Here is a 144,179-nt window from a genome sequence, read left to right on the forward strand (position 1 = left end):
TGAGTTCAGAGATGGTACTATACAAAATGCCAGTAGAATAAATAGTAATCAAAATTTAAGTTATTCTACAATGGATGTGTTTGCCAACTGAATACCTTAACACAATACCAAAATTAACATGCTGTTCCCCAACGTTTATATGGCATAGATCCAGTGAACACAAAAAACACAAAATACTGGAAGTGCTGGCGATCAAAAATAAACAGAAAATGCTTAAGAAATTCAGCAAGTCTGGTAGCATCTGTTGGCAGAGAAACCTTTTAAGTCCAATGACTCTTTTTCGGAACAATTGCCTTGACACTTGAAAGAAAAGGTTTTTGTCAAGGTATTGAACAAGATAAGGTATGAAATGGAACTAGGATCCAGAACAATTGTGAGATTGCGTGAGTTGATGGAGACAGCAGTCAAAAGTACACACATGGTGGTGCGTGGCACTGAGTGTGGATCTCAGGATGTGGTGGGAGCTGACAGTCGGGGAGCATTTAGATCTTCGTGATACCTGTAATTCTGGGTCAATTCAAAACATAAAGGATGGCACTTCAATTGGAATCCATGTAAATCAGAGCTGGAAACAGTTGCTGAGGATGGAGTTATGGCTGTGACAGGGAGTTTTAACATGTTATTAAACACTAGGAGGGAAATAGGAAGAAATGAAGGTGAAGACGTTTTTGGATACAAATGGAAATCCATTCAGAGAAGAGCAGAACTTCTTCAGAGGTGGGCACACTGCAAGTGACAGAAGGAGGCTATTCAGCTCATGCTGGCTGTTTCTTGGAAATAGAATCATAGAGATGTACAGTACAACTCATCCATGTGGACCAGATATCCTAACATGATCGAGTTCCATTTGCCAGCACTTGGCCCATATCCCTCTAAGCCCTTCCCATTCATATACCCATCCAGGTGCCTTTTAAATGCTGCAATTGTACCAGCCTCCACCATTTCCTCAGGCAGCTCATCCCATACATGCACAACCTTCTGCATGAAAAAAGTTGCTCCTTAGGTCTCTTTTATATCTTTCCCCTCTCACCCTAAACCTATGCCCTCTAGTTTTGGACTTCCCCACTCCAGGGAAAATACTTTGTCTATTTATCCTATCCATGCCCCTCATGATCTTATAAACTTCTATAAAGGTCACCTCAGCCTCTGACACTCCAGGGAAAACAGCCCCAGCATATTCTGCCTCTTCTTATAGCTCAGATCCTCCAACCCTGGCAACATCCTTGTCAATCTTTTCTGAACCCTTTCAAGTTTCACAACATCCTTCCGATAGGAAGGAGGCCAGAGCTGCATGAAATATTTCAAAAGTGGCCTAACCGATGTCCTGGACAGCCACAACATGACCTCCCAACTTCTTTACTCAGTACCCTGACCAGTAAAGGAAAGCATACCAAACACCTTCTTCAGTATCCTATATATCTGCAAATCTGTTTTCAAGGAGCTATGAACTTGCACTCCAAGGTCTCTTTTGCAAACATTTGTAAAAAGACATCCACAAAGAGCAAAGGTCATTCATTCTGTTCAGCTTGATCCATCTGTAGTTCATGTACGGTCATTTTATCGTACTCACTGCTAACGCCCAATTTTAAGTTCCTCTCTAATTCACTGATAAAGTGTCATTGATGCTTTTTTGAGAAGTCACATTCCACTTCTCAATAAATAACTTCCAGTTCCCCATTAACGTGTCAACTGAACTTGAATCACCACTTTCGTGTCTCTTTAACACTTGCTAAAGTTATATAAAAAAAGAAATATCTATGTTATATGCACTTCGTCTGCTTTTGCACAAAAAATCAGTCGTAACCCAGAAGCCAACTTCAACGTTGCGAGGCGGGGTCTATTTCCTCATCACTTAAAATGTGAACGTTTTCCTGGGTGTGGTGTCAGATTCAGACATTTGAGTTCCGTTAGCAGGAAGTTGGGATTGTGGCTCAATATTAAATACAAGTGCAGACAGTTAACGTGCGTTTTGAATAGCTTAAGGCTCATTTCTTCGACCCATTTGCTTTGAAGAAGGCGTAATAGGTCCGAACTGATTTTCATTCGGAATCGCAGGAGAGCGGCCAGAAACTGATGGGCAGCAGAAGAGTCTGGTTTTAAAACAGGCGGTTGCGGTTTGTTGAAAGAACAATTTAGTCGTTTGAGCGAAGTTTTAATTGTAAGTGGAGGAAGTTTACAAGAAAAAAAATGCCGAAAACGGTAAGTAGTTAAATAATATCAAATTTTTATTTGATTTATACGACTTCCTATACAATTGGATATCTTCCTTAAAGGAAAAAAAACTAATCTTTTGAGCTTTTATTTCACGGGTTTTATTGCAAGTTTTGCCTGTCGCTTTCCCGTCCCCCTTCTTCCTCTGCTACTGTATTGAAACTTCAGTTTCCGTTGTAGCTACCCCTCTTGACCACGGAGATGGGTTTGAAGTAGACTGAGTGTAAGTAGCACACGAGCTTGCCAGCTTCTGTTCTCCCTGCTTTGGAATCGGTAGTAGACACGGTGAATGGCTGGGCTCACTGCCAATCGCAGACTGCCTTTCAAATAGAGAACCGCTGTTACTTTGTAACGAGTTTTTCTATACTCTCTCACAATTTGACAGTTTGGAAACGAAACTGACTTTGTTGATAGCGCTTACTATTTTGCATCGGATCAAGCTCCCTTATCTCCCCCACTTACTTTACACCCTCTTGTCAAGGGCGACCAGTTTTGTTTCTAAGTGTACTTGTTAATTTGTTGCTTGTAATTTTTTAATTATTTTGATATTTGGACGTTGTCCAATTTCTAACGGAACTAAAATGACTCAAAGCTTCCTGCAATGCGTCATGTATGGGATTCTTTCCTAAAAGTAGTGTAGAGCGTAATGGAAGAAACCTTATTTGGCAGTTTAGCTGTTGTTGGCGCGTAAGGCTGCAGCTTGAGGACAATGGCCTGTTTTATCAGCGTTTAGCTCCACTTAATCATTCACCCATGCTTGCCTCCCCACCCTCGACAAGTTAGCTTAGTCAAGTCCCGTAGCAAGGCAATCTCTCATGAACCACCCACTCAGAATCCATTTTTGAGTTATGCTTTTTTTTGTGAACGTTTTAAATTTCCTACTAAATAAGGTCAAGGACGTAAAAGTTAACACTAAGTAATGCGAGCAAATTATCAGGCGTCATTTTCAATTACAGATGTAAATAGTCACCACTGCTTTTTTTTCACTTAAAATTCTCGTGCATTTTCACTGGGTGGGGAATGGAACGCAAAGTTCGTATTTCAAAACTCAGTTTATAATTTTTAAAATAGTGGCAAGAAACAGTAGTTACATAGTTATGAATTCGCATGACTAATTTTTCGTCTTCGTGCTTATAATTAAATACTTGAAAGTAATATGCTAGGACGAGTCTCTTCAACCCAACCTTGTACGGTAATAAAGCTGCAGAACAATTGTATTTTAAAAACTGGCTGGTCTGAGGCTTGATACTGTTATCTCTGACATCAGGGTTACACTCGTAATCTCTCATTATTTTCAAGTCCTCATTTAATATTGATGCATTTCCTTTTTGACAGTGTGCTGTTGCTCACTGGGTGCAGTTTCATGGATAATGATGTCTAGGGCCTCGCCCAAGGGTCATTTCTTGTGTCGCCTTGATGTTGAGTGTCTATAGGCATTGCCAATGGCTAAAATTAGCTAATGTAACACATGTAAGGATGGAACTGGCTCAGTACCAAACTAGGGTAGTACGCTTAGAGAATGAGTCTTCAGAGGAAAATACAAATTTGTTCTGTAATGTTGACTCATGAGTAGCCTGCACTGTTGTTTAGTTGAAACTCACTTGGCAATTTTTAGCAATTGTTATTACATTTAAACACAAGTCCTGATTTTTGTTTCATATGAATGATCTTATACTCTTGATGTCTCAATTTTTCTAATGCAAAATATACCCCTGCTCCTGTAAAAGGGCCACCTTTCTGGAAAATTCTTCTTTGCCTCAACAGTTGCTTTATATTCTACCACAAATTACCTCTGAACAAAAGTAAAATATCCCTTTTATCTGTTTGCAGCCTTTAGTTGACAGCAACCTCCCCCTCTAGTTGAGGGTAAAACCAGGCAATGTAATCAAATATCCTCTTTAATTACTTTTCCTCCATACTTGCACAATTACTGCTGGTTCTCTACACTGCCTACCCCCACCTTTTGAGTTCTCCATTTGCTGCCTTTGGTATAATGGGGGGGAAAAATACATGGATGCTGATGTTTTTCAGCTCTACAGCATCACTTCTCTAATGCAAAGCTTGGGCTGCTTGTCCAATATCCAGTACTGAATGAGAAAAGAGCCATTGTCTTAACAAAACTGTTTAGCTACCAATTCCATTCTTCCTTTTTAACTGTTGAAGGCTAAACCTTACATCCGACCTCAATAATGCACGTGCTCACACGACTCCACACCCTGCACCGTTGGTACTAGGTGGATGTTCCTGATGCCCTCCAATTAACCTCAAGTGTTTATTTTGTGCCATGTTAAACGGTTTGTTCTATCTCATGGAAGTTCCTGTTACTGACATAGATGCGTGCTGTTTTTAATGTCATTAAAATTTTGATGTTTATTTTCCAAGGCCACCCTCTATCACTTTGCCATGCTGAATTGCCCCATAGTGGGATGTCCAGGTTAGGTGGAGTAGCCATGGTAAATGTAGGGTTATGTGGATAGGGTGGAGAGCTGGATCTGTGTGGGTTCCAGAGGGTTGGTGCATTTGGCCTCTATCTGCACTACAGGGATTTCGAAATAGGATAAAAATCACAGGCTGCTGTTTTGACTAAGTCTAGCCATTTGCCCTCTGGTATTTCAATGCTGAATATAACCATTTTGCTTTATATAACCAAGACCAATCTTAGACCCCAATTTACTTCCAGTTACATGAAAGTTTGTCAAGAGAGGCAAACTTAGAACTAGGGAAAAAAAATAGAATGCAGGCACATTAGTGTTTCTTTAAGTCAGAAGGACATGGATAGAAAAGGTTTTGAGGGGATATGGGCCAAAAGCAGGCACATGGCACTAGTTTAGTTTGTTGGGATTGTTTGGCATGGACTGAAGGGTCTGTTTCTGCACTGCACGAATCTGAATATGACTAGATGACTTTTAAAAACAAAGACACTTGTACATCTTTCAAGGTCACTAATGCAATCTTAACTCCATGGTAGCATCCTTAGTCTGGAATGACTATATCATGGGGGATGAAGGGAGGGTGCATTTGGCCCTACACCCACGTCTCTGCTAGCTGGCTAATAGCAACATGACTAACACTATTCTCCCATCCTTATTGTCCTACAAATTTTCTCAAGATTATCCACTTCACTTCCCTTTTGAGAACCATGAATAAAGTTAGTCTTGACCACTTTCAGGCATTGCCTTTAGAACTAAGAACAGTTAGTAAATAACTGGTTCAACCCATATTTCAAACCTATACATGGAAATTTCAGTGCCCTAAAAATTAACATTAAATTTCTTCTCTAAAAGGCAGTGCAAACTAGATTCCTTTTTAGGCTCCATAGACAAAAGGATGGAATTTTGATTTCTCAGCTGAAAAATAGATCAATTGAATGTTAGAATTCTAAGAATACCAATGAATCAATGTAAATAGCTGCCATTTGCCATAATTTCAGAGGTACAATTTATTGAATTTCCCAAATACAAAACATGACTTTAAAAAAGTGCAATACAAATTCCCAATTTCTTCCTTTTTCAATACGGAATCCTTGTTCCTGAAAACAGGGTCTTTTGAATGGTGAAGAGCTTGTCTTTTCTCAATCGCTTCCATCATGTGGAATCTTTAAATCCCCTAGCTCAATTTTTAATTTGCTGAGAATTCCTATCCCTGCTCCCATCTTGTTCCACGTTGATGTCATTTTGAGTATAAAATAAATCTAAACTTTATAGAAAAATGAAATGGGACTCTTAGTTGGACAGATCAAAACCTAAGCATTTAGTAAGGAAGTAGAGCAGCAAATACTCTGCAAACTTAGTGTTAGCATGTCAAAGCAGTTTGCTGATTTCCACCTGCCCTGCAAGCTTAACATTTTAGACGTTGAAATGGCATTCATGTGGTCAGAGGATGGGCAAATGTTACACTTTTACACTCTGCTCTCCCTTAAGTCTCAAATCAAACCTCCTATTTGCATACACTACGGAATAGGATACAAGTCACCTAAAGGAACTGGTATAGTAGAGGGAGAGTAAAATGCATCCACTACTTTGAGAACGTGAGGACTGCAGATGCTGGAGATCAGTGAAGGGTGTCGCTGGGAACGCGCAGCAGGTCAAGCAGCATCTGAGGAGCAGGAGAATTGATGTTTCAGGCCCTTCCTGATGAAGGGCTTGTGCTCGAAACGTCAATTCTCCTGCTCCTCAGATGCTGCCTAACCTGCTGTGTTTTCCAGCATCTATTACTTTGTCCAATTTAAGGTGCACTTGCATATGTTTTGTTCATTCAAGGTCAAGTCATAAACACATCTGAAAATGTATTAATTCATTAAGTCTGTGTAATTGAATATGTTCCAAGTTAACAGATTACAAGCTACTTAGATTTTCTTGGTAAAATGAACAGCAAGGCTTGAAGATGTATTTCAGAAAAGTCCCTCCATGATGAATCAAAGTAGTAGCAAAACCACAAATTTCAAAATAGTCTCCCAGGCAAAATGGCTGTATTTCAGAATTATTATAACTAGTCACAAACACGTTACACTTGTCCTTGTAATCCCAGCAAATCTGCAATAACTCAAATTAAAATGCTGATTTTACTTGAGGCATGGATCCAGAATTGGCCGAGTTGTAAGAGGAAGCAGAGAGGCTGGTGTCCGACTGGTGTACCACAAGGATCGGTGCTGGTCCTTTAGTGTGATGACAGACTAATAGTGGGAAAATGATCTTGAGTTGCAGGCAGGTTATGGATGCGTTGGGCACAGTATTTAACCTGGAAAATTGAGGTGATCTACTTTGAATATGCCCTTTTTTTTGTTCTTTGATTGGGACGCTTGATCCTTGAAGGTGGAGAGTCAGTTAATAGGCTAGTGAAGGTAGGATATGAAACACCTGTCTTAAAGGTTTAAGGAAAGAACAGGTAGGTTGTCTGAGCTCAACAGAATTTTGGCTAGGCCACAGTTGGATTATCATGTGTTATTCTGACCAAACTATATGGGAAGATGTAATTGCATTGGAGAGGATATAGAGGAGTCACCAGGTTGAAGCACTTTTGGCTTAAAGGCAATTGGATAGATGTTGAATGTGCAAACATGCTTTGTGCATGCAGGTATGGTGGCAGCAATGTTATAATTAGTGTGTGTGTGTACTTGCTCTTCATACCAGAGCAGTTTGGGGGAGGTGTGGAATTGACAGACAGACACGGTGAGGTGGGGAGGGGAGAGTGAAAGAGAGAGAAATTGAGCTGGGAGGATCTTCAGGCAAGATGTTTGTCAAAACATAAATCGTGACTTGGATGTTCAATAATCAAGTCATGGTTTGGGGGTGGGGGGGGGCGGTGGGAAAGAGGGAGAGGAGTGTCAGAGTTAGCATAAATCCTCTAAACACAAGTTGGTAACATACCAATAAAGTCACCCAATTCCACTGACCAGGATGATGTAAACATTTCAGGTCAAACACTGACCGGAGTGCTGAACAAAATACTGAGCCCAAAAATCATAAGGGAATTAAGGCAGGTCTGAAAGTCAAATCCTCGTGAACATGGAGCAATTGGGAAGATTTTTAAGTGGTTGGAGGGAAGGAAGGATTCAGAAGTGTGCTGGTGGCATGATGTTAATATCATAGAATTAATGATCCAGAACCCTTGCCTAATTCTGAGGACATAATTTCAAAGTCACACTGTGGCAGATGGTGAAATGGGAACTCGATGACACTCCAGAAAAAAGTCTCTAGTGATAGTAACCATATAATCATTAAATGCCATCAAAACTCATCTTAAGGAAAGTCGGGTAACAGCAGACATTTTTGGTCTGTGACTGCAAGTCCAGCATAACGTGGCTGACTCTTGAATGCCCTCAGGACAGTGAGTGAGTGGCCTAGCAAGCGATGCTCTCCTCCTGTGGGGGGGAAAAAAGAACACTTTAGCCTGTGATCCTGATCTTTCAAAAGAGCTTTTTTTAAAAAAAAAATATTTTTAAAGCTATAAATGAGGCAAAGGATAAAATCCATTCTGTAGTGGACAATTGAGACAGTGAATGTTGCTAAAGGTAAAGGTCCAGTTGACATGTGATGACACATGTTGAAAGTGCCTCTTAGAATGCAGCAAGGACAGCTGTTTGAGGAATTCTGAATATCTACAAGGTATCAATACGGAGTGGAATCAAAATACCACAGGGTAGAATTTTTGTATTTGGAAATACAGTTTGGAATAAGTCGACACTGAAGGTAGTTGCTAAGTAGATGACGCTTTGGAAATTTTCGTAAAACAGCTAAAGCAAAAAAGCAATGCAAAATAAAGCATTTTCTTGACCGAAAACAACATCAAACAAGAGATACTGTACTAGAATGTTACCAAATCAACTGGCAGGCTGTTGAGATTAATTGAAGTTATCTTTCACAGGAAAGTGCAATATTTTCTATTTTATACTCATGAAAAGCAGAAAACCAAAATTAGTGAAGAAAGCTAATGAGGACAGCATGAAGACATCTTCGTTTCACTTCTGTGAAAATAGTTTCCTTTCCTGTCTGCAAGAAAAGTTTTTTTTAAATTAAGCAGGCATATAGAATAGGTTGGCACAATGTATTATTAATCCACTACACTGAAACAGTGATTAACTGAAACTTCACAATCTGCAAAGTTACAAGGAAACAATTCAAACTTTTGTTCTTTGATTCGTCACAGTATACTCTACATTAAAGAAAACACCTGGTGTTTAAGGCTGTGCACTGCCCATGCAAGCAATGTCATGGTCCTCTATTACCAATCTTATTTTTAGCATTTTTGAAACCTAATTGGGTTCAGGATTTCTTTTCCAACCTTTTTCTACAAAAACTAACCTGGATTGCAAAAACAGTCTCTTATTGAATTGTGAAATAATCTGGTTTGATATCCAGTTTTTGAGCAAGTTAATTTCAGTCAGACATCATATCAAACTGAGGCAGCACTTGGTTTGTAACTTTTTCCCTGGTAAGCAAGAAATGCCTGTTGACATCACAGGCCCAGTTTTAACCAGTATTTTAATTTGCTTGTTTTTGACCACCTCCAGGGCAGGTAGATGTGAACCTTACTCCTCACCTCTGGGCCAGAAGGTCCAACCATGTCACCATAATTACCCTCCCTATACACCCTACAGGAGTTAAAATTGAGGGCTTCAGCAGTCTAGGCTCAAAGATTGAGTGGCACCTCGTGATTCCAAGATAACCAGATAAAGGAGTCGGAACTTCCAGGAACAAAATGTGGAGAAAGAATTTTTTTTAAATGGATTGTTCAGCAGTTCCAACCAAGTCCTGGTTTGAAACACTGTAAAAACTGGATTGCTACATCTGGGTGTGCCACAGACATAAACTTATCGTTTACGTGCTAAATATAGAACCCACTGAACAAGTTGTGGCAGGGGGTTGTTGCAGCAGTTGAAAAGAATAACTAAGTTTTTTTTGTGTGTGTTCCATATGTACAGTTAAGAGACTGTACTGTTCTCTTAGAACAAAACATTTCAAACAATGATACTGCAAATATTAATGTTTCAACAATTTTCTATAATGAAGCTGATGAAAAGTGAAGGGAGCAAATGGATACAAAACATTTTCTGTCCCTTTATGACTCCCTGTTTGAACGAAACAATTGAGCAGCCAAGCACTATTGAATATCTGTCTTATTGCCTCTGACTTATTTAGGAGAATAGTCATCTCTGTAGGACATTGCCACCCTACACTAACTTGAGTTTTTATAGTGTTTGATTTTAAAAATGCTTCAAGGCACTTTGCAGCATTTGAAGCAAACATTATACAGCCATCTAAGGCAATAATTGTACAAATGAACAAAAACTTGAACAAAGATTTTATAAAGATGTTGATTAAAATTCACTGAAGAACCTTCAGTAGAAAGGCAAGGAATCTAAAAGGAAGGAATTCTGGAATGCATGGGGCCTAGTCAACTGAAGACCTGACTCTCCAGTGTAGAGTAATGAACATCTGGGCTGCTGAAGTGGTCAAAATCACTTTTCATTTATATTCATTCATACAATGTGGACATTGCTGACTCAGCCAGTACTTATTTCCCAGAGGGCAGTTAAGAGTGAACCACATTGCTATGGGTCTGGAGTCACATGTAGGTCAGAGCAGGAAGGATGGCAGCTTCCTTCCCTCTGTTTTCTTAAATGATTTGGCTCAATATTGCTTTTTTTTTAAAAAAAACAATATCAACAGTTTCATGGCCACTAGACTCGTCCAGGTTGTTGTATAAAATTCCACCATCTGAAGTGGTGGGATTCAGAATATCACCTGGGTGTCAGGACTCATTGTCTGGTGATAATACCACTAGGCCATCCCCTGCCCAGATGAGTGAAGAAAACTAGAGTGCAAATCTGGGGGATACCAAAGTGTCCAGAGTGTCTGGCATGGTGGCTCAGTGGTTAGCACTGCTGCTTCACAGCGCCAGGGACTGGGTAAGATTCCAGCCTTGGGTGACTGTGTGGAGTTTGCACATTCTCCCCCTGTCTGCGTGGGTTCCCTCTGGCTGCTCCAGTTTCCTCCAGTCCAAAGATGTGCAGGTCAGGTAAATTGGCCATGCTAAATTGCCTGTAGTGTTAGGTGCATTAGTCAGAGGGAAATGGGTCTGGATGGCTTACTCTTTCTAGGGGTGGTGTGGGCTTGTTGGGCCAAAGGGCCTATTTCCACACTGTAGGGAATCTAAACCCATTCAGACACAGCATGCAAACTCCTCCTTCCTTCCTTCCTTCCCCCCCCCCCCCGGGGGGCAGTCACCTAAGATGGAATTGAACCCAAGTTCCTGTCTCCAACCATCAAGCTGCCTTATTTCTATTTGGTGTCTAAGTGGACTTGCATCTGCTATCTGCTTCACTAGTCCAAACAGGACAACTAATGTAGTGAGCTGAAAGTGTTGCTGGAAAAGTGCAGCAGGTCAGGCAGCATCCAAGGAGCAGAACTGACGTTTTGGGCATGAGCCCTTCAGGAATGAGGAGTGTGCGCCAAGCAGGCTAAGATAAAAGGTAGGGAGGGGTGTTGGAAATGCGATAGGTGAGGGTGATAGGCCCGTGTGGGGGTGGGGGGGCAGAGAGGTTAGGAAGGTGGTGCTGAGTTTGAGGGTTGGGACTGAGACCAGGTTTTGGGGGTGGGGGGAGGGGGGAGGAATGAGGAAACTGGAGAAACCACAACTCCCTTGTGGTTGGAGAGTTCCTAGGTGGAAGATGAGGCACTCTTCCTCTAGCCGTCATGTTGCTATGGTCTGGTGATGGAGGAGTCCAAGGACCTGCATGTCCTTGGGGGAGTTGAAGTGTTGAGCCACAGGGTGGTTGGGTTGGTTGGTCCGGGTGTCCCAGAGGTGTTCTGAAACGTTTCGCAAGTAGGCGGCCTGTCTCCCCAATGTAGAGGAGGCCACATCAGGTGCAGCGGATGCAGTAAATGATGTGTGTGGAGGTGCAGGTGAATTTGTGGTGGATATGGAAGGATCCCTTGGGGCCTTGGAGGGAAGTAAGGGAGGAGGTGTAGTAAGGGGGGAACTATGTAGTGAGCAAATGTATTCACTCTGCTATGATTTCCTTTCGGGCTGGTGGTAGCTATAAAGTGTCATTTATTAACTTGTCATTTTTAATTGACTGAAGATTTGCTGTTGCTTTTTAGCATTGTGGTATGGATCTTCAGTTGTAGTGTTGTGGTTTGACTTGATAACATTAACTTGAAGTTGCATGGAATTCTTAATTAGGATTGAGATATTAACATGGGTGTTGTAATGACCTAAGAGCATATTCCCTAGATTGTGGCTTGAGTTAGTGATAGAGTAGGTGAAGGACAGTGGTGTGTTTGTTTTTAAAAAGGTTTGTGACAGCTGCTTAGAGGGAACAATGCAGGATATTTGTCACAATGAGCAAGTCTGAGTGTTGATTTGTAACGACCACTTTTATCTTTGTGAATTTATCAATTATTTTTGGCTCTTTGCTATTACTTTGAAGATTCCTTTGCCGAAATAAGCAACATATGAGGCATCTTTAAGATAAAATTTTAATCTTTGAGCTGATGTTTGGTATAAATTTGCATATTAATGACTGTGCATGCCATAATGTTTGTAGGAATATTTTGTGATGCAAAGGTGACATTAATGTTGTCTTTCAATGCCACATTTCTGAAAAATGTTTTCCCTCCTTCTGGAACATGCTATTGTGGAATGCAGCTGCAAATAATTTGCCTATTTAAAAAGGGGGGGTGTACATAAATGTGCAAGTTTCCCAAAATGGTCTGAGTTGGCAAGGTGTTCATGTGTTAATCTGTATCCTGAAACAACTTTTATAGCAGCTTTAAGACTCTCTTAAAAGAAAGCACTTTTTTGTAAATTGCACATTATCACTTGCATTTAAAAATGGTAACTTAAATCTTTGTCTTTTTTGGGCATTAAAAATTTGGTTAACAACACTGTTTTCAATTAGACTTCCAATGCTGCAGAATTTGGGCCAGAGGATACTCCTGAGGTTAATAGGACTGTCCACAACTTCCATATTTGTTTGAACCACAGCAACATTAATGACGACATTTCCTTTGCATCACACACTGTTGGTATAAATGGAGTCCCCAAACCTGCTATAAAACCTTTTTTTGCTTCAGACCAAAGTATTCCTGTACTCTGGTGGATGGAAGACAGACGTTATCCACAAATTCAGTTTGACAAAATGGGTTGCATCTACGCTGTAGGGAGTTGGTGATTCTATTAACTGTTTTTATATAGGAGTTTCACAATCACTAGCTTCAGATAAAGTGGGGCATGTAGTAAGTACATCAACAATATTTAATTCATGAAATGGGTTGAGTTGGTGATGGGGTTGAATTTCAAATGTGAATCTCTAGAACCCTTTAAAGGCAAAACTTTAGGAAGTGTGAACCTTCAAACCACAGATGGCTGTATGATCTATATTTTGGTAATCAACAGAAAATCACTGGCCTTGTAACTTTAGCTGCAGCAAAGGGGTAAAGGGTATTGTTACATCTTAATTGCTTACTAAAAGAGGTGGCCTGCTCTGTTACAATAAAATGAAAATACTGTACTTTGCATCCAATTTTTGACATCCTGTTTTCTCCCATTTTATATCTTGAGTTACCACAATAAGTAGACTATTTTACATCTAGCCGATAAAGCAGTTGGGGGAATGATGATGAGTCTCAATTTGTTAGCTGCTACCAGTGAATAAGGAGGCTGGAGTGCCTGAAGAAAAGCTTTTTTTTAGTATTGTATCTGCTTTGGGAAAGTGCACATCCTTTCTTTGCATCTACCCTTTTTTTTCCCCTGTTGGGTAAAGAAAAATAACTGATCGGTCATAAAAATCAAATTTTATTCATTTATGAGCGCACACTCCATCCTTGCATTGTTCCTTTTGCTCTCCTGCTCTATCTTTACCTGGTAACATTTTTAAAAAAATTCTTGGGTTTTTTAGTTGTGGCCTGTATTGTGTGGACATCCTGAACACTTGCTACTTCCTGTCAAGCTCACAGTACAACTGGATGACTCAGCATCAGCAAATGCAGCATTTGCTATTGAGATTAGATGTATGTGGGTCCTAAGTACTTCAAACACGAACGTTTGTTTTACAGCAGCAAACTTGCAAAGTGTAGTAATTCTGATTTGTTATTTAAACTGGGGTGGGGGAACCAGCCATATGATATTTTAAATAAATCATGAGTTTATTGGTCTGGTAGAAACTACATCTTGCATACAAAAGTTTGCTTGAATTTCAGTGACTTGTGGGTAAAGTAAATTTCCATTCCAATTCAAAATATGTGGAACATGAAGCTGTCTTTGGTTGTACTAGTGATGCAACGATATTGTGATTTTCATTATTTTTTCCTGTCCAGCTGAATTAAGTGCTTCTCCAATTCCAGATAGGGACTATGTAGGAGTACTTGGTGCTTTTGAATAATCTAAGTAATGATGGCTACAAATCTTCCACAGGGGTAACATTGAGGATGAATTGGCATTGCACAAGTGTATGTGCAAACGTTCAAAACTTTGTTCATAAAAAAACGAGCTCTAGGAGCCACACTGAAGAGTAGACTACAAAATAAATTATAGTATATTCAGCTTTTTTTTTGAAAGCCTGTGCATTAGAGATAATCAATTTTATTCTCCATGTAACTTGATACACTTTTTTTTCTTTTGGAAAAGTGACCATACTGTTTGCCTCAGCTTGAATGAGATGTATCACCTATCTCTGTCTTACTACTGTGCACTCCACAACCAGCTGATGAAGGAGCAGCACTCTGAAAGCTAGTGCTTCTAATTAAACCTGTTGGATTATAAACTGGTGTCAGGATTTTTAACTTTGTACACCCCAGTCCAACACTAGCATCTCAATCATATTTAATTAATCAGGCCAGATCATATGTATATCACATGATTGCCCAGTTGCTCAAGATATGTTCCTGTGTGTAAATGTTTGAGTACACTTTATCTTCCAAATGACCATTCTTAAGTGTTGTGTATCAGCAACTCTAACTGCAAGTGGATTACAGCTGGCCAATCCTGTTATGGTCAATATTACCATAGTCTCAGCAGAGTGAGTATACTTGGGAAACATACAAGATGTAACAAATCTGTAACTTGTACAGAGTCTGTGGAGTGCATTCCAGCTCCCTGCAGAATAATCCAATCAGTTCGATTTCTCAGCTGTATTCTCATAAGCCAATAAATTTTATTTCCCTTTTTTTAATGTCCATCCAGTTGCCTTCAAAAAAATGTCTCTCTGCATCCACTAACTTTTGTAGGCACCATGTCATTACCCTAACTTTTTTTTTGTTAAAAATCATCTTGCTCCAAATACTAAATCTGATTTTAGGAACAGAAATTGTTGGAGAAACTTTGAAGACCTGGCAGATCTGAGCAGGAAAGCAGAATTCACATTTGAAGTCCAGTAACACTCTATTTGCCTAAATCTGATTTTCCCCCTAGCTCTTGGACCATAAGCTAACGCGATCAGTTTTGCTTTGTCCATTTTATCTTTTAAGTATGTATTAAATCATCTACATTCAAGGAGAGCACCCTCAGGTTCTCCAAGTAACCTTTTTCTTTTGAGGTTTAGATCTCTTATCCTTGGAGCTATTGATTTTATATCTTGTCCATACTCAAGAACCTTTACAATCCTCCCAACAATGTATTGACAATAACTGAACAAGATGCTCTGGTTGGGCTTTAAAGATTCAGCATAACTTGTCTGTTTTTGAAGTGAATGGCTGGCCCTTTTTTTTTCTCAAGTCTAAAATGTGAAGTTTGCAAATGACAAAGGGTCAAAGATATACAGCATGGAAACAGATCCTTTGCTCCAACTCCTACATGCTGACCAGATATCCCAATCCAATCTAGTCCCACCTGCCCTATATCCCTCCAAACCCTCCTATTCATACCCATTCAATGCGTTTTAAATGTTGCAATTGTACTCGCCACCACCATTTCCTCTGGCAGCTCATTGCATGCATACATGCACTGTCCTCTGCATGAAAATATTGCCCCTTGTGTCCTCCTTTAAAGTCTTCCCACTTATCATTAAACCTATGCCCTCCAGTTCTGGTCTGGACTGTCCCATCCCAGCGAAAAAGATCTTTTCTGTTTACCCTATCCATGCCCCTCATGGATTTTATAAACCTCTAAGGTCACCCCTCTTTCTCTGACGCTCCAGAGTAAACAGCCCCAACGTATTCAACCTCTCCCTACAGTTCAAATCCTCCAACCCTGGCAATATCTTTAAATCTTCTCTGAATCTTTTCAAGTTCTTATGGTTCTTGTACTTTAGTCCTTGTGAGCCACTTCTGTTCCTGTATGTAGCTGTATTTGAAACTGTGCCACTTCGTCTAAGTTGCCACTCCCTATCACTTTGACTAAAATGTGTCACTTCACACTTTGCTACTAAAATTCCATTTGCATATTTAGTACATTTGTACAATTGCAGTCAACTGCTATCGTCCTTGCTGTTGCCAGATTTAGTGGCGTCAACAAATTTTGAAATTTTACATTCTATTCCAAAATATGGAATTATTTCATGAATGGCAGAAGGAAAATGTGGCTTAATTCTGGCTTTTTGGTGAAATACCTCTGTACCATTCTCCAGTTTGAAAACAGCCATTTTACTGCTAGCAGTTTTGTGACCTTGAGCCAATTTTCTATCCAAGCTGAAGGTGTTCCTTTGCAATTCAATAAATCTCCATTTAGTTTGTTAACCATTTTTTTGTGGTATTTTGCTAAACACTTTTTAAATCTTGGGCTTTGGTGATATTTGTACCCAGTGTTGCTTGTCCCTAATTCGTCTTGAAGGAGAATGTATTGAGCTGTCACCTTGCACTGCTTCAGCATAGGTATAGTTAAACTTTAGTGCTGGGAGAAAGAAGTTCCAGAATTGAAGTGATTCATTCCAAGTCAAGGTAGCTTGGAGAGGAAATGGTACATGGTGGTGATCCCATGTCTTCTGTCTACTACATGGATGGTAAACAGAAGACACTTGGGTTTGGAAGGGAATGTTGAATGAGCTTTTTGGTGCGTTAGTACAGTGCATTTGTGTATATGGTGGACAGTGCTTTCATTGTGATGTTGGCTGAATTGATGGATGCTGTGCCATGGTGTTGAACTCCTTGTGCATTGTTGAACAGCATTCTTCTGTGTGTGTGTGTTCCTAACCTCATGATTTGTTCATATTGCCATATGTTGCAAAGTGCATCCACTTCAGTGTCTGGTAATAACCCAAAGGATGTTGATTTTTGTGAGGGATTTGGTCATGCATGTACCACTTGAATATTGAGTTGTGGTGTCAGGCAAAGAAAGTGGTGAATATAACGTATCACCCCAAACTAAATGTTGTCTGATCTTGAGTAATTTTGAGGTCTTGAAGCAGTTGACAATGGTTGAACCTAGGGCTCTACCTGAGCAACTCCTGATGTGCTATAGAGGTTGAAATGATTACCTTTTTAGAAACTCAAATTTCTTTTTTGTTTGTGCTATATATGACATCACCAAAGTGATTTTGAATTCTAACTCTTACTTTTGCTAGAGTTCCTTGCCCCACTGTTAAATGTTGCTTTTTGAAGTGACGTAGAAATGCTCTTGGTTCACCACCTCTCCACTTGGACAATGTGTTACATTGTCTTAATCACCCTTCTTTGCTTTTGTAACAAATACAATTGGATTTGTCTAGTGTGATTTGCCAAAAGATCTGTTTCACAACTCAAGTTCCTGTTGCTACCACCTACAACTGTTGTTTCTCAAACCTTGCCAATAACAAGTAATTAGTTGCTTTTAAAAACTGTTGTACAATGTCCTTGTACCCTTTTCTTGAATGCAGGTGATCATGTTTGCAACAGCCAGTCTTGCAAATAGTGATGCAAAAGATGGGTCTGGCATCAGTGCCCATGGAACACTCCTCCAAGTAGTTGGACTATTTCAAATCATCTGTCTTTTTGGAAAAATTTGCAAAGAAGAAATACCTTTTTTGACCAACAGTCCATCAGGAAATGGTCGCACATTGCATCTTAAGACCTGCTAGAAAAGAACATAGAGCATTAGAAAAATACAACGCAGTACAGGCCCTTTGGCCCTCGATGTTGCGCTGACCCAAGCCTACCTAACCTACACTTGCCCACTAACCTCCATATGCCTATCCAATGCCCTTTTAAATGCCCATAAGAGAGAGTCCACCACTGCTACTGGCAGGGCATTTCATGAACTCCCGACTCCGAGTAAAGAGTCTACCACTAACATCTGTCCTATACCTACCTCCCCTTAATTTAAAGCTATGCCCCTTCATAATAGCTGAATCCATACGTGGAAAAAGGTTCTCATTGTCAACCCTATCTAAACCCCTAATCATCTTGTACACCTCTATCAAGTCACCCCTAAACCTTCTTTTCTCCAATGAAAACAGCCCCAAGTGCCTCAGCCTTTCCACATACGATCTTCCTACCATACCAGGCAACATCCTGGTAAACCTCCTCTGCACCCGTTCCAGTGCCTCCACATCCTTCCTATAGTATGGCGACCAAAACTGCACACAATACTCCAGATGAGGCCGCACCAGAGTCTTATACAACTGCAACATGACCTCAGGACTCCGGAACTCAATTCCTCTACCAATAAAAGCCAGTACGCCATATGCCGCCTTCACAGCACTATTTACCTGGGTGGCAACTTTCAGAGATCTGTGTACATGGACACCAAGATCCCTCTGCTCATCCACACTATCAAGTATCCGACCATTAGCCCAGTACTCCATCTTCTTGTTACTCTTACCAAAGTGAATCACTTCACACTTACCTACATTGAACTCCATTTGCCACCTTTCTGCCCAGCTCTGCAGCTTATCTATATCCTGCTGTAACCTGCCACATCCTTCCTCATTGTCAACAACTCCATCGACTTTCGTATCATCAGCAAACTTGCTCACCCAACCTCCTAGCCCCTCCTCCAGGTCATTTATAAAAATGACAAACCGCATTGGTCCCCAAACAGATCCTTGCAGAACACTGCTCGTAACTGCACTCCAAGATGAACCTTTACCATCAACTACTACCCTCTGTTGCCTTCCAGCCAGCTAATTCCTAATCCAAACTTCTAACGCACCCTCAATGCCATACTTCCGTATTTTTTGCAGTAGCCGACCATGGGGAATCTTATCAAACACCTTACTAAAATCCATTTCCACCACATCTACTGCCTAACCCTCGTCCACCTCCTTAGTCACCTTCTCAAAGAATTCAATAAGGTTTGTGAGGCACGACCTGCCCTTCACAAAACCATGCTGACTATCCTTGATCACATTATTCCTATCTAGATATTCATAAATCCTATCCCTTACAATTCTCTCTAAGACTTTGCCCACAACAGAAGTGAGACTCACCGACCTATAGTTATGAGAGTTATCCCAACTCCCCTTCTTGAACAAGGGAACCACACTTGCTATCCTCCAGTCTTCTGGCACTATTCTTGTAGACAACGAGGTCATAAAAATCAAGGCCAATGGCTCTGCAATCTCCTCCCTTGCTTCCCAGAGAATCCTAGGATAGATGCCATCAGGCCCAGAGGACTTATCTATTTTCACCCTTTCCAGAATTTCCAGCACCTCTTCCCTACATACCTCAACGCCATCCATTCTAATTAATTGTGACTCCATATTCACATGGGCAACAATGTCCTGTTCCTGAGTGAATACTGACGAAAAGTATTCATTCAGTGTCTCTAATCTCTTCAGCCTCCACATGCAGTTCCCACTACTATCCTTGACTGGACCTATTCCTACCCTAGTCATTCTTTTTTTCCTGACATACCTATAGAAAGCCTTAGGGTTTTCCCTAATCCTACCAACCAAGGACTTTTCATGTCCTCTCTTTGCTGCTCTTAGCTCTCTTTAGATCCTTCCTGGCTACCTTAACTCTCAATCGCCCCAATTGAACCTTCACGCCTCATCTTTACATAGGCCGCCCTCTTCCCTTTCACAAGGGATTCCAATTCCTTATTAAACCATGGCTCCCTCACACGACCCTTTCCTCCCTGCCTGACAGGTATATACTTATCAAGGACACTCAAAATTTCTCCTTGAACAAGCTCCACATATAGATTGCACCCTTCCCTTGAAGCCTACCTTTTCAAGCCACGCATCCTAAGTCATGCTTCACCGCATCATAATTTCCCTGCCCCCAGCTATAACTCTTGCCCTACAGTGCACACTTATCCCCCTCCATCACTAGACTAAAAGTCACCGACTTGTGGTCACTGTCCCCAAAGTGCTCATCTACTTCCAATTCTAACACCTGGCCTGGTTCATTACCCAGAACCAAATCTAGTATGGCCTCACCTCTTGTTGGCCTGTCTACATATTGTCAGAAAACCCTCCTGCACACATTGGACAAACACCGACCCATCTAACATACTCGAGCTATAGCTTTCCCAGTCAATATCTGGGAAGTTAAAGTCCCCCATAACAACCACCCTATTTCACTCTTCTTCTGAATCATCTTCAATCCTTTCTTCTACATCTCTAGGACTATTAGGAGGCCTGTAGAAAACCCCTAACAAAAGGGTGACCTCTCCTTTCCTATTTCTAACCTCAGCCAAAACTACCTCGGATGGCGAGTCTTCATCCATCATCCTTTCCACCGCTGTAATGCTATCCTTGACCAGCAATGCCACACCTCCCCCTCTTACCCCTACCTATAATCCTATAGGTTAATCCTATTGCATAGTTCATTTGAGAAACTGTATCAAAGATGTCATTGTCCAAAACTTGCAACTAGCATCCAGACAGCTTGGCTAGGAGCAAGAAGGCTACTGTCAGTCAGGCTCTTGCATGCCTGGTCTCCGTGCACCCCTACATGTTGCCTTTGAAGCAGCTAATGAAAAACTGTAACACATCCTTTCTGGAATTTGGTTTTTGTAAAGAAGGTCTGGAGGGAGATGCAATAGTTTTTGTCAAGACTTTGTCCCATGCAGCTCCATGACTCGAGCACTCTATGCTATTTGTGCACATCCTGGGGAACAGTCCATAAAGACAAAGCTTGACTGCAGCTGAAGGACCACTCTTTTTGATCTATCCAAAACTTGTTGGTTTGCAAGTGTAAAGAATTGATCTTGATGGTTGCAGACTGGTGCATTCTAAGGTGCAGGACTACATGCTGAGGGAAGTACTAAAGCTTGGGGCAAGTACTGCCAAGGCACCTGAAAATGTGTGCATCAGGTATGAGCAGGTAGGGAAAGAGGTAAGGTTCAGCTGAGCATGACTCTCATCAGATAAAAATAATGGGGTGCTGGAGGAAAGGGTAACGGGTTAACAAGGTGGAAAAACATTTGATTATGTAGAGGCATTTGACAATATTGGAAACCTTCAGTATGCAAGGTGATAACTTTTTTTTCTGAGGGTGGTACAGGTATGGAATGAGCTGCCAGAGGAAGGCTGGTACCTCTTCAAAATGTTGAAATTGTATTTGGATGGATATATGAATAGGAAGGGTTTGGATGGGTATTGGCTGGGTGCTGGCAGGTGGGATTAGGTTGGGTTGAGATATCTGGTTGGCATGGACTGGTTGGACTGAAGGGTCTGTTTTCCATGCTGTACATCTGACTCTGAAGTCCGTTAACAAGGTTAAGAACACTGTATAACAGCAGATGGCTTAGTCTTTACTGTTGACACTCGCTGATTGGGTGGCCATTACAGTCAATATGTATGTTGTCTTATCTGGATGCTCCTCTCTGTAAAATGACTACAAAATTCATTGAGAAACCGCTCTTCCAGAGAAGACTGTGAAGTCATGTCTCTGTGCACACGGGTGATTTATTCTCTAGGGCCTTCAATGAAGATGGTCGGAGTGTTTTGCTTTGACTGAGGTGGGTGGGGGAGGAAGCAGGACAACATCTAGGGTCTCTGCCAAAGTATGATGAGGTCTGGTCAGTTGTCAGACCCTCCAGTGTCTCTAAATGAAAATAAGTAGTTTTGGCATAAGTAAAAATGCTTTGTTCTTTCCTCTACTTTTTGTGGAGAAGCTGAGCAGTGTCAGTTATGTCTTTACAAAACCAGAAGTTTGTAGAAGTCTCAGCAGGTCTGACAGTATCTGTGAGGAGGAATTTCAACTTATCGGGTCTGGTGACCCTTCCTCCGAGGAAGGAAAATGCTGCTAGACCTGCTGAGCTTTTCCAGCAGCTTTGATTTACAGCGTCTGCAGTTCAGTTCTTGTTGGTCTTTTAATTACATTTTTTGTCTTGGTTTTTCTTTTCTCTCTGCAAAGATGGTGCAGAACTGATTTAGAGCACTTTGAATGAAGTATGTTTGAAATTTTAAATCTAATGAAGATACTATATCCACCACCATTTATTTTGGTAACCTAACATGTAAGCTGTCCAGACCAGGCCGCTTATCCATTCAAACACACTCAATTTATCTGTTTTATTGTAGTTGGACTTTTCTCTCCATCCCTCTATTCTGGTAGCTCTGAAGCCAAGTTAGTCAGCTACCTCAATTGGGAACTAACTGGTTAAAAGTAAATGAATTTTTTTTTGAACTTGGATGTCACTGAACTGATTTTTCATTAGTAAAGCCTTCAAGTATTAATCTTCAAAATTAGAAAGTCAGTAAGTGAGAAGACTACTTGCACAACTGGGCAGTAGTTAGCCACAGAGGAAGATCACTGAAGCACACAGCATGAATCTGTTCAGATCACATTGAATTTCTTCAACACCAGTTATTGTTGAAGAAAAATTTATAGTATGGAAAGTTAATGTGGCTGTTGGTCTTAAAGGGTGGTGTTCCTTCATTTTCAAGTTGTTACCAGCATCTCCCCTCTACTTTGGAGTAACAGACTGGGGGTGTGTAATTTTGTGATTGCTGAAACTAAGCTCCATTCCAAAAGTGCAGTTTTTGAGAACAACACCCTGCAACAACCCATTCCTGATCCCCATAACATTTCTTGTGATACTTTGATTTTCTTTGACGTTCCCTTGACTGAACTCCAGCTAATGAACTCCCATCCTTCGGGTGCCTATTCATGGTTCACTTCTTGGTCTTTTTAAAGATAATCTGTGTATTTTAAACTTACACAGCAGTAAGACACTTGAGGGCAAACCTAATTTTTTTTCTCAATTGGCAGTAGTTAATTTTCAAATTGTATGTAATGTCCTCCAATATTTGGCCAGTCAAAATAACAGCATCCTTTTGTAGATCAAGATCACCCCAAACTCTCTATTGTTTTTGTCTTCATGTGACTTTCATTCCTAATTTTTTTTGTTTTTCTTCCAACAACTTTTGTTTTGCTTTTCATCTTCTATAGGACAATTGCAACTTCATCCTATTTAACCCTGGGATGAGCTTCAACTCAAAGTCCTCACCATAATCCAAAATTTAATTCCATCTCTCTCGTACTGCTGTCCTATTCTCCTGTCTCAGCTCATTTGTTTCTGAAATCCTGATTCAAACCCTGGTTGTCTCTAGACTGAACTTCTCCCAGTTATCTCCGGTCTCCAATCTGATACAGTCTGTAAACTGAGCTTGTCCCAAACACTTGTCTTACATAAAGTCATGCTCTGTGATCATGTCTTGCTGTGCTACTACACTTGCTCATGATCTAATGATACCGATTTTTGTTTTATTTTTAAAAAATAGTCTGCTTTCTTGCTTTCATTTATCTCGTTAACCATTATTGTCATCAGTAACCTGCTGCAAACTTACCAATTCAATTCTGGCTGTGTATCCCTGATTTAAATCCAGTCACTGACCAATTGCCTAGGTACTAATATTGAGTATTCTTTCTCTAACCTCATTGCCTTTCTTTTAACAAAAAGAACACGCTTAACTTTTTGTTTTTTAGCCCGGCTTTAATATCTGCGTTTTTAACATGCTTTTGTGAGCTTGCCTTGGAATGAGTTAATACATTGAAACAACTTGTATTTGTATGATTCTGGATTAGTGGTGCTGGGAAAGCACAGCAGTTCAGGCAACATCAGAGGAGCAGTAAAATTGACGTTTCGGGCAAAAGCCCTTGAATTGATATATTCAATTGAGTGGGTTAATTGACTGACATCGGTTGTAAATTGTATATCTTTTTGGGGTAGAGAAAAGATCTCTTAACCTTGCAGAGCTCACTCAGTAGTTTTTATATTTTAACATATCATTGAAGGGCTTGTAACCAGTGATCAATGGGCATCCTAGTCAGTTGAAGAGGGAAAGAAGTAAAACTTGGAAGTCATTGGTGTTAAGTTCATAAATTACAACTTATACCCTCTTTTTTTTTAAAAAAAAGTTCTTATCAAATTAAGGCTCTTTTGTTTTTAGGGATCTCTCTCTGCCTTCATTTTGAAGTGTTGGTTGCTGGGGAAGTGACTGCCTGGTGGTGGTATTAGGTAATGTTCTGGCGGTACAGGTTCACATCCTGTTTAATGTTTTTATTATAAAATGTGGAATAAAGTGTCCATGATCCTGAAATCATTGTCTGATTAAACCCACCTGGTTTACTAACATCCCTTTCAGAGCGGGAAAATGAATGCCCTTACCTGGTCTGGCCTATATGTGACTCCAGAGCCAGAGCTATGTGGTTCCCTTAACTGCCCTCTGGGCAGTTGGGGATTAGCAACAACCCTGGCCTCGCCAGTGACACCCACATTCCCTGAATGAATAATAAAAGGAAGACCTCCAATCAGAATATCTGGGTCCGTAACTCAAACAGTGGACATCAAAGCACAAATGTAGGATGTTGCTATATTTAACTGATAGTGAAATACACTAACTGTCACTGAACCAATTAGTCTTGGTTTTAAAGCACCAGAACCTGAGTGTTTCATAAGTGCCTTTAAAATTGGCTAGAAAAGAATACTGTGCATCAGTTATTGCAGTAATGCAATAACATAATCTGAAGTTACATGGTTTTAAATATTGCAAATCAAATTTTATTCCACTTTTATTTTTCTTTATAGCAGGCATTTACTTCCTTTTTGGAAAGGGAAGGAACAAGGGCACAAACCATTTTGACATGCCACCAAATTTGAACTTTGAATCTTTGCTACCAAGCTCCATAGCTAGCAGATAAGCTATAAAACCTGTAGATGTTCTTTCTCCTGTAATGCTCACTATGGTATGAATATTTGCATTGGATAATGCCATCATGCTTCTGTTCTAATGTACTAAGCTAGTCTATAGATGAATAGAATACAAGACTTCATTGAAAGCAGGAAACAAGATTCAATTTAACCACTGTAGCTATCCATCTACATTTTCTAAATAATCACAAATCTTCTCATAAGAGATTCAATTGTGAGAGCTGCATATGTTGTAACTAGTCTGCCATCTGGCAGAGCCATCCACTAGAGAATGGTTTTCTTATTTCTGACAGAAGTCCTTTTTTTTTAGACTTTTAACTGGTCAATCTTTCTCCCTTTTTTGTAATTATCAGCCTCTTTTACCTGGTTCTGAAACTTGTTTCAGCTCTCGTCAACCTGGCAAGTATTTTCTTGTTTCTACGTGAGAGTCAGAAGTTTAGTTCACTTGTAAGTAACAACAAAAGTGGATTTATGGAGCATTTTGTGCACCAACCATTCAGGGCCATAACATGATTAATTGAAAGTTCCGTAGTGAGTCACAGCAATAATTAGTGAGTTGCCTGTAGGAAGCATGTTTCCTCATGTTTTAAGGGCTTTTCGAAAAGAGGGTTTGCTGCTTCTGGTAAGTTGTGCAGTATGCTTAAAACAATGAACCCTCCATTGATTGCTGATTTTGCATTTGCAAGTTACAATAACTAGTTCAGCTATAATTTTTTCTAGTAGTTTATTACTTTAATTAGAATCTGGTTGAAATGCTCACTGCCAAATGATTTAGCATCCTGTTTATCGTAAACAGAAATATTCAAACAAATATTCATTGAAAATAAAATGCTTCTATTCAAACAGTTGCAAACTTTTCAAGTCAGGAGTAATTTTACCAGAGAACACTTCAATCTGGATTATAAATTATATCTGGGTTATTTTTATATACACACACACACACACACACACACACACACACACACACACACACACACACACACACACACACACACACAATTAGCTTTTATTTGTTATGTAAAATGCTTTAGTGTTGAAATAGTACTGTTATTGCTTGAGCAGACATTATTTTAAAATCTTTCCACCAGATCTTGCTATCTGGCTATTTTGTAATAAAAATACAATGTCAATATTGTTTCTTCCCTGGTTTGCTTTGATAATGCAGCTGCATTATATACAGGATTCACATGCTATCCAAATTTAAACATAGCTGATTTCTCCCCTTAAGAATGGGACACTTTTTTTTTCCCCTTCAAGCAGCCAAAAACCAAATAGTCAAAGATTACCATATAAGTTCAACTTAATGACTTTCATTGAACATTCTCCCTCTTGGTAAGTTAATTCAAAGTGAACTAATACAAATTTAACTGTTTTGAACAGCATTTCTTTCTGGAGTTTTAACATTTTTGCTAACCACTAAAAATAAACTAGTTTCTAGTACTACATTTGATTACATTCTCCAGAATCTTCAGGAGAAAGAGCATTAGCAGAATATAACTTTTTTGTTTTTGTTCCAACAATTTCTAAGGGATTTGGTTTAAAATCTAATTAGTCAGATTCTCCCTCAATTAAGCCAGTAAAGTTATGAAAAATTCCACTTTTAAAAAGAATGGACAATCTGCTTTGAGACCCTTTTAAGTTGAGGTTGGGTGATATCCTCCTTACCAATATCAGCAAGGCCGGAAGTTGGCCACTCTTCTAGAGAAGATGACATTGGAGGCCATCAAAGTTCACTAGGTTGATTACGGCTGGAGGTAATTTGAGAGATTGAGTAGGCTGGGCTTGTACTCATTACCTCTCATTCTAATTTGAAATATTGAAACCTGCAAGATTCTTCAGGGACTCGACTGGGTGGCTTGGGATTTTAGTTGATTTGCAGGTGCAACAAAGACCAAAAGCTGAATTTGGGGGTTGCCCAGTTCAGACAGGTGAGCAACTTCTTGATTAGTGAACCTGTTGAATACTCTACCACAAAGTGGTTTATGTTGGGTCATTGAAATACGGAGGAAATTCTATCTGAAAGGGATCAGGTCCCGATAGAAACATTATGTCACTCAGCTGTTTCAACCCCTATCATGTTTTTGTTTTAACTCCTGACTGAAATGCTGCTGAGAACAGTCCTGGACAGTCCAGGCATCATCTCCTCTAAATGACTGCCTCCCCACCCCCCCGCCCACTTTCCCTGGAGTTCTACGCAGGCATGTACCCGAAACTCTTTCCCTGGATAATCTCTCTTCAGCATTGTCCAGGGCAGAGGCAGAACCTGTCAAAAAGCTGTTCCTTGGAGACTTGCCCTACAAAGGCAGCAACAGCAGCAGCAGTAGTAGTGTTGGTGTGCAGTCGGCTGTCTGGGGAGTGGGAGGCAGATGGGGGGGGATGGGTAGACTGAGGTCTCTCTCGCGATGTGCTGCTGCCAAGTCTCCTGAATGGGGAACAGCCTTGCCAGAAAACTGAGCCCCAGAGGAAATCAATTAGCTGAATAATCGATTATCTGAATGAAATGGTGCCCATCTACCTCATTCGGTTATTTGAGGTTCCTCTGTATATTTTAAGGCTGAGAGATCTTTGTTTAATCAGCATGGAATTGAGCCTTGTAGGGATAAGGCAGGAACATGGAGTTGGGAATTCCGATCAGCAATCTTATTGAAATAGGGGAAAGACGAAATGAGCTGAATAACTTATGGTATGTGTAATCATGATAGACGTTTTAATATCTATCATTTAGACTCTGGCCTGTTTTAAATCCACTTAAATTGGACCTCAAGTGGAACAACCCTTGGTCAGCTGCAATGTTTCCCAATACATTGGATGCCAGTTTCTTGTGGCAAGCCCACCCACAGAATGATGTTTTGAAATATCATGGCAAGGGCTATATTAAAATGTCTCAAAGCCATAGTTGGCAAAGCTGCCCTCCACCGCTGCAGTCTCTGTACAAATCTTACACACTTGAGAGATACAAGCAATGCTGCACATTACCCAAGAGTCCTCTCCAAAGTGAATTCAACATTAAAATGAGAATGTCATTTTGGCTTTGGGGGTTTTTCCTTCACTAAACAGAATTTAAATGCTGGCCTTTTTTTTCATTGAGTACAATATTATGCAGTATACTCTTTCTGCTGTGGTTACAAGGCTGCTTTTATCCAAATAACCTGTCATGACTAACTCTGAACCACAATTTTATCTTTGTCACCTCTTTTTTTATTAGAAATATTAAATTTGTTAAAAGTATTTTCTCTCACTTGAGAGAAATGTGGAGCCACCATAAACCCTGCTGTGGCAGGGAAGGATAGAATCTGTCATCGCAGTTCTTGACCAGTATTCTACCTTCCCAGAAATATTGAGCTTTAGGAGTGTGAATCTTCTCTTGTGCTCTTTTATGTTCTTATTTGATTACACCTTGATTGATGGGAGAGTTGATGGTGGGCTTGGATTTAAAGGCAGAGGATCTTCATGAAGTCTGTGACTACCTCTTCTCTGGAAATAACAATGGTCCAATTAATATTGAATAAAGGCAACTGGAATTTGGTTGGCAAGGTGCTGTCCTTTGGTGTGGGGTGTCTCCTCTCTTAAATAGTGTCACCCACCTCTGCAAATAAAAACTACCTTTTTTGTTTGAAGGTTTAGCTTCTGAAATGAAATACTTTTTGGAATTGACTTGGCAAGACTCTAATCTCGTGAGACCACTTACAGGAATTGGAATTAAAAGCCAATCTGGGAAACAGAAATGAAAGTCATCCATTTTATGTACTTGTTTCATTTTTCTTCTCAAACTTGCTCATTTAGTTTCCAAGCATGTGATTTCTCTGGGTCACCTTTCAGTAAATTGTCTTTATTTATTTGTATTTGGTAGATGAAACCACTTATGCAAATTGCTCTCCCGAACAATAACCAGCTATCTTGACTACGAAATGCTTTCCAGCATCTGCAACTTTTCAAAGAAAACAGCAATTGCTGAGAAAACTCAGCAGGTCTGGCAGCATCTATGAAGGGGAATCAGTTAATGTTAAAATTTCCATCCACTAACACTGGAGTTGAAATGTTAATTCTGATTCGTCTCAGTGCTACCCAACCTGCATTTTGTTTACTTCCCTCTTTCCTCTCTCCTCTCTCTTTTCCCCCCCCCCCCCCAATTACACTAGTGTCTACCAAAGCAAATGAAGTCTGCCCAGAACGCACTCTGACTGAAAATCTTGCATAAATTGTGGCTGCAGCTTGATCTCAGCCATTTAGCTGAGATAACTACTTAATAAAGTCTGGCACTCTCGTCATGTCCAATCTCTGCATTTTCTTGCCCTACCCTTCTTACTAATTTCATGAATCACTTCCAATAGTCAAAATTATTTTGGGATTTCCCGTGATACAAATAGTGTAGTGTTCCACCCAAAACTGCATTTTAAAATGTGCTTCTCGGTTCTGCTTTCCTGTAACAAAGGCTTTTTTTTTGGTCAACTGGCCTTGTGACCTTTTGATATCTAATGTAATGTTTTAAATGAAGCTTGTGCGTGCTCTCTCATGGATGTAGTGACTTTGAAGATGTAGACTTGCTGTTTTAATTACTCTGCTACTAATGTGCCTGTGTTTTTTTTAATAGAAAGTTACTTTAGATCCAATTATGTTGAAGCAAAGCTTATTTTGACCAAAATATTTTTTATTCTTGTCAGGTCATAGTATTATATGCAACCAACTCCAACCCAAGTCATTGGTGAATCTAAGCATCAATGTATTTGAGAGATGAGCTTGAGGTAAATGGCTGAGCACTGGGAAGTATTTTTCACCAAGACCCTGGCAGAAATCTCCTGTTCGTACGTCATCTCAAAGCCATCCACAACTAACCAACTTTGGCAAATTTTTAAAGTGAGAGGAGAGATCCGAAAGGAATCGGACAGGCAATGTTTTCAGAAAGTGGTTCACTGCTGGAATGAACTGCCAGAATGGGGTAGATGCACGTACAGCTACAATATTTTTTTAAAAGACCACTTTTGGTGAGGTACATGAATAGGAAATATTTAGAGATTGGCCAGATACAAGCAAATGGGGCTAAGTTTTCAGTTTGGTAAGCATCAGAGGCACATTGGCTCATTGGTTAGTACTGCTGTCTCACAACACCAGGGACCTGGGTTGAATTCCTACCTCTGGTGTCTCTGAAGTTTGCATGTTCTCAGTGTCTGTGTGGGTTTCATCCCACAGTCCAAAGTAGTGCAGGTTAGGTGAATTGGCCATGCTAAATTGCCCATGTGTTAAGTGCATTAGTCAGGGGTAAATAAAAGGTAGGGGAATGGGTCTGGGTGGGTTATTCTTTTGGAGGGTCAGTGTGGACTGGTTGGGCTGAAGGGCCTGTTTCCGTACTGTAGGGAATCCTAATCTAATCAAATGGTCTTTCTGCGCTCTATGGCACTAGGGGTCTAAACTACAGAAGGTGCAAAGGAATTTTCAGATTATTAAAAATGATAATTTGAGGCCATCAGTGCATTTTGGGTTTTGAGGGGGCAACTAATTTCATGATAGGCACATTCACAGGGAAGTGGCAGATTCACTTTAGCACAGACATGATATAGCACTGCATCACGTGCAAAATAAGCAGCCCATATGCTCCATCGATAGTGAAGAAACAGGGCCTGCATCTCTAGATTCTACAATATATGGCTGACAAGTGGTGAACTACAAAGCAAAACTTTAAAACTTTGGCACTGAGTAGGAAGCAGTTTCCTGCACCTGAGCCTATTGGTCATGGCAGTGAGCCAGAAATTAATCTACCTCAATATTACAATTAATTTTCACACTTTAAATATCTTGTGGCAGCATTGCCTGCTTATTTCACTTTAATGGTTGGGCAAATACCTGTGAAACTTAAATGTAATTTTATTTTCTTGTCCATGGATCCCACAATATGGTTCCCTATTGCTACAGCTTTCAAACAAGGCTGCAGAGTAAAGTTGAAGCACTGATGTCTTCCCTCCTCTTGCTTCTACAATGCATGGCATAGTCAATTGCTGACTAGATGACAAGCACTCTCTTGCTTGACTGCTCTGGTTCTTGGCACAATCTTTGTTTTAAACTTGCCAAAAACCAGCAGTATCTTGTTAGACCATTTGGTGTCATTGCCAATGACTCTCAAGCTCTGTCTGCACAGAGCAGTAGAATATTCCCACAAAGGACAAGTAGGGATTCTCAAGTGAAAGTAGTATATCATGTTAAACTAATGTCATCTAATCAACACTTGAGATTCTCTTCATAATGTTGCACTTGACTTAGTGCTACTTAATGAGTAAATATTATCCACTTCCATGATGTCAAACCTTTGGGATTTTTTTTCTTTTGCTGCTAAATGTGCAGCTGATCAAGCTTTGTTTAAGGTACTATATTAAGTCTTTGACCTTGACTGTTCTTGTTATCTCCTTCTTTGTGCCTAATACCATAAATTTGTGACTTTATTCATAACTCTTTCAAGTTGTTGCTTGATTCTTCAGCTCTGAGAATTTCAGACCATTATGGGAAGATGTTTGTTCCATGATGTTAAGACAGCTTTCTTGCTACCAGTTTCTTGGCCATTTAATTGTATCCAGGGTTAGTTGGGTAGGGTGTTGGGGTGAATGGGGGCTTGGTGGTTGGTAGCTGTTAGATTCAACAGAATCTTCAAGTTAGATTGGATTTGGAAACAATAATTATGTATTGAATCTGTGCCAAAATGGGAAACTGCTTTTAATTAAGCATAATCCCTACAAAAATTGCAAGCTATTTCATGTGACTTAGACCAGAGTTCATTGGCAAGCTTGTGTTTTTTTTTGTGTGGAAATTAAGGTTTTTTGACTATCTTTCCTGAACATAATTACTTTCAGCCAGCAAAGTTGTCAGAAAATACATACATAGCTGGGTACTATATTGTTGTTAATCCAACAATTCTAGGGGGGAAATGTCAAGTTTAACATTGAAGTGAAAAGATGCTCATTTTTAAGAGCAAGGTTTCCTCCCTGGAGATAAGGTTTGTCATTTTGTATTTAATCAAAACATGACTTTGAGGGGAGAATATTTTGAGGTGAATCCTGAAGAGGTTGAGCACAAATTTGTGATTATAGTGGTGCATAAGAGGACCCATTCAGCTGAGTGAGTGACCTAATAGGGAAATAGGTCATGGCTTGATGTGATGTATTTGAGGATTTTTTAATATCCGTTTGAAGAGCAAATACTAAAAATGGCAAGTGTAGAATAGAGGTTGTTATGCTGTATGAACCTTCTAAGTCTGTTAATCTTTTTGTCTTTAGAAGTTTCATTGCTTATGCTTTAGTCCTAGAATTCCAAACCCGCACATACAAATTTTCTTAATTTGTGTACATTTTTCCTATTGTCCATCTGCCAGTAAACTGAACATGTATTTATATTGCAATAAACAAAGTAAAGATCCTTTCTCATTGCCCTCCTTTCATGTACAGTAAGACTAAGCAACCATCTTGCAGGTATCAATATTTTGTTCTAGTGCTACTCATGGTTTTCAAATGACCTTGGGCAGTATTTAGGCTATTTGTTGATGCAGGATACTCTAGAATTTGGTCTGGTTCAAATTAATCAGTGCCCTTTTCATTGCAATCAGAAGTAAGAATGTTTCTAAGATGGCGAAAAAGAAATGTTGTCTTACCTCGCAATGACCACTGATATCCAAGACCCCTCACTCTGTCTGTCTCTGGGTCCCATTTAGAGAAAATAAGAGGAGCAAGTCAAATAGTCAAGGTAGAGAAATGAGGGAAGATTGAATAAACTGCACTTACTTCAATGCAAGAGGCTTGACAAGTAAGACAAATGAACTGAGCGTGGCATTAATGGGACTGGAATATCATAGCTATTACGGAAATGTGTCTCTGGGAAGGGCAGGACTGACTGGATAATGTTTCAGGGTATAAATCGTATAGGAAGTCTAGAAAGGGGGCATGGCATTCTTAAGGGAAATGTTACATCTATACTTGAAGGTTATTCCTGGGAAGTTATATAGGTGGAACTGAGAAATAAAGGAATGAGTACTTTTGGGTTTGTGCTATAGATACTTCCTCTTCACTCTCCCTATTCTTTAAAAAAAAATCTAAGTTGAATTCCTGAATTGGAGGAATGCCAATTTTGAGGGTACTAAGCAAGAGCTTTGCAAAGTTGAATGTATGCAGGTAAAGGGATGGCTGGAAAGTGGGAAGCCTTCAAAAATGAGAAAGAGTCCAGATACAGTATGTTCCTGTTATGGTGAAGGGAAAGATTGGTAGGTGTAGGGAATGCTAGATGACCAAGACATTGAGGCTCTGCTCAAGACCAGTCAGTCTAGTATAGATAGCTGGCATTGAGTGATTCCATAGTGGTAGGAGTATGTGTGTAAAATCAGGAGGGCAGAAAGGGGACATAGCTTTGGCTAATAGGGTTAAGGATAATCCAGAGACCTCCTACAATACTTTAAGGTCAAATGAGTAACAAGGGAGACAAAGGGCCCCTTAAAGATCAGCAAGGCTACTGATGTATGGAATGCAGGAGATGTGGGGATGGTTGGAGATACTAGAGGTGTATTTTTGTTTCAATATTTACTGTGGGGCAGGATATGGAAGCCCAAGGAACTGGAGAAATAATGAGTTGTTAAAGTGTCTGTATTCAGAGCCGTGCTGCATGTCTTAAAACACAAACATGGATAAATCCCTGGGACCTCATCTGGCTTACCCTACAGAGAAGCTAGGGAAGTGATTGCTGGGCCTGTTGGGGAGATAAATGTATCATTTGCTGCAGATGAGGTGCGAGATGGCTGGAACTTGGCTAAGGTGGTGCCACTATTTAAGAAAGCTGGTAAGAAAAGTCAGGGAACGATAGATTGAGGCTGGCCACAGCAGTGGACAGTTTATTGGAAAGAATCCTGAGGGACAGGATTTACAACTATTTAGATGAGTAAGGACTGATTTAAGGATAGTCTCCAGTGTCAAGATTAAAGGCAGAGTGGTGGTCGTTTTAAGGATTGCAATTTCCCCTCCCAGTTGGTTGATGTCCTACAGCGCATCTCTTCCACTTCCTGCACTTCCATCCTCCAACCCCACCCCTCCAACTGCAACAAGGACAGAAACCCATCTACCCCATCAACCTCTAATAGATTGTATCATCCTCTGCCATTTTCCACCACCTACAAACATACCCCACCACTAGAGAGATTTTCCCTCTGCACCCCATCTGCTTTCAGTAAAGACTGTACCCTCCATTATTTAAAGTCCATACACTCCTCAACAACCCACTGTCCCCACCTGGCACCTTCCCCTGCCACCGCAGAAATTGCAAAACCTGTGCTCCCACCTCTGTCCAAGACCCCATAGGAGCCTTCCACATCCATCAAAGCCTCATCTGCAATTCCCCACATGTCATTTCCTCTATCTGTTGCATCTGATGTGGACTATCTCTACATTGGGGAGTCAGGATACTTACTTGCAGAGAACCTCTCTAGGACACTCGCACCAACTAACCCCACTGACCCGTGGCTGAACACTTCAACTCCTCCCCCTCTGCTGAGGACATGCTGGTCCTGGGCTGCCTCTGTTGCCTCTCCCTTACTATCGGATGCCTGGAGGAAAAACTTCTCCTCTTCTGCCTCAATTGTCTAACCCCATGGCATTAATTTGGATTTCACCAGTTTCCTCACTTCCCCCACCCCCACTTTATCCTAGTTCTAACTTTCCAGCTCAGCACCATCCTCATGTCCTGTCCGCTTTCCTTCCCATCTATCTCCACCCTCCTCTCTGAACTATCAACGTTACTCCCACCTCGATCCACTTATTGCGCACTCAGCTACTTTGCCCACGCTCTCCCATTTGTCTCTCCGCCTGAGGCTCCCAGCCTCATTGCTGATGAAGGGATTTTGCCAGAAACATTTTTGTTTTTCCTGCTCCTTGGATGCTCCCTGATCTATTGTGCTTTTCCAGCACCACATTCATGATTCTGTCTATATGGACTCGAAGGCATTTGACCAGGTCCCTCCTAGCAGACTAATTAGCAAGATGGGATCACATTGGAATCTAGGGAGAGCTAGCCATCTGGCAACAAAATTATCTACCTTCAAACCAGAAGGTGGTGATGAAGATTGGTTTGCAGACTGGAGGCTTGTGCTGCAAGGATCAGCACTGGATCCACTTTTTTGTTCAGCAGTAATGGTTAGTAAGCTTGCAGATGATACCAAAACTTGGAGTAATGGACAGTAAAGAAGGTTAGGAGAAAGTGAGGACTGCAGATGCTGGAGATCAGCTGAAAATGTGTTGCTGGAAAAGCGCAGCAGGCCAGGCAGCATCCAAGGAGCAGGAAAGTCGACGTTTCGGGCATGAGCCCTTCTTCAGGAATGATTTTCAGTAAAGCAGGTTACCTCAGTACAGTAGCTCATCTGATCACGTTCTCGATGGACTAAGGAAGCACAGATGGAATTTAATTTGGATAAATGAGGTGATGCATTTTGGTAAGACCTAACAAGAGTTTGTACAATTAATAGCAAGGTCCTGGGGAGTTCTACTGAACGAAGACCTTGGAATGCATGTTCATAGTTCCTTGAAAGTAGAGCTGGAGATACCACAGCATAGTGAATGTGGTATACTTGGTTCTATTAATGACTACATTTTGAGTAGAGGAGTTGGGAGGTTATGCTGAAGCTGTACAGCAAATTTAGTGAGGCCACTTTTGAATACTACATTCAAATCTGAGGAATGGTCACAAGATCTGAAACGTTAACTGATTTCTCTCAGCAGATGCTGTCAGACCTGATAAGTTCAAGCATTTTCTAATTTTGCTTTCAAAACAGGTCTCCCTGCCATGGGAAAGATGTTGTGACACTTGAAAGGTTATCAGAAAAGATTGACAAGGATGTTGCCAGGGTTGGAGAATTTGAGCTGTAGGGAGAGACTGAGTAGGATTGGAATGTCAGAGGCTGAATCGTGACCTTATGGAGGTTCATGAAATCATGGGCATGGATAGGGTAAATTGTGAAGTCTCTTCCCTGGGGAAGGCAGGAGGTGGGGGTTCCAGAACTAGAGGACATAGGTTTAGAATGAGAGGGGAAAGTTGAGAGACCTAAGGGGCACCTTTTTTCTCTCAGGGTGATGTGTGGATAGAATGAGCAGCCAGAGGAGGCTGGTACAATTGCAATTGGAAAAGGCATCTGGATGGGTATATGAAAAGGAAGGATTTAGAGGAATATGGACCAAGTGTTAGCAAATGGGACTAGATTGATTTCAGGTATCTGGTTGGTATGGACAAATTTCTATGCTTATGACTGTGTCTCAAATTCTGCTAAATTTGTTTTATTTCTAATAAAGAATAGTTGTCAAAATGCACAGGAGTCCCACTGGTAGTAAAGACAATTCGAATGAAGGTCTAGACTTAGACATTTTTCACCAGAACACTTTTTTTTTAAACTTCTGGTCCAGTGAATGTTTTGTTGGCCCATTGAACTTCCTTCTGCTATTAATGGTCTGAAATGTTCTGTTGTTAACACACTACAGGAACAACAAAGCAGAAGTGTCACTTGTACATACACACTGCCTCCACACCCTGGAGTCAGTGGTGCTTGACAACACCTTGATTTGCAAGGCTACTGGCATTATGTGGGGAGTGGTCAGACAGAACAGGATAAACACCTGAATTTTATGATTTGGAAATGCCAGTGTTGGACTGGGGTGTACAAAGTTAAAAATTGCACCCCAGGTTATAGTCCAGCAGGCTTAATTGGAGGTGCACTAGCTTTCGGAGCGCTGCTCCTTTCATCAGGTGGTTGTGGAGGACACGATCGTAAGACACTGAATTTATAGCAAAGGTTTAGTGTGATGTAACTGAAATTATACATTGAAAAATACCTTGCTTGTCTGTTGACCTGATTGGCTGGCTGACTTTTGAATGTGAAACTTTTCTATTAGCTTTTCTAATTGTGGTTTGCGAATTTCAGTAGCTGAAAGCTCAGGATGGTGTTAAAACACTTGTACTATGTTGGGGAGGAGCAACAATAGAAATTTGCGTAAGGTCTGTCTGTCTGTCTGTCTGTCTGTCTGTCTGTCTGTCTGTCTGTCTGTCTGTCTGTCTGTCTGTCTGTCTGTCTGTCTGTCTGTCTGTCTGTCTGTCTGTCTGTCTGTCTGTCTGTCTGTCTGTCTGTCTGTCTGTCTGTCTGTCTGAACAAGCCTAATGAAAAATCTATTTATTTTCTAGTGTAGGGTGAGACCAAACAGCAATTTAGTGCTCTTGATTGGATGTTGCCTGGGGTAATAGATTGCAATGTGTTTGAAAGGTTTGTTCACTCAATGTTGCACTTTATTTTTACTAATGCAAATTGATTTTTTTTTCAGTGACACTCAGTCATATGCTCTTTATATTTTAAGAATCATGTGAAGTTGGGGCTTGCATTCTACAAGGAGTACAAAGCTTTTCTTTGGTATTTGTTCTTTCATACTAAGTAGGGTAGGGTTTGAATGAAATAAGTGTTCTCAGATATATTTTATCAAATATTTCAAAACTGGATCTGAAATCTTTAATAATCTCCACACTGGAATTTAGAACTATTGTTTAGTAGCAAAGTTCCACTTTTCCTCCCAATGGAGTTCTTTCAGTGCCTTTTGTCCAGAATGTGTGCTGTTAGTCTGTGTAGACAAGCAGGGGGCTGGAGGAAGCCAGGCAGTGAAGTCAACATTTTAGGTATAACTCTTCTTTTGGAAAGAAGGTGGGGGAAGGGGGAGCTGCAGATAGATGGGAGAACACTTATGGGTGGGGAGTGGAGCATAATGGTGAGGTGAAGGTAGGTCTTTAGATTCCAGCAGTTTTTGTCTCTAACTTGTGTTAAATTCTTGGCTCAAAGGCCATAATAATTTATCACCCATTCCTGTCTGGCCTTGAAACTGGTCATTAAGCTGCAGTCAAGGAAGCCGTTCAGGAGGTGAGTGCATCAAAGTTTAGTGTGTTTTTATCCCAGTGACCGTGAAGGCATGAAAAGTTCCAAGTCAGGGTGGAATATGGTTTGGAGAGACTTCTGGGTGGTGATGTACATCACCTGCCCTTGTCCTCCTCTAGGTTTGGCAGATGTAGTCAGGAGTCAAAACTGTGGGGCTGGAAAAGCACAGCCCATCAGGCAGCATCTGAGGAGCAGGGCAGTCTCTTTCAAACATTATAAAGAGCCTTTGCTTGAAACATTAGATTCTCCTGCTCCTCAGATGCTGCCTAACCAGCTGTGCTTTTCCAGCCCCACACTGACTCTCATTCTCTGACCTCCAGCATCTGCAGTCTGCACTTTCTCCTACATGTAGTCACGAGACCTGGAGAGCTGTTGCAGTGCATCTTTTAAATGTACCAGTCCTGCCATTGTGTACCAGTGAATGCTTAAAGTGGTAAGATGTGCTATATTCTCTCAACACTGGATCAGCCGAAGCCAAGCTCTGTTTGGCTACCTCCTCCTTCTTCTTTTGTGTGTGGATTGAAAATTCATCCTGATTTACGCTGCTTGTCAAAACACCATTTTAAATACTGCATAGTTCAAATTGCTGCAAGTCAGAAAAATGATTTTTTTTATGGTTATCTTGAGTTAAGTGCATGTCTGTACTATTTATACAACAGGGTGGAGTGTGAGGCATTCATGATAGATATCCCAGTGGGTATGGGCATTTTACCCTACTGTCCACAGATGATTACAGTACCCATAACAATCTATCAAATGTAATTTTTTTTCTTGGCCTATCTTCTGGACTCTTGACAATAAACAGCATCAAAAGAAACTTCATTTCCTGTTTTAAACAGTGTATAAAGTCACTTCCTAATGAAACTAAATGTACCTCTTGCTAATTTTAAAATTGTAAGAGGAAATGGGTGAAATAAAATTTTGGCAGCATCCTGGATTGGGAAATGCTCCTTTGATCTCCTGTGAAGGTATGGAATGCAAAATTTGCTGATGTTTAGAGACTTTCACTTTTTGCATATGTTAAATTGGATGCAAAATAAAAGAAGGTGACTACTTAACAATTTTGCTACAATGATACAAATCATTGAGGAGCTGACAGCTACCTGATTTTATTTGGAGGTGGGGAAGGTTCCTTGTGACTAAACTTTTTTTTTGGTAAGTTTTTTTTTGCTTTAGCATCTTTGCTAGTCTGGTGGCTGCTCATTTGAGAGCACTACTTTTTCTTTTGACTTGAATTTTAAGTTGCACGTACCAGTTACTATCCCAGCATGCTTCTGAATAGGTTATTGAGCGTAACTCTGCTCTGGAGTTGAATAGCTAGTTCTAAATCTTTATTGCAAGACAATGCAACAGTCATTCTTCCATGATTTTAGACACTTGATTGATTTTAAGCTTAAGTATTTAGTATTGCAATAATATAAAGTGGAACTGGAAATCTGAAACCAAACCAGATTGCTGGAGACACTAAACAGATTTGGCAGCATCTGTGGAGAGAACAAAGTTATTTGAATCCAGGAACCCTTCAGATCTGCTGGGTTTCTCCAGTAATATCTGTATCTGCAGTATTATCTTGCTTTAAGAATTTTCAGTCCATGTCTGAAATGGTGTTGTACCCATTTAAATGAACTCCAACTCCACCTCCATTACTTCAAACTGTCAGTATAAGATTTTGTCTTTTTCACTACAACTTATTTTGTCTACCCTTCCCTTTAGTAACTAAGGCTTAGCCAAACTGCGGGATTTTATTTTGGCACTGATCTCTAGCTGTAAATTCAGAGGAAGATCAGAAACACCAGACAAATGGTGTCAAATGTCTGAGGCTTGTTTTCTGCCCAGATTGTGTAGCATTTCTCCAATGAGCCTTTTGGTTAGTTTTACTTCCTGTAGACGCCATATTTATGTTTTCAGATGAGAAATTTTATTTGGCTGCTGCAAATCAAAATTTTTTTTCCACTGGTTTTGTTTTCCCATAATCCTTAGTTGCCCATATTTTAAGAAATAAATCTCTAGTGGACAAATTAGCTGGGTATTTTGTCTGTAATAAAAGTACAACCTCGTGGAAATAGTGCATCAAAAGTGCACTTTTCTAAAGTCTCCAATACAATGCATTTGTACTACAAGTAATTCAGTGTTTTTTTTTTCCCCAATGAGTCTACAGTTTGTTTTGGTTTTTAACATCATTTAATTGGTTAGAACATTAATCATGTTGAAGGTTTAAAGAATCACTTGCAACTAAAAGGATATATAATGTTGTCTAGTTCTAATGTGTATATTAGGTTAGGCTGTTTTAGTATTTCATTTTTTTTTGTCCCACTCTTAATTTTAAGTGTTTCATTAAAAATCTAATTTGTCACAAGCAGTTAGTTCACTTGTGCAGTTGTATATCAATCAATACTAGACCCTGACTCCATCAAAACAATCAAATAACTCTACTATACGCACTACCAAATAATCTCTAATGCCTGAGGCACCAGGAAAGTCCTCCATCTATCCTTCAAGAAGAGCTCAAGTCAGTGGTCTTTCCCTGCTGCAGTTGTCCCACACTTTAGTGCATCCTTCTGCCCGTAGTCCTGGACCTTGGAATGTGCTGGTCTGCAACACTGTCTGGTCTTCCAGAATAAGGAGTTACCCAATGAGAGTCTTTCGCTGACTTGATGGTGCTACAGGCGCAGTTGGTTTTTCTTTCTGATAGCATTCTGAGGAACAAACGGTAGCGCATAGTTGCCCATCAAGAAGCTGCCTGGATGAACTTCTACATAAACCACTACATCTTCCTTCAGACTTTTGCAAAGACACATCCAGAATATGTAACAGTCTCACCCTCTACCCCCACCCTAAAAACAAGGGCCCGTGACACAATTGTGTAGAGCAAAGAGGTATCCTTATGTCCTAGCATACCATCGCTGCTTAGATTGGTTTAATTGTCTGTCTGTCAACAAAATCCCAGTGACACAATGTGGCTTATATGCTTAGTAACTTTTCACTATTCAAATTACTGTAGAAGCCAACTAATGTACTTGCACTGTACTACATCAAAGAATTATGTAAAAGAGTTGGTTAATCTTTAACCCAACCTTTACTTCCAAATTTGAACTGGGGTTTGATTTTTACACATGATGTTTGTGCCTCTGCCAGGTATTTTACAGTAGAAATGATGGCTTTGGGGAGAATTCAGTGGGTCAGGCGGAATATCTTAAATATTCTGAAGTTCATCCGCTGCTAAATTGTTTACCTTTTTTTTGTAAGGGCTAACATGTGACCTTTTTTGTATTATATCACAACTTTTAGACTGGATATCACTTGTTGAAGAAATAGTTATAAACCAGTTACAAATGTTAGTTAACCTATGAATTTGGGGCAGTTGATTATTTTGTTTCATAATTGTACAGTTTGTTGCAAGGTTGGGGCAATTGGTGACTTTAATGCTTGCAGTTATTGCTAGTTAACAAAAACTTTGTAGATTCTTAAAATATGGAAATGTATTAATTTTTTTAATTCTTCAGTTTTAAGTCTGGAAGCTGTACAGCTCTCTAGCTTTCTAATATTTTAACTTCATTTATGCTGAGCCACCCATGAAGCTAAAATTCCAAGTTAATTGAAATGTTCAGATTCCACATTCTTGTGGCGATTTTAAATAAAGATCCTGTCGTGCATGAAGTTGAAATGTAAGGCCAACTCTAGCCCTCATGAGACACGGGTGGTATGAACTTGAAGTTTTTAATGTTGAACTTAAAGGGTTCTTGTGATTCAGTGGTAGTATCCCTACCATTTTTTTTTAAGCCATGAGGACTGGGTTCAAGTCCCACTTGTTCCAGTTGTGTGTAATAACCTCTCTGAATAGTTTGCTTTGGGGGGAACAGCTTCAATTTTTGAGAAAATACATTTTTAAGGCTCCTGGTGCAGTGGTGGTGTCTTGGTCTCCAATTTAGAAAATACCTGAATGAAAATGTTAGCCTTATTTTCAAAATATCAGGATGCTATCAAACTCTCAATGACTATAAAATATACAATAACTGTATCAACTTTCATAAATCTATTGGGCCTGTAAAGTCTGCACTAAACTGGATGAAGGAACTAATTACATGGTTGCTGCCAGAGTCCCTTCACAGCTGTTTCTTTCTTTTAAAAAATACACATCAACCCCAATATGTTCATGTCTGTCTTTCTTCTTCCCCCCCCCCCCCCCCACTCCAATAACTGGCCTCCTGACAGCAAACCACTCCATAGCTGAGGTCCACTAGTTGGGGAGCAGGAAATCCAATCCAATATTCAACCTTGTGAAGAATGGCTACTTGATTTTGGAGCCAATTGTGCTCAGTAACGGTACTGCAAGTTAGTTCCTTAGGATGGAAGATTTGACTTGCTTCTGACCCATTTGTGAGCTGGTTCTTCTTTTTATTGAATCTATTTCTGTGCTGGACTTTGGTTTTTTAACTCTGTTGAAATTCCCTTTTCAGAAAGAAATTCACTGAAATTATTGTAGTTTCCATTTAAAAGTTGCTGATTTTTTTTTTAAAAGAGTGTCTCTTATTTCAACAGATCAATGTTCGGGTTACCACCATGGATGCTGAGCTGGAATTTGCTATCCAGCCAAACACCACTGGCAAGCAACTCTTTGATCAGGTAAGTTGAACTAAAATACTTCATGGCTGAATCTGACCATCTAAATGTGTCCTTTTATTTTTTGTGCCCTTTTTACTCTTTTAAAAATACTAACCTTTTTTTCCAGTCATTGTACCAAATGTATGCTTCATGTTGAAAGTGATGATCTGTATATGTTTCCTGTGATTCAAACACTTGTATTCCTGCTGAAGTCCTAGCCTACCAAATCCAAACTATGTGAATCTCTCATCAGATTGTTATATTTTAAACCCATGTTATGAGATCTGCAGGTCAAAGTTGTTGATTCCATATATTTTAGACCATTTTAATGTTGCACTGATTTTATTCTTCAAATTTTAATTTCAAAATAGGAAACCAAACTAAAACGAAACTTATTTCTCCATATAAAATTGGTACATTTCAAAGTGAATCACTATCTCTTGTAACAATGCTATCTAAGCAATATTTGGTTTAAAATGTTTAAACCAACAATCTGTTGTAAATTGTAGGAGGATATCAATAGACTGGTCAGGTGAGCAGAGCAATGGCAATTGGAATTCATCCTGGAAAAGAGAAATTAACCATGAATGGTAGAACTCTCCAGTGCCTAGTAAAAGGAGGATGAGAGTGTGTATCCACAATCCTCGAAGGCAAGAGTGTAGGTAGAGAAGATGAGTAAAGCATTTTGGGAAACATTCCTTTAACTGAAGTATAAAATAAGAGCAGGGAAGTTAAGCTGCTTAGGCCACATCTGGAATACTGTGTGGATTTGGTCATCAGTGTAGGAGAAATGATTGCTCTGGAGTGGGTTTGAAGGGGATTGATCAGGGTGTTGCCTGGGCTGGAGGGTTTGAGCTAGGATGAAAGATTGGAGAAGCTGGGGCTGTTTTTTTTTTCAGTTAGAGCAACAGAAGCTGGGGATGAGTGCAACCAAAATATGTTTGTAGTGGAGAGGCATAAGCTGGACAAAGTGTTCTTTCTCATTGGATCAATAAGCAGCATGGACTTTGAATCATTTGTTTCACTATCCACAAGGGCTTCAGGTCAAGAGGTGGAAAAGGGGCATCATGCAATTAATCTTTGCAGACTTGATGGGCCAAATGACCATCACCTTCTGCGCTGTAGACTGTTACTCAGATGTTTCTTTATCTTATGGATAATTGGAATATTTTCATGCTCATTGTTGGATAATGTATAAATGTAAAAAGACTTTGGGTGGTGTGGAAAGAAAGGAAATGTCAGCAAGTAATAACCCATAAAGTGGAAACCTTTGAATTTTTCTAGCAATTCACTTCATGAGATTCCTGATTTGAGGATTTTTTTTTTTGGAAATATTTCCAAACAAGTGTTTTTTTTTAAGTAGCCGGTATTGTGTAATGTTGATGTCCTGGATTATTTTGATGGCATACTTTTATTGGTGTCCAACACTTTCATCTGCAGACCATGAAAGCAAAACTTCCCATATTGTTAAAATGTAAATTTTGAAAATGTCTCTTTGGAACTTTGCCAGAAATTGTTAAAAGGTGCCTGGAAGTATAATAACTCTAATGATTATTTTGCCTAAAATTTCAGTTAAACTCCCAAGTCATTGGTGCCAGCACAATTCTGATCTGCTCCACCAATTTTTGTTTGCCACTTTTAATTTTCAAAGCATGTCAAAAACATTGCACCACCAGGCTGGTGAGCTGCAATGTTCAATCTGTTATAATGCTGCAGCATTTTATAATGTAAAATGGTTGAGACTAAGCCAGAAATGGGGTTTCTCTGTTGCCCTGTACTTTAGTCAAGGGCAGGATGTGAGAATTTCCTGTGCACTTCTGGACCATTAACTAGAATAACAGTCTTGATAATTCTTGATCTTTTTTTTCTCTGAAAATGTATTTGCATCCTGTTCTGTTGCAGAAATGTTCTTGTTGCATAAGTTGACACCCTTGCTTTCATGTAGTTTATGATAGGTATGCTGTCCAGGGTAGCAATTAAGTGTAGACGGTGTTAGTGTATTTTAATCTATTGGTATTATCAAGTGAGAAAGATTTTTTGTGCAGAGTGCAACTATGGTTAAACATAGGAGACAGCCATTTTGGTTCTCTGCAGTAGTAAGCTGGCTTATCTTATTACACCACCACAGTTATTTGATTTACCCCTTCACTTAGAGAAAAATAACTGTTTATTCAATGCTTTTGAAAGCCTCAATTAAATTTTTCTGCAGAGCATTCCAGGTGGTAACTTTTTTTCAAAACAACTTTTCTTCATTGTTTGGACAATCTCAAAACATTCGCTCGCATTTTTAAATGTTAGGTAGTTCTCAACTTATTAACCAATTAGAACAGTTTTTCTTTATCCAGATGCATCTTGATTTTGAGCACGCCAGAAAACCTTTCGATCTCCTTCAAAAGGGATACCCCCAGTTTCTCTGATCTGCCTGCATAACTGGTTTCTTTCTTTCATTCCTGGAATCTTTTTTTTTGAACATTTTCTGCTCCCCCTCTCAAGCCTTTAACCCTACTGAAAGGTGACCAGAATTGGACAAGGTGTCAAATGAGGTAGAACTAGTATTTTATAAAAGCTTATCATACTATTTTAATGTTTGTAGTAATATTATATAGATTAGATTACTTTAGATTAGATTACTTAGTGTGGAAACAGGCCCTTCGGCCCAACAAGTCCACACCGACCCGCCGAAGCGCAACCCACCCATACCCCTACCCCTACATGTACCCCTTACCTAACACTACGGGCAATTTAGCATGGCCAATTCACCTGACCCGCACATCTTTGGACTGTGGGAGGAAACCGGAGCACCCGGAGGAAACCCACGCAGTCACGGGGAGAACGTGCAAACTCCACACAGTCAGTCACCTGAGTCGGGAATTGAACCCGGGTCTCAGGCGCTGTGAGGCAGCAGTGCTAACCACTGTGCCACCGTGCCGCCCATGCCATATAGACTTGTGGGAAATTATCAAATTTCTTCCACCATTTTATGATGCTCCTTTTGCATGCTTTGTTTTTCCCCCACATGAACCAAAACTGCTCAAGTTGTCATTGATGTTTAGGAACAAAGTAGAAGAAAAAAATTTTAAACCCATTCTTTCCTACTAATCTTGCTTTCACCTTTTTTTGATATTCTATACATTTGGAATCTGGTTACTTTCTCTCATTTGAAACTTTCTTTCATACTGCTTTCTCTTCATAATGTTTTCTGCATTTTGGTGACTCTGCTTCTAAAGGCAGCAAATTTACTCTTTTCTCTACTTAAGATCCTAGATGAAATTTTAAGACCTTTTTGTTCATTGGCTTTCAAGACGACCTTTCCACATTTGTCTGGTCAACTGAATTGCCCAGTTAAATCTGATGCACAGGTTGTATATTTCATTGGAGCTGAAGTAGTTATTAGCTGCCATTTTTAGTGAGGTTATGTTGCCGTATGATGAATAGTTGTGCTCCCAATTTCTCAATGATTTATCTCACTTTTTCTTTTTGAAATAGAAATTCTTATTTTCATTCCTAACTTAGTGAAGAGATTCATGTGCTTCATGTTTTTGAAATTAATTTGTTGAACTGTCTTTTCATGCTTTCACTTTCAGTCTGATTTATTTCAGCCTCTCCTAAGAGTCTTGACTTGGACTTCGTGCAAAGAGTTTTAGACTCAAGTTAATAGTTTTAGTCTATCTTCAACAGGAAAGCTGCCAGCAAATCAGCTGCTCTGTTTTTAATTCACTCAGAATTGATAGTTGCACCCACTTTGTTTTGCAAAGCTGTGACTCTGCAAACTGAAGTTGAATTGTCCTTCACAGGACTTAGAACTCTACAGCACAGGAATAGACCACCAGCCCACAATGTTGTGCCAAACGTAATACCAAATTTAACTAATATTTTCTGCTTGCCCTTGGTCTGTATCCCTTCATTCCTTACATATTCATGTGCTCATCTAAATGTCCCTTAAATGCCCTGAATGTATCTGCTTCCACTACCAACCTTGGCAGTCCAGACTCCTACCACTATTTTTTAAAAAATAACCCTGCCTCCCCTCACCTTTTTTTTTATATATATGCATTGTTTTAGGCACTTCAACTCTGGGATGATTCTGACAGTTGACCCTTATCTATGCATGTTAATTTTATAGACTATTTAATCTTTGCCACTCCAGATAAAACAACCTGACTTTTTTTATCTCATCCCTTCTTTATAGTTGATACCCTCTAATCCTGCTAAACCTCTTCTGCGTTCTCTCCAGCTTCACAGCCTTCCTGTAATGACCAGAACTGAATACAATACTCTTGGGTGGCCTAACCAAAGTCTTAGAAAGCTGCAACATGACATCCTGACTCTTGTACTCAATTGACTGACCAATAAAGGCAATCACGCCGTACAGTACCTTTTATGACCCTGTCTGTTTGCGTGGCTGCTACCAGGAGCAATTAACTTGAACCCTAAAATCCCTCCATTTGTCAGTGCTGTTCAGGGTCTTGTTGTAACTCTATACATAAGATTTTATCTTCCCAAAATACAGTACCTCACACTTGCCTCAATTAATCTCCATCTGTCATTTCTTCACCCATATATGAAACTGACCTATATCCTGCTGTATCCTGTGACAACCTTCTACATTATCCACATATCCACCAATCTTTGCATCATCTGCAAACTTACTGACCCACCCATTTACTTTTTTTTTCATCCAAGACATTTTTATTTATCACCAGTCCCACTACTGACCCTTGCAGAACACCACCATCTCAAACCTCCAGTGTGAAAAACACCATTCCACCACAACTCTACCTTACATAGGCAAGTTAATTCTGAATCCAATTGCCAAGTCACCAAGGATCCCAGACATCGTAACCTTGTGGAAGAGTCTACCATGAGGGGCCTTCTCAAAAACCTTAATCTGATGTAGACCATATCTACTGCTCTACCCTGTATCACTTTTGTCATCTTGGATGCAATCAATTTAGTAAGACAGACTTGCCCGGTACAAAGCCATGCTGAATGTCCCTAATTAGGCCATACTCTTCCAAATGCGTGTAAATCCTCTAAGAATTCTGTCCAATAGCTTCCCAACCACCAGTTTGAAACTCACTGCTCTATAGTTTCCTGGATTATTCCTGTTTTCCATCTTGAACAGATTTTTAGCTACTTGCCAATCCTCTGGGGCCTGTTCAGTGGCTATTGAGGATACAAAGATCTTGAACTTGGACCCAGCAATCTCTTCTCTTGTCTCTTAACCTAGTATAGATGCCATCTGGGTACTGGGGACTTACCCACCTTAATGCTCTTCAAGAGATCCAAAACAACTTCCTTGTTCCACACAAATCTCACTATCCTTCATATGCTTCTGGATGAATACTGATTCAAAGTACTTGTTTAGGATATCAACTACATCCTCTGCCTCCAAGTAAAAGTTCCTTCCTTTTTTATCCCACAGTGTTCCTACCTTTTCCCTAGTTATCCTCTTGTTTCTAATCCGTGTAGAGTGCCTTCTGATTCTTTTTTTAAACCCAACTTGCCATGGTCATTTCATGGCCCCTTACTCTCCTAATTCCCTACTTTCTTTATACTACTCACAGGCCCTAGCTGATTTTAGCTTCCTAAATCTTCCATACGTTTGTTCGTTTGTTGACTAAATTCATACCCTTAGATGGGAGGTTATCAAACCTTGCCACTTTGTCCGTCCTCTTGGAGCATGCCAGTCCTGAGCTCGTCAGGTCTTGAAACAAGTCTCATGTCAAATGTAGACTTTGGCTGATAACACTCCCTAGCTTCTGTCTAATTTGCCTACCCTCCAATTTAACACCTTGCCACAAAGGTCCTGACTTATCCTTATTCATAGCTATATTTAAAACTTAAGATCACTTTCTAAAATGCTCTACCACTGAAAAGTCAGGTCACCAATACTGGCTAATGCTGAAAATATCGCTGGAAAAGCGCAGCAGGTCAGGCAGCATTTGAGCAGGAGAATCGACGTTTCAGGCCTTTTTCTGAGGAAGGGCTCATGCCCAAAATGTCGATTCTTCTCCTGCTCCTTGGATGCTGCCTGACCTGTGCTTTTCCAGCAACACCATTTTCAGCTCTGATCTCCAGCATCTGCAGTCCTCACTTTCTCCTACAATACTGGCTAATGAACCTGTTAAAGGTTCAATATGGCCCCTCCTCTAGTGGACAATCCAGTCTTTCAAGATACTCTCTTGGATGCACTTTCGATTAGATTTTTTTTTTAGATTAGTGTGGAAACAGGCACTTTGGCCCAACAAATCCACACCGACCCGCTGAAGCGCAACCCACCCAGACTCATTCCCCTACATTTACCCCTAAAATAACAGGCAATTTAACATGGCCAATTCACCTAACCTGCACATTTTTTGGACTGAGGAAACACGCAAATACTGGGAGAATGTGCAAACTCCACAGTCAGTCGCCTGAGGTGGGAATTGAACCCGGATCTCTGGTGCTGTGAGGCAGCAGTGCTAACCACTGTGCCACCATGCTGCCCACTTATCAAACTTTTACCCTATCTAAGCCCCTAACTCTAACAGTACCAGTCAATGTTGGAAGTCAGTCATCCACTATTTTGCATCTTTCCATCATCTGCTGACCATACTTTTTTTTTCTATCTTTAGTGGCTGTTGCAGTATTTAATATAATCTGTGATTGCATATGTCCTATTTATTGAGCTGTACCCATGTTTCCTTGGTGGATGCGCCCTCCAGTATGGCCTAGAGTGCAGATGTAATATTCTTTGTGATTAGTAATGTAATTCTTCCACCTCTTACCTTCCTCTCCCTTAGCTAAAACAAAACCCTGGAATGGTGAGCAGCCAGTCCTGTCCCCCTCTCAACCAAGTCTCTCTAATGATCACAACATATTCCCATGACTAATCCAGGCTCTAAGGTCATCGGCCTTACCTATAATACCCAATGTGTTGAAATAAACACTTCAGCTGATTAATACTATTGTGTTCGTTCATTCGTCTGTCTTTTTTTGATTTACTGGTCCTAACATGTACCTTCCCTTGCTGACCACCTGCTCAGGTTCCTCGCCCCCTTTAAAGTCTGAGAGTCATGGAGATGTACAGCACAGAAACAGACCCTTTTGGTTTGCGTGGGTGAGTTAGATCAGATATCCTAATGGGATATCTAGCCCCATTTGCCAGCACTTGGCCCCTATTCCTCTAAACCCTTCCAGATGTCTTTGTTTTAAAAATGTTATTGTACCAGTCTCCCCTTCCTCTGGCAGCTCATTCCATACACTCACGACCCTTTTTATATGAAAAAAGTTGCCCCTTAGGTTCATTTTTTTTAATTAAAATTTACCCCACCACCTTACACCTGTCCCTTTTGGAGTTCTGGACTCTCCTCCACACCCCAGGGAAAAATTCTTATCTTATCTGTTTACCCTGTCCATGTCCCTCATGATTATTTTTGTTAAAATGGTTGTAGTTGTTCCAAAATGCCATGCTGACTTGCTTGGTATAATTTACTTTTGTCTGTAACTTAGTTAATCTTATTTTTAAGAATCATATTAGTCACTGGCCTGGCATTTTTTGATTACGCAGCCTATAATAGCACAACTACACTGACTAGAAGCTTCCAGATTCAGTTATGTTTTGTGCGGTTAGTTGACTATCCAGGTTAGTGTTTTTTTTTAAAAAAGGTATTAGAACTGTTTTTATGAAGACATTGTAGATTGTGGGGAGAGTTGAAAGAAAGGAAATATCTTGCATTCTACTTTTCATGAACAGTTAATCACTAGAAAATATCTGCATTTGATTCTGGGTACATACAACACATAGCTTAGTTTCTAATTTAGACGAATCCCTTGAGTTGAATGCTGTAATATGTGCTTTGAATTTTACTCCTGTATATGGAAAGTAGAAATGCAGCAACTCTGAGGGTGGAAGGAAAAAAAAAACTGGTGCACAGAGGATTTACCCTGTAGAGGTCAAGTCGACAGCATGGAAATAGGCCTTTCAGCCCAACTTGTCCAAACTGGACAGCATGGACAATTTAAACTAGTCCCATTTACCTAAGTTTGGTCCATATCCCATTTATGTACCTGTCCAAATGTTCCTTTTCAATGACCACTGGACTACTTTTGCCACTACTTCTGGCAGCCTGTTCAGTTACTCACCACCTTCTCTGGGGTGGGGAAAGTGTGCAACTGCACTTCTGAACCCTTTTTGAGTATCTCCCCTCACTTTTGCCCTCTAGTTTTAGTTTTTCCCTACCATGGGAAAAACTGTCAGCTATCTACCTTATCCACGTATCTCATGATTTTTTGGACCCCCATAATATCACCCATTAGTCTCCTATGTGCTAGTGTGGAGGGGCGGTGGGGAGAGAGTTCCCCAGGCTCTCGCGAAACTCAACTTCCAGTCCCAGTGAAGACCTTAAGCTCAAAACATAGACTCTCCTGCTTCTTGGATGCTGCCTGACCAGCTGTGCTTTTCCAGCACCCCACACTTTGACTTACAGTCCAGTAAACCCTCAAATCTCCTGCATTTTCTCATCTTAATACAATGGACTTAACTGGAGTCACTCTATTCCATTATTAATACTGCTGAATTTGTTATTTAGTAGGATCCCAGTGGGAATGTCCTGTCATTGCCAATTTGAAGATATACAGTTTCCCACATCCTTGTCTTTTTTTCAGAGAAACCATCTCCAGAGCAACAACTTTAAGAGTGAGTGCTAATTGATACTAAAGTAATATTCAAAACTTGAAGATTTGTAGCTCAGGTGCTCGTTGTGATGCTGTTTGCCGAGCTGGGATTTTGTGTTGCAGACGTTTCGTCCCCTGTCTAGGTGACATCCTCAGTGCTTGGGAGCCTCCTGTAAAGCGCTTCTGTGATCTTTCCTCCGCCATTTGTAGTGGTTTGTCTCTGCCGCTCCCAGTTGTCAGTTCCAGCTGTCCGTTGCAATGGCCGGTATATTGGGTCCAGGTCGATATGCTTATTGATTTGAATCTGTGGATGAGTGCCATGCCTGTAGGAATTCCCTGGCTGTTGTGTTTGGCTTGTCCTAGGATGATGTCCCAGTCGAATTCATGTTGCTTGTCGTCTGCATGTGTGGCTACTAAGGATAGCTTGTCATGTTGTTTTGTGGCTAGTTGGTGTTCATGGATGCGGATTGTTAGCTGTCTTCCTGTTTGTCCTAATGTAGTGTTTGGGATACAGGAAAGCCACTTACACAGACCAAGTCCTGAACTTTGAAACCAACCATCCCAACACACACAAGAAGTTGCATCAAGACACTATTCAAAAGAGCCACAACACACTGCAGGATACCAGAACTGCAAAAAGAGGAAGAAGAACACCTCTACGATGCATTCGCCAAAAACAGATACCCCTGCAATTTCATCAACAGATGCCTAAGGGAAAGACAACGGAACGAGGACATGCCGCAACCCAAAGGACTAGCCACACTACCATACATCAGGAGCATTTCTGAACTGACAGCCAGACGACTGCGACCACTAGGACTCATAACACCACACAAACCAACAGCCACTCTCGGACAACATCTCACCAGAACGAAGGACCCAGTACCCAGCATGAGCAAAACCAATGTAGTGTACAAAATCCCATGCAAGGACTGCACAAAACACTACATAGGACGAACAGGAAAGACAGCTAACGATCCGCATCCATGAACACCAACTAGCCACGAAATGACATGACCAGCTATCCTTAGTAGCCACACACCGACAACAAACAATATGAATTCGACTGGGACAACACTATTTATCCTAGGTCAAGCCAAACAGAACAGCCAGGGAATCCCTAGAGACATGGCACTCTTCCGCAGATTCAATCAATAAGCACATCGACCTGGATCCAATATACCGACCATTGCAATGGACAGCTAGAACTGACAACTGGAAGCAGCAGAGACAAACCACTACAAATGCCAGAGGAAAGATTACAGGAGGCTCCCAAGCACTGAGGATGTCATTTAGACAGGGGACGAAACGTCTGCAACACGATTCCCAGCTCGGCGAACAGAACCACAGCAACTAAAGTAATATAAAGTGTCATTTATGCAGTTCCCACTTGAACTGTGTAAAGCATTCAGTGGTACAGTTATGGATTTTATTTTTGAGAATCCAGTTTGGAGGGAACATTACTAATGGGACAACTTAAGGGTTCACATACATCATTGCTTTTCTCTTAAAAGAAAATTTAAACTTATTGCATGATAAACTGTCTATTTTTAATTTAAGAAAACATTGTTTTGACATTTTTTAAGTCTAGTGGATCTGAGCTACAGGGAGAGGCTGAACAGGCTGGGGCTGTTTTCCCTCCAGCATTGGAGGCAGAGGGGTGACCTTAGAGGTTTACAAAGTTGAGGGGCATGGATAGGATAAATAGAAAAAGTCTTTTCCCTGGGGTTGGGAAGTCCAGAACTAGAGGGCATAGGTTTAGGGTGAAGGGAAGGATGAGACCTAAGGGGCAATTTTTTCAGAGGGTGGTACACATATGGAATGATCTGCCAGAGGAAGTGGTGGAAGCTGGTACAATTGCAACATCAAAGAGGCATTTGGATGGGTATAGGATAGGAAGGGTTTGGAGGGAATTGGCCCAGGTGCTAGCAGGGGGGATTGGATTGGGTTGGGCTATCTAGTCAGCATGGACAGGTTGGACCGAAGGGTCTGTTTCCATGCTGTATATCTCTGACTCTATGATAACACTGAAATCTCCCTGTTAGTGCCAAAATGTGCTGAACTGTTATCGAACTGGCAGTAAGATTTCTGACTAAATCTTCTCCATCTACATATTGATCAACTTGTATTAGCATGCTCAGACTTGTGTAAAATTCTGTTTAATATAACTGTAGTTCATACTTTTTAAACTAGTGCTATCATCAACATGAAAAGGGCAGCTTTGCTCCATTCTTTTCCTGTGTTGGATTGTTGCTCAAAGATTGCTAGCTCTCCATGTGAAAGTACCCATTATTTGTAACCTAACTGAGGCTATTTAAAAGACTTGCCTTTTTATTTGTATCTAGATGACTTAACCAAGTGCCACCTCCCATGCACAGCAGCTAACCATTTCCTGTCTTTATGCTCAGGAGTGTTCTGAAGTCCAAAAGATCAAGTGTGGCCATATATGGCCTTGTACTTGTGACTATCTCAGCCAAGAATATTAGTAATGTCCTGCCAAAGGGACCACAGACATTCCAGTCTCTTGTGTTATGTCTGAGTGAGTTGATGGGCCTATGTAGATCATTGCATTTTAGCATTGATTAAATTTGTTGTGAAATAATAGTGTGACACTTAAGTCTGCCTAAAGCACAGCTCATTAACTCTGCAATTCTTTTTATGAAAAGGACAGTTTTATATTGGCACTGTCCTGGCTCAGCGCTCAGTATTGGTTATTCTTTGTTCAGTTATCCAACTAGAAGTCTTGAAGCTCCTTTTAATGTGGTGTTATTCGTGTGTGTGTGTGTGTGTGTGTGTGTGTGATTTCTAAGCAGGCACATTTTAATAGCGGTGCTTAGTGGAGGAAGCATGAAGTGGCTATCTTTTGAGCTCATTAGACTCTTATTTTAAAATGTGACTGAAGCGTTCAAGAAGTCTTTAATGTCCAGCTTTCATTTTGAATTTTAGGGATAAATATTTATAAGTTAATTGACATTTTAAATCTCTTAAGTGGAATATTAAGTATGAAATCTTAAGAGCAAATTGTCAGCATTTCCTCTTAAACTAAAATTATAGCATGTTACTTTTCCCTTGATCATTCAATTGGCTTCTAACATTTCAGCTACAAATCTGTTGAAAAGTTCTTGTGTAGTTTTCACTGCTCAACTCTGACAGGAGGCAGAGAAAGCAAAGGAGACTTGACTAAGGCCATTTCATGCCTATGCAAAGCTTATCACAACTAGGCTGCTTCATGTTGAATAAATGGTCATTAGAAAAAGGGCAGGTACAGCCATTGAATAAACCAACTTTTTTTTCTGTGATCGCCCCACTGCATATGAAATTGCAAGAACAACTTTACCTTGTTTAATAAATATTAGGCCTCTGTCTTCAAGCAGTATCTGACATTTGTAAAGTCTAATGAAGGAATGAAAACCTGTAGAATGTCCGTTTTGAAGTATGTATGAAGTAAACAATTCTTGAAAGTTGAAGTAGTATGAGAGTTCAGTCTGTCCTTTTTTGCTGCTCCCCATTCCATATTAGCCCTAGTGCTGATAATCAGTAACTGGAAATGTCAAAGGAAGACCACATTCTATGAAAAAGACAATATGAACTGTCCATTTTGAGATTTGAACAGAGTTTAGTGGTGTATTAATCTCTTAATTATCTTTCCCAAGGTAGTTGAAGTATTTGCACTTGTAATCTGATTTCTAAAGAACAAAAGCATTCATAAAGTAGTTAAAGCATTCAACTTTGCAATTGTAAACAAAGATTGGGTAATGTATACTCTGCATATAATTTGCTGTTATTTTTAACCTATCTGTTCTGTTTCTGTTGAACATTTATTTAAAATATCTCTTCTCATTAGAAATAAAAACCAAATGTTTTGGTGACTTGTGAAGTCATCAGCATAGAAACAGGCAACTGGACTGCTGTTCCGTCTGCAACTCTTCCCACTTAATGAAACTATCTGTGTATTTGTCTGTACCTTTTGACATGATCTTGCATCCCTTGAATGCATCAATATTATTCACCTCAACAACTCCCCCTCTTTGTAATAACAATTCAAATGCAAGTGTTGGATTTGTGACTTGATATTCATGGCTTTTGTTTTAGGCAGATAATATAGATTGACTTTTGAGCCATCTCATTACCAATGGCTTTTAAAATGCCCCTGTTGGTTCATGACAGCCTCTTTGTTTTATAGACTACAATATTGCTGCCATTTGTTCCTGCCAATATTTTTAGCATCACATCTTCTACTAGGATCTGTGTTCCCTGCAAGCAGAGCAAGTATGGCCAGGCAGGTTGAAGCATCCCAAAAGAACAAACAGCATTTTTCCAGGTCATTGGAGGCAGGTTATGGCTGAACTAAATGAAACCCAGTAAGTGATGTCCAATAGGTGTTCCAAAGTGATATCACCCTGTTTGAGCTTTTCTATGGAGCTATTCAAAGTGGAACTGCCTTGAATTTGTTACGGCTGATATTATTGAACATGCCAATTATTGAGTCCTTTCCCCAAATTATTGATTTTTCTCCATACTCACTTCCAAACTTGCTAGAATCGCTATCATTAATGTACAAGTGGGGAAGAGTTCCTTGTGATGCTCACTAGCTATGAAGGCTTTGAAAAGCAGCAGCCATAGTTATTGGGAAGCAACTGTTCAAAAATTTTCTTTTTGGTTGCCTTCCTTGCTTGACAAATGAGTGCTAACTGCTGGCAAGATAGTTCACTTTAGCACTCAATTGTTGCCAACATTCATGGTACTGACGCACTTGGCAGATCCATCTTTCACCTTACGGGATGAAGGGTAAAGGCTGTACTGTCACCAGATGCTCCAGCTGCTTTTACTTCACCCACACTACACTTCAGGGCAGGATAAATACAGATCCAGCTGAGAGGTAAGACTTCTGACTCAGATCAGCTCTTTCAACATTAGAGGTTCAGGCTCTGCCAGTGGTTCTTTGGCATCTGTAAACTATATTTCCTCTACATCAGGTTGGCATGCACTGTCACGGTGCCAATTGCCACCTCTGCTCTCCTTCAGTCTCTGCCTCTTAGCAAACTGTGCTGTGTTCCCATTCAATGAAAAGATATTGGTGCTAGTAATGAGTGCTTTTTGGGTAGGGCCTGGGGGTAAACATTAGTCCGAGAGGTTGATAGAGAAATGTGTGAGTGGATATTTTTGCTGAGTTGAATATAGGCTACTTAAATGAGGTGCTTATAGGAAAAGGAATGAAGCAGGTTGTGTTGATAGGAAATTGCTTAAATACCAAGTATGTCATTATGGCCTTGGCATCTGAAAATACTATGCCACTCAGTCATGTGAGGCCTTAGATCCTCTTGGTACGTGGCCTGCATATTTGAGGGAGCATAGTCCTCACTCTTACTCTTTCTTCCGTGCCTACTTAAGTTATTCTCCTCACTCCCTCCCCACAATCCACTGCTTTCCTCCGACAAGATAGAGAAATAAAGTGCAGTCTTCCTAGGTCCCCTTGGCCAAAGATTCCAGGTGTTGCTGAGTTTTTTTCTGACCCACCTTGGAATTCTCCGTAAAAAGGAATTACAAACTCTGCTCCCCTTTCCCTCCTCTCATCCCCAAGCCCATTGGCTAAAGGGCTCCAACAGAATACCAGTTGGTTCCAACTACTGACCCTAAAGCAAGATGTAATGGTATTTAATTTCTTGTAAAATACATATGAACATACAGGTTAGGAACAGACAAAAGCCATTCAGTCTCTTTCTTGCTTTGTCACTCAATAAGACTATAGCTGATCAGTTTTGTATTCTAATCTGCCAGCAGTAACCTTCAGATTCTTGATGGGCAAGGGAATTTATCAACCCCTCCCTTTTTTGAAGATGGCAGTAAAGGCCAGGTCATTGAATACTTTGAGTTTTGGTCACCCAATCTTCAAGAAGAAAATTCTCCTTGTCATCCTTAAAAATTTGACCCTGATTTTAAAACTGTGTCCCTAGTTCCAAATTTGAGCATAACGGTAAACCTCCTTTCTACATGCACCGAATCAAGACCATTCATAGTTGTGAATGCCTTTTAATCAGGTTGCTTTTCACTTGTGTAAATTCCAGTGGAAACAAGTCCAACTTTTCACAAGATCACCTGCTTACTCCAGATATTCATTTAGTAAGTAAAAACTGATTCCCGTCTCAGGCGACTGACTGTGGAGTTTGCACGTTCTCCCCGTGTCTGCGTGGGTTTCCTCCGGGTGCTCCGGTTTCCTGCCACAGTCCAAAGATGTGCGGGCCAGGTGAATTGGCCATGCTAAATTGCCCGTAGTGTTAGGTAAAGGGGTAAATGTAGGGGAATGGATGGGTTGCGCTTCGGCGGGTCGGTGTGGACTTGTTGGGCTGAAGGGCCTGTTTCCACACTAAGTAATCTAATCTAATCTGAAAGAACTGCAGATGCTGTAAATTGAAAACAAAACCAGAAGTTTCTGGAAAAGCTCAGTAAGTCTGGCAGCATCTGTGAAAAGAAATCCGTTAATGTTTCCGGTCCAGTGACCTTTTCCTCAGCCTTCCTTCAGAGGAAGGCTCATCGCATCCTAAATGTTAACTCTTGTTTTTTTTCCTGAAATGCTGCCAGACCTACTGAGCTCTTCCAGCAACATTTTGGTTTTGATCCATTTAGTCAAGCTCTCCTGAGCCACCAATGTATTTCTCTAAAGAGCAAAACTGTGCAGTATTTGCAGTGTATATCTTCCTAGATGAGACTACATGTATAGGAATGATGAGATTGAGACAAATAGGTTGAATGTTTCTATTGAAGTCTCAGCAGATACTGGAAACACCACCTGTAAATTCTTCAAGCTACCCTCCATCCTGGCTTCTTGCTGGATCAAAATTCTGGGAATCTCTCCTTTTAATAGCATTTGTGGGTCTACTTTAGCAGACCGGCTGAAAAATGCTGGCCTTGCAGTGATGTCCATGTCCCAAAAGGTGAATGTTTTTTAAAAAAACTGAAGGATGGGTTTTTTTTAATTTTATAAACAAACTTTTTCAACATTTAAAAATTCACTTGAATGTACCAAACCTCCTCTCTAGTTTTTTAGTAGTGAATAGTAACTGGAAATTCCATGCACTTCCTTCGATTGAAGCTGAGCTCCTTGACTAGGCTTGGATGCGTTGAAGCTTCTGGAAGAGCAGGGCAAATGAACGATTCACGCACAGTACAAATCCCAGGGGTTCCTATCTAATTCCATAATAAGTCAGTGATAGGCCAACTTTTTAAAATAATCCTAGACTGAAAAGAAAAGAACTGCAGCTGTTGGAACTATGAAGCAAAAACAAATCTCAAGTTCAGATCTCTGAAGAAGGGTGACAGGATCTGAAACGGATACTACCAGAACTGAAGTGTGGAGGGGGTGCATTTAGGCAATAGTTTGGGGGGTGGGGTGGGAGTGGTAAGAAGCAGGGAGCAGGATTGGAGACCTTGGGGGCAATTTGATGTTAGTGCAAATTGGCAGTTAGCCACACCATTTTCTGTGAGATTGGGAAGAACAGACTGTGTCCCACGACAGTGGGATGAGGAGGAGGACATGGTGATGGAGAATGTAACCAGTGAAGTGAACAGAAAGGGAAGGAATTGGTTCCCAATTTGAAGGTTCATTTTAAATCCAAAAGGTGGGAAAGTGCCTAGTCTGAAGATGAGATGTTGCTCTTCCAGTTTGTAGTGTGATTCACTGGAACACTGCAACATGCTGAGGATGCACATGTGAGCAGGACACTTAAAATGACAAACTGCAAGAAGGTTGGGGTCATACTCCCACAGACTGGAGGTGTTCCGCAAAGTGGTCGCTCTGTCTGTGTTTTGGTTTCTCTGATTTGTAGAGCAGGCCAGGTTGGGTAAATGTAATACACAAGATTAGTGGCAGTACAAGTGAAATGCTGCTTCACCTGGAAAGATTGTTTTCTGCCCTTAGATGAGCAGGGAGGAGGTGAAGAGGTAAGTGTTGCACCTTCTGTAGTTACATGGGAAGGTGGTGTGGTGGTGGAAAAATGAACTAGAGTGTCTTGGAGGAAACTAGTTTTTCCAATAGTTTTGTTTGTGGTAATTAAAACCCTATCTGCCCTGTCCACTCCCTGCATTCCTCCTCCCTTTTTTTTTAACAAGAGAGGATACTTATCAAAACAGAGCCTTTCTTGACATTTTTAAATCTCTCCTGCTAGCTCTCCAGTAGTTCTACATCTTTTGAACCACTTTCTAGCATCTATTACAAGGGAGTAACCTAACTGGTTTTGCCATTATTTAAACTTTTTAAAAATCTTTGCTTCTCAATTCACTTACTTGGGAGGTCCTGTTGCAGCTGTATAGGACATTGGTTAGGCTGGAATATTGTGTACATTTCTGGCTGCCTCCTACAAAAAGGACGTCGTGAAACTTGAAAGGGTTCCGAAAAGATTTACAAGGACCTTGCGAGGGTTGGAGGGTTTCTTCTATATGGAGAAGCTGAATAGACTGGGGCTGTTTTCCATGCAACATCTGAGGCTGAGGGGTGACCTTCAGTTTATAAAACTGAGGGGCATGGATAGGGTAAATAGTCTTTTTTCCCTGTGGGGGGGGGTTGTGAGGGAGGAGGAATCAAGACTAGAGGGCATAGATTTAGGGTGAGGTTGGGGTGCAGGGGAAAACTTGAAAAGGGACTTAAGGGGCAATGTTTTCAGAGGGTGCTGTGTATGGTACAAGCTGCCAAAGTAAATGGGTGGAGGCTGGTACAATTGTAGTATTTAAAAGGTATCTGGATGGGTATTTGATTGGAAGGGTTTAGAGGATATGGGTCAAGTGCTGGCAAATGGGACTAGATTAGTTTAGGATATCTAGTCTGCATAGACAAATTGGACCAAAGGGTTTGTTTCTGTGCTATGTTTCTTTGACGTTGACTCTGTGTTGCTTGAGCCTTGATTACACCATGGAACACAGTTCACATAATGTTTTATTTTGGGTGAGACAATCAGGGTAGCATTTTATTTTGCTCATTCCTTCTCTGAACAAAATCTGGTTTATACTGAAATGTAGCACTTCACTTGCCTATATATCTTTCATTAGTTTATTTGCAAATTTGTTGTCTTGTATTTTGCATTTCCTTTTTGATAACTGCATCCCAGTTTGGCATCTGTGAACTTGGAAATGTAAGTCAGTAACATCTAATGGATTTATATTAAAAACACCCAGATAGCTAAAACAAAATTGATTTTGATTTATAAGCAATGGAAGGGAAAATGGCCACTTGTATTCTATGACAATTGTTCAGCTGAGAATTTCTGCCACTTATGTGTATTGTTGAGTATGCTCCTTGTAAATTTTTTACAGCTACTAATTAAAAATATATATGGAATAATTTTATTTGGATTAAAAAATAAATTAAGCGACTTAATTTAGGTCTCCCAATAGAGTCATAGTCATAGAGATGTACAGCATGGAAGCAGGCCCTTCAGTCCAACTCGTCCACGCCAACCAGATATCCCAACCCAATCTAGTCCCATGTGCCTGCACCTGGCCCATATCCCTCCAAACCCTTCCTATTCATATACACATCCAGATGCCTCTTAATACATCCAAGTAGTTCTGCAACATTGACTGTTGCTAACATCAACCTGGCCAGCTCCATGCTCACTTAGTGAATGAGCACCGATTTTTGAAGTTATGATGAAGAATAACTTTGTTTAAACAAAGTGAAACACTAACCATGATCTCACTGCAGTAGGCGACCTCAAGTATTTTAGTCTTGCCATTTAACATACAGGGTAGATCAATGGTTTTTAGGTTGCTTTAGAAATAAAGCAGAATGATTTGTAGCTGAAAATGTGTTGCTGGAAAAGTGCAGCAGGTCAGGCAGCATCCAAGGAACAGGAAATTCGACGTTTCGGGCATAAGCCCTTCATCAGGAACCTGATGAAGGGCTTATGCCCGAAACGTCGAATTTCCTGTTCCTTGGATGCTGCCTGACCTGCTGCACTTTTCCAGCAACACATTTTCAGCTCTGATCTCCAGCATCTGCAGACCTCACTTTCTTCCAGAATGATTTGTAGGCAAGATAACAATATGCTTGCACAAAGTAGGCTGACTTTTTAAAAGCAGTTCTTCAGTTTCCTTTTTAATGAGGTTTTTTTTTCATCAGTATTCTGCTTAATGTTGGATTTTAAAAACAAAACTGAAAAGCTGCATGACATGTTAAATCTAGAAAATTAAATGTATTTGAAGTGGAACTATATGGAAAAGTTGACTTGCTGCTGTGCAAATTTGTTAAACTGGCTTTAGTTGCATCTGTCTATTTACTTTTTTTTTTGTTAATTTCTTATCATGTAGGTCATAGCTCTGCTTTGTGTTCTGCTGAATATTGTTTCAGTTTTTAAATTTGACCTTTTAAGACATTGAGGGATGGAAGTTTTCATTGTGGATAAAACCCCAGTTAGAGACACTTTGCTTTGCCAAGCTGTACTCAAATGAACCTTTGCTAACCTTTGCCTTTAGCCAAAAGCTTAGGATTCAAACAAAGCAACAATGTAACAATAAAAATTTAGTACAAAATATTATGGAGGTAGAAATTAGCTGATCTGGTAGCATGTGTAGTGAGACCAAATGTTACTGTTTTGAGTCAAATATAGCACTTGAGAACCAAAGGCAAGTAGCAAGCTCTTCAACAATTGTCCTTAGATACATTTTGCCATTAGACCATCTTTCACTGAATTGGGTGAACCTATGTAGCCAAAACATTAACTTGAGGTTCTAGATTACAAATCCAGTGAGATTACCATTCTACCACTACCTACCTTTTTCAGTTATATAAATTAATCTGTGGAACAAGGTGCCATACAGATCTTGGGATGAATGTTTTGTCAACTTTGTTTTAGATTAGATTCCCTACAGTGTGGAAAGGGGCCCTTCAGCCCAACAAGTCCACACCAACCCTCCGAAGAGTAACCCACCCTGTCCCACTTCCCTCTGATTCGTGCACCTAACACTATGGGCAATTTAGCATAGCCAATTTACCTGACCTGCACATTTTTGGATTGTGGGAGGGAAATGGAGCACCTGGAGGAAACCTACCCAGACACTAGGAAAACGTGTAAACTCCCCACACAGTCACACGATGTGTGCTAGGGTGTAACCTGGGACCTTGGTGCTGTGAGGCAGCAGTGCTAATCACTGTGCCACCGTACCACCCATTGGATAGGTTTTTGTTTTTGGTGAGTGTATTCAGGTGGAAGGATTAGTAGAGCAATATCGTTTTTTGAGTGGACTATAACTTGAAAGAACATCTCTACAGAGATCACTAAATGAGTTTAACTGTCTTAAGATCAGTTTCCAAGTTTTTTTAAATCATAAAGACCATGCAAAATGACTACTTGTGAAAACTACTAATGACAAAATTAGAACAAACACTAAAGTGAAACTATGGGCTGGATTTTCAGGTGGCAGCTTGGAGTCCATTATGGGTCCCATTCCACTACTTGTTGAATGCAAGTTGAACACTCATAAATTAGTATGGCTGGTCTGGGTCACAATCCTGCACTTGGCTGTCTCCATAAGAGGCAGGAATAACCTGTCTTAGACCAACTTTTAAGAACTTATGCACAGCCCTCCTGATCTGTTGTGGCCGAAGACAAATCTCGAGTATATGCTCAAAAGAATACTAGACTTGGCCCTACATTTCCCCCATACCAAACTATGACAATTTCATGAATTTATAGTATTTATATACTCTGTAGAATGAATACAGCAACTATTAGGTATAAAGATGCTTTTTTTAAAATCTGTTATAACTTTGTATGGTAAACACTCTCTTTTATATGCTAATAAAAATGTCAATTGTGCAGAAATGAAGTCAACAGAAGATGTTTCAAGCGTATAAATCTTTATTCTGTGTAATTAAAATCATAATCTAACAAAATTGTTCTTGCTGTGCACTATCAACCATGCATTATTCTCAATGGGGTGCAACAGTTCCAAGAGTCCAAAGTCTTAGATTTTTGTCTCAAAAGTAAGACTACAGTAAAGAATAATGATCAAGGTAGAAAATTTTGACTTTTTCTTCCCCTCATCCTATTAAGAGGTCTCTATTTTGCTGTCAATATCACAAAGGGGTGAAAGTACCACACCTTAAATAAATAATCAATCTCAACGCCCAGCAGTCTGATTGCTGCCTCTGACTTTTCTGGGGTCTGCAAGCCTGATTTCTGGTTCTATAACCTTGCTGCAGATAGAAATGCAAATGAAATAGCTTCAACCTGAACAAAAGCAAAACACTGAATGCTGAAGGAGCTTGACCGATCTGGTAACACCTTTTTTTTGCAGAGAAACCAGTTAAAGTTTCAGAACGTTGGTTTCCAATCTGAGTGGATGTGCAAAAATTGGATTTTCCTTTTTTTAGAAAAGTAGGGAGAAGTTGGCTAAACAGATGGAAATATCAAGGAAAGTTTAAATGATTCAAGGTTTAGCTTTTAATAAAAGGCAAAGCAACTGATAATTGTGGAGAAGTGATGAGGCATGGATCCAGAGTAGATGGTGCAATATAATAGGAAATTGTTGATGTTTGAAATCTGAAACAAAAGAAAAAACTCTGATCTGGTAGCATCTGTGGAAAGATGTAGCTAACACGGAGTCTCTATTTTCTGCCAGAATTGAAAACAGCTGCAAAAGGGAGTAAGAGGCATAATTCAAGATGCCCAATGAGGGTGGTGGGGTGGGGGTGGGGAGAGAAAAACTGAAGGCTGATAGGGTCAGCTCTTCTGAAAGCAAAACATGGAAATTTGACTTTGGGGTCCATGTAACTTTTGTGCAAGAGTTTGATTTGTGTTCATAACCTGAATCAACTGAAGTAAAACAACTGCAGATGTTGGAAATCTGAAACAAAAATAAATTGAGAAACACAGCAGTTTGCTAACTCCAATGGAGAGAAAGTAGAATTAATATTTTGAGTCCTGTGAACTCTTGAATAATTAACTCCTACTCTATTCTGGTTTATACCTTCACACTCTCTGGATGCAAACAGCAAGCCCCTCTCCTCGAGTTATTCAGAAGCAATACAGGTTGAGTACCTATTATTTGTATATCTGAAAATAAAACCAAGTTTTTTTTTTGGAAGTGGACTTGAACACCTAAAATTAAGTTCCTCCTTTTTCACAAAAGGACCCAAACAGTAGAATGAATCCAAAGATGAAATTTTCTTTGTTTGAAAGCCAGTTGTTCCTGAGGTTTTCAGATAAAGTACCAGTTAAGAATTTTTTCTTTTTAAACATTTTAAGCAGCATGCAGATGCACAATTACCTGGAATATGATACGTTGCCTAGACTCTGCCTCAAATCATCAATTCAGCATTGTAAATGACAGTTTCTGAATTTCATATGTTGGTACTAATTTGTTTTCAATACATTCCTGGGATTATGGATGTTGCTTTGCCAGCATTTATTACTTAACCTGAGCCCTTGACCAGGTGGTGGTGAGCAGTCTGGTATATTTAAAAGGTCACTGGAACATGTTAGTTTTTGCTGCTAAAAATTGTATATGCATCAGTTTAAAGGTGAAAAGTATGTGGCAGATCTAAATGGATCACACTTTATTCAGTGCTTAAAGGTATTAGATTTTGAATTCCAATTTTTGGAAAATTAATTTGTGATTTTTAGCATAGCCAATCTGGAATTGTGCATTTGAGTACCAAACTGAGACTTGTACAAAAGTGCATTTAAAGTGAGCTGCTGTGACCCAAGTCAATGAAATGATGTGAGTAATGATTTGCACTAGCTGAATGGATTTCAAATGGTGCCCATAATGGCATGAATCACATTGCCAGGCTTGCTTGAACACAAAAAACACAAGCTGAACACTTCACAACTGTTTTGGCTCAGAGGCTAAATAAGCTTTGTTCTTTTGGTCATCAAAATTGTATAAATTTTGTTCAACTCACCACTGTGCAAGAAGTTGTTTCTGTTGTGATTTCTATTTAAAATTGGGCAGCCTCTGGGTCTTCCTCTGATAATCCTTTTATTTTTTTCTTCATAGGTTGTGAAAACTATTGGGCTTCGTGAGGTCTGGTTCTTTGGACTTCAGTACCAAGATACAAAGGGCTTTAGCACCTGGTTGAAACTCAACAAAAAGGTCTGTACCTGAAAAATATGCTTTGCAAGTATCACACATTAGCATGCAAAAGCAACTCTAATGTCAGGGGATAGTTAAGTAAACTTATTGTTGCAAAGGATAATATTTTAACACTGTTTCAGATTGCATTTTACTCCACCAAACTTGTTTGCAGAGCACACTTTTAAAAAAAAAATTGTGGCACTTGGCTTCAAAGAATGTGGTTATTGGAACTAGAAGCTACCTCCCCAATATCTTGTGTTTTGGGTTTAAGTGACATCCTGAATACAAGGTTGCTGAGAAAAGGAAGGGGCCATCAAAAATGCTCCTTGCACAAACAGGCATGAGTAAAAATATACAAAGGGAGTAATGACTTGTACTACATGTGAATCAAGCTGTTTATTGGTCTGCAAATAGACTTTGGTTAAAGCATTGCCATGGAGCACACTGGGTACAATTACTCCAAAGCTCTTGCACATCCTCCAAGAAAAGTAGATCAAATCCTGAGATTAACCATGGACTGAATATCGAGGAACAGTGTTATTTCCACCTTGCGTTGACCATTTTTAAGATCTAGTCCCACATTCACTAACTAATCCAGGAGGTGCACAAACAATGTAGAGACAAATATTTTGCTTTGGAATCAGTTGTTCCCTCTAGTACTTTCCATGTAACATTGACCAATCAATAGTTTATATTCCTCTTTGAACTTTTGATCTCCTCTATCTTGAAATACAAGGGGGAGAAAATAAACAAAGCATGTCCTGTCACATTTTTCTTTTTAACAAAATCCAAGTTCTTTGCTGCCGATTGACTAAATACAAAATGAGTTTATTGACCTAATGGCCAAATCTTGCAGGCTTGGATTTAACAAGAGATCATCTTCACTAATGACAGCTACTATGGAAATAAGTTGTGGGAAGCAGACTTAAAATTCAATCTCGCAGTTGACCAGAATGGGCCTTGGAGCCTGGTGGGGAATGCACGTTGCTCCTGTCAAAATTTTTAAAACCTTTTTGTCCAGTTCTTTATCTTGATATTCACATTGCATTTACCAAGAGGAGCTCCAAGTAATATTAAAGTCTAAGTTCCCAGTCATCCAAGTAAGAAATCTTTTAAAGGATCTGCACCTCACAATTCAGCAGCTCAGTGCTGTTGAAGGGTGATATACCAATAGGATGGTGCTTAGTAGCCAGGGCTGCAGGGAGAATAACTACATTTAAATGTAGAATTAAATAATTATTTATAATGACTGTAAACAGTTACCTATAGTTGAGCTGAAGGCATATCTTGATATTTGGTTGGGGTGATAAATCAGACCTGTCGCATCAAAGCAGTATTCACTGGAGTATCCCACTTGTCAGTGGGTCCATGCTGCAGCTGGGGTAGCATGTTCCTGCACTTTAAAAATTGTAAAAGATTTTACATGTGATTGGCAGCATACACTTGTCAGCTTCTAAACTGATGACAAGATGCAGGCCTGTATGATCTGAAATGTGCATGCATGGTCACTTTTTTTTTAGGTAGGAGATTCTCTTCTAGCAGTGGAGAATGAGCGCTTCCCTAAGTGTAGATATTTTCTCCCCACACTGTTCCGAAACTTTACTGCAGACCTTGACTTGAAACTAGATCTCTTCCCTCGAGTGGGTATACTGTCATGACAACGCCACAGAGCTCCTCACTCCTCTAAGTCTATCCTATGTGATTATAAATTCAATGATTGTTTAGATAATTGCACTATTGAGTAATGTAGTCCAACTGGTAGATTACACTTCAGAATTTTAAATGTTTCCAGCAAATTCTTCTCTCATACCTTCTGAAATTGCAATACCAGCTTTTTGCTTTCTTTTGCTTGAAATTTGCTGGAAATTATAAAACACCAAATTTCAAACCCACTCATTCACACTTTAATGCTGAGTTTTTTTACCTGATTGCCTTGTCATTGTAAATTTCTTTTTTGGTAGTTAACTAATTCTGCACTTGACCTGGGTTGCTTGATCTAATCTATCAGCTAGTCTGTATGGCCTTGTGTATGTAATTAATAACACATACTTCACACTTTTTTTTGGGATGGAGGGTTCTACTTTACTTTATTATCAGTTTAATTCAGTTGGCTGGACAGCTGATTTGTGATAGTGATGTTAATCGCATGGGTTCATTTCATGCACTGGCTGAGATTGCATAAAGAACTCATTCATTCAAGGTTTGTGCGAAGATTTGTAGCTCGGGTGCTCGTTGTTGTGGTTCTGTTCGCCGAGCTGGAAGTTTTTGTTGCAAACGTTTCGCCCCCTGGCTAGGCGACATCATCAGTGCTTTGGAGCCTCCTGCGAAGCGCTGCTTTGATGTTTCTTCCAGTATTTTATAGTGGTCTGTCCTTGCCGCTTCCGGGTGTCAGTTTCAGCTGTCCGCTGTAGTGGTTGGTATATTGGGTCCAGGTCGATGTGTTTGTTGATGGAGTTTGTGGATGAATGCCATGCCTCTAGAAATTCCCTGGCTGTTCTCTGTCTGGCTTACCCTATGATAGTAGTGTTTTCCCAGTCGAATTCATGTTGCTTGTTGTCGGAGTGTGTGGCTACTAGGGATAGCTGGTCATGTCGTTTCGTGGCTAGTTGATGTTCATGTATGCGGATTGTTAGCTGTCTTCCTGTTTGTCCTATATAGTGTTTTGTGCAGTCCTTGCATGGTATTTTGTACACTACATTAGTTTTGCTCATGTTGGGTATCGGGTCCTTTGTTCTAGTGAGTTGTTGTCTGAGCGTGGCTGTTGGTTTGTGTGCCGTTATGAGTCCTAAGGGGTGCAGTAGTCTGGCTGTCAGTTCAGAAACGCTCCTGATGTATGGTAGTGTGGCTAGTCCTTTGGGTTGTGGCATGTCCTCGTTCCGTGGTCTTTCTCTTAGGCATCTGTTCACACACACAGACAACAAGCAACATGAATTCGACTGGGACAACACCACTATCATAGGGCAAGCCAGACAGAACAACCAGGGAATTTCTAGAGGCATGGCATTCATCCACAAACTCCATCAACAAACACATCGATCTGGACCCGATATACCAACCACTACAGCGGACAGCTGAAACTGACACCCGGAAGCGGCAAGGACAGACCACTATAAATACCGGAAGAAACATCAAAGAAGCGCTTCGCAGGAGGCTCCAAAGCACTGATGTCGCCTAGCCAGGGGACGAAACGTTTGCAACAAAAACTTCCAGCTCGGCGAACAGAACCACAACAACTCATTCATTCTAAACCTGTCCCCTTGCCTGAGGTATGCTGACCCACTGGTTAAGCCACCACCAGTCAAATCTTTCTCTTTCCCTCCCCTACCTGTGAAAGAGCAACCCAGTGCCTCTGGAACAATGGTGACTACACTGTATCGTTTTAACTTTACAGTTTTCAATTCGATGGAAACAACAAAAATCAATGATTCACTTTTGGCACTTTTTTTAAAAAAAAGTGTCATTTTAGGCATCAGTGGGGTAAATGTGATCTATTTTTAATGGGTGCGCAATACTAATTTTTGGGATGAATTAAGAGCCCTCACTGTCCAGTGGGTTAAATTTTCCCTCAAGTGAGACTTGGCCAGCATCTGGAGCATATCTTATCTGAACGTGTTTTTTTTTTCTCATGGATTTTTTTTATCTATCTTGTATACACAAAGCATGTTTCCCTCTTTGCCAAGATCTAATGAATTAAATCCCATAATACCCTAGTGTTGCTGAAAATGACAAATATCCCTGACTTGTATCCCTGGCAGTGTGCGCTTTGGATGAGACTTGAGCAGTTGGGTGTCTTGTCTGCAAGAACTAGCAAGTAAAAGGGAAAGTTATTTGAACAAGCCATCTTGCCTCTGCCATTTTAAAATACTGAAGTATTTATTTTCCAGACTCTGAATCCATCCTTGCTGTATAATGTATTCAGAATTGTCATGATATAAGGAAAAGCAAAGTAGTTTGCTTTTGTGAAATCCATTCTAAGTACGCTATTTGGCTGTACGTGAAGTTAGTACTCTAGAGAAATGGGAATATGAGCCACTTGCAAGCTCCCCTCCAAGACACACCTAATCCCAATTTAGAAATATACCACTTATTTTCACGATCACTGGATCAGATTCCTGAAACTCCCTTCCCAGGAATAATGTGGGTGTGACTGCATTGGTTCAAGAAGGAAGATCTATCACCATGCTCTTGAGAGCATTTAGGGATGAGAATAAAAGCCAGCCTGCCAGAAAATTTCTTTGAGATGGACCATTCCTTTTGGGTGACACATTTAGGACCTTTGTGTCAAGACCTTGTCTGTTCAGGTGAATGTTCAATTTGTAATCTTTTTTCAAAGAAAAGCGGAAACTACTCCCTGTTGGTTTAGCTGCTATTGATTCATTTTGCTGCTATTTTGAGTTTTATTACTCACTTGGAATGGCTGCTATATTTGCTGAATTAGTTCATGCATTCAAAGATCCATTTTTCTAAACTTTTTTTTTTGAAACACTAATGTGCTAATGTGTTTTGACTCTTCCACTTTTTTTTTCATGCTTCATCTGCATGAGGCAAGAAAACTGCTAGGCTACCTTTTTTTTATTAAACCCATTGGGCAATCTGAAAGAATGGAATATTTTAAATGTTCCCTTTTTTTAAACTTTCCTTCTATAGGCGTCATGCACTCCCAAAGGTGTAAAAGATGCAATATAACTTTTCATTTAACGTTTATAGTTTTCAATGTAGAATACCTGAACTTTTTAATGGGTTGTACACCTAGTATTAATTCTTTACTTACTGTGTTATGGTTTGGTGGTCATAACCCTCCAGTATGTTGTCAACATCACATTATTCTATGTTACCAAGAATGGAGAGTTTGAATTATAAGGAGAGGTTGGATAAGCTGGGATTCTTTTGAACTTGAGCATAGGAGGTTTATAAAATCATGAGGAGTTGAGCTAATGAGAATAGTGAATGTCTTCCCCTAGGATGGGGCGTTTAAAGTGGACCTGAGGAACTAGCTTTTCACACCAGGAGGTGCATATGTGGAATGAACTGCCAGAGGAAGTGGTAGATGCAAGTACAGATACACCACTTAAGAGGTTTGGACAGTACATTGAGAGAGATTTGGATGGAAATGCACAAGTGGGACCAGTTTTTAGTTTGGGGGAAGTTGGTAGGCATGTATGGGTTGGACTGAAGGGTCTGTTTCCATGCTGTAATCCTTTCCTTATAATAAGGATAATGCATCAGTGCAGTGAAAATCCCTCAATTTATACTAAGTTGTCATTTTTGTTTCTGCTTTTTTATTTAAGGTGACTCAGCAGGATGTTCGTAAGGATAGCCCACTACTTTTCAAGTTTAGGGCAAAATTCTTTCCAGAGGATGTATCTGAAGAGCTGATTCAAGAGATCACCCAACGCCTCTTCTTCCTGCAAGTGAAAGAGGGCATTCTGAATGATGACATCTACTGTCCCCCAGAGACTGCTGTATTGCTGGCTTCTTATGCTGTGCAGGTCAAATATGGTGATTTCAATAAAGATGCCCACAAATCTGGCTATTTGTCAAATGACCGTCTACTTCCACAACGGTAAATGGCTGTCCGTCCTATTTATATTTTAACAGCTGTGCATTAAAATCCGTTGACTCCAGTCCAAACAATTTAGCATTTATATCTGAAAATCTAGTTGGATGGATAGTGTTAAATAGATGAGCCAAAATGACTAAATTACAACCTGTTTTTGGCTTTGTAGAAACTTATTCACGATTCAAAATAGATAGTAAATGAGAAACTCTTTAGGAATTCTTGTTCCTGGGATGTCTGGCTAGTTTTTTTTTGTTCTTTTTGGGCCCATCCATAAGTGCCCTGGAAAGGATGGTGGTCAGGCTTTTGCCACTGTTTGGTGTTGATGCTGATTTCGGGTGTCAATCAAGTGGGCTGCCTTGCGTTGGATGGTATCAAACTGTTTTGTTGGAGTTGCGTACATTCAAGCAAATGAAGAGTATTCCACATTTCCTGACTGCCACTGTTTTTAGATGATGGATGGGTGTTGGGAAAAGAGTTACTTGCCACAGAATTCCTCGATCTGTTCTAGTCAGTTTAAGATTAGTGCATACCCACTTCTGGTCAATGATAACCCCCAGAAGTTAATGTGGTGCAGAACGATGGTACAAATCCTACTTCCCACTTGTCAGCTTGGGTCTGGATGTTGTCTAGTGTTACTACATTTGAATATGGACTGTTTCAGTGTCTGAGGAGTTATGAATAGTACTGAAGTTTTTGCAATTGTCAGCAAATAGCCCCACTTCAGACCTTTTATGATGAAAATGGTTGGACCAGAGGTGCCCTGTGAGCTGAGATGACTGACTGCCAACAAAGGAGATTGTGTGCATGGTGTCACTGGTTGAGCAAGCATTTATTTTCTCCTAACTTGCCACCAGGCAATTAAGTGTGAGTCTCGCAGGCCAGATTTGCTTCCCTAAAGGACATTTAGTGAATCAGATTTGGTTTTTGCAGTTGTGGTTCAATGTATGCCATTAAACTAACTAATTTTTTAAAATTCTAGATTTTTTTAATTGAATTCTGTTTTTTGTCATTGATTTGATACTATGACCCCTGAGCATTAGGCTGGGGCTCTGGGTTGCTAATCTGGTGACATTACCATGACACTACAGCTGCTTCTCCAGTGTTTTGAGGGCTCCTTGATAACTATATTCAGTCAAATAGTATCATGGGCAATCACTCTTGCCTCTGCTTTTGGAATTCTGCTGAGTTTGAAGCAAGGTTGCAATGAGGTCAGCAGCTGAGTGAGTCTGGCAAAACTCAAGTTGAGTGTCACTGAGGCAGGTATTCTTTTAACAAGTGAAGCTTAAAGATGACTTTTTCCATCACTTTGTTTGCTAAGATTATAGTTAACAGACTAGATTGGATTTGTTCGGTTTTTTTGTAGTTATGGCACAGTTGGACATTTATTCTCTACACTCAAGTAGATGCCAGTGCTGTAACTGTACATCTGCAGCATGGCGAGGTAACAGCTTGTTATGGCGCACACTAAATGTTCAAGGGAGCTGTTACAGCAACTCTGACCAATAACTTCATAGGTGCATCTGGAGGAAGTAGGTTGAAGATGAAGTCAATTATGTTTTTCCTCTTTACCTGCTGTGCTGAGGTAAATGGTCATGGTCAGCAGCAGCAGGTTTCCTTTTTTTGTTTGACCCTCAGGGGGTCTGGAATCAAACGCTGAGGAATGTTTTTTTTTTAAATGACATTTCCTTGTATTACTGACCTGTCACTTTTTGGGTCTGTCCTGCCAATGTGACAGGATATACTCATGGATGATAGTAGTACTAGACACTTCCTCCTTTTTGTAAGATATGAGTCCATAGGTTGACTGTCCATCCTCCCTGTCAATATTTGGCACAGGCCCCAAAGTGTTGGTAGGATCAGCAAGCAACTTTACACCCACTGCAAGGAACAAATTAAGGGGTTAGGCTGGTGCTAACAGATCTGATTAATATCTTTAGGTTGAGATAAGAGAGGAAAGATGGGTAGAAAAATGAAAAGCATTCAGTGTTTTGCTGTAACATGGTCATGTTTGGATTGTTAAAAATATGGGTATTTTATTTTTAAGTGAAGCTTTGTTCTTGCGTTCATGTAATGTCGTCATTTGTTTTGCAATTGTTCTCTTTGCTTTTGCCATGTCAAAGGAGTATTTTTAACTGTTTTGTGCATGTGTATTTTAACTGAGCAAATGGCTTGTGCTTGTATTGGTTAATAGCTGGTTTGTTTGGTTGTCATGTGGTCTTTGGTCACCTTCCATACTGTAATTATTGTGTCTTGGTTAGAAAAATCAAACTGAACTACAGATTTTTCAACATGAGACAGAATGTTGCCCAAATGGTTAGAGATAATATCATGTGTTGTCTTACTGTTATAATTTTTTTTAGTTATTGTGTTAAGGTGCTACCGTGGGTATATCTTGATGCAATTTAGTTCTTTTGAGTTAAATATGCACTTTGTGATTGGAGATGCAGGTAATGCTTTCAGTACCAACAACCAGAAAAGCAACTAGTAGGGAGTGCTAGGAACGGGAAGACTTTCCTTTTTTTTCCAAAACCTTCTAAATCTGATATGGCATAGGCAACAGCTTTCCTTTGCCTGGACTTATTTTGAGACCAGTTCTCCTGATTCATACTAGCCATTTGGAATTTGAGAAATTTTTGGTTAGTGTTTTTGCCATTTATTTGCAGCAGCTGAGGAATATTTCCATTTGTTAGCTCCTGTTGATCTTAAAAGTACTCCCAGGTTCTTTACATGTGCCCCCCCCCCCCCCCCCCTGCCAAAAAAAAGCAGACTGAAGCATTTTCAAGTGAGGCTAATATGTATTTCTGGAGGAATCTTGATCATTCTATGTCATAATGTTTCTACTTTCATAATTGCAACACCACAGTGTCTCTTTTTGAGAGAGTTTGCCAGTTGATGTTGAATTCAGACTATTGTTTCTAGTGGAAGCAAAATAAGTTGATTGCTCAGATTGTAGGGCTACAAAGTGAATTAATCAGCTAAGGAAGCTTTGAATTTGAGCATAATGAGCCCATGCTCCAATGTAGCCTCTATTAGAGCTACCATCGTTATGGCCCAGAAGGTGGCCATTCAACCCACTGTGCCAGGCTCTTTTAAACAAGCATCATTACCGAGTGCCAATTCCCTGCTTTCCCTCAAATCCTTGCCTGCCATTTCTAGCCAAATAGCAAAATGTTTCACCACCGCCTCCCACATTTTCATGCAGTGCATTCCATAACCTAACTACTTTACTTTGTGAAAAATCTTTTTTCTGTTACCACCTTTTTCATTTGTATATTATTTTAAATCTATCCTTTTTTGTTGGTGTTTCTTTTTAATGAGCAGGTGCAGTTTCTCCCTTTCTTCACACTATCCAGCCCACTCATTTTGAAAACCTCTATCAAATTGCACCTTGCATTCTTCCATCTCCGTGCACTGGATTTAATTTGAGGTTTCTGGCTGATGATGCATTGGATCAACTCCAAATTTTAACAAAACATTTGCTCACTCACATGGATACAGACTTGGCAACCATACTGATTAGAGCCTTTTGTGTAGCCACAAGGATCCTAAAATGAAGAATACTGAATAAATACGGATATGTTAACTGATGCTCCTGCTGATGGGAGCTTTAGTGGAGTGGTGCTGAGTGATCTAAGTTAAGTCAATTCAATCTAATTTAACATACTCTAATTATTTATTGAATCTGAATGGTATAGGCAAAAGCTTTCCTTTGTCTCGACTTATTTCGAGACCGGTTCTCCTATTCGTATTAGCCATTTCAAATGGCTAAATTGTTCTATTTTAGTTTTGGTTTTTCTAAAGTAAAGTAGTAGTTTCTTGCTGTTCTAATATAAAAGTGTAATACTATCTCATAATTTTATTTTGTTAAAAACTTTCAATTTAAAATGAAAATAAAACTTGCTAGGGATTTCTATAATTCTGGTCATCACTCACTTTGAATGAGAATAGTCAAACAGGTTGCTTAAATTTCTAGGCTTTTTTAAAGTAATTGAAACCTTTTTTTTTTCTCTCTTCCACGTTGCAGCCTCCTCCCTATTTCTTTTCCAGGACTTCTCAGCTATGGGACTCTCCTTGCCTTGATCAATCCTACCCCTCGCAATCAAAATGTGCTTAAGCATAATGTCTTTTGAAGGTTTACATAATCAGCTTTGTTCTTCAGTTCTTAACTGTATGCTATGAGTAGGTTTGGTTTATTAATTTGCAAAGTGGTATTGAATTTTATACATTGGTATCTGCACCTTCAACTGAACCTAATCATGAAGCATGCTTCACTATACTGGAGTTAATAAGGAAAATACAAATACAGCTATCTAATCCCATTTCAGTATTAAAACTTAAACAATTTGAAGTAGGCTTATTTGTGAAAGGTAGCTGGCATATTTTGTGGATAATACTAATTCAGACTGACAAATTATCTTTAAGACTGCTATGCAAAGGAAATCTTTAGATTTATCTACTTTATAATGGTTTAACTGTTCACTACTACCTTCAGTGTCCTGGAACAGCACAAGTTGAATAAAGAACAGTGGGAAGATCGGATCCAAATATGGCATGAGGAACATAGAGCAATGATCAGGTAATACCAGAAGTTGACAACATTTTTTTTTGTGGAAAAGTTTGATCTTTTTAAATGGGAATAATTTCAGTTAATATTTCCATGGTGTTATAGTTGGACTGGCTTCAAATTTAAGGTGGTGTTCTTTCCACTCCGAATTGGAGGAGATTCCAATTTAGTCAGCTAATATATATTTTTTGTTCAGAATCAAGATAGCAATTGTATGCATTGACACCTGCGGTATTAACAGCACAAACTTAGCCAATTTCATGCTGTGTGGGGCTGCCTTTCAGTAACTGGTGTAAATTTATAAGGCTGCTTGTTGATTTTGAGAATTTTGTGAATGAGCCATTATACTGTGTTCTGTGATGTGATGGAAGAGTCTTGCAATTTAATGGGGGAAAATGTAGCCTCCGTCTTCAAAACACATTCTGTATTTGACCAGAATGGTTAGTGGTAAATCAGTGCTACTTTGTTTAAAAATAGTTACGTCAAATTTATTTTCTGTGCTGGATTTAAAGCAGCTAGGTGCACCATTCCACTTTCACTTCATTACAGGTGTCAGTCATGGCAGGAAGGATTTAAGTGACTTAAAATTTACAATGTGCTGTAGTGCTTTTTTTTCTTTTGAAAGGTTAATATTTAGAAAAATCAAACAATAACAGTGAAACTAAATCCTCAAGTCTGGTTAATTTTTAGCATGCTGTGATATTAGTCACCTTGTGGCTATTGTGCTCCAAGTACAATAGGTTTTGAACTTCTGGGTCAATTTTGTTCTGTTTTCATCATGTAAATACCGAATGAACTTTATTTTAATGGATTTATACATTTTTTTTTCAAGCTCCAGACCAAAGTACAAGAGCCAATAGAAATGAGTACAATTTATTATATTTCCTTTTTATTTCACCAAAGTAAAATTTCTCAACATTTGAAATTTAGTTTTAAACATGCTTATTTGTAGTAACTGGTACTGAAGTAAGGCTTAAGAAAAAATATTGAGCTTTTGTACTAGGCATTTAATGAAATTCTTCTTGCACAGATTGTGTATCAATTCCTATAAACCCATCCTGTTCACCCATTGGAACTTGCACATCTAGAAAACTGAAAAATGAGCCAGTAATTTTTTTTAAATAGGCAGCTTTGATATTTTCCATTATTCGTTGTGCTCCCCTCTTCATGCTTAAGTTTTTGTGTAAGCTTAGTTTTGCTGTAAATTATGTAATCATAGTCAAATATCAGCAGAAAGTGTATTACAATGGACTATCTTTGTTTTTGTAGATTTGAACTCAAGTAATCTACTTTTTTTCTCTTCCTGCATTGTCTTCAACAATCCAATGCCTTAGAGTATTTTTTAAATGTTTGATGGAATTCAATGTTGGCACCTCCTTTCATTTAACAGGGAAGATGCCATGATGGAATATCTGAAGATTGCTCAAGATCTCGAAATGTATGGTGTTAACTATTTCAACATCAAAAATAAAAAGGGCTCTGAGCTGTGGCTTGGCGTTGATGCTCTTGGACTGAACATATATGAACATGACGACAGGTAAATTCTAGAATGCAGAACCCTTTCTATAAGATAGACAAATGGGTGATTGAAGAAAGTAGTGAGTTTTTTTTGTTTTGCACCTTTTTTACCACCTCGTTGACCCCTGGAGATGAAAATTTAGCCACATGTCATTTAGCTAGTTACCAGAATGTTGTTAACTATGTTCTTAATTAGTAACCAGTTTTCCATTTAATGGAAACCCCAGCAGTTGTGCACAAAAGGGGAATTGTTATCACCGTTAGCTGGCCCAATTAGAATTACAGATCCAGATTAACTGAAATAGTCAATGTTGTGTTTTATAGTAGGGAACATATTTAATAGAATTATCCAAACATTGTAATGTGCATGGGTCTTGTAGAAGATCATGTGACGCATGCTGAAAACTTGTAACTGAACAAAGTTAGAAGCTACATGGTCAGATTAAATATCACAGTAATGACTGCACAATTTGATAAATAGTGATAATTTTTAACAGTAAGGTAGAAGTTTCTTGAGTAAATGAATATTAATTTGTGTGGTGTTTAAATTTGGAGTGTTTTAAACAGTCTTGACATTGTGACTGGTCAGCAATAGTACTAGGAAATAGTTTAGACAGTTAGTTCACTGTTTATTTTACAGCAAGATTTCTTGCCTGAATTTTTCATACTCCACTGCTCTGGTCCAATTTCTAAGCTTTGGTTGTTGCTTTTAGTGAAATGCCCTAACTTGACACAAACCAGAAGTTTAGACAGTACAATGGAATGCTCAAATTCAGAGGGCTGAGTTAACCACAAGGCATTTACAATGCAGAAATAGTTGGTAGTTGCAGACAAGAATGGGTAGCAAGATTTTAGCTAAAACTAGTTGCTATATGTTTAGTGGCAGGTGTGGGTACCCATGTGATTATTGAATGAGGATATGTCTGCTCTTAATTTAAGGTTGACACCCAAGATTGGATTCCCATGGAGTGAAATCCGAAACATTTCATTTAATGATAAGAAGTTTATCATCAAACCAATTGATAAAAAAGCACCAGTAAGTACAAAAGACATAATGCAGCTATCTGCAAATATCTCCTTGCCAAATAGGTTTGGATTGAGAAGATCCGTCAATTCACAGTTATGTCACGAGTATTAATCTGCAGACTAGAGTTTAGAGATCCTGGCAACAATTACTTTACTAGTATTCTAAGCAGCACACTATAGATTGATATATAATGTGACATGACTTCTGAAGATTTGAACATCTTCATGTGATGATACTATCTCCTATCTTGAACACCAAGAATGGAAGAGCACTTGTTTATTAAGTAAATCAGTAGATAATAGAACTGTAAATATTGTAAATCCAAACAAAACTGGAAAAGCTCAGCAGGTTTGACAGCATCTGTGAAGAGAAGTCAGTGTTTTGGGTCTTGCCCTTCTTCCAACTCTTCATTACCAACACCCAGCACCTCCACCCCTAGTTAATTCTGATTTCTCTTCACAGGTGCTTCCAGACCTGAGTTTTGCCAGCAATTTTTGTACCAGTAGATAATAGGTTCACCTTAGCTACATGATGAATTTGAACCTTGTTTTGACCAAGATTCAGGATTGAAGTACTTGATATGCCGTTCTGGAATGCAGATTCTTCAGGTTGCCATTTTTTTGGGCTTCTCGTTCAAGAATTCCCTGTTGCTTTTTAAAAACTTATCTACGTTTGTGCTAAGTGTTGATTTATCTCGGATGATGGTCATTAATCTAATGTTCAAGGTTTGTGCAAAGATTTGTAGCTCGGGTGCTCGTTGTTGTGGTTCTGTTTGCCGAGCTGGAAGTTTTTGTTGCAAACGTTTTGTCCCCTGGCTAGGAGACATCATCAGTGCTCTGGAGCCTCCTGCGAAGCGCTTCTTTGATGTTTCTTCCGGTATTTATAGTGGTCTGTCCTTGCCGCTTCCGGGTGTCAGTTTCAGCTGTCCGCTGTAGTGGATTGTATATTGGGTCCAGGTCGATGTGTTTGTTGATGGAGTTTGTGGATGAATGCCATGCCTCTAGAAATTCCCTGGCTGTTCTCTGTCTGGCTTGCCCTATGATAGTAGTGTTTTCCCAGTCGAATTCATGTTGCTTGTTGTCTGAGTGTGTGGCTACTAGGGATAGCTGGTCGTGTCGTTTTGTGGCTAGTTGATGTTCATGTATGCGGATTGTTAGCTGTCTTCCTATAGGACAAACAGGAAGACAGCTAACAATCCGCATACATGAACATCAACTAGCCACGAAACGACACGACCAGCTATCCCTAGTAGCCACACGCTCCGACAACAAGCAACATGAATTCGACTGGGAAAACACTACTATCATAGGGTAAGCCAGACAGAGAACAGCCAGGGAATTTCTAGAGGCATGGCATTCATCCACAAACTCCATCAACAAACACATCGACCTGGACCCAATATACCAACCACTACAGCGGACAGCCGAAACTGACACCCGGAAGCGGCAAGGACAGACCACTATAAATACCGGAAGAAACATCAAAGAAGCGCTTCGCAGGAGGCTCCAGAGCACTGATGATGTCTCCTAGCCAGGGGACGAAACGTTTGCAACAAAAACTTCCAGCTCGGCGAACAGAACCACAACATTAATCTAATGTAATTATCTTTGCATTATGGTTGGTCAATTTTGAGAGAAGGCCACTTTGTTGACATCTAGTGTTCACCTCAGTTTGCCAGTTTCTCCATTCTCTTCTGAACATTGGTCGCTGGCAACAGTTGTTATGGTGAATCCCTAGCTTTTGTTTTTTCTGGCTGAATAGCAACACACGATAAAGTGGAGAAAAAGTAATGTAGGTTTGTGTTTTAGTGCCATATGTGCATGATGCAGTTTATAGAATTTTTAATGCATTCATGTTATATATGGAAAATATGCCAAATTCTTTCCTTTTCATAGGATTTTGTATTCTATGCACCTCGTCTCCGCATTAATAAGCGTATCCTGGCATTGTGCATGGGAAACCATGAACTCTACATGCGCAGACGTAAGCCAGATACCATTGAAGTCCAGCAGATGAAGGCTCAGGCAAGAGAAGAGAAGCAACAGAAACAGATGGAAAGGTCAGGAATTTTGAGATTTGAAGCAATAGTAGATGTTAATTTGTGAACTTTGAAGTGGGATTTAAAAATGACTTTTTTTTTGGTACTGAATATACTTTATGCAAAACCCCCCTCCCATTTATCTCTCCACCCCCGACGCTCCCAGCCTCATTCCTGATGAAGGGCTTTTGCCTGAAACGTTAATTTTCCTGCTCCTTTGCTGTCTGACCTGCTGTGCTTTTCCAGCACCACTCTAGTCTTGATGCAAAATGCTCCCACTTAGGTGTCTCCAAGATTGTCCAATATTTTATATATGCAATGCAACTGACACTTAAATCTTTACATCATACTCAAATTTCTTTGAGCATGATGGGTCTTACAAAGCTTTTTTTATTATTAAGTAATTGCATTCATTTAATAGAGATCAGTTGTTTATCTTGTTTTCCCAAAATACTTCAGTTCAGGAAATTTAATATTGCCCTTGGAAGTGAACCTTTTGGGCTAAGTTTCTAGCCAAAAAAAATCTCTAATATTGAAATTGTATAACCTCCAAATAAAACATTATATCAAAGCACTGCTGTCTTTAAATTGAAAACGAATATAACACCAATCAGAAGAGCAAGACTTTTTTTTGGTTTCATTTTACCTGCATGTTTCGATAGAATGTCAATTTGAAATGGCTGTTGCATGACCTTCGTGAGGTGTGCTGTAAATTGAAGAGAAATCAGTTTTGTTACATATTACTGCATTTCAGGTATTGTCCTTATACTTTAATTGGAAACAGATTACATAATTTTTTTTTTTAAAAAATCAAAGCTTGACATTCTGCTTTTAATTTAATCTTTAATCCAAAAGCATTCTTTTTGTTTCCAGAGCACAATTGGAATATGAGAGAAAGAAGAGAGAGCAAGCAGAGAAAGACAGACAGAATATGGAGCGTGAAAAGGATGAATTGATGGAGAGACTGAAACGGGTTGAAGAACAGACTGAAAAAGCCCAAAAAGGTAATATTAATAAAAAGTGCAAATTGATCTGAGTGGAAGATGTGCTTCCAATGTTGTTCTAATGTTTTTTTTCCCCCTATCTGGAGGAAGATTGGACTGAGTGACAATAAGTAATTATTCCTATTGTGTTTTATGGGAGAGACAAACATTCTTCGCAATGATCCTAAATTCATAGGCTGTAGGAGGATCCTCCTGTACATGAGCATTTTTTTCTTCATAAAGCAGTCTTTTGTTTATCTAGCACGTCCCAAGTAATAATGTTGTAACAAAGGCCCACAACATGGAATATTCTTTCTCATCAGTCATGTAACTTCCAGAAAAGTTGACTTCTAAAATGTAATTTTGCAATTGTAATTTGGGGATATGTTAAAACTTGAAGGATAAGGGGAATTTTTGAAGGTTATCCCAACATCTGTACAACAATGAACAAGGTCAGCTATTGATGGTCAAGACCAGTCATTTAAAATCTTCCTGTGAGAAAGGTGGGGAGAGATGCTGTCTGTGACTTGAAATAATCTGTATTGCATTGATGTAGAGATTCATTGCATGGCTTCTGTCATGTTGCTGATGTGTCTACTTGTCATGGAGTTATTTAAAAACTAATCATCTCTACCTAATGGTTTATAGTTCCAGCTTATTAACATCTGCAAGAGGAAGAATAGCAATATTCAAGATCCATGGGACACATTATATTTTCAGGAGAACCCCATGCAGTCGTTTTATTTACTGTGCATTTATGAAGTATATGCCAGTTTGACTTAGGCATTAGACAGTAGTCGTCATGATTGAGTGACTAGCATTGTTGCCTCCGTGCCAGATACCCTGGTTCAATTAGAGTCTTGGATAATTGTCTGTGTGGAATTTGCATGTTCTCCCCATTTCTGCATGGGGTTCAACATTCAAAGATGTGCAGTTTAGGTGGATTGGCAGTGTTAAATTGTCCCATAGTGTCTAGGAATGTGAGCTAGGTGGATTAACCATGGTAAATGTGGGTTTATAGTGATAAGGTGGGGGAGGCTCTTGGTAGGATGTTCTTCAGATGGCTGGTCAAGGCTTGATATGCCAAAGGGCCTGTTTGTACTGCGGGGGTTCTATAATTCTAAAGATGCTGTTATTGACTTTCCTGTTGTAAGAGAGCTGACCAAGGTTTCTGCCCTCTTGCTGTTCAGGCCTGAATGGAAACTGTTGATTTTTGGTGTGAACAGGAACCCCTTTTGAGTGTGGCACTCCTTTCTTAAAATAAACAAGATGCTGATGTTGTGTAAACTCTAGAGACCAGACAAAATGCCTGGCAGTAATCAGAAGTAAATGTTTCTAAATAGACTGAGAGGAAAAGCACTGGGCAGTACCCTGAAATGGTGAAATGATTTTTGCTGAAGAGGGGAGGAAAACCTCCCAAGATTGATTCACTCCATTCTCAGCCTGTAGTCTTCCTGCTGTAAGGAAGTATGTGTTTTCATTTTGAAAGTGGGGCCACTGGTGCTGCTTTTGGCAGCATAGATTGGAGACTACCAAGACACTCTTGATTATCTTTTTGAAAAGAGAGAAGTATATATGAGGACAGTGGCCTGGTTTACTACTTTATTTGTTAGTTGGAGGGTGTGGGGAAAGGGCTTGTTTCTTTAAACTAGACCTAAAGAAGCCATGTGACTTATCTGTGTTAACTTGAATACTATTCTAACACCTCCTATTTTTAAACAGAAAAACTGCCACTTGGCTCAAGCCATAAGGTTGCGTCATCCCAGAATGTGAATCACTTGTATAAAGCACTTTTTTTAAAAAAAGCTGAACTGCAGTTACTGTTAAGATTCTCAGTTTAAAGTGAGGCTGTATAGGGTAGCACAGTATAAATGGGCGTGAAATCAACAGCAGAGTCTGAACGGTGGGACATTCTGAGCCAGATCAAGAAGATTTAAGCAAGACACAACTAACAAATGTTAGATTTTATTTTTGTTGCTGTTTGAGGATCCAAATCAAAGACTGGTCACTTGGGGCTATATTTTCTGAATTTTCCTTTCATGATCTATGTAATACTAAGCAAGTCTGATTCCAGTGTGAATACTGATGGATCAGCAGGCTTATTTTGGCAATTTAGTTCCATGATCAGTTATTGAATACATTTCTGCAAGGTTGTTGATGTACAGTTAAGGGCATCTTAATTGCTCAAAAGAAAACCAGACTAAGAATGACCACTTGTAAAGATCTTGTAAAAAAACCACAAAGTTGACTCCTTTACACATGCTCTTTTTGTTTTCAACCATAGTAAAGGTTACTCCTATCTTTATTAGTCCATTTCTTAAACTGACTAGGATAAATGTTCATTGTTCAAAAAGCCAAAATAATGTGATTTTGTTTTCTTAAGAGTCCAGCTCACTCACTGACTTTGAACTATTTTGAGGTTGCTGTACTTCAGAATGCAATACAGTAACTGAGCCTTCAATGTTGATCTGGACACTACAAAAATTCATGGAATTGAGTCCATCATGGGCATGGAAACTTCATGCCAGTTACCACCTATTCTCACTTTTTTACTTCCATGTTGAGCATCACTCAGGAGCACCTCAAGGTAGTAAGGCTACTGTGTGTATTGAGTCTAGTCTTTATTGAGGCTGCTTTGTGTAGTGCTACCATTTTGTGAATTGGGATGGACTTGACACGCAATCTAGCAATTCATAATTGGGCATTCAAGAGGTACTTTTGAAGTGGAGATTCTACAAATATTCCATACTTAATGATGGGGACCTTTTTGACCCTGTTTATTCTCTAATCTACCATCTACAATCAACAGCAATCAATCCTGGCTCAATGAAGTGTGCAGAAGGCATGCTGGGAGCAGGATCAGGCACGCTTAAAAACAAGGGGTCAACCTGGTGAAGCTGTTTCACCAGGGCTGAATGTTTCCACAACCCACGAATTAGATTAATGTTCTGCAATTGTATCACATCCAGTCATGCATGGTGGTGGGCAATTAAACAACCAACAGGAAGTGAAGGTTCTCACTCTTCAGTGGACAAACCTAGCATATCCAGGCAAGGGACAGGCTTGAATGATTTGCATTCATCTTCTGTGACAAGTGCCAAGTGGGTGATTTATGTCTGCATGTTTTGAAGGTCCCCAGCATCTGATATCCATCTTTAACCAATTCCATTTACTTGATGTGACATCCAAAAAAAAAAACTGACAATACTGGCATGGTACACAACCTATGCAGTATCCGGTGTTCCAGAAACAGTGTTAAAGAGTTATTTTAAGAACTAACTGCACTCCCTAGTCAAACTACTCCAATGTAGCTGCCATGTGGAAAATGGCCTAGGCATGTCCTCTCCAGAATACAGACCAAGATAAATGTAGCCATATCAAGTACTGCTCAATCAGTTTTCTCCATCAGTAAAGAGATGGAAGGAGTTGTTGCTTAACTTGCTTAGCAATAGCCTGCTCAGCGATTTATTATTCAGTTTGGATTTCACCAGGGCACATCAGCTCTTGACCATTGTATTGTCCTTTGTTCAAACATGGGCAAGAGCTGAACTCTAGGTGAGGTAAAAGTTCCTTGATATCACAGCAGCCTTTGGCTGTGGGGTTTAACAGTGCACAACTAAAACGAGTCAATAGGAATCAGTGCAGAGGCTCCCAGTACATAACCCAAGTGAAGACGATTTGTAGTTGCTTGAAAACCAGTCGCCACTGCTCTCTAACACTACTGCAAGAGTTCTTCTAGGCAGTGTCCTGGCCCAACTACCTTCAGCTCCTTCATTGACTGTTCCTCCATCATAAGGTCAGAACTGGAAATGTTTGCAGCGAATAGCACAAATGTTCAGCACTTTTTTTTTAGTTCCTGAGACACTGAAGCAATCCATATGCAGCATGACCTGAGCAAAATTTCAGGATTGGGCTGTCAAATGATAAGTAGCATTGCCTGGCACTTGAGGCATGAATGACCATCTCCAACAGGAGGAAATCTAGCTATTGGCTACTCTAATGAATTGTTGACTTCACTTCTATCAACAGTCCAGGTGTTAGCATTTGGCCAGACTAAACTGGACCAGCCTTGTAAATACTGTCTCTGCAAGAGCAGGTCAGAGACTCAATCCTGCAATGGATAATTCGCTCCTGACTCCCCAAAGCTTGTATGTATTGTATAGGGTATACATTGGAAGCATGGTAGAATGTTGTCTACTTGCCTGAATAAGTGCAGCTCCCTCCAAGCTTGACACTGTCCAAAACAAAGCCATTTCTTTTAGCCAGTACTTCATTCAACAGTTTTTTTTTCCACATTCTCTCCTTACACCACTAGCAGTGACAGCAGTAAGCACCACTTGAAGATGCATGGCAATAACTCTGTTTGAGGTTCTGTCAACAAGACTTTCCAAACCTGCAATCTCTATCTAGAAGGACCAGAGTAGCACGTGTACAGGAACATTAACACCTGCAACTTTCCCTCCAAGTTGCACGTTTTTCTGACTTGGAGCAGTACTGCCATTCCTTCACTAGTCAGTCATAATCCTGGAGGTCATCTTATTAAAAGGACCACAGTGTGGTACAAGAAGGCCGATCACTAATTTCCCCAGAATTGTTGGAGCTGGGGTTGGGGACAAAGCTGCTGGCCCAGTTTTGGTACAGGCTCAAAGGGCTAAATGCTCTACTGTTGCATCTATTTTGTTTCTGGCACTTCCTTACCATTTCTTTTTCTCTTCAATCGTTCATGGCAAGTTTCTTCAGAGAAGGAGAATGGAGCCCTTGTTTGCTTCCGGAAGCTGCAAATGTATGTAGTTATTGCTGGCTTATCTGGCCCACAGAGAAAGCTGAAAGATAGCAAGGATGCCACTTAATGACAATTGTCCTGTAACTGTGCAAGGGATGGAAAGTGTTTATATTGCTCAGTAGTTTTAAAAGTGCATTGCAACAAGTAAACTTGATCTGCATGTATGCTATAATCCAAGAATTATGATGTAAACATCACTGGGTGCATTGTAATAATAAACTTGCATATTATCTTCAGAACTGGAAGAACAAACTGCCAAAGCAATGGAGCTGGACGAAGAGAGGATAACAGCTCAAAAGGAGGCTGAACGACTGGAACAAGAGCGCAGGTGTGCAGAAGAGATCAAGACTGCTTTACTTGAACAGTCCAAAAATCAAATGAAAGATCAAGAGAACCTGGTAAGTAACACCATTGAGAGACCACAAATGGAATTTGAACAAACTTGTCTATTAAGTTCATCAGTGCTGAAGATTTTCAGTTCAATAGCTTAAGATTTTGGATTTCTGCTAAATAAAATATCATGTGAACAATGCTGATCCATTTTTGACCGTGTGTTTGATGAAAGGCTTGCACCCTTTCAAGTTTGACATTCGACTGACCTGCATTGGTAAGTGAGGTGGGAACACCATTTCCTGGCTGATGTCAGCAAATGTTGGTCTGTTTTCTGCTTCAGATGAAGGCACTTCTGCCCTTGTGAGAAATTCCAATGTTTGAAGCTTAGGGTGAGTGGAGTGGAGACCTGTGCAGATGAGTCTTGAATTTCTTTCTTCTGACCTTTTTTGACTTGACAATCTTAAATTCTCAAATTTTGCCCTCTGCTATATAATATTTCTTTCATGAAAATATTTAAATGACAGAAAATAGACTTTAAGCCTTTCATCGCTTGCTAGCTCAACAAGTGGAAGGATGAAGGTAGTGGTCTGAAGAATCCAATATGAAGAGCTTGTGCACAAATGTTACTATCCTGATTTCAAAACCACAGAAGCCAAGTGTACTAAGGCTTCAAAATGACAGTTGAGGGTCGATCCCAATCTTATTAATGTGACCCTTTTGAATTAGTTATTCAACTATGTTTTAATATCTAACAAGTGGTCTTGACTCTGAACTGTGTGCTGCTTTACTTTGCTATGAAGTTGTGATCACATTATATTTGAGTTTTGAGATCCATCCTTTGGCTGTGAATCTTTCCAAAACAAGATGAAAATTGCTTCAACTGTGAACTGGAACATGCCACTTGAGGTACCCAGTACTAGCACCTACCAAGATAGGAGTAGTTTAATTAAATGCTGAGTAATGTTTTCTATTTTTACCCTAGCTTAGTCACTAGCTGCAGAAGAATATCTCTGCTGACTTGGTGTGACAGATTTCACTTTAGTCAACCAGTCTCTATTCCTGATGAAGGGCTTATGCTCGAAACGTCGAATTCTCTATTCCTGAGATGCTGCCTAACCTGCTGTGCTTTGACCAGCAACACATTTGCAGCTGTGATCTCCAGCATCTGCAGACCTCATTTTTTACACTGTGACCTCTTGAGCAAGACAGCTGAACTTGTATTTATGATGTGTTGAATGTTCTGTTCAATATTGGTATTTACATTTTACTGGTATTTACATTTTACCAGTATGTTCAGGTCGATTTGTACTGGGAGTCTTCCAAAGTGCTTTGCCCAAAACCAGCTGAAAATTACAGAATTTCTAAGGAAAAATAGTTTGTGATCCTGTGCATTAGTGAAAAATAATTGTGCTGATAGTTGGCCATGTCTTGGATTGAATTAGTTACCACTGCATTTGTTTGCAAACCTTAAGCTTTTCTTGGGTGCAAAACCTTTAACTTTTGAATATAACCTTTTTTTAGTTATTTAATGCTTTGATTAGCCAAGAGTGGTGGACTAGGCACTCTGATTAAAATATTTGTGATAAATCCCTTTGTCTGCTGTGAGCTTTAGTTAGCATTTAAGCTGCTTAAAGCAAATTGCAATCTAAAGTGCAGACTTTTTCACTTTTTGTTTAGCATGTACATTAGTGCTCAAGCTCAGCAAAATGTGCTTCTCTAAACTGTTTGGGTCGCGTTTGCTGGTTGAGCCCTACACAATCGCTCTATTCCATATTAATTTACTTTCTAGCTCTCAAAGGTGTATCATGTAACATTAACTTATTGATTCCTTTTTATGAAAAAAGTGTAAAACTAAAGCAAGCAATTTGGTTTAAGTTTATGCCTTCTATTTTTGAAAGTGATGGGAAAGTAACCTTGTGACAATTTATCCTTTTTAGGCCTCTGAACTTGCAACACTCACTTCTCAAATCTGTCTATTAGAGGAAACCAAGAAGAAGAAGGAAGAGGAGGCATCTGAGTGGCAGCGGAAGGTAAGGCAACATTAGAGCTATTAGAATATTGTGGATTCTTCTATTTTCCTGTCTTTTTTTTTCCCCCCTAGCAAAAAGTTGAGATGCAGTTGATGTGTGAGCCACTAGCACATGCCCAAATACAGCCCTTCCTGAGTGGATATGATGGTGCTGGTTGACCATGGAAGTCATTGCACTTATATCCAATCCAATCCCATTGAGATGCCCATATATAGGCTGTTGCCAGTATTTTTACCCCACCTCTCCATATTTTCATTTAAAGTTAGAATAAAGTCCTGAGCTAAACCAGAATTTATTGCCCATCCCTATTGTCTTTGGAAAGTGCTGATGAGCCACTTTTTTTTTCTTTAAACTATTGCAGTCCTTGGGGTGTAGGTAAACCGTTGGGAATAGTACCCTTTTGCCCTTATTTTCCCCCATGACCATGTGAAGCATGTTTAATGTTTCAGTGAAGGTAATGATGCTAATCAGCTATTTTGCCCCAATTCCCTTTCATCTTGGAAATGGTGTGTAACTGTACAAATCTTTGCCACCTGATGCCTGTAATACCTTTTTCTAGGTCAGCTAATGGTAAGCTATTTCCTTTTCACTTTAAAATGAAATATCTTGCTCTTAATTCTTGATTTAAAAATCATCTAATCTATTGTTCACTGTAAACCTGGGTGGGTAGGTTAATTGGTTGGTACAATTGGACAACAGAACCGGTCTCGTGACTCCCCTTCATTTAAGTTTGAAGCCACAGTCCCAATTGAAGCATATGAGACTATTATGAAGTGACAAATGGATTTTGTATAAACATGTTGTCTATAATATACATTAAATTTTTTTGTTTTGGGCATTCTTCTCTCTCCAACTAGAAATTTTGCATGAGTGCAACAGTTTTTAAACATTTGATTCTTAAAGTGGCTCAACTGAGGAAGTGGACATGCTGCACAATTCTAATATAGGGAAGAAGATTGGCTGACTGGGATTTTTACATAGGAGCAAGTTCAAAAGGATTTCAGATTCTGGGCTTTTTACTGAAGTATACCCACTCAGTCATGCTTAACTGCAGCATGAGTCAGCATTCGTTTTGCTTGGTGTTTTCAATTAGTACGTATTACTACCAGTTAATTTAGTACTGGTGTCAGTCCTCCAGCAATTGCGTTGAGTCAGCAGCGTAGAGCTGTCTCTTAGTCCAAAGCATAAAACAGAAACATTGTTCTTTTTAGACTTGGATTGTTTTATTTGAGGGGGAGCACTGGTGGAGTGGTAGTAGAGGGGCAGGTGCTGTAAGAAAGTTGTTCTTAATTTGTAATCAAATAATCTAATCCAGGCTGATAATTGCATTTCAGTTCTTTCAATTGAAATCAACTGTTTCAATTTCTTAAATCCTGCATTTTCTCTATTTAAGAAGGTGGTTTCTTTTTTACGTTAGGCTGTCTCAATATAATTGTGGTAGTGGCAGTAGCTTTACTTATGCAGGGTCCAGAATCTCTCGGCTTATATTGATCCAACAATGCTCCCTGTGAGACAACTCCAGGTATCCGGTCCTCCAGGCTTGTCTCTGCTTCAAGCTTCGAGTTATTTGCAAAGCCACTCAACATCAATACCAGATCTTCAGTTTAAACCCACCAGTGTTTTGAAGTTTTTTTTCCTTGTACTTTTATATTTTTTAGCATTTGGTCCACTTAAGTGAATAAAGAAGTTTTGAAGCCTCAAAAATTAACTCTTATTTGCATTAGTTAAATGTATATTTTCAACATAGGGAAAACCAAAGTTCATGGTTAAATGGGATGTTGTAAATGATAATTGGTTGTTTTTTTTTCTTAACAGGCTGCTTTAGCACAGCAAGATCTGGAAAAGACCAAAGAGGAACTTAAACAGGCCACGACAGCCCCACCCATTCAAGTGACCATCCTGCAGGCTGAGAATGAGCATGCTGATGAGCATGATGAGAATAGTGCAGAGGCTAGTGCTGAACTCAGCTCTGAGGGGACTGTTCAAGATCGCAGTGAGGAAGAAAGGCTGACTGAAGCAGAGAAAAACCAACGTGTACAAATGCAGCTACAGGTTTGTACACTGATCAAGCTGATCTGCAGTTGGATAAAACATGAACTTTATAATTAACTCCAAGCAGTAATACAAATACTTTTTTCCTCCTCTATTCAATATTCTGATACGAAGATGTTACTTATTAGAGATGAGATCTGAAGCACTTTCATTAATAAAGTTCCAGGACACGCCCTGTCTGGTTTGACAATGTGAAAATATGAATCTAAATGCATAGAGAATGTTGTTCATTAACAGTCTTTCAAAACTTTCCCATTGACTGCAGTTAGTCGCTACCTTCAAGAACAGCACTAGGTTATCTTGCTGCACTGCTACTTTAGCCCCACACTCCAAAGTATTTCCTTAAACATATTAGATTTTGTATACGTAGGCTGCCTGCTTAGTTTGTGCAATATTTGTGCACAAGGTGTTTTTTTTTCCTCTTGGCTTTTAATTGACTTAAATAGTTTCAATTTTCAACTAATAGTAAGTATCCCATGAGAGAAAATAAATTCACTTTTTGCAGTCTTAAGTTATTTGAAGTCCCTCAATTAGATTACCTGCTCTATTTTGGTAAATGTGGGCCATATTCCCTAAATCATTATTGCTTCATTCCAAGGATCCTTCTGGTGAATTACTGTTGAGATTCATAAAGCCAATGTATTTAATGTACAATGCCCAAAATTCAGTACTGGTTTTTAATAGTGCAGCATAATGCTAGAAATATAAAGTGCAGCATATGTTATGCATGTTTCCTCAGGAAAGCTGCTGATTACAAGCCCTGATCCTTAAATCTTCAATTCTACTATCATTTCTTTTCTCCTGGGGCAGTGGATTGAATCCAAATTGTGGATTAGATAGGTGTAAAAGAAAATCTTGCAAAGAAACTTGAGCAAGTGTTTTTTGAGCTTAAAGCTTCAGTATCCACATTACGGGTTGGAAAAGTAGCTGTGGGTTAAGCTTAAAAATTCATTATTTACTTCTGGTATGGATTCCTGATCAGTGCTTTGTCAATGATTTTGGTCAGTAAAATGTCATGATCAAGATCATCACCTTTTAAAAAGCTACTATTCTAGTTTTCCCTTTTTAAAAACCAAAGTGCTGTTGCCCCTAATATGTCAGGATAAATTATTTATTAAATCTTTTCAAAAGCTATTTATTGTAAAATATCTTCCTAACAAATCCAAAATTTTTAAACTGTGAAGTTGACTTCAACAACAGATGGATCCAGTTTCTTTCACCACAATACTATTCTAATAAAGTATTCTGGAGTGTCTCAAGCTTTGCACTTTGATCCAGCTAGAAATTTAACCTCTGGAAGCTGTTACCTGTAGCAACTTTTTTATGACTGAACACTGTTACTTTACCCATAGGCATTAACATCTGAGCTGGCCCAGGCTCGAGATGAGACCAAGAAAACACGGAATGACATGCTACATGCAGAGAACATGAAGGCAGGACGTGACAAATACAAAACCCTGAGGCAGATTCGCCAGGGCAATACCAAGCAGCGGATTGATGAATTTGAGTCCATGTAAATCTCCACTTTCCTGTGACCTGCATAAGCCATGACATGGGAATGAATTTGGTTTCATTAGGAGTTGCCGAGAAACCCATTTTTATTAATATATAGCTTGTTCAGATCAGCGACAAAGATGTATTAAATTGTTTCAGTTATTGTGTGGCATAAATGTAGTCTTTGGTTATGATGTTCAGAATTAGTCCTTTTTTTTTGTTACAGCAATCCACTCTCCCTCAAATCTATTGCTTTACTGTCTACTGCTGGCTTTTTTTTTTTGGACTACTCATTTTAAGTAATATTATGTTGGTCCATCTTTTTGAGTGCCTTCTTTATCCTGAACTCTATATTTAATTAAAAAGAACATTTTTAAAGGGGATAAAAATGATGCTACTTGGTAGGATGTTGGTGTCACTTCAAATAGTGTCCTCCCTAGGAAGGAAATGTGGCTTCCCCTTTTTAAGTCATTACAACCAAAAACTCGAGCTCACCTTATTTAGTATGTGGGTTGGATTTTCACAGGTTGAGAATCTGCTTGGTAAACAAACCTTTTTTATCAGTATTTATTGCCAAGTAATATTAAATGAACCTTGATTGTGATGGCATAACTTTCAAACTCTTGTCTGCTTCAGTGAAACTCTTCTTGTGAAACCAACTCATGGAATATAATTAAAGTTGGATAATAGTTAGGGAGATCCCTATTTGTTATAATTTGCATTATAGTCTTTTTTAAAAAGATTTGTGTACTACTTAGTCTGAAATTAGTGAAGCTGTTCCTCTTAATTATATGTAGCTTAAAATTATGTAAACCTTGTTCTGACTGGAGTACATTGCACTAAAATTTTAAATTTATAAGGAATTAAGTTCAGAAGTGCACAATAACTAGGGGTGATAGTGTTAAATAACCAGTAATTCTGTGTTGTTGCAATTCCATTTTTGAGAAGTGTTAATTTTGGGAAATGGTGCAAATTTTATAATAGTCTCACAGCTCTTGAAAGTGTAGGTCAAGATTTAAATTTTTAGGCTGGGGCACTTGAGGTGTTACTAATGAAGATTTTTTTGAGCTCTCCTTTCTAACTGAATCGTTGTTGCCAAGGGCTACCATTTAGTGCAGAATCATTTCTTTTATAGAAATAAGTGCCAAAAATCTTTCAGTGTTACAGTGCCTAGTCAATTTATTTGCAACCAAGATTCTTCCCTGGGCAGCTGGTTGCTTTTTTTGTCTACATAGTATTACATATTTGATGTAGTTACTTTGAACTTTAACTATGCAAAGTAGGAAGAGCAGAATTATTTTTGTGACCAAATTATTGGTTTGCAGATTATCATGTAATCACGCATTGTATTTTTCAGGATAATTGATAAGAAATGTGCAGTATTATATTAAGACAGAACTATTCATTTTAGGGTCCTGTGTTGATCATTTAGTGTCTATTACAATTACTTTGTAAAATGGGGGCCTTCAGTTTGTTGAGAAAAGCTGCTTAATTTCATTCTGTGGTTTGAATATTTTTTATACATTAGAAAGTTGGCCAGTGTAAATTTCTTCTGCACTAGTGAAATCTGCTCCCTATTTAACAATTAACAAATGGGATCTCGGTAACAAACTATTTGCTGTTTTGAGATTTGTATTCAATTTGGACTTTGCAGCTCTAATAAATTTTCATATTTCTGCATAAGTTTTGGTTGGTCTTTTCTCTTTCAAGTCTGGGTGGGTTGTAAAGATAGCATTTGAAACTTCCTTGGTGATTTTCATGTTTTCTGAGCAAGGACATATTGTCAAATATTGCCAATCTCTGGACCTCTAACATTGTATGTAGATGTCCAAATATAAAATCTGCTGTGGAAGGGCATGATGCTCTTACTAGTACATTGACAAATATGTAGGCCAGTAAAATAAGAACTTTTTTAGACTTGCGAATGTGCCTGTGGCCTTCAGTGTGAAAATCCATTTGCTGAAGTGTGAATAAATTTTGGAGTGAATCTCTTTCATCTTCAGAACAGCAATGTTTCACTCCTGGAGACCTGTGTGAAGGTGTGCTGTTCCTGTTGCTGTCTGATTCCTCCCAGAGTCCCTGCTTCTCTTTCCCCCACCCCCTCCTAAAAATAAATCTCAAGTGAGAACCAGGAGCATGTGATCTCTCTCTTGGGCTTGCAATGCAAGTGGGTTCTGCTTACATTCCAATGAAGGAGGGGGTTTGGTGGTAACAGCTCCACATCAGATAAGACATTTATCATCGCTTCCTCTCCTAGTTACAACTGAGGCTTCTTGGCAATAAATACAACATCCCATATTGCCACCCTTGGAGTTGGACATCATTTTAAGGAGGCTCTAGCTCACCAAATATACTTTATTTACAATCCAGAATCCTTATATTGAATTCCTATAGTGTGGAAACAGGCCCTTCAGCCCAACAGACCCTCTGAAGAGTGACCCATTCCCCTACTATACATTTACTGCTTACTAATGCATCTATTGTACACACCCCTAAACACTGCAATTTTTAGTATTGCCAATTCACCTAACCTGCACATCTTTTGGATTGTGAAAGGATAGAACTGAAAATGTGTTGCTGGAAAAGCACAGCAAGTCAGGCAGCATCTAAGGAGCAGGAGAGTCGATGTTTCGGGCATGAGTCCTCCTCCCTTCCTGAAGGGCTCATGCCCAAAACGTCGTCTCTCCTGCTCCTTGGATGCTGCCTGACCTGCGCTTTTCCAGCAACACTTTTTCAGCTCTGATCTTCAGCAACTGCAGCCCTCACTTTCTCTATTGTGAAAGGAAACCAGAGTACCTGGAGGAAACCTACCCACTCATTGGGAAAATGTGTAAATCCACACAGGCAGTCACCTGAGGCTGGGTTTGAACCTGGGCCCCTGATGCAATGTGGCAGCAGTGCTAACCACTGAGCCAAAATGCCACCCCTCTATTGTTCATAGTTGTCTCACCATGTCAGTTCAAACCTATCATCTGTCTTTTTCACTCGTTTTCTCTCTTGTGCATATCTAACTTGTCCTTTTAAATACAGCTATGGTTTTTACCTCTATATGCAAATGTATGATCCAACCTAAAGGGACTTTCCTATAAAAACCGCTAATAAAATCTGAAAGCCTTAAAGATGAAGTATTAGCCCTAATTCAAAGTTTTTTTTTGTTAGGAAGGGGTTGGAGGTAAGAAATTCAGTTTTTACCTTCAGGTATTGAAACTGTAGAGGACAAAACATATTTCAAGTTTACATTTTAGCTTTTTCAAATATTTTATCTAATTGAGGGCCCCTCCAATGCAATTTTGACTATTAGGTGTTTTTATTTTTAACTGAGGAGAAAATGGATCTAATTATGCCACAATGTTAAATGGAAACCAATTTGTATGTAAACAGTGCATTCTACTGAAATGAACTGCATGTTTCCTCATTCTCTATTTTAATTGAATTTGGAAAGTTTTGACAAATCCAGTGATCTGAATATTCTTATGCACACCTGGGTGTGGAGACTGAGACAGTCACCATTCAATATTCGCTATCTTTAAGCTGCAGACTGCATTTTATACAGTTTAAAGTACTGGCACTCATCTCCTTCAAAAAGTAATCTTCCACCGAAGTACCTTTTTTGTAGTGTTATGAGGAAACTCAAATGGCTAATTATCTATCTTGAACATTTTTTTTCTTTCAGAGCTGCTGTATAAATTTGTAGTTTAGTTTATATTGCCAAAATACCTCCAGTTTGGGAAGAACAGAATCTCAAACAGCTTGCATGCTAAAATAGATAAAAATTCTAAACTCTTGTGTAATGTAGGTAACTGCAGTGTGTTTTGAAAGAAATCTGCAAGATTTAATGCAGAGACAGGATTGCTACTATTAGATGCTTCTATGTTCTACTCCAGCCATTTCTTTTAATCTACACAATCACCCAATCAAGCCAATTCATGGGTGTCTCTAAACATGCAGTTATCACAAGTGTAAGTACATAACCGCTTCACCCTGTTTCAGTTAAAAATCTCCTAGTTTATCAAAGGTTTATTAACCAGAACACACATGAAAGTTAAATTTTGATGTTTCAAAAGCTGATGTGCCACTTTTTTCATAAAAAACAAACTTTGAACTGAATACTTTTGGGACCCTTTTGAGACTTGCGAAACCTAGCTACGTGCTATTTGTTTTAATTGATAAGATTATGATTAAAATCCTTTCCACTACAGTATCAAACTGTTTCATAAAAACCTGTTCCAACTTTTCAATTACTAGCTGGCTTCTGTCCTAAACTTTTCCTTTTGCAGCTGCAGCAGTTATAGAATTCAAGATTACCTCTTGGATAGCGTTCCATAGTACTTGATTAACTGCACTTTAGGCAATTTCCAGCTGCTCTGTTTGCAGTGAACAAATCAAACCACACAACCTGGTGCAAAATGATTTGACTGAATTCTAACTGGTTGTTTGGATTAGTGCATTTTAGAACCAAATTGTCCAGTTTTTTTTGTTTGAAACAAATTTGTGACATGATCACTGTTGGGAAAGATTACAATGTATTGCCCTGGAGAAAGCATAGCATTATAGTTCCAACTATAATCAACACCATTCATAACTCCTACCAAAGCAATCGGTATCCATAGAGACTAAGCTGACATTCAGTCTTGGGCTGATAAATGCAAAAAGCTTTGTGCAGGAAGTGACCATCTCCTGTACAATGTCACCATCCCCTTTTGATGTTTAATGGCATTACCATTGCAGAAGTTCTCTACTATCAACATCCCAGAAATTACTGTTAACCAGAAACTGAACTAGCTGTAGAAATACTGTGGCTAAAAAAAACAAGTCAGAAGCTAGGAATTCTATACAGCAAGTATCTTCTCCATCTCCTCCTGTGACTGTCTACCATTTACAAGGTACAACTGTGATGGAATGCTTGCCACTTTAGGGCTGTACCCATCCAAGAAAGTACTTGAAGCTGAGCACTACTATCAATGATACAGCAGCCCACTTGATTGGCACCCCCTACATTCACTTCTTTCCTCCAGCATCGATGCACAGTTGGCAATAGTGAGTAACATTTAGCCACGAATGCCCTTTGTTTTCAAGGACAAGGGAAGTAAATACTTATGAATACACCTGCAAGTTCCCTTTCAGGTCACAAACATCCTGACTTGGAACTGTAATCATCATTCCTTCACTGTCACTGGTCAAATCCTGGAGCTTTCATCACAATATATCCCTATATTCAAGACTACAGTTCATGAAAGTATCTCACCAAGAACTAGCAATGAGTAGTAAATGCTGGCCTCGGGAGTGTGGTTCACATTCTACAATTGAATAATGGTGAAATAAAATGCTGTTACCTGTTTTTATATACTGCTATGGTGCTCCCAATAATAGCTGTGAAAGTGTCCTGGTCTAGTACTCCAGATTTGGTGTTTGAGAATAAACTAGTATTTTGAGTGTCCTTTCTTAATCCCATTACATGGTGTTCAGTTTTTACACTTCAACTGAAAGCATTTTTGTGAAAGTTACATTTCATGTAACTAATTTCTTTATTCTTTCTGTGGCATGTAGGTTTGTAAGACCAGCATTTGCGCCTATACATAATTGCCCTTTGAACTGAGTGACATGTTAGGCTAAATTGAGTGCGGTTAAGTCAACCAGATTATTACAGATCTGGAGTCACATAAGGTGAGACCAGGTCAGGTCGAGATTTCCTTTCTGAAAGGACATTGGTGAACTGAGGTTTTATGAAAGCTCTGTAGTTTTAATGTCATAGCTACTGAGCCTAGCTTCATCTTTCACATTTAATTGAATGTGTATTCTGTTGTGTGGGATTTGAATTTCTCCTCCGTTCCATTCAGTATTTGCATTGTTTACATATAGATGTAAAATATTTTAAATTAAAAATTTACATTAACTAGTTATATTTTGTCCAGTGTGGCAAAACAAGAGAATATGTTGAAGTGGGATAAGTTCTAAATTTAAGGTATGCAGAACAATTACTTTAGTGCACACAGGTAGTCTGCAGAGCATGCTATTTAAGAGGTTGGGGGGGGGAGAATAGTGTTGTTTTTAATGTGAGAAATTTCCTAATGTTTAGGATACAGAATATGACAGTTGAGACACAACATTCTCCCAGTGTCTGCGTGGGTTTCCTCCAGGTGCTCTAGTTTCCTTCCACAGTCCAAAGATGTGCAGGTTAGGTGAATTGGCCATACTAAACTGCCCATAATGTTAGGTGAAGGGGTAAATGTAGGGGAATGGGTTTAGATGGGTTTTGGAGGGTCAGTGTGGACTTGTTGGGCCAAAGGGCCAGTTTCCACGCTAAGTAATTTTAACCTAACATGAATCTGTGTTGCCCGTTTTGGAAAATACAGGTGACTTTGGGCTAACCGTTCCTAAAGTAGTCTCTGGATCTGTTGTAGGTTAGTTGCTAAAGATTAATGGGGAAATAGACTTGCAACTATGTGGATGGAACTAACCTGTCTGTAAGATAATCCAAACATGGAATCGAAAGGCTGGCTCCTTTCCATTCGTTTGGCCGAACTGGTCCTCACCCTTAACAATTTCTCCTTCGAATCCTCCCACTTCCTCCAGACCAAGGGCGTAGCCATGGGCACAAGTATGGGCCCCAGCTATGCCTGTCTCTTTATTGGCTACGTAGAACAGTCGATTTTCCGTAATTACACCGGCACCACTCCCCACCTCTTCCTCCGCTACATTGATGACTGCATTGGCGCCACCTCTTGCTCCTGCGAGGAGGTTGAGCAATTCATCAACTTCAACACATTCCAACGTAACCTTCAATTTACCTGGACCATCTCTGACACCGCCCTCCCCTTCCTGGACCTTTCCATCTCCATTAATGACAACCGACTTGACACTGGCATTTTTTTACAAACCCACATCTACCTGGATTACACCTCTTCCCACCCTATATCTTGCAAAAATGCCATCTTGTATTCCCAATTCCTCCACCTCCACCGTATCCGCTCCCAGGCGGACCAGTTCCACCACAGAACACACCAGATGGCCGCCTCCTTTAGAGATCGCAATTTCCCTTTCCATGTGGCTAAGATGCCCTCCAACGCATCTCGTCCATGTCCAGCGCCTCCGCCCTCAGACCCCACCCCTCCAGTCGTAACAAGGACAGAACACCCCTGGTGCTCACCTTCCACCCTACCAACCTTCGCATAAACCAAATCATCCGTCAACATTTCCACCACCTCCAAAAAGACCCCACCACCAGGGATATATTTCCCTCCCCGCCCCTTTCCGCCTTCCACAAAGACCATTCCTTCCGTGACTACCTGGTCAGGTCCACACCCCCTTACAACCCACCCTCCCATCCTGGCACCTTTCCCTGCCACCACAGGAACTGCAAAACCTGCACCCCCACCACCTCCCTCACCTCCATCCAATGCCCTAAAGGAGCCTTCCACATCCATCAAAGTTTTACCTGCACATCCACTAATATCATTTATTGTATCCATTGCACCCGATGCGGTCTCTTCTACATTGGGGAGACTGGACGCCTCCTAGCAGAGTACTTTAGGGAACATCTCCGGGACACCCGCACCAATCAACACCACCGCCCTGTGGCCCAACATTTCAACTCCCCCTCCCACTCTGCCGAGGACATAGAGGTTCTGGGCCTCCTTCACCGCCGCTCCCTCACTACCAGACGCCTGGAGGAAGAGCGCCTCATCTTCTGCCTCAGAACACTTCAACCCTAGGGCATCAATGTGGACTTCCACAGTTTCCTCATTTCCCCTTTCCCCCACCTCATCCTAGTTTCAAACTTCCAGCTCAGCACTGTCCCCATGACTTGTCCTACCTGCCTATCTTCTTTTCCACCTATTCACTCCACCCTCCCCCCACCCCCAACCTATCACCCTCATCTCCTCCCCCACTCACCTATTGTACTCTATGCTACTTTCTCCCCACCCCCATCCTCCTCTAGCTTATCTCTCCACGCTTCAGGCTCTCTGCCTTTATTCCTGATGAAGGGCTTTTGCCCGAATTTGCCAATTTTACTGCTCCTCTGATGCAGCCTGAACTGCTGTGCTCTTCCAGTACCACTAATCCAGAACCTTTCTGTTGTCTGTCTATTGATTGTAATTAGTCAACAACTCCCAATACTGCCTTAGTCTATCAAAATGATAGTAAAGGACTAGGTGGACCTCCTTTCATTTTTTTTTAAAAGTGAAAATTCCTGCCTTTTTCATTTTCTTTATTATGCTTGAATATGTCCTTGTGTAAGGAACATTTGAGAACAAAGGTTGCTTCTTATTGCCATCATGTGGTAAGACAACTAATTCCAGGGCATAGTTTTCACATTGTTAAAACATAATGTGTTACTGTTTTCAAACATTTGCTAGTTGTGTAATGGTTAATGTAATTGCATAAAATTTCATTGTGCATTGTTAAAATTATTTGATCTATTTACTTAAACATGAATGCTCGTAAGTTAAATCCATTTGCTCAGGAATTTAAATTCTTTTCAAGGTTGTTTGACCATGATGTCTGTTAGTAAAATTCCATCACTTAGTTGTTCAATTTTTGTTTTAAAAGAAGTTGCATAGAAGGTCTATTTAGATTGCAATCTCCAGCCTCACGGCCTGACTATGATCACGTTCTGCTGGAGGACAGTTCTACAGGTTAGGAAGACCATTACCAGTTACCTGTTCCAATTCCCTGTGCCAAATCTTCCTCGGAAATGCATTGTCTGCCAGATTGGAAGCTGCTAACTGCTATACAATTGAGACTCCTGCCTAATTCTGGAGGACTCTGATCAAAACTAGTCAGCAAATATAGAAAAACTGGTATTTATAGAGTGCCTTTCATAACTATAGATGTCAGTGCTTTATGCCAATTAAATACATTTAAAGTGCAATCACTATACTGTTGGAAATAACAGCTATCAATCTGTGCACAGCAACTTCCACCAAAAGCAGCATAATAAGCAGATAATGTTTTTGTAATTCTGGTTGAAGAATCAATATTGTCAAGGAGATCAGGATCATTCCTCTGATCATCCCTTAAGTAATGTAGAGTCATAGGGTCATAGAGATGTACAGCATGGAAACAGACCCTTCAATCCAACCCATCCATTCCAACCAGATATTCCAACCCAATCTCTAGTCCCACCTGCCAGCCCATATCCCTCCAAACCCTTCCTATTCATATACCATCCAAATGCCTCTTAAATGTTGCAATTGTACCAGCCTCCACCACTTCCTCTGGCAGCTCATTCCATACACACACCACCCTCTGTGTGAAAATATACCCTGTAGGTCTCTTTTATATCTTTCCCCTCTCAACCTAAACCTATGCCCTCTAGTTCTGGATTCCCCGACCCCAGGGAAAAGACTTTGCCTATTTACCCTATTCATGCCCCTCATAATTTTGTAAAACTCTATAAGGTCACCCCTCAGCTTCTGACACTCCAGAGAAAGCAGCCCCAGCCTGTTCATCCTCCCTATAGCTCAAATCCTCCAAACTGGCAACACCCTTGTCAATCTTTTCTGAATCTTTTCAAGTTTCACAACATCTTTCCGATAGGAAGGAGACTAGAACTGCATGCAATATTCCAACAGTGGCCTAACCAACTACCTCCGACATCTGTCCTATATCTACCACCTCTCAATTTAAAGCTATGCTCCCTAGTGTTTGCCATCCCCATGCTTGGAAAAAGACGCTCCCTGTCTACCCTATCTAACCCTTTTGAGTATCTTGTATATCTCTATTAAGTCACCTCTCTAACGAAAACAGCCTCCAGTATCTCAGCCTTTCCTCATAAGATCTTTCCTCCACACCAGGCAACATCCTAGTAAATCTCTGCACCCTTTCCAAAGCTTCACATCCTCCTTATAATGTGGTGACCAGAACTGTACACAATACTCCGTGTGGCCGCACCTGAGTTTTGTACAGCTGCAGCATAACCTCATGGTTCCAGAACTCGATCCCTCTATTAATAAAAGCTAAAACACTGTATGCCGCCTTAACAACCCTGTCAACCTGGGTGGCAACTTTCAAGGATCTGTGTACCTGGACACCGAGATCTCTCTGCTCATTGACACTACTAAGAATATTACTATTAACTCAGTACTTTGCATTCCGGTTACTCCGACCAAAGTGAATCATCTCACACTTGTCCTCATTAAATTCCATTTGCCACCTCTCAGCCCAGCTCTGCAGCTTATCTATGTCTCTCTGTAACCTACAACATCCTTCATCACTGTCCACAACTCCACTGACCTTAGTGTCGTCTGCAAATTTACTAACCCACCCTTCTATACCCTCATCCAGGTAATTTACAAAATGACCAACAGCAGTGGACCCAACACCGACCCTTGTGGAACACCACTGGTGACTGGACTCTAGGATGAACATTTCTCATCAACCACTACCCTGCCATCTTTCAGCAAGCCAATTACTGATCCAAACTGCTATATCTCCCACAATCCCATTCTTCCACATTTTGTACAATAGCCTACTGTGGGGAATCTTATCAAATGCCTTGCTGAAATCCATATCCATGACATCAACCGGTTTACTCTCATCTACCTGTTTAGTCACCTTCTCAAAGAACTCAAGGTTTGTGAGGCATGACCTACCGTTCACAAAACCGTGCTGACTATCCCTAATCAAATTATTCTTTTCTAGATGATTATAAATCATCTCTTATAACCTGTTCTAGCACTTTACCAACAACTGAAGTAAGGCTCATTGGTCTATAATTACTTGGGTTGTCTCTACTCCTCCTTGAACAGGGGAAACCACAAATGCTATCCTCCAGTCTTCTGGCCCTATTCCTGTAGACAATGGCGATTTAAAGATCAATGCCAAAGGTTCGGCAATCCCCTTTCTGGTTTCCCAGAGGATTCTAGAATAAATCCCATTGGCCCAGGGGACTTATCTATTTTCACACTCTGCAGGATTTCTAATACCTCTTCCTTGTGAACCTCAATCCCACTTAGTCTAGTAGCCTGTATCTCAGTATTCTCCTCGAAAACATTGTCATTTTCTAGAGTGAATACAGTCAAAAAATATTCGTTAAGTGCTTCCCCTATCTCCTCTGACTCCACGCACAACTTCCCACCACTATCCTTGATTGGCCCTAATCTTAGTTTTGTCATTCTTTTATTCCTTAAATACCTATAGAAAGTCTTAGGATTTACCCTGATCCTATCCGCCAACAACTTCTCATGTCTCCTCCTGGCTCTTCTGAACTCTCTCTCTAGGTCTTTCCTGGCTACTTTGTAACCTTCAAGCACCCAACTGAGCCTTCACATCTCATCCTAACATAAGCCGCCTTCTTCCTCTTGACCAGCGATTCCACTTCCTTCATAAACCACGGCTCCCATGCTCTACAGCTTCCTCCCTGCCTGGCAGGTACACACTTATCCAGGACACACAGGAGCTTTTCCTTGAATAAGCTCCACATTTCTAATGTGCCCATCCCCTGCAGTTTCCTTCTCCATCCTATGCTTCCTAAATCTTGCCTAATCACATCGTAATTGCCTTTCCCCCAGCTGTAACTCTTGCCCAGTGGTATACACCTATCCCTTTCTATCACTAAAGTAAACATTACAAAATTGTGATCGCTATCACCTAAGTGCTCACCTACTTCCAAGTCTAACACCTGGCCGGGCTCATTACTCAGTACCAAATCTAATGTGGCTTCGCCCCTTGTTGGCCTGTCTACATATTGTGTCAGCAAGCCCTCCTGCGCACACTGGACAAAAACTAACCCATCTATAGTGCTCGTACTAAAGTGCTCCCAGTCAATATTTGGAAAGTTGAAGTCCCCCATGGCAACTACCCTCTCTCTCTCACTCCTATCAAGAATCATCTTTGCTATCCTTTCCTCTATATCTCTGGAACTATTTGGAGGCCTATAGAAAACTCCCAACAGGGTGACTTTTCCTTTCCTGTTTCTAACCTCAGCCCATACTACCTCAAATAACAAGTCCCCAAGCATCCTTTCTGCAACTGTAATACTGTTCTTGACCAACAATGCCACATCACCCCCCCTCAACCCCCCTTTTACCATCTTCTCTGTTCTTACTGAAACATCTAAATCCTGAACCTGCAACAACCATTCCTGTCCCTGCTCTAGCCACGTCTCTGAAATGGCCACAACATCGCAGTCCCAGTACAAACCCATGCTGCAAGTTCACCTACCTTATTCCAGATGCTCCTGGCATTGAAGTAGACACACTTCAAACCAATTTGTTGCTTGCTGGTGCCATCTTGCGTCCCTGAAACTTGATTTCCGACCACACTACTCTCAACCTTTTCTACACTCGAACTCCAATTTTGGTTCCCATCCCCCTGCTGGATTAGTTTAAACGCAATAGCCTTAGTGAATCCCTAAGGATATTGGTACCCCTCTGGTTCAGATGAAGACCATTCTGGTTGTAGAGGTCCCACCTACCCCAGAAAGAGCCTCAATTATCCAGGAATCCAAAACCCTCCCTCCTGCACCATCCCTGTAGCCACGTGTTCAACTCCTTTCTTTCCCTATTCCTTGCCTCACTAGCATGTGGCACAGGCAACAAACCAGAGACAACAACTCTGTTCATCCTAGCTCTAAGCTTCCAGCCTAGCTCCCTGAATTTTCTCCTTAAATCCCCATCTCTCTTCCTACCTATGTGGACCACAACTTGGGGTTGCTCCCCCTCCCCCTTAAGGATCCCAAATACACTATCAGAGACATCATGAACCCTGGTACCTGGGAGGCAACACACCAACTGTGAGTCACTCTCATCCCCACAAAGCCTCCTATCTGTCCCCCTAACTATGGGGCCCCACAATGACTACTGCTCTGCTCCTCTTCCCCCTTCCCTTCTGAGCAGCAGGGACAGACTCTGTTCTAGAGCCCTGTGCCCCACTGCTTTCCCCTGATAAGTTGTCCCCCCCAACAGTATCCAAAATGGTATTCTTATTGTTGAGGGGAATGGCCACGGGATCCCTGCACTGCCTGCCAGTTCCCTTTCCGTCCCCTGACTGTAACCCATCTGCCTTTTTCTTGAGTTGGACCAAAGGGTCTGTTTCCGTGCTGTACATCTGTATGACTTTATTTCATTCAAACATTACATTACCAGCTCACACATGTGAGCTAGCAATATAATAGAACAGCATGCTTCTAGTAGCTTTTACTTCAAATGATCTTGGAGTAAGATTGTACATGAGATCTTTAGGCCTTCAGGTTGCATATTGAAATTGTGAACATATCCCTTAAAGCTGCATGCACATTGAAAATCCAGATTGATTTTTTTTGTCTTTCTTATGTTACATTATAAGGATAGCAAACCAAACCAAATCGCCCTCACCATCAGTGGATTTGCAACTGAAGTTAAAACATTCAATGTCATTAAAATTGTCCAATTCTTCCTCTTAACCAGACTTTAAGAATAACAGATCTCAGACAGTACTCAGAGTCAGATGTACCACATAGAAACAGACCCTTTGGTCGAATTCATCTGTATGATCAGATATCCTAAATTAATCTAGTCCTATTTGCCAGCACTTGGCCCATATTCTTCCAAACCCTTCCTATTCATTTACCCATTCACATGTCTTTTAAATGTTGCAATTGTACCAGCCTCTACAGCTTCCTGTGGCAGCTCATTTCATGCATGCACCACCCTCTGCGTGAAAAAGTTGCCCCTTAGGACCCTTCTTAAATCTTTCCCCCCTCACCCTAAACCTATGCTCTCTAAATTTGGCCTCCCCAGCCCAGGGAAAAGACCTTGTCTGTTTAACTTCTCCATGCCCCCAATGACTTTATAAACCTTTAAGTTCACACTCAGAGGGAGGTGTGTGTGTGGAATGGGCTGCTAGCAGAAGTGGTGGAGGCTGGTACGATTACAGTATTTAAAAGGCAACTGGAGGGTATATGAATGGGAAGGGTTTGGAGGGATATGGGCCATGTGTTGGCAGGTGGGACTACATTGGCTTTTTTGAGAAGATTTGTAGCTCAGGTTAATGTTCTGGATATAGGTTCGGGAAACCAAGGAAACTCAAACAAATAAATAGAAAGCGGGCTACAACACCAGCAGTTCATTCAGAGGCTCTGAAGATGTTACTTAGTATGGTGACAAAACATCTGAAAACAACCATTCTAGCTCAGCAATCAAACCTACATCTGGGACTAGATTGGGTTGGGATATCTGGTCTGCATGGACAAGTTGGTCCGAAGAGAGAGATGTACAGCACAGAAACAGACCCTATTACTCTATGACCCATCAGTCTCCGACACTCCAGAGAAAATAGCCCTAGTCTATTCAGCCTCGCCCAATAGCTCAAACCTTCCAACTCTGTCAACATCCTTAAATTTTTTTGGAACCCTTTCACGAAGTTTATAATTTAAACAAAAATGAAAATTATTGATGTAATGTAAGCTGAACATAAGGCAATCTAATTAATATCTACTATCTAAATCATCTTTAATCATCACCCACACTTTCGATCAGACAAAATCATAGAGGTTGATTATTACAGAAAAAGGCTGCTCAGCCCATTGAGTGTATGCCAGTGAAAAATAGCCTCCCAAATATTCTAATCTCAATTGGCTCATAGCTTTATACCCTCGTATTGCAAGTGTACACCTAAATACAACTTGAATGTTCTGAGGGTTTCTGCCTCTACCATCTTTTACTTGCAGTGAGTTTCAGATTCCTACCATCCTCTGGGTCAAAAGGTTTTTTTAAAATCTTTCTTATACTCTAAACTGCCTGCCCTTTACAATAAACCTATGCCTTCTGGATATTGCTGTCACTGCCAAGTGGAAAAATTTGACTGGCCTGTAATTTCCTGATTTTCATCCCAAACTCCCTCCTTGAATAACATTGCTACATTGGCTGTCCTCCAGTTCCTTTCTTGTGGCTAGCAAGGAATTGAAAATTATTGCTAGTGCTCCTGCTATTTCCTTGCTTGCTTCACAAAAATAAGGTGGGTTACATTTTGTCTGGCCCTGGAGTTTTCTATTTTTAAGCCTAGCAGACCATTCAGAAGCTCCTCCTTGACCATGCTAGTTTCAATTATCTCAGTTTTCTATACACAAATAGATTTAAGTAAAAGTATCTGCTCTCAGTTCCCTGGCCACATTATACCTAATCTTACCAAAATTAGGCCCAAGTTTAAACTTTCATTTCAGGCCAATTGTTGTCCTTTTCCAGAATGATTTATAAAAATTTAGATCTGAGTGGATTAGCAATTCAAAGCTTAGGTAGTGACAGTAGACTTTGAGAGAGAATATCTGAATTGTAAATTATTTCCAGGTTCTCTCTAACCCTCTTGTGACAGAGTCCTATGTGGAATTGGTAGGGATGTCAGTAGAACTGACAGTCCATTTTGTGCTTGCGTGAACTTCTGCAGCTGAACTGCATCTTCTAGCCTTCTTCTGGGCATGTCAAATATCACACCTTTGGAATATTTGCCACCTTTTAAATATGCTCAACTAATTTCCAGTGCTTGCCTCCACATGGGTTGCATCAGTTGTTTCCATAAGAGAGATGGTGTACAATATAAAAGCTTGATTCATTTTTTTAAAGGTGTCTTTGTATGCACAAACTATGTTGATGGTGTTGGTTCCTAAACTGTTTCCCATGCCTAGGGATTCTGTACGAGCTGTCATTTACATATCGAAGTTGAATTTTTTAGGAGGTAAACCCAATGCTGTTGAGTCTAGCATACTAAGAAGACATGATTTGTGGTTTAGACGTACTGCTGAATTCACCTTAGGAGTCTTCAGTGAAACAGTCCAGAGTTTTGACGTAGTGCCTGTAGCAGATCTAGAGTTCTGCACAAACAGCAGGTTGGAAGGACAGTGGCCTTGTAGAATTCAAGTTTTAATCCAGTTTAAATCCTGGCTGCTTCCAGACAATATTCTGGAGCTGGCCTGAGGCAGAATTTGTTTTTCTGGATTCATTCTGTTGTGAATGTGAGGTTGTATAAGATGGCCATGTTTTAAAGAGGTTTTACAAGTTAAAATGTCAATAGTAAAGTAACATGAAGATTCTGAATTCTCTCTGGCGATAAGACAAGGTGATCTGACTGCTATGGGGTTTGGGAAGTTGTGTTAATGTTACTGGACTAGTAATCTGCAATTCTAGGCTAATGTTCTAGAGTCATGGGTTTGAATCCCATCATGATGAAAAGTTAAATTTGAATTAAATTTTTTAAAAGGATATCTGGATTTTAAAAAGCTAGCTTAATGCCAACCATGTACACGCTCAGGTGTCATAAAAAGTAATTTTGGTTCACTAATATCCTTTACGGAAAGAAATTGCCATTCTTAAATGGTTAGGCCCACGTGAGACTCCAGATCCAAGCAATGTGGTTGACTCTTTTCAACGACATGCCAAATACTCTTCAATATCTGATTGCTTTAGTATACAAGAGCAATTGGGGAGGGACAATTTCTGTTCATTTTCTGTTATGATTGTACCATATCTGTCCCAAATGGCAAGTACGTGTAGGTGTCACCTTCTATGCCAAAGTGGACTTTGTTCTTTCAACAGCTATCCTTCCACTGTTTACTACAGGGTAACAGGGTTCACCATGAAAAAGACAGCTGAGACTGGGAATGGGAAGCTGTAGATCTAGAAAGTACTTACAATCAGATCAATCTCATTTTTACTGATTTCAAGCATTAACTAGAATTTCAGGTATATCAGGAGAAATCAGCGAAAGAGAAATTGAGACAGTTAAAGAGAAAGCACAAGTCAGGGTAGAAATTTGACAAACAGAACATTTATACTTAGATGCTGTTTCCTGGTATGCTTAAGTAGGGGAACATCTGACCAAAGGGTAGATGAATTGGTAGTATGATTAGAAATATATGGGTGTGATAGGAATAACAGTAAAACTGTTTTTTAAATGGTAAAAAATTGCAGCATGCTGCTGTGCAGAGGGATCTGGATGTTTTTCTGTAGGGGTCACAAAGTTGGTTTGCAGGTGCAGCAAAAAATTAAGAAGGCAAATGGAACATTGTCCTTCATTGTTAGAGGGATGGAGTTTAAAAATAGGGAGGTAATGCTGCAGTTGTATAAGATGCTGGTGGGACCGTGCAGGGAAAATGTGTACAGTTTTGGTTTCCTTACTTGAGAAAAGATGTACTGGCAGTCGAGGGAGTGCAGAGGTGTTCACTAATGTTGAGACGGAAACCGAATGGTCTCGTCTCTACGTGTTCGTTGGAAGGAGAGATCAAACCGGCTAGAGTTTGGAGCAAAAACACCGTTTATTACAGAATCAAAACTGGTACACTAAACAACGAATTCAAAAGCATGCAAATTCGTTGGAGAAGGCGTTCTGTCTCTCCCTTCGGATCTGGTGCAGTTATACTTTGCGCTTCCTCGAGTTCCCGGTCAGGTTCCCCTTTTTCGGCTCTTTCATTGGTCGGTTCACCTGTCTGTGAAGGGATTAGTGTCTCTATTGGCTGCCCCGAGATACCTGTCCCACTCCTGCTGTGCCGAACAATGGGTAGACATCCTGGGTTCGGCAGTTTCCGATCTTGTAAATTAAAAGTTTATTGTTGGAAGGGTTTCCTCATTGCCATGCGTCTGGCTGTCTGGGCGTTCACAATAGTTCTCTATAGTTGAATATACAGATATTATCATTTAACATAGGACCCGAATGAGTTTGACGTCAGCGGAGGCATTAGCAAGTACTTTATCAATCAAGTGTGGTATCGGTGCGATTTACACTATCCGATAGTTACCGGTTTCCTTTATTAACAATGAGAGTGTAGCAGGATGATCTGAAACTGACGGACATGTTCTAATCCCCCAGGAATGTGGCCCCAGGCAGGCAGTCCTGCAGTGGCTGGGTTTACTTTACATGGCTGTGTTTTAGCTGGTATCTGACAGTGTCTGCTTTAATAATGGTGCTCCCCTCCCTAGCCCCAATGTAGGTACCCCGATAGCAGATTCTCCCCAACATTCCCTCCCTTGGCCTCGAAAGAGGCCACACCCCTTTATCCCGTAAGGAACGCAACCCCACGAGGCGACCGGTGTCCGGTGTTGTATCGCCCAGACTCACCGGTTCTAAGGAGACAGTCATATGGGGATGAAGGGTGCCCTGAAAAACGCGCCGCTACACAATTAAGCAATAGACAGTCACAGCTGCATGCTAAGCTAAACTAATAGTTGAAGTAATTGAGGCAGTGTCTGCAGAAATAACGAAAAGCACAGGATTAGACAAGCATTGCACTAAGTCATTCAGAGCTGGCGGAATGTACGCGAGTGCGTTAGAATGAGTAAGCCATTTAGTAAACGGAAGTCAGTAGTCCAAAGAGCCGGCAAATGTAAATAGGCGTTGTAAGTTTGGAAAGGGAGTAGGAACAGCCTGGTACCAGCAGGTAGGTACCCGCTAGAGATGTGAAACCCAGTGTGAAACTGTACTGTGCCCCGGTGGTCCCATAGATCAGTATGCTCCAGAGAGCAGCAGTGCTGTTCAACCGTCCGACACGGATGCAAGCAGGCAGAAATCTCATCAAATGGAGACGAACGGAGGCCACGCGTTCCGATGTCAATGCGCGACTGTGCCTGTCTTAGGTTGTCCCTCGCCTGAGGGATCTTACCCATCATTGGCTAACCAGTCGTGCTGCATTGAGTAATAGATGGCGACATCCATTTCACCACCCCAAGGACAGGCATGGGCAGCTCAGTAGCATGGTCAGTGGCCTCCGAGGGTGGCTGAGGGCAGTCAGGAATACTGGACAGACCGCAAAGGCCGCCTGTGAGAACAGCAGTGTCTCAATTGCCAAGGCACACAGTACATTTCACCCACCCGCTGTTATGGAAGGATCAATTGACATATCCCCAATTTAGACGGGCAAAATAAATGAGTAGGGGCTCTTTGGACAACCAGGTTTCATTCATGTGGATGAAGATGAAAAGTTAGTCATGGGTACAACAGGATCAGATGAATTCGGAAGAAAACCATTGAGAGAGCTGATATGCACCGGAGAGATAGCATGTACTACGCCCGAATCGCGAGTCCACGCAAAGGCGGTAGTAGACCAGTGGAGAGACTAACTGGCAGGTCCCCCATCACCCGCCCTTAATGCAACCAGCCGTAAGCAAGAAACCCGGTATCATGGCTCACGAGCGGACGTCGCATTACAGCATGTATTGGATGTGTCCCTGTCCGTTTGTAGGAGGTCACACACAGGCTGTCGTGTTGTTGGAGTTGGTGGCAGCGGCGTCTCCTGGTGGAGCTCAACGGATGGCGGTCTGGTTGAAAAGTAATGATACCTTATCACCTTTAAATCAGTGAGATGGGGCTGTGGGAATGCAGTAAAAAGGAGTCTCCGCATCACCAGGGTGATATATGGCGGGGTCAATCAGGAACTATGTGACTACTATGGGAAATAAAGTGTTGTGTTGTAAGGGGTCTTTGGGGTGGCATGTCTGGGAGACCGGAACGGACGGGAGGCAGTCCCCAAAGTCTCCAGTCAGTACTCCTGACCATAAGGTCTGTGCTCATGTGGACTGTCAAATGCAACCAGGAAGAGTGTACTCAACCATTTGTGTAAGAGGAATGGGGGCAGATATAAAGACCATGGTGAAAATAATGACGGTAGTGTGAAAGCCTTAACTATTCTTATGAGTCGCGGACCTGTATGTGGCAGTATTCCACAAAAAGGAGTCACATGAAAATAGAGAGAACTCTGTGTGAGGTAGAAGGAGTGGTTTCATGTAAGGGAAAGGGTACAACTTTACACAAAGGTAGTCAGAGGGATTCGTGATCTCAAATCAGAGAAAAAAGGCTCCCCAGCACGGGCTGCCACAAAAAGGCAGTCGAGGCAGGGGTAGCCAGATTATACTGTAGGTGTTTTAATGTTCGTCGAATTACGAAGAGGCAGAGGAAAAATGTAAAAAACGTAATCATGACACTGGTCCAGTGTCGGTGAGGTAATTGCGGGGAGCAGTCACGCAAACGGTGTCAAGTCGCAATATTCTGACAAAGTTAAAATCAAGTGTGCGCATAGTGTGGAAGACAATTAGTAGGATAATCCGTGTCCATTTGAGCAGCAGCAGTACACGGGGGAGATGACAGTCGGGACACTGATACAAATGCAAGATAGTACGAGTGGCAGTTATGACTCGGTGGGAATGTGTGCTCGCAGCTGCAGGAGCGCAGGCGCCTGTATGTTTTAAAACGCAATGTTCGAAGAGTAAACACATTCGTCCAGAAGTTGTGTCGAAAAAATAGAGTAAGTCCCTCGAGAGGGAAGTGGGATTGGTAACAGTGAGAAGGGAACCACAATAGACTGCATAGGGGAAGGCAAACGGTACACGTTGATAATGCACAGTAAGGGACACAAGTAGTTTCGATTAGCAGACCGGGGAACTGCCGGTGCTCGGGGCGCACAACTAATGGTGTTGTCGTAGGACAATCGTTCGATGAGGCGCCCAAGGAGACCGTTTAGTATAAAGGTGGAAATGATGAGGATCCCCATCCACTCTGTGGCAACAGGACAATAGAGCAGGTAAATTTCCACCGTGTGGTTAGGGAAGACCCAGCGCAGGAGATCCCCCTAACCTCTCAGGGCGTGCAGCGTAAGCCTCAAGGCGGCCGGGACCCCGTCTAGCAGGCAGGGCGGGGATTTTCGCCCCCAGACACTTGGGTATGATATTGGAGCGAACCGCGACTGTGAGGCAGACAGTATTGGTAACATCGGGAAAGGCGCCTATACAATGGAGAAAGACCAATGTAGATAAAAAGGGGTTGAGTCACCAGCTAAAGGGCACAAACTTATCCTGGCGGCTATTTGCCCGCTCGAAGCGGAGTCTATGATAAACCAGGTGGACCTCCCAAGAGAAGGCCCACTGAAGAGTTTAGACAGCAGAATAAAGTACCAGAAGAGCAAAGATATCAGTGAAACAGAGCCATGTCGGTGTAGAAGGGCAGCAACCCCAACTCTACGTAGAAACCGTGCCAAGGTGGGGTTGCATGATCCCCTCTCTTTCTGCACCTCCCCGTCAGGTCCCGTCTCATCGAGTGACTTTAGGGATATATTAGGTTGCGCTGACCTGGAGCAATGAGAGAAGTGGTGCGTGCGGTGGCCTATGTGTTTCCAGCCAGCTCAGTATAAGATATGATGATGATGATTATGGAGAGGGGGACAATGTAAAAGTCTGGGCAATTAGGAGATTTGCGGTGGGACGAAATTGGACTGTTTGCCTGAGGGGACTTGTCCCCCCAAACGAGATACAAAACGAGAGGTGCAAGTATAATCCTTGTGTATGCAAGAATCTGTGTGTGTGTAGGGCCGTGTGGCATAGACAAAAGAGAATGCGCAGGTGCTGCGGGCATATCGGACTTCATCCCTGTGTAAAGGAGAGGGAGAGGGAGAGTATCATAAAAGGATGGTCAGACAGGTCAGGACAGAAATTGTCTGTGTAGCACTTTCCTCCGTTTGACACTTGAGGATTTGATCAGTTTGAGGGAAGTAACAGCCTTTAAAAGATACCCCGGGAAAAGGATCATAAAGGAACCTGGTGACCCTGCCGTTCTCAGTGCGTACCTGTGCGTCGCAAAAGATATGAACAGATGAATTGGCGAGGAGCACTCACAGCTGAGGAGACTGAAGGATTTGGGCAGGGCATGAGGGTTGGGAAGTCCTGGTAGCAAACCTCAGGGAGCATGAGACTTTGGAAAGAAGATGGGGCGCAGGGCAAGGCAGTAGAAGCATAGTGAGTGAAATGCCCTAATGGAGAGATGAGGCCAGAAGATGAGTTACTGTGTCCTGGTAGAAAAACCTCAGGGAGCTTAAAACCTTAAAAAGAGATGGAGCGTAAGGATCCGCGGATCTTCTATTCAGCAAGACCCAGTTGAATTCATGCAAGCTGAATGAAAGACAGAACTAAGACGACCTCAGATCCGGCGGTGAACATAAAGTGTGTGGGTTTGGGAGAAAACGATGAAGGGGCGTGACTATGGCGTGGGGAATGGGGAGCGGGGTTGTAGGATAGGGCAGTACAATCGGCAAGAGGAGTCTGTACGAGATTTCAATGGGAAGGTTTGGTACTGACTGACAGTTACAGGTTGCATGTTCAAAGCATTGGAGAGTGTAGCCTCAGACAGGTAGACTGGCTGGCAGCTTCCGTATGGTTGCCAATACCCGCTTCAGGGACTGGAAATGGCCGTGTCTGTGGCAGCAGTAGCTCAACCCTCCCTAGCCGCAAAGTTGAGGAGGGGGGGACAAGTAGCAGGAGGAAATTGCTTTAAAATGAGCGTCCATAATGCTTTAGCGAATGAAAAAATCTGTGGACTTGGGAGAAAAGATAAAAATGGGTTCGTGAGAGGGGGCAGAAAAATGTGGAGGGCATAGACGGAAGAAGGAGTAGGTGGGCCCCCCCTCGTTCTTGGCACTTTGTGAACACGAGGGGAAAAGGGATGGCCTAAACACCCATGCCGGTGGACAAAAAGATGAGTGAGCAGCCGCGAGGAAGAGAGATGGGCCAAGCACCCTGCTGGGTGCTGAGTAGCACGTCCTAGCTGGAGGCCTGAGGCCTGTGATCAGCGGGGGAAAAAGAGAGAGACAAAATAAGTGGGCTGGGGGATATTCGGGCAGTGGGACGGCCAACCACTGGACATACAAAACATTGTAAATGAAAACGCACAATATGGCGATACGGCAGTGCGCATGTTGTTGGTCGGGACGTTAGAGTTAGAAAGGTACAACCTGTCAGAGAAGATGTGGTTAGAGGCATGATTCATATCGACATCCCAGTAACTGAAGAGGACCTGTTCATCGAGCAATCCCCTGGAGTAGGGCAATGACGCTTGAGAGACCCACCGGTGTAGTGGTGGCGCGGTAGTTGAGCTAAAAGGGGTGGCGGACCGTCCGCAGGTGAGCAGCTCCTTCTAGACTGTGCAATACTGCCAAGAGTGAGCATTCGCGCCAAAAGCGGACGGGCACCGCCCCAACTGAGCGTTCGCGCCAAAAGTCAGCTGGCCCCGCCGAACCTGAGTCTTCGCGCCAAAAGCAAGAAAGCCCGCCAAGAACTAAGGTGACCCGCCCAGAGAAGGGTGACCCGCCAAAACTAGGGTGAGCACGGGACACCCCGGAATTTGCCGTCTTAGGATTCCACAACCATAGTGTTATTAAAGTAAAAGCTCCACCATCCCTTCCTGCGCCCCCTCCCTACATTCAGGTATTCCTTTCCAAGTATAAGAGTAATTAAAAGTGACAGTGGGGGGACAAGCGGCATTTAATCCTAAAAATCAAGACGAGAGTATGGAGAAAAATCCCAGACCGTTAAGTTATCAATCCCAAACCGCTAAGTGTAGAGAACAACACTCACGTACTCCGATACCAGTAAAACTGCTTTCGGCTGCTGGGCGGCTTCCCACGGTCCCTGTCCCGTCACTCAGGCTGTCAGTGCCGGTCCACTGTACACCGAGACCTGGGATGAAACATTTGTTGCGACACCTCCGTTCGCCGCGTCTGTTAAAAGCACTGCACTCACTCACTCACTCCCTCTCTCACTGGGCCGGCCCCACACTGGTTTTCATCCACATACATGCCAATCCACGCATACTGTCGGTGTGTCCGTACTCTCGTCTCAGCCTGTCGCAGTCCCCTGTCCCCAGTTTTAGTGACATGTTTGGCAGGGGCGTCCGAAATGACTGGGGCTGTGGTGGAGGTACAGTGGCCCCCTTGCCACTGCGGGTTGAATGTGACTAACAGTTTCGTCTTCCACCCCAGGGATTTATCGGCGGTCGGTGGTGCCCAATCAGTAGGGGGTTTTCCTAGGGCTATTGTTTGCCGCACTGAATATTGCGGCGAGAGTAGGAGACCGTTTAAAATTTTGTTCATTAGCGCCGTATTTGTGAGGGTCTCTTTTAGTTTGGTCAATATCAGGTCTTTTTGGGCGGGCGCTTGGTTAAACACTTGATCCAGTGCTGTCTTGTGCACTGCTACACTGTCCAGTAGTAAATGGGCATGCCAAGTTACGTCTGTGCCAACCGTGAGGTGCCACCAGGGCACTCCGGGCCGTAATGGTCGAAAGTGGGTCATTTTTGGTGGTCCAAAGTTCAAGTCCCCCATGACGGATCTCACCTGGTGGGTACCGCTTTAAAAACAGAGCGTTTTTCAAAAGCCTGACCTTCGCGTGGCAGATTTCTGCTCTTAACAACCGGTCTAAGGCAAACGCCTGTGCAGGTAAACCCTATCCAGGAGATGAGATCCGCCCTCTGTCCCCTTAGAATGCTAGCAGCGAGTGTGTCTATCGATAGTTGTCGGAGTTAAAGTGCTTAATAAAAAGAGAAAGGATCCAATCAGTCAAGTGCGGTCAGCGCTGTATTAATTAATTTCAAAAAGCGTCCAGGCTCCGTAAGCCACGCTGTACCTTAACTCAGACCCAGAGTTTTTTCCCCACTAGCGCGTCGGGCCCGACAAAATCCCCCATTCAGAAGAAAATTACTGCAGTACTGGACGTCTCGCGTGTCAGAGCCTTCGTTACCTCTGAAGACAGTCCATCAGGGCACCTTGTTACCTTCGAAAATTGGCCGTCAGAGCACTTTGTCACCTCTGAAAATTGCCCGTCAGAGCCCTTTGTCACCTCTGAAGATTGGGCTGTCGGAACCACTTGTGACCTCCGGGAAGAACACACTTTAACTCAACTCAAAAACTGCGTTCAGGATCCAAAATTCACGTAATAACTCAACTCAAAAACTGCGTCTAGGATCCAAAATTCACCTATTAACTCAACTCAAAAACTTCATCCAGGATCCAAAATTCACGTATTAACTCAATTCAAAAACTGCGTCCAGGATCCGAAATCCACGCATTAACTTAACTCAAAAACCGCGTCCAGGATCCGTAATCCACGCGTAAAACTCAAACTCAAAAAGCTGCGTCCAGGATCCGAAATCCACGCATTAACTTAACTCAAAAACCGCGTCCAGGATCCGAAATCCACGCGTAAAACTCAAACTCAAAAAGCTGCGTCCAGGATCCGAAATCCACGCATTAACTAAACTCAAAAACCGCGTCCAGGATCCGAAATCCACGCGTAAAACTCAAACTCAAAAAGCTGCGTCCAGGATCCGAAATCCACGCATTAACTTAACTCAAAAACCGCGTCCAGGATCCGAAATCCACGCGTAAAACTCAAACTCAAAAAGCTGCGTCCAGGATCCGAAATCCACGCATTAACTTAACTCAAAAACCGCGTCCAGGATCCGAAATCCACGCGTAAAACTCAAACTCAAAAAGCTGCGTCCAGGATCCGAAATCCATGCATTAACTCAACTCAAAAAGCGCGCATTAACTTAAGGCTAGCCATGGATCAATTAGTCACTTCAGTACCGCGATAACAGGCAGGTATTAGTGAAGAAGTGAGAAAATAGCTTACCAGTATGGACTCTGCAACGTTGCTGCCAAACTGATTTAAAAGTACTGTTTGTGTTGGTGAGGATCAGGGAGCAGACAAAGACTGACTAACTGTAAAATTTTACCTACTGGAAGCCTTTGCTTTAACAGGCGCTTCCTCACCTTTTAAATGTTCGGCCGAAAGTTTGTCTGCCCTCCGGTCCGCCAACGTGGCCAACTTGCGGTCGTCTCTTTCCCTTCCCACGTTCAGGCTCACCATCTGTTGAGACGGAAACCGAATGGTCTCGTCTCTACGTGTTCGTTGGAAGGAGAGATCAAACCGGCTAGAGTTTGGAGCAAAAACACCGTTTATTACAGAATCAAAACTGGTACACTAAACAACGAATTCAAAAGCATGCAAATTCGTTGGAGAAGGCGTTCTGTCTCTCCCTTCGGATCTAGTGCAGTTATACTTCGCGCTTCCTCGAGTTCCCGGTCAGGTTCCCCTTTTTCGGCTCTTTCATTGGTCGGTTCACCTGTCTGTGAAGGGATTAGTGTCTCTATTGGCTGCCCCGAGATACCTGTCCCACTCCTGCTGTGCCGAACAATGGGTAGACATCCTGGGTTCGGCAGTTTCCGATCTTGTAAATTAAAAGTTTATTGTTGGAAGGGTTTCCTCATTGCCATGCGTCTGGCTGTCTGGGCGTTCACAATAGTTCTCTATAGTTGAATATACAGATATTATCATTTAACATAGGACCCGAATGAGTTTGACGTCAGCGGAGGCATTAGCAAGTACTTTATCAATCAAGTGTGGTATCGGTGCGATTTACACTATCCGATAGTTACCGGTTTCCTTTATTAACAATGAGAGTGTAGCAGGATGATCTGAAACTGACGGACATGTTCTAATCCCCCAGGAATGTGGCCCCAGGCAGGCAGTCCTGCAGTGGCTGGGTTTACTTTACATGACTGTGTTTTAGCTGGTATCTGACAGTGTCTGCTTTAATAATGGTGCTCCCCTCCCTAGCCCCAATGTAGGTACCCCGATAGCAGATTCTCCCCAACACTAAGTTGATTCCGGAGTTGAGAGGGTTGGTTTATGAGGGGAGATTGAGTAGATTGGGATTATACTCATTGGAATTAAGAATGAGGAGGGACTTTTTAAAGGAGCAGAAAATTATGAAGGGAATAGATCGAAGTAGGGAGGTTGTTTCCACTGGCAAGTGAAACTAGAACTAGGAGACATAGCCTTAAAGGAGATCACATTCAGGATTGAGTTGAGGAGGAACTTCTTCATCCAAAGAGTTAAGAATCTGTGGAATTTCCTGCCCTGTGGACCAGTTGAGGTTACTTCATTGGATGTTTTTAAGGCAAAGATAGATTCAAGGTTTGTGCGAAGATTTGTAACTCGGGTGCTCGTTGTTGTGGTTCTGTTCGCCGAGCTGGAAGTTTTTGTTGCAAACGTTTTGTCCCCTGGCTAGGAGACATCATCAGTGCTCTGGAGCCTCCTGCGAAGCGCTTCTTTGATGTTTCTTCCGGTATTTATAGTGGTCTGTCCTTGCCGCTTCCGGGTGTCAGTTTCAGCTGTCCGCTGTAGTGGACATCTATCAACAGGAGCGTTTCAGAACTGATAGCCAGACTACTGCGACCCTTAGGACTCATAACGGCACACAAACCAACAGCCACGCTCAGACAACAACTTACTAGAACAAAGGATCCAATACCCAACATGAGCAAAACTAATGTAGTTTACAAAATACCATGCAAGGACTGCACAAAACACTATATAGGACAAACAGGAAGACAGCTAACAATCCGCATACATGAACATCAACTAGCCACGAAACGACACGACCAGCTATCCCTAGTAGCCACACACTCAGACAACAAGCAACATGAATTCGACTGGGAAAACACTACTATCATAGGGTAAGCCAGACAGAGAACAGCCAGGGAATTTCTAGAGGCATGGCATTCATCCACAAACTCCATCAACAAACACATCGACCTGGACCCAATATACCAACCACTACAGCGGACAGCTGAAACTGACACCCGGAAGCGGCAAGGACAGACCACTATAAATACCGGAAGAAACATCAAAGAAGCGCTTTGCAGGAGGCTCCAGAGCACTGATGATGTCTCCTAGCCAGGGGACGAAACGTTTGCAACAAAAACTTCCAGCTCGGCGAACAGAACCACAGCAAAGATAGATTTTTGAACAGTAAAGGAATTTAAGGTTATGGTGAGCAGGCAAGTAAGTGGAATTGAGTCCATGAGAAGATCAGTCATTACCTTGTTAAACGGTAGAGCAGTTGCTATGGGTCAGATGGTCTATTCCTCCAATTTATGTTCTTGTATACTAAAGCAATCAGATATTGAAGACCATTTGGCATGTCGCAAGGATGGGAAGAAAGGAAAAATACTGGTTCCTTTAGTAAAGGATGGTATGAACAGAAGTACATAAAAAGGAAAGAAATGGCTAAAGTAAATATTGATCCATCCCAGTCCAACACTGGCTTCTCCAAATCATGATCCCTTAGATGATGAGATTAAGACATGAATGGAAAATGAGGAATTAGTAACACTTAAAAAAAACTCTTGCTTTGTGGCTGCTGTTGTGAAGATAAAAACATTATGAGAATGATAAATGAAAGGACAAGGAGGTGGAATTTCAAAATATTACTTAAGACAAAGATTTGGAACATTAATGGGACTTAAAAGCTGACAGGTTCCCCTGCACCCTGTAGACTGTATCCTAGAAGGTTTAAGAGTAGTGGCAGCAATGATGATGGATGCATTGCTTGTAATCCTCCAAATTTTTAGATTCTGAACAGATTGCAAAATCACAAATTTTAACACCATTGTTCAGGAAAGAAGGGAGCCAGAAAGCAGGAAACTAAGTTACAGAAAGAAATTTCTGGAGAAATCTAGCAGTTCTCTGGAAGCATCTGTGTTTGGAGAAATGTTTTGAATTCAGTGACCCTTCTTCAGAACATTTTTCAGAACAGCTGCAGTAGCAGCTAGGAAAAATTGATATTTATGCTGATCACTGGTATGGAAGGGTGATAGTGGAGGAGTGAGCAGACAGTTGGAGTCCAAACCAGGGGAGAGTTAAGCTCACTTTTCCCACCCTGGAAATCTCTGTCATCACTATAAATGCTTCCTCCTTCAAGCTGCTATCAGTTCTGAAGAAGGGCCACTGGACTTGAAGCACTAACAATGTTTTCTCTGCACAGAAGCTGCCAGACCTGCTGCATTTCTCCAGCAACTTTTGTTTTTGTTTTCAAATCACCAGCATCTGCAATTCTTTGCTTTATTAAGCTAGTTCATCTGACATCAGTCAATTTAAACTGCTAAAATCTCTTTCATGGAGTTAGTAACAGGATGTTTAGAAAAACATAATAGAATCAGGCTAAGTGCACGTGTTCTTATGAATGGAAAATCATGCTTGACAAATTTATTACAATCAAGATGTATATTTGAACTTTCAAAAAGTATTTAGTAAGATGCCGCAAGTTGCTGCATAAGATAGAGATCATGGAGGCTATGGTTTGTTTGCTGAATATATTCAAGGGTGAGTTAGATAAATTTTTGATCTAGAAGGTATCAAGGATTCCATGGTGCAGACAAGAAAGTGGAGTTCAGGTCACGATCAGATCAACTATGGTCTAATTGATTAGCAGGACAGGCTTGAGGGACTGAATGTTCTATTTTATTTCTACTGTTCTTACGTATTGAGTTCTGAGGGCTATTGTTTATATTGACTTAACTAGTGTAGTAGCAGAGAAAGTGTAGTTGGCTTTAGTGCTTTCAATTAAGAAAGAATATCAATTGGGATTCCCAATTCTGACTGCTATCCAAGCCACTCAAGTTGTTGCCAGTAGGTGAAGGCCAGTCGATGACAGCACAAGTTGGCTATGATCCTAATTCATATAGGCTGCTGATGCTCCTGGCTAGCCTTAGCAGGCAGGCAGAAGAGAGACAGTTGATGCCTTGAGGGGGAAAAATGCACACAAAATCTGTGCACAAGTTGTTCCTGCAGTGGACAGAATGTTCTGTCAGATACTTCCTCCAATTTTTCACACAATCATTTTTCTACAACGTAAACATGAAAATTGAAAGTATTACTTTTAAATCCAATTTTAGGCTGGCTACTTAACAGGAAGTGGTGCAATGTGAGCTTTCTACAGGCCTAATTCTGAAATACAATAACAAAATGGCACCTACATTGAATTTAATATCTCTACGGAACTGCTTCCATGTATTCTGTACACAAACATCCTGGGCACCTAAATGTCTTTGGAAAATTTAAGATGAACCCCTTGAGGCTTTGAGTGGGATAGAGCAGAGGTTCTGAAACTGGCGTCCATATCATCCCACAGGAGTTTTTTTTAAAAAAAACAAAAACTTTTCTCAGGAAGTCTGTAAAATAATAGTGCAAAGGGTGGAAGTAAGCTTGGCATGACTCAGAAGGTAGGAGTGGAGTGTGACCAGTACTTCCATCATCCTAATTTGAGAACGATTCCTTCCACATGTCTTTTGCCAGTGGTTTTTCTCGAATAGGATTACTGCGTCTCAATTAATTGTGAATGCGAGGATTTTTAAAAGCTCGGTATCTGTTGATTGCTTTAACTATTTATTCAAATGGGAATACTAGGAAATGCCGACAGTTTGTTTTCGATGTCTCCCTTATCTTGATATAATTTCTTTTACGTACAAAGCAATAGTTTAAAAATAAAATCGTGTGTTTTTGCAAACGCTAAAATAAATCATCTGGAATGATGTACGTCGTCTGGAATACTGCATTCCCTGGTAGACCTCCTATTTTAGGAAATAATATATTGGATTGGAGGATTGAGATGCAATGCTAATGCACCAGATTCATACCAGGGCGATCACTTACTCACATAGACCAGTGATTCTTGAAGTGGGTTGGGAAAACGTGGCCCATAACGATTTTCCAGGAGGTCCTCAAACTAAGCAAGCGCAACCCTGGGCTGGTTTTAGTGTGAATTGGAAGGCGGAGATCCAGCTTCTACATGTTCAGCGCCGAGTAGGCTGGCTGCTGCCTCCTTGCGGAGAGAACACATTCGGGAAGAGCGAAGAGCAGCGGAAAGATCGGCAGAAACATCTACAGCTGTTGAGGCTGTCGGGGGTTAGGAAGCATGCTGATTCATGAGCTCGGGAATATACATTTAAACCCTTAAGTACTACATACTGTCAATGAGAGGCAGGCATGTCCGTCTCGATTCAAGCTGTGATTAGATACTGGTATTCTTCAAAGCCTTATAAATACAATCTGCAGCATTTTTATATTGTGAGTACTATAATCAGGGATCTGTGATTAGGAATTCATTTTAAAGGAGTCCTTCAATCATAAAAGGTTTCAAAGCCACTTGGATAAGGAAGCAAAGAGATCTGGTCTACCAGATACATAAATTACTAAAGCAATGTTGCAAGGGAATTTGCTATAGATTCTGTGTATAACGATCCTGTTCCACAGCTATCTGATGAGGGAGCAGTGCTTCCAAATAAACCTGTTGGACTATAACCTGTTGTTCTGTGATTTTTAACCTTAACGCAGGAGAATAAGGTCATCACAACTAAATAGAATGCAGGTCTCATTTATATATTTACATAGCATTTGTATAGGCCCTTAGGTACACAATATGAAGAGATCAGTGCAGCTTTAGTCTTGACAGTATGAAACTAAACACTGGAGAAGGTGCAAGAAAGATTCACAGAACTAAGGGGATATCTACTTAGCAGGGAAAGCTAGATCTGCTAGGGCTCTTAACTTTAGAAAAGAGAAGGTTTGAAGGGTGGTAAGAGCAGGACAGATACAAAATGTTTCTACTTATTGGAGTTTTCAAGCCGAGAGATCATAGATTTATTAAAATTAATTTATTTTAGAAATTTAAGAAGAAACCAATCCAAGAAGGGTAAGAATATGAATTATGCTCCCATAAGTAATGACTGAGGTGTTATGTTTTATGTTTAGGGGGACAGAGAAGCATGTTTAAGATGTGCAGGGGCAAAGAGGATGGAAAATATACGGGGTGTCACTGGCTAGACCAGTGTTGATTGCCCATCCCTAATTGCCCAGAGGACAGTTAAGAGTTAGCCACACTGCTGTGGGTCTGGACCCACATGAAGGATTCCCATATAAATATACCCCTCACCTGCACTAGTGGCTTTGATCATATATGCATTTGGAAATGACAGATGGGCGGCACGGTGGCACAGTGGTTAGCACTGCTGCCTCACAGTGCCTGTAGACCTGGGTTCAATTCCCTACTCAGGCGACTGACTGTGTGGAGTTTGCACATTCTCCCTGTGTCTGCGTGGGTTTCCTCCGGGTGCTCCGGTTTCCTCCCACAGTCACAAAGATGTGCGGGTCAGGTGAATTGGCCAAGCTAAATTGCCCGTAGTGTTAGGTAAGGGGTAAATGTAGGGGTTTGGGTGGGTTGTGCTTCGGCGGGTCGGTGTGGACTTGTTGGGCCGAAGGGCCTGTTTCCACACTGTAAGTCTAATCAGATCAGAGGTCAGTTAAAGGTGTCTCCCATTCATTGAAAAGACCTCCTGGAACAGTTTGCCTCTGAGTTTACAACTTTAATTCCCTGTAAACATATGGTTTGGAATGGAAAATCTGATATCACAGAACCCAGCTGGACAGATGTGACACCAGGATTCCAAACTGGATTCATGCTGTCTACATGTTCACGTTTATTTACTACTCATCAAAGATCCAAAGTGATGCTGCAGGATGGACCCTGAGATGATGTTTCTCAAAAAGACAGGTTCCCAAATTTCAGGTAATGTCAGTTTTAATTTTGTTTTCAAATACTACATGTTCCCATACACTCTGGGGTGTTTTGGAGGCCCCTGGTGCAGTGAGGCAGCAGTTCTAACCACTGAGCCTCTGTGCTGCCCATGCAGTTATCAATATGAGTAGTTAACCTGGGCCAATAACACCACCCTCTGGTCAGAATGGTTGTCTTTTCTGTCATTTGGTGTACTGCCTAATCATGAACTGTTCCAACGTATAACGCTTGAGGCTGTTGGGAATGATGAGTCACTTTGCCTTTCTCCTGTTGACATAAATCAGCTGATATGGGACACCACACTGTTCCCTGGTCCTTTTCCAGCACCTCAACAGTTTCTGTCACTGTTTAGACTCCCTTGTAAGTTGGTGCTGGGTTGGTGATGTTGAACCTCCCAGTAATGGTGCAGTCTACTGGTGCCCTCATTAATTGGCTCAAACTGTCTGAAGTCCTGTTTTGAGATCAATGGTAAAGATGAAACCTCATTTGGTTCTCCCTCCCTGCACGTGGTTTGGATCTCACTCATAAATGCATCAAAGAACTCCAAGGAATACATGGTACGTACATCGAATAAGCCAGTGGTTTGTCTCTGTGTACCTGATTCTTCTCTCTATGAGGGCACCTTCCCTGAAAGACACTCTTTCTTCCAGACGGAATCCGTTCAACTGTTCCAGCTGTCCTAATCAGTGTTTTCCATACCATCACCACCTGCTATACAAGTGTCCTTGATCCCTAATGTTCCTGCTGTCTTCCATCAATTATGTGTCACCTTGCCCCCCACAAGAGAGAAAGAATAAGAGAGAGAGAGAGAGAAGGATTGGCTGTACATGGTCATGTAGCATTGCGGTTGAGTGATGTGTATTAATGCTGAATAGCTGGATATATGTCAAGAAAGCAAGGGGTAGATATACAATGGGCATCATTGATGGTGAGTGAGAGTAATATTTTAAAATGTTAGGTGTGAGTCTTGAGTGCCAGGGACCAGTGTTGGTGAGGGATGGAGTGTGCTTTGTTCAGCAGCATGTCAGATTGCTGGCATAGCTGATTTGATCACTGCCATGAGATCATTAGATTTAGATCTCTCAGTACCACTGCCAGATCAATGTAGCTAGATTTAATCTCCCTTGTTAACTGCTCACACCCCATTATTTCTGCAGTTGATTCTTTAGAACCGACTACCCCCTCAAGGAATTATGCATCGATCTTCCTTTCCACCTGCACATTAATGCCCCCAGCATTGCATTGAGAACGGGGGCATGGTTTCCTGGGCTGATGGAGATGGGAGTCAAAGAGTGTGGTGCTGGAAACGCACAGCCAGTCAGGCAGCATCCAAGGAGGAGGAGAATCGATGTTTCAAGCAGAAGCCCTTCATCAGCTCTTTATCCTGCTCCTCGGACGCTGCCTTGACCACTGTGCTTTTCCAGCACCACACTCTTTGACTCTGATCTCCAGCATTGGCAGTGCTCACTTTCTCCCTGATAGAGATGGGAACAGAGGGTGGGATGGTAGTGGGTGGGTGCATGCTTTCCTACCAATGGTCAAGGTGCTTGTTTGTCAGCTCCATGTCACCCTGAGCTATTTTAGGGAATGTCAGATCAGTGATAGAATGCCTTCCCAGTAACTACATTTTGCAATTTGGACATAACAGGCAAATTAAGACAAAACATCAGAGGCCAATTGGTTGCATTTGAAACACTTTCTCCCTCTCTGTCTACCTGGCAATTGTTGCCATCCTGATATCCTGTGGTTGAAGAGTGTGGTGCGAGAAAAGCAGCCAAGAGCAGGCGAATCAATGTTTCAGGCATAAGCCCTTCATCAGGAATGAGGCTTGTGGGCCAAGGGGGCTGGGAAATAAATGGGACTAGGATGGGGCTGGGAGGGAAGGTAGCTGGGAATGCAATAAGTAGATGAAGGTGGAGGTGAAATTGATAGGTCAGAGAGGAGGGTGGAGCAGATACCTGGGAAGGAAGATGGACAGGTAGGACAATTCAAGAGGACAGTGCAGAATTGGAAGGTTGGGACTGGGATAAGGTGGAGGTACGGAAAATAGGGAAACTGGAGAAATCCACATTGATCCCATGTGATTGGAGGGTTCCAAGATGGAAGATGAGGCATTCTTCCTCCAGGAAGGTCGGGTGGTTAGGGTTTGGGGATGAAGGAGGCCAGAACCTGCATGTTCTTGGGGGAGTGGGAGGGGGAGTTAAAATGTTCAGCCACAGGGTGGTGGGGTTGGTCAATGTGGGTGTCCCAGCGATGTTCCCTGAAATGATCCGCAAGTTGGCATCCTGTCTCCCCAATGTAGAGGAGACCACATTGGGAGCAACAGACACAGTAGATGATGTGTGTGGAAGTACAGGTAAATGTCTGTCAGATATGGAAGGATCCTTTGGAGCCTTGGACGAAGGTGAGGGGGAGGTGTGGGTGCAGGTTTTGCACTTCTTGCAATGGCAGGGGAAGGTGCCAGGAAGGGACAGTGGCTTGGTGAGAGGTGTGGACCTGACAAAGGAGTCGCAGAGGGAATGGTCTCTCTGACATGCAGATAGGGGTGAGGTGGGAAATATATCTCTGATGGCAGGGTCTTTTGAGGGTGACGGAAATGGTGGAGGATGATGCGGTGTATCCAAAGGTTGGTGGGGTGGAAGGTGAGGACCGGGGATTCTGTCCTTGTTGCAATTGGTGGGGTGAGGTTGAAGGGCGGAGGTAGAGGAAGTGGACAAGATGCCCTGGAGGGCATTGTCGACCACATGGGAGGGGAAATTTCAGTCGTTGTAAAGGAGGCCATCTAGGATGTTCTATGATAGAATTGGTCCTCCTGGAAACAGATGCGGTGGAGGCGAAGTAATTGAGAATAAGGGATAGCATTTTTACAGGAGGCAGGGTTGGAGGAGGTGTTGTCCAGGTAGCTGTGGGAGCTATGATGTCCTGTGGAGAACTTTCTCTTCCAAAATTGTACAACTCAACCTTACTCAAACTTTCCTCACAGGATTACCCTCTCCTGCTTGGTAAATCTTTATTGAAGACCAAAAGGACTGTGGATGCTGGAAATCAGAAACAGAAATAGAATTTGATGGAACAGCTCAGCAGGTCTGTGAGCATTTGTAGAGAAAAATCAGAGTTAAAGTTTTGGGTCAGTGACCTTTTTTCAGAACAAACTCTTCTTTGGCCAATGGACCTGAAACAGTAACTCTGATTTCTCTCTACAGATGTTGCCAGACCTGTTGAATTTTTCCAGCAATTTCTATTTCTGTGTGTGTGTAAACCTTTACTGCTCTCCCTCCCAAGGCAATATATCCTTTCTTCGATCATGGGAGAAAAATGATTACTCCAGATGTGGTTTTTATCAAAGCCCTGTACAATTTCAGTCAAAAGTCCTCTACACTCAATCAATTTTAAATACAAATTTGTTGAGTATGTCTCAAAACAGAGGGACCTTGTGACTCCCTTACCTGATCTGTAGTTTTAGACAATAATTCTTGCTTAGAGCATACATGTGTGTAATACAGATCTTCAAGGGTTCAAATCTTGGAACAGTCTTGCTTTGTGTAGGATTAGGCTGGTTAGCTCGTTGTTGTGCAGCATGAATACAATGACCCCCTTCTGTGCTTTTTATTTCCTTCCTTTGAAATCACAGGCTATAGTTTGTTCAATGGAAAAGAATCTCCTTATTGGATGGTAAGCATGCCATTGATCATTCATTGGCCAGTTAAGCAAAATCAATGTGGGATGATTATTTCTACCAAATTGCAAGTTAGGAATTGCATTTGACCAAATATCAAGGTTCTGATCCAAAACTTAAAACCCTACCCTTTTTCTCTACTCTGATATTCAACTTTCTATATTCTAAATTGCAACAATTTTCTTCATTATAACTTTGCTTTAAGAGGGAACAGCCTGCCTTTAAGTAAGAAGAGGAGGTTTATGGCACCACATGGCTTGTGAATAATGCTATTGGACTCACCTGCCAATCGGGGAAGTAAAATGGAATCCTGATCAGTCAGAATCCACAGTTAAGTGTATGAGGTAGATATACAGAACTTGCTTACAGTGTAGACTTGCAGTTGACTTTTGAGCACCAAGAGGATCAAAGGAAATGGGAATTGAGCAGAAAAATTGTATAAAACAAAATAGAAGTAAACCATACAGTGCCTCAATCCACTTTGCTACCCAAATTTCAGGTGCCTTAACTTAGCTAAAATCCAAATATCTATTCAATTCAGACATGACTATATTCAATGACTAGGTATTCACATGTGGGAAAAGTGTTGGAAAGGGTTGAAGAAATAGGATTTATAATTATCTGGAGAGGAATGAGTTGATGAGGGAGAGTCAACACACTTTTGTGAAGGGTAGGTTGTGCCTCACAAACCTTATTGAGTTCTTTGAGAAGGTGACCAAACAGCTAATGAGGGTAAAGCAGTTGATTTCAATAAGGTTTGATAAGGTTCCCCATACTAAGCTATTACACAAAATACAGAGGCATGGAATTGAGGGTGATTTAGAGGTTTAGATCAGAAATTGGCTAGTTAAAAGAAGACAGAGGGTAGTGGTTGATGGGAAATATTCATCCTGGAGTTCAGTTACTAGTGCAGTACTGGCAGGATCTGTTTTGGGTCCACTGTTGTTTGTCATTTATACAAATTACCTGGATGAGGGCATGGAAGGATGGGTTAGTAAATTTGCGGATGACACTAAGTTGTGGATAGTGACAAAGGATGTTGTAGGTTACAGAAAGACATAGATAAGCTGCAGAGTTGGGCTGAGAGGTGGCAAATGGTGTTTAATGTGGAAAATTATAAGGTCATTTACTTTGGAAGGAGCAACAGGAGTAAAGAGTACTGGGCTATTGGTAAGATTCTTGGTAGTGTAGATGAGCAGAAAGATCTCTGTGTCTAGGTACATAGATCCCTGAAAATTGCCACCCAAGTTGATAGGATTGTTAAGAAGGCATATAGTGTGTTAGGCTTTATTGATAGAGGGATTGGGTTTCGGAAACATGAGATCATGCTGTCACGGGATCCATTACTTCTTCATGAAAAGACTCGATTCCTCTGTGGAATTTTACCTGATTATATTATATTGTATAAGATTAAGCTTAACAACAATGATGGTATTAACTCGTTAAGTGTCATGGGATCCGTCTACTTCTTCATGAAAAGACTCGATTCTTCTGTGGAATTTTACCTGATTATATTATATTGTAGCAACAATGATGCTATTAACTCTTTATTGTATTTTAGCCTAGCAACAATTAAGTATAACTATGACTACGTGGCAGCTGCTCTTTACCAGCTACTTATTGTTTTCTCAGCTAATTAAGTGTTTAACGCGACCTTTAAATAATGCTGACCGAGGCACAGTTTGAGATTCCAGTTCTTTAAACAAATGATGTAATTGCTTAACTTAGACTGTAAAGGATAAAAAGCAGAGCTAAAACAGACAGAACTCACTCTTGTCTTGAAACACAGACAATGAGTCACCTAACCATCTCGGCTTAACTGCAGATCCACTGAACCACCAGGCTTGCAGAAAAGACACATTTGTGCAAAATACAGACCGATCGGATGAAACATACGGACGGCTAAGAGCTTGCTGAAATACGCCTGCCTAAAAGATTCTCGGTTGAGGCACTGCATTCTAGCCTGAAAAAGATACAATCTGAACCAACTAGCTGAAACACGCTAGTCTAAGAAGATCCCATTTGGGACACTCAGGTATTAAGCTCTGCTTTTATCCTAGGTATCTTTTAAGAACATTCAAAAAGGCTGTAACGATTGTGATTAACTGAAAACATCTGATTGTGAGTATTCAACTTATTATAGTGATAAATTTCTATTATATTTTACACCACACACTTCGTATTCGCCGAACCTTTATTTGATAAGATATGTTTACCTTTGTGTTGGTATGTTAAGTCTAGAACTTAGCTGAGAAGGCATTAGGATTGACTTAAAGTGAATCCCTCTCACTCCTAGGTGAAAGGATAAACTGAAGGGACCTAGAGACCTGCGATAAACCCAGCCGAGTTTGTAGCTATCAGGACCATACAGTCAATAGGGACCACTGGTAAACTTGACAGGTAACGGCCTCAGGTATATGCCCGAGGTACTGTAGTTTAATCCGGTAGTAACCCATACCTATTGAGGATATCCACCTGAATAACATAACAATGCTGCAGCTGTACAAAACTCTCGTGCGGCCACATTTGGAGTATTGTGTACAGTTCTGGTCACCACATTATAGGAAGAATGTGGAGGCTTTGAAAAGAGTTCAGAGGAGATTTACTAGTAGGTTGCCTGGTATGAAGGGAAGGTCTCACGCGGAAAGGCTGAGGGACTTGAGGCTGTTTTTATTTGACAGAAGAAGGTTGAGAGGCAATTTAATTGACACATGCAAGATGATCAGAGGATTAGATAGGTTGGACAGTTAGAGTCTCTTTCCTCAGATGGCAATAGCTCGCACAAGGGGACATAGCTTTAAATTGAGTGGTGATAGATATAGGACAGATGTCAGAGGTTGTTTCTTTACTCAGAGAGTAGTAGGGGTATGGAACACACTGCAACATTAGTAGACTCGCCAATGTTAAGGGCATTTAAATGGTCATTGGATAGGCATATGGACGAGAATGGAATAGTCTAGGTTAGATGGGCTTCAGATTGGTTCCAAAGTCGGCACAACATCGAGGGCTGAATGGCCCGTACTGCGCTGTAACATTCTGTGTTCTGTCACTTCAAGATAGAGAAGTCCAAAGAATGACAAACCTCTGAGTGAAGAACTTCTTCGTCCCCTCAGTCTCGAGACAATCACTCCTTTATCCTGAGATTATGTTGCATGTTCTCAATTTCCAGCCAGGGAAAACAACATCTCAGCATCTAGGCTCAATGCCAGACTTGAAACATTAATTCTGCTTCTCTCTCCAGAGATGATGCCAGACCTGCTGAGTTTCTACAGCATTCTCTGTGTTTGTTTCAGATTTCTTGTATCCATATTATTCTGTTTTTATTAGAGTGTAATCCCTTGCCTTGATAAGTGCATAGCTTCACACTTTCCCATGTTAAAGTCCATTTCCCACTGCTCTTCCCAGCTGACCATTCTGCTGATGTCCTGCTGCTGTTCAGTACTTAACCCCAACCAAATTTTGTGTCATTCACAAACGGCTTGACCCTATCTCCTGCATTTAAGTCCAATCATTAAGACACACCACAAACAGCAAGGGTCTCAGAACTGAGCCTGATGGAACCCCACTGGAAACAGGCATCCAGTCATTGAAACATCCCTCGATGATCATCCTTTGTTTCCTGCTTCTCAGCCAATTAATCATCCAATGTGCCATTTCACCTTGAATCCTATGAGGTCTTATTTTTCTGAACCATCTGCCATGAGGAACCTTACAAAAAGCCTTTGCTAAGGTCCATGTAAACCACATCAAACACAATTATCATAATCCACATGCCTGGTTACCCACTGTTGGGGTAGTTGTACTAGTGGGGTGGGCACACTAGATCTAGGGAGGGAAAAAACTATAACTATAACAGATGCTTCTAATACCGGGCCTGAAATGGTTAAACTATCATGATTACTGAACTGGAAACTGCTGGCCTGGCCTCCTAATCTGATCAGAGGCTAGCTGATAGACAGCCTGTTAATTGTACCTCTGGAATTTGTAACCGGTAGACATTGCTAATTGGATTAGTTGAGCTGTCGATTGAACCATCGAAACTACTCACTTAAATGGTAATGAACTATTGTTTCTGGTAAACCACTAATTAAATAAGCAGGACCAGTGGCCCCACAATGTCTACGGGACTGGTCGCTCGAGGCAAACGGACAGACAGTTCAAACCATCCAACCAGAGAGCGGAACACTTTGCCCGGGAACGAGTAGCCAACAGGAAGGTCAGACGTGGACACCTGACCTGGAGCACTGGCCAGCGAGGGGTATAACTGGGGCGAAGTTGAGCAGAGGGGCAGAATGCCTTCTCCAACGAATTGCATGCTGTAGAATTCGTTGTATAGTTTGCCAGTTATGATTCTGTAAAATAAACGGTGCTCTGCTTCAAACTAAAGAAGCTGGTGCAGTCTCTCCTTCCAAAGAACTCGCAAAGACCGGAATCCCGAGATTCTGGCCTAACATCTGGTGAGCCTGACGCGGGAAGGGAAAGAGACCACGGCAAGTTGGCCACGTTGGCGGATCAGGGGGCAGACAACCTTCGGCCGAAACCTTCTAAGGTGAGGAAGCGCCTGTTAAACCTAAGGCTTCCAGTAGTTAAATTTCTTTAGTTAGTTTCTTGTCTGCTCTCTGACCCTCACCAACCCAAAAAACTGATCAGTTTGGCAGCAGCATTGCAGAATCCTGACTGGTAAGCTACCACTAACCTTTTAACTAGTACCGGTTCGATTTCGCGTTGCTTTCGGAGCTGAGCGCGCCCCTGTTGTTTAATTCGAGTGGCTTTCGGAGCCAAGCGCGCCCCTTGTTGTCTGTTTGATTCGCGTTGCTTTCGGAGCTGAGCGCGCTCCTTGTTGCCAGTTTGATTCGCGTTGCTTTCGGAGCTGAGCGCGCCCCTTGTTGCCAGTTTGATTCGCGTGGCTTTCGGAGCCGAGCGCGTCCCTGAGATTACCTATTGCAGCGCTGACCGTACTTGACTGCTTGGATCCACGTTACAAAGCACTTAAGACCGACGAATTTTGCTATACACACTTGCTGCTAGCATCTACCAAACCCCGGGGTGACAGAGGTCGGATCTCATCTTCTGAACAGGGTTATCCGCACAGGCGTCTGCCTTAGACCGGTTGTTAAGAGCAGAGATCTGCCACGCGAAGGTCAGGCTTTGAAAGATGCTCTGTTTTTATCACAGTTCCCATCAGGGGAGATCCGACATGGGGGACCTGATCTCGGACCGCCGAGGCTGTAACGCCTCGGAGCATGTTACTAAGACAGAGGGCAGGGGACTGCGACAGGCTGAGACGGGGATGCAGAGACACCGACAGTATGCGTGGCTTGGCATGTATGCGGGTGACAACCAGTGTGGGGCCGGCCCAGTGAGAGAGAAAGAGTGAGTGCTGTGACTTTGACGGATGTGGCGAATGGGAGTGTTGCAGGAACACTTACTCCCAGATCTGGACCTGCTAGACCGCGTCGGCAGCGAGGCATCGGGGTGCAGCGGACCTGCACCGGCAGCCTCTGAGAGAGAGAACGTGGAAAGCTGTCCAGCGAACAGGAGCAGATCTGCAGCTCTGCGAGTATGTGAGTTTTGTTCCCTGGATTTAACGGGCTGGGATTTATCTCTGTGGACTCACATTGATTTTTAGGGTTAATGACTTCTGTCCTCCCAACTTTGTGTACTGCCCCACTATCATTTTTAATTACTCTTTACTTGAAAAGGTAGAGATGCGTACAGAAAGGTGACAGAGTAAGGGATGGTGGAGCATTTAATTGTCGGACCATTACGGTTGTGCCGTCCCAAGACGGTAAATCCCGGGGTGTCCCGGGGTCAGCTTGGTTCTGGCGGGTCAACTTACTTTTGGCGGGTTTGCTCAGTTTTGGCGCGAATGCTCAGTTTGGGCGGGGTCCGTTTAGTTTTGGCGCGAATGCTCACTCTTGGCAGGATTGCTCGCTCTGGGAGGGCTACTCGTTTTCAGGGGTCTGCGACCCTAACATCGGAGAGACACTCAGGCGCGATTGTCCTGGTCCATGGGATAATCCGATGGGAAGGTCTTCTTAAATTATCATGATGATGACATGAATCATGCTTCTAACTACATCTTATTCAACAGGTTGTACCTTTTTTTTACTTTTAAATAGAAAATACCGACCAACAACATGCGCAGTGCAGCATTACCATACGGTGGCACAGAGGCCACTACTACTCGCCCCCTTTAAAGTGGTTTTCATGCGACCGCTGTTTGCCCGGCATTACCAAAGCCGGCATTAGGCTCTGACATCCCCCAGCCCACTTGTTTTTGCCTATTCCTTCTTTTTCCCCAGTGGCCACAGATCTCGGGTCTCCAACCGGGACCTGCGACTCAGCAGACAGTAAAGGGTTTGGCCTAGCTTATTCATCTTTTTCCTCGCGACCAGTCACTCATCTTTCGTCCGCCGACATGGGTGCTTAAGCCAGTTTTTCCACTTTCATGCTCACAGATTCTTTAATGACGAGATGGGGGCACTCATTCATCTTTCCGCCTATGTCCTCCAATTTTTACTGACCTATCTTACACACCCATTTCATCCTTTCTCTCAGATCCACAGATTTTCCCTTACACTAAAGTGTTATGCGCGCCCATTCATCTTCTCATTACAATCACATGCGCGCTCTTTTCGTCTTTTTACGAGTATATGCGCACTTATTTCGTACTATTATTCGTCCTCCTCCTAAAGGCTGGGGCTAGGGAGGGTAGTGCCATTGCTGCAACAGACACTGCCAGTTCCAGTCCCCAAACGGTTATTCACAGCCATGCGGGGTGCAGCTAGCAACAGCAGGGCTGCCTGTCTGAAGCTACATTCTTTGATAATTAGATCATGGAGCCTGTAACTGCCACCCAGTATCAAATTGTCCCATTGAAATCTCATTCCGACTTCTTTTGCTGCATGTAGTGCCCCATCCTACACCCCCGCTCACCCTTTATTTCCACTCGATGCTCTCCGTCGGATCTGAGGTCGTTTCTATCGTCATTTTCTATCTTTCACTCATCTTGTTGATCCGTTGAATTCAACTGGTGTTCGCAGACCTGAGATTCCGCTGGTCTCCGAGTCTCATCCCCTTTTTGAGGTCTTATACTCCCTGAGGTTTTCTACCAGGTCACAGTAACTCATCTTCTGGCCTCATCTCTCCATCAAAAGCATTTCACTCACTGTGCTTCTGCTGCTGTACTCTGCATCTCATCCCCTTTTTCCCAGTATTACGCTCCCTGAGGTTTGCTACCAGGATTCGTTACATGACCTCCGAAGAATAAACGGGGCCACAGTCACTTTAAATCTGAAGGTTCCGGACCCCACTATTGCACTGCAGGTGCTCACGCCTGCCTGTCATTTTTTCTCTGTCACAGACCTGGCCGGCGTTTTCTTTTGCCTTTCCGCTGCACCTACAGTGTCCGGAGCGTTTTTGCCTTCACCTGTGCTTGAAAACGCCATACATACAATCGCCTCCCACAGGGGTAGAGAGCTTTGGCCTCGTCCTTATCATTCCCCTACTGTCCGCCGCCCCTGTTGCTGCCCCGCAGAGTTCACAAGCCCCGACGGGGGTACACCCCCTCGCAGCTTAAAACGACACTCTAATAGTCACGGGAGCCCACCTCCAGGGCGAACTTGTGCAGGGGGGTGTAAGCTCACCTCCCTGCCTGACACTACCTCCTCAGAGGACGAGGGTGAGATCCTGCAGGGTTTGTGCAGTTATTCTTCTTGTCAATACGTTATGCTTATCTTTACACTTTCTTTCATGGTCCTACAATAGACCCTTTTACCGGGCTTGGGACGTCTGGGTCGCTACGCTTTCCTGCTACCAGATTCTGACTGCTAGATTGGATTTTATACCTACTTGTCTGTATCTTAGGCGGTCACGGTGGCCATGCTCTGTTCTCACCCATTTGTCCCTGACTGACTGCCAAGTGTGAATAGCCTAGCAATGCACACGTTGCAACAACTTTTGTCTGCAGCATAGGGATCGAAGCTCAGCTCTTGCCCATATCCTTCAGTCTCTTCAACTGCGAGTAGTTGTTTCCAATTCACCTGTTCATACCTTCTGCAAGGCGCAGATTCGCGCTGAAAACGGCAGGGTCACCAGGTTCTTTTATGATTCTTTTTCCTGGGTAACTCTTAAGGCCTCCTACTACCTACAAACTTTGCCTTACACAGAGGACAGTGCTACACAAAGGATTTCTGTCCTGACCTGTATAGATTGTACTCACAACTCGTTACCCGTGTCATTCACCATGTGCCCGAACTACATGATTACTCCTCTTTTTCTGGCCGGTAGGCAACGGACTGTATTCCTCTACCAGGTAATACTTCCTATTTCCTGTAGAGCATGACCTCAAACTTCCCTTTTTCCATCTCAACTGCACTTCACCTGAAATATTCCACCTCCTGGAAGTCAGTCGCTGCATTGGTAGTCCGCATGCGATTGCTGGATGTTGATGCAGCAAACTCTCTTGTGAAATTCTATCATTCTCTATACTCCTCGTCACGATCTAAACAAAAAACATGTGTTTTCCCGGCGACCTACCCCCACATCAGAGTGCAGGTCGGGGAAACACTGCTTTTCACCCGCTAGTGAATTTCACTTGATTCACCCAGCCCGGACGGCTTACCCGGGGATACTCACGGGCAGCCAAGCGGCAGCATTAACGGTCAGTCGCGCAGATTTGTGGTGAAATTGTGGGGGGCAGATTCGGTACAATTGGTTGCCCCTGAACTGGGAAGGGACTTGTGTTCTGCGCGCCCTCAGTATTCCACTCTTCGTCTCTGCACATAGGAGCTGACATCCTCTGCGGATGAGGACACTCTATTCATACCCTTCTTACGGGAGTATTCAATGGGATGTTACATGCATCTCAACTTACGTATTTTTTACTCTTACTCATTTGAATTACCCTTCATTCTCTGGCTTTTATCACGTTAAATAAGCTACAAGGATACCAGAAGCTTCCCTGAGAAGATCATGTTACACATCCATAAATATCACAGTCAAAAAGGGGGGGTGCAAGCTCTAGCTGACAACACTCACACATCCACTCACTAACAATCAGATGATTTCGAGCTAGAACAGTGTTAACCTCTCTGCTAGCTGAGCAGCCCCTTGTGGCTCTCACTCTCTGTTTCACACAGATACGACGTCCAATATGCCCGCAGCACCTGCGCACTCTCTTTTGGCTATGACACATGTCCCTTCACACACACAGATTCTTGCATACACAAGGATTATACTTGCACCTCTCGTTCTGTATCTCGTTCGGGGGGACAAGTCCCCTCAGGCAAACAGTCCAATTTCGTCCCACCGCAAATCTCCTAATTGCCCAGAGTTTTACATTACTCACCAGGGTCCCCGTGACAAAGGCCCCCTCTCCATAATCATCATCATCCCTTATACTGAACGGGCTGAAAACACATGGGGCAACGCATGTGAGAGTTGCCCAAGGCAGTAAGTCCGTTCACAACCGCTGGTGGGCCCCTGACTGCGGTAACATACGGAAAACTTGGGTGCAGGGTCTGAAGGGAGGATGACAATAACTGGCACCATTTCCCCCATTGCCCCAGGTCAGGGAGGCCAAACGTTGCCCTGAATTCAATTCAGGAGATTGAGCCCGACAAGGACGTGGGAAATGAGGGGGCGTAACAGAGCCCTGCTTTGCCCTACGTCTCTGCGTAGTGATAGGGTCGTTGTCCGTCAACACCGAACGGGGTCTGTTCTGTGATATCTTTGCTAGTATTTTGGGAATGCTTTTGGCTCTCTAACTTCTTCACTGACCCTTGTCCTGAGTGATCCACCTTGTTCACCATGGATTCCGCTGCGAGCAGGCGGGTAGTCGTAAAAGTAAGATTGTGCTCGTGGTTGATGTTTTACGTGCATTTTGTCTAAATTTGTCTTCAACCTTTGCCCTGGGGAACCCACCTAGGGCAATGAGTTCGAATCCCCTCTTGACATCACCTCCCAGCTGGATGAGGGGGAGATTATTGCGGGTCGTGAGGAAGGGTGTAGCCCGCTAAAGGGGGCCGTTGCTACTAGGCCAACTGTTCAAGTGCCTCTCCTCGCCACTAGTGTGGGGGAGGAGAATTAGGTCCCCTGGTCACATAGCGACTTTTGAGAGAGAAACCTGCCATGAGATAATTTAGGACCACGGACAGATGAGACGGCCTCGTTTGACTTTTTCTGAAATCTTATATGGCGGTCCCCACCAGATAGCTTCCCCACCACTCTCTCTCTGGACGCATGGGGGCTAAATCACGGGCAGGGCGTACATGAATATCTGGGAAGAGCAGGGAACAATTCGCCCTTTTTTGCTGATGTTACCCATGCTTTCGAAGTTGCCTTTGTGTTTTTAAATTACCTCTCAACAATATTTACGAACAGCTCGGGGTTCTCCCCTACGTGCGAGGTATGCTGCGCGCCCTGGGAAATTGGGGGCCCCCTGCGCCATGTCTTTTCGTAACCACACAGTAGAAATTTAGCTGCTCTATTGTCCTGTTGCCACGGGTCACCCATACTGCAGCAGAGCCGACCCTGTATGTTCGTGATCTCTCACCCGACAACTTTCTGGTTTGTCATTTACATAGTGTACACGCTGCAGTTGTTACAGTTCCTGCGCGATGCGTGGTGCATTCACCCATGTCCAGCTCATCTGAACTGATTACCTACTTTATATTCCTCCTGTTTTTTCGGTTTGCCTCCTAGGGAAGTAACCTGCGCATACGACAATCTGTTTTAATCACCTGTGGTGACAGTGGACATAGTTTGCCTTCCCCTATACGGTGTACTATTTCTCTCCTCTTAACTGTTGCCAATCCTTTGACCCCCCTCTAGGGGGTCACCCTATTTTTTCGGTAGAGCTCTTGGCCGGATATTTTTACTTTTCAACATTGGTTATTTCATATGCATGACGACGTTTTTGCGCCTGCAGCTGCTAGTGCAGATGCACGGCAAACTATAACCGAGATTCGTACTATCTTGCATTTTCATCATTGTCCCGGAATTTATCTGTCCTGTATAGTGCTATTTCCCAATTGGCCGCAGCCTTTCCTACTGAATGCCTTCCACAGCCTGCGCACATTTGCTTTTTACCTTTTTCTGATTAAGAAATGCTGCTACTTGGTATCTTTTTGCGTGACTGCTTTTCCGCAGTTACCTCTCCCAATACTGAATCAGTGGGGTGGTTGCATTTTTCCGCTTTTTTCTGACTCTTTAAAAATAAGACGAACAATTCCTCTACAGGATGATCTATTTCCCCCTGTTTCAATTGCCTTTTGTGGCAGCCAGTGGTCAGGGACCGTTCTTCTCTCTGATTGGAGTTCACAAATTGCCCTGCACTCCTTTGTACAAGGTACTATTTCTTCCTTTTATACGGAACCACTCCTTTTACCTCACACTGGGATCACTCTATTCTTTAGGTGACAGCTTCGTATAGGTCCTTGGACTGTGAGAAAGGTTAGGGGTTAGGCCTACCTTCACTTTTTTTCTCTCTCTCATTGTCTTGATTGATATCTGGTTTTTCCAGTTCTGTTGCACAACTGGGTGGGGGGCAATCTTAGTGAATGCATTGGACATTTCGCACTGGCCCCCTCTTTCTGTTACTAGATGACTAAAGACTTCACATCCAGGAGTACTGGCATGGTGATGTCCGTTGAGTCTAATAGCAAGGAGCTTTTCGAGATCAGCTCACCCAATGGCTCCGCCTTCACAGGAATGTGCTAATGGCGGTTGTTAAATACAATGCTTTCATTTCCCATACTAGTAGGATGTTTTCTGGCTGATTTCACCAAATGTCACCCTGGGGATGGCAGGACACCTTTCACCACATTTCTGCAGCCCCATCTCCCTGGTTTAAATGTAATGTGGTATCATTACTTTTCAACCGAACCCCCCCATACGCTGGGCTCTGCACTCCTCAACAGATGCCTGCGCCGCCACCAACTCCGAGTACACGACAGCCTGCGTGTGATCTCCTACAAACGGGGAGGGACATATGGAATACATGCTGTAAGGTGACTTCCACTCATGAACCATGGAGCCGGTTTTCCGTGCGGCCGGTTGCACTACGTGACTGACGCCTCCCGATGGGAAGCCAGGCGAGTGGGGATCTGGCGGTTATTCTCTCCAATCATGCACTACCACCTCTGAATGGGCTACGGGTGCAGGCGTACTAAATACTATCTCTCCGGTGCATGTCAGCGGTCTCAATGTCTTTCTTTCGAGTTCATCCGATCGCGTCGCCCACGGTGGTGCGCTACGGTTCTGCTCTTGATGCTACTCAGTACTAGCTTTTCTCCTTTATAAACAATGAATGTGGTCTGGTTGTCCAAAGAATCCCTACTTATTTTGCCCATTTGACCTGGGGATAGGTGAATTGATCCTTTCATACAGTGGGGTGTTGAGATGTACTGTGTGCCCGGGACTCGAAACACTGCTGTTCACACAAGCGATTTTTACATAATCTCCAGTACTCCCGGTTGGCTTCAGCTGGTCTCGAGGGCCACTGAACACACTATTGAGCCGGTTGCCACTGCCTGTGTCCGTTCTTGACGGCGGTGCAACGGATGTCGGTATCTACAATTCAATGCAGTACGACTGGTTAGCCAATGACGGGTACGATCCCTCGGGCGAGGGACAACCTAAGACAGGCACAGTCGCGCATTGACATCGGAACTGGTGGCCCACGTTCGTCATGATTTAATAAGATCTCTGGGCCTCTGTCTTCCGTGTCGGATGTCTGGACGGAGCTGCTGGCCTGTGGAGCATTCTGATCTGCGGGAACACCGGCGCACAGTACGCTTTCTCACTGGGTTTCCGCTCGCTAGCAGGTACCTAACTGCTGCTAGTGTTCTAATTCACAATTCACAGAACATGTTTACACTTGGGTGCTCTTTGGACTACAGGCTTGCGTTCTGCAGACACCTTACTTATTTCAATTCCTCCACTCCAAATCTCTTAAGACTGTTATGTACTCGCGTACAGTGCTCTGTTTGTCTTTTTGCCATGTTTTTTGCCATGCTTGATTAATTCTGTGCTTTTGTCCTTTCCGCAGAAGTCTGCTGGAGTGGGTTTATCTATTAACTTAGATTTGCATGTAGTTTTAATTATCTATTTGTAAATTGTGTTGCGGCGTGTTGCGTAGGACACCCTTCATCCCAACATGACTGTCTCCCTAGAACCGGTGATTCTGGTCAAGACAACGTGCTCGGGTACGACAAAGGGACGTCTGTGGGGGCGGCTGCCGGCACACCAGATCCCGGTCGCCTCGTGGTGTTGCGTTTCTTATGGCATGGGGTGGTGTGGCCTCAGTAGAGGCCAAGGGAGGGAATGTTGGGGTAGTTGTACTAGTGGGGTGGGCACACTAGATCTAGGGAGGGAAAAAACTATAACTGTAACAGATGCTTCTAATACCGGGCCTGAAATGGTTAAACTATCATGATTACTGAACTGGAAACTGTTGGCCTGGCCTCCTAATCTGATCAGAGGCTAGCTGATAGACAGCCTGTTAATTGTACCTCTGGAATTTGTAACCGGTAGACATTGCTAATTGGACTAGTTGAGCTGTCGATTGAACCATCGAAACTACTCACTTAAATGGTAATGAACTATTGTTTCTGGTAAACCACTAATTAAATAAGCAGGACCAGTGGCCCCACAATGTCTACGGGACTGGTCGCTCCGAGGCAAACGGACAGACAGTTCAAACCATCCAACCAGAGAGCGGAACGCTTTGCCCAGGAACGAGTAGCCAACAGGAAGGTCAGACGTGGACACCTGACCTGGAGCACTGGCCAGCGAGGGGTATAACTGGGGCGAAGTTGAGCAGAGGGGCAGAACGCCTTCTCCAACGAATTGCATGCTGTAGAATTTGTTGTATAGTTTGCCAGTTATGGTTCTGTAAAATAAACGGTGCTCTGCTTCAAACTAAAGAAGCTGGTGCGGTCTCTACTTCCAAAGAACTCGCAAAGACCGGAATCCCGAGATTCTGGCCTAACACCACTCAAACAATTTGATCGAATTTGTCAAATTTGACCTTCCCTTAACAATGCCATCTTGAACACACCTGATTAATCCTTGTCCCACCAAGTGCAGGAACAATTCTGTCCCTCAGAATTCTTTCTAGTATCTTCCCTACCACTGGCCTGCCATTTTCTGTCCTATCTCTTCCTGTCTTTCTTAAATAGTGGGATAACATTAGTGATTTTCCAGTCCTCTGGCACCTCACCAATAGCCAGAGAAAATTTGACAATTATAGGGCCCTTGATATTTCCGTCATTGCCTCTTTCAATATCCTGGGATGTATCTCATTAGCCCTGCAGACATTTCCACTTTGAAGGCTGCTGAACCTGCTAGTACTTCCTCTCTATGTTAATTTCTTTTTAATATTTCACAGTTCCCTATCCTAATGCCTATATCTGTATCAGACTTTCCTTTGTGAGGACTATGTCTACATCTTCTGGGCCCACGCACTGATTACCTCTGTTGACCCTAATGGGCTTTAGTTTTTCCTCAGTTATTCTCTTGCACTTTATATTTTTAAAAAGGAAACACTTTTGGGTTTTCCTTTATTCTACCCGTCAATGCTTTTTCATACAATCTCTTATCTTTCCTAGGAGAAAGTGAGGACTGCAGATGCTAGAGATCAGAGTCGAGAGTGTGTTGTTGGGAAAGCACATCAGGTCAGGCAGCATCCGAGGAGCAGGAGAATCGACGTTTCAGGCATAAGCCCTTCAGCAAGCCGCATCCTGATAAAGGGCTTATGTCCAAAACATTGATTCGCCTGCTCCTCGGATGCTGCCTGCCCTGCTGTGCTTTTCCAGCAACACACTCTTGACTCTTAGCTTTCCTAGTTTGCTTTTTAAGTTGCCCCCTGCAGTTTTTGTACTCTTCTAAGCACTCTACTGTCTTGAACCCTCAGTATCCACCACAAATTTCTCTTTTTCTCTTAATCCTAACTGATATATCCTATGACATTCAGGGTTCTCAGATCTGGTCCCACCTGTTGTCCTTACAGGAACATATTGGCTTGGGATTCTTGCAACTTCTTCCTTGAATGCCTTCCACTGCTCTAACACAATTTTACCCCCAAATAGCTGTTCCCATTTCATATGGGCCTCATTATATCTTACCTCAATAAAATTCCCCTTCCTCCATTTCAGAACTTTAATTCTCAGCCCATCCTTATCATTCTTCATTATTATCTTAAGTTACATTCTCTCTGTCTCCAAAATACACTTTCCAGCTGCCAAGGTTCTCTTTCAAATATTGGGTCCAGAACTGCCCCACCCTTGTTGGGCTTTCTATGCACTGGATTAAAAAGTTCTCCTGACTTTCACCATCCTGACCTGGAAATATATCACTATTCCTTCTGCTTGGCCCAAGTCCTGGAACTGCCTTCCTAAAGCACTATGGGTATTCCCAGACAAGACAGACTGCAGTGGTTCAAGAATAGAGTCCACCACATCCCGACCTAAGAACAAATCATTTACTAATAAAACAAAATCTGCAAATGTCAGCACAACAACTGTGGAGCCATCGATGAAACTTAAGGTATAAGGCACCTTGGCTCATTGCTATCAGGCCCCATGTGCTAGAGAGCATTGGTAATGCCAGAATATGCAGGGAAAGGAGCTCAGGGCAGTCAATATCACCTGTTCCACCTGGGCAATAACCAGTCCAGTGATCAGTTTCCCTGCCTATTATAAACTTGGCTGATTTTCAATCCATTGATTGTTGGACTCTATAACCGCTCAGTGACCTGCCATGTCATATTGTCACCCAGGTAATGAAAATTATGTCCACAAAGTTTGCCCTTTATGCCAGTAATTACATAACCGGAATGTACTTCCAGGAATTGGGCACTTTAAACTGCTAAACATTCATAAAATATGTTTTTCTTTCAAGAACTGCACATCATGAAAAAAAGTAAATATTTTTTGCACAGTTTCCATCTTTTATAACTACAAGATAACCAGACTGCAAATTGGAGTATCCAGATTAAACAGATGAAAACAAGTCTTTAAAATACTGGAAAAGCTCCATTAAACTTAAATTGTAATACTAACTCAATCCTGCACACAATCTTTATTGATTTTCTCTCACTGCAGAAGCAAGTTCAATAGATATTCTTTGAAACAAATGTGCACAAGAATCACAGTCGTCAGAGTTTACCTTTCAATCAGTACACTTTCTTTGACTTCATGGAACACTTAAACATTCAGTTTTTACCATCATCTAATTTATTAATCACAGTAGGTGAATGTTGTAACGGCAGGTTTTGTTTTTGACAATAAGATACATTTCTTTCTGAGAAACAATGCATAACAGAAAAATGACAGCCTATATTAAGACTGGGGAAACCAGTTAAAATTCGTTATCCAATAGTATTCAGCAATTCCTATTCTAAAGTGCACATGGATGTTGTGTTTGGTTAAGATACTTTCTATTATCTATAGTGGATAATTTAGACCAATACAAGAAGAATGAATAGTTCAGGTGGTGGCCTGCACTCAGTGAACTGTAGGAGATTTTGCTTTCAGTAAAGAAACTAGGAAATTAAATCACTTCTTATGACTGTGATGTCCTTAGCTTTTATTCAGTCAGTATTGAATGTGAGTGGAAATACAGCACACTGCCTCATAGTCTCCAAATAAAATCAATTTTAAAATATCCACTTAGTTTGGTTCCAATTGAGCAATAGTGAATGGACACTGTACAATGTTAGGATAGTTATTCAAGTCCAGATAGCTTAGGTGCAAGTTGGTCAACTACCAAGATTGAAATTTCCTAATTACATGCACCACACTATTCAATTTACTGTTACAGAAAACTTGATCCTTTTAAACAGAGTAACACTGTCATATTTCTCAACAAACGTTCACATTCTGTCAGGTTTGCAGTTTCTCTTCATAGCCAGTTGACCTGATGGTGTTGGCCTGATGCCTTGTGTTGTCTGCAAACTTGACCTTGACCATTACTTTTGGAAGATTTTGATTC

At 41.4% G+C, this 144,179-nt stretch overlaps 1 protein-coding gene across 1 annotated transcript; it reads left to right on the forward strand.

The window, feature by feature from the left end:
• The first annotated feature begins 1,887 nt into the window (after positions 1 to 1,887).
• msna (moesin a) lies at positions 1,888 to 93,043 on the forward strand. Its single transcript, XM_060832519.1, has 13 exons — positions 1,888 to 2,199; positions 42,188 to 42,271; positions 64,901 to 64,996; positions 70,267 to 70,541; positions 75,031 to 75,114; positions 76,493 to 76,639; positions 77,560 to 77,656; positions 79,543 to 79,706; positions 80,559 to 80,689; positions 85,689 to 85,849; positions 87,722 to 87,814; positions 89,630 to 89,866; positions 91,219 to 93,043. The coding sequence occupies exons 1-13, from the start codon at positions 2,188 to 2,190 to the stop codon at positions 91,381 to 91,383; spliced, it is 1,746 nt and encodes a 581-aa protein (XP_060688502.1). The 5' UTR covers positions 1,888 to 2,187; the 3' UTR covers positions 91,384 to 93,043.
• Positions 93,044 to 144,179: the final 51,136 nt, after the last annotated feature.

The sequence above is a fragment of the Hemiscyllium ocellatum genome, chromosome 11, assembly GCF_020745735.1.
Source record: "Hemiscyllium ocellatum isolate sHemOce1 chromosome 11, sHemOce1.pat.X.cur, whole genome shotgun sequence".
NCBI lineage: Eukaryota > Metazoa > Chordata > Chondrichthyes > Orectolobiformes > Hemiscylliidae > Hemiscyllium > Hemiscyllium ocellatum.

Coding starts and splice junctions, on each gene's coding strand:
- msna (XM_060832519.1), top strand. Junction 64,997..70,266: donor GGTTGAAACTCAACAAAAAG/GTCTGTACCTGA, acceptor TTTTTATTTAAG/GTGACTCAGCAGGATGTTCG. Junction 80,690..85,688: donor GACTGAAAAAGCCCAAAAAG/GTAATATTAATA, acceptor TATTATCTTCAG/AACTGGAAGAACAAACTGCC.